The sequence below is a fragment of the Ostrea edulis genome, chromosome 2, assembly GCF_947568905.1.
Source record: "Ostrea edulis chromosome 2, xbOstEdul1.1, whole genome shotgun sequence".
NCBI lineage: Eukaryota > Metazoa > Mollusca > Bivalvia > Ostreida > Ostreidae > Ostrea > Ostrea edulis.
In genome coordinates this window covers 8,989,692-9,114,691 of record NC_079165.1, presented here as the reverse complement: position 1 = coordinate 9,114,691, position 125,000 = coordinate 8,989,692, and the positions used below count along the sequence as shown (strand labels likewise).

Sequence of the window (125,000 nt, the reverse complement as noted above, 5' to 3'; positions counted from 1 at the left end):
GACATTGGGCAGATAGGGTGCTCACCCTAGCCACACAGGCCTTCCCATCCGTGCCAGATGTTCACACTCATGCCATTCCGCGGCTGTGTTATGGTGCTGAGGACCGGGATGCAGGACTCTATGCTCTGGACGGCCAGCCCAAGACGGTCGAGGAAGCAGTCGACCGGATGCAATATTACCAGCATTCGAGGCAGACCAAATCATCTAAGCCTAGGAGAGATGTGAGGCAGGGAGCCCAGGAGGAGGCCCCCGATTCCGACAAGGAACTCAAGGAGATGCGCCAGCGCCTTCAGGAGTTAAAGAATTCTGACAAATTCTGAAAGTAGAATGTAAATATATGAAGGAAAATACAACAGGGTATGAACTGCAATGCTAACGCACTTCATGAAGTATGCTGGCGTGAAGTGCTGCAGTTCATACCCTTTTCATAAATGAATGTTACTGATATTTCCATCGCTTGTCATCCTCGTTTTTGAATAGTCCTGCCTGGAAATAGGGCCAAGTTTATAATCCGGTTGAGCATTCGGAATTAACAACTCGCTCGTTTTCAAGACGATATATTCTAAAACTTGACCAATGAAACCCTTCATAACAAATCAAAATAAACAATTCCTCTGATACAATACAAATGAAAAATTGTAGAATACAATTTTTTTTTTTTAACAATACCAAATGAAAATTTAGAATTCATGTACAAAAGGAAAATTATACAATACAAATGGAAAATGTATAATACAAATGAAAGAGTATACAACATAATAGGGCGCACACCGCCACGGTGGCCGAGAGGTTAGAGCGTTCCCCGCATGCCAAAGGCCGGGCTTCGAATCCCGGCCGCGACAGACCTAAGTCGTTAAAATAGGTAGTGACAGTTTCATCGCCAAACGCTCAGCATCAGGTGTGAATGTCTCGGGTCCTCGGAGATGACCCGTGTCACAGTGGCTGTGGCACGCTAAAGAACCCTCACTGCTCAAAGGTCGTAAGCGCCGAGCATAGGCCTAAATTTGAAGCCCTTCACCGGTCTTGGTGACGTCTCCATATGAGTGAAAAATTCTCGAGCGAGACATTAAGCAAGATACAATCAATCAATATAATTGATGTGCAATTATCATTGAGTTATCGTCCTTGGTGACGATGCAAGCACAGTTTATGTACAAGTTGCCTAACTAGTATAAAACATTCTCTACCCACAGTTCCGTGCGCTACTCGCACTATACCTCTGTCAGCGTTCAGTTTACTTCAGCAATATTGTAAAAGTTCCTAATATCCAACATTTATGTTTTGGACTTAATATTTAATCATATTATGAAATGCTTTTGGTGCAATTAAACATTCTCCCACCAGAGGACGCGTTACGCAAGCTTCACTTACAAGTAGCACACCGAACTCTTGGTAGAGAATGGCAATTAAATTGATGCTTACTGTAAATTGTTTAAAGTTGCTGTTTTCTGATCCTAAATTTGGAACTACTTCGAATTATGCGTATGAATGTAGAGTCCACGAGATTTAATGTAAACATGGAATCAGAAGTAAGAAAGGCTGTAAAAATACGATAAAACTTGTTAAATGAGACAAACAGCTAAATGGTAAAAGTGTACTTTAAAAAGTGCCAGTGGGGTATGAAAAGAGCCTGACTTATCACATGTTGCCAGAACTTTTAAAGGGAAAGGAAACGATAATGACTGGTTATATAATGTGATTATATTGTCACGTGATTCCAAGCGTTGACAGAAGTGTAAGTGAAATCAAGGGTTATTGATTCGTTACCTCGCACTAACCCTTGACCACTTGGAACTCCTCGTATCTCGTGCACTGTTAGTATAGAACGTAGCGAAGTTGGCCGAGGATTGCCGATTGACCCTTGGCATCATTCACCATTCAAAACATGGGCTCGAGACGGAGTATATCATGATTGGTGTTGCAGCCTGTAGCGTGGAGCCAATCAGACAACGGCTTTTATAATCGGTTGAAAATGAAACTAAACACGCATGGCGCGGTATCGACAACATGGTGTACAATTTGTGGACGTCGATTGATTTTTGGAAAATTGTAGACTCGGGTGACTTATTGCAATTGGTCCACATCCGTCGTCGTCCGTCGTGCGTTAACAAATGAACATTTTTAACTTCTTCTTGATAACTACCATTCGAATTCTTTTCAAATTTGGTATGAAACATCTTTGGGACAAGGGGACATTAATTGTAATTTTCAGGACTTCTGCTCCCCAGGGGCCTTAGGGGCGGGACAAAACCTGCCAAAAATCGGCCAATTTCAAAAATCTTCTCTACAACTACACATTTGTAAGAAAAACTAAATATATCGTGATGTAGAGCAGGAAGGCCTATATTGTAAATTTCATGATCCCCAGGTAGAGGTTCTGACCCCAGGGTAGGGCCAAACTTGGTACATGTACATGTATATAGTGCTTATGTGTAAAACACTTAAATACCATCTTCTTTAGTGCTATTGATACTGAATTTTACTAAATGGATATTTAGAAAGGAAAAGTAGTCCTTTACCAAAATTGTAAATTTGATAATCGCAGGGGTAGAGGTTTTGGAATCAGGGTGAGGCCAAAATGGTCAGTTATTATATGTGTGAAAAATAGAACTGTTTTGACTTCTTCTTAATAATTTCTATTCCTTTCAAATTTGTTATGAAGTATCTTTTGGACAAGGAGGGCATACATTGTAAATTTCAGGACTCCTGTACCCATGGTGCCATAGGGGCGGGGCAAAACTGTAAAAAAAAAATTGACATATTTTCAAAAATCTTCTTCTCTACAACCACACGTGTAAGAAAATTTAAATGCATAGTGATGTAGAGCAGGAAGGCCTCTACCAAAATTGTAAATTTCATGATCCCCGGGGTAGAGGTTCTGACTCCAAGACGGGGCCATACTTGGTATATATAGTGTATGTGTGCAAAACATGTAAATGATATCTGTTATTGGTACTAAATTGAAACGAAATGGATATTTAGAAGGAGTAGGTAGTCCTTTAATTGTAAATTTAATGATCCTAGGGGGTAAGGGTTTGGTTTCAGGGTGAAGTCTTATGATAGTGAGTATTGTCTTTATCATTTGATAGTCTTCTTTAAGTTTACTGATTCAGTATAAACTAAATGTATACTTCGAAAAAGATGTTCAAAAATGGTGAATTTTGTAACCCCAGGGTATTGACTTTAAGGTGGGTCCAAACTAGTGATATCGTTTAATGATGATACTTTCTCACTTACCGGCGTGAGCGGCATTCGATCCCGCGCCGACCAGAGGTGAGAGCTGTGTGATTGGCCACGAAGCCCCCCCCCCCCCTTTTTTTTTTTTGCATTGAAGTTTTAAGAACACATCTTATTTTATACTGTTGTTGAGTATTAGCATTTAACTTAGATATTCAGAGCAGATTTTTTTTTTTTTTTTTTTAGACCACTGCACCTCCCAGGGTCACAGTTGAATGTCACGTAAATATTTTGTGACACTTGATTCATTTCCCCTTGACCTCTGTACACACTTCGCAGGATCATCGACATTATTATACCCCCCGCAACAAGTTGGGGGGGGGGGGTATACTGGAATCGGGTTGTCCGTCCGTCTGTAGACGCAATGGTTTCCAGGCTCTAAAGCATTATCTTTTCCACCTACCGTCACCATATCATATATATGGACTATCCATGGGATGAAGATGTTCCCTATCGATTTTGGGGTCAAAAGGTCAAAGGTCAAGCGCACTGGACATCGAAGTAGCAATATGGTTTCTGGGCTCTAAAGCGTTATCCTTTCCACCTACAGTCACCATATCATACATATGGACTACCCATGGGATGAAGATGTTCCCTATCGATTTTGGGGTCAAAAGGTCAAAGGTCACGCGCACTGGACATCGAAGTAGCAATATGGTTTCCATTTAAATTCTTTAACGGCTTTTTTCATCGCATGGAGATGCTGTGTTCCTAGATAATCCATTTCTCCCTACAAACAAGAATACCCAAGGTTTGTCATGCCATTTGTTTTTTACACTCAGAAAAGAGGTAGTTTATACCTATTACCAACACCCTTTGGGAGATTGGGGTAAGCGGGGGGTATTCTTAGTGAGCATTGCTCACAGTACCTCTTGTTATCATAGTGTTACATTGAGCATTCTATTCTTTGAATGACCATGACTTCTGCATCTCCCAGGGTAAAGGTCACATTAAGTTTTGATGAATTTTGCATTGAAATGTTGAATGTTGTTGATATTGTGCATGTTGCTGGGCCTACCCGTTGTTTCGGAGGCCCGAACTTGTTTGTGTTATTAGCCTTGCCCACATAAACACCAAATAAATGTAACCCAATAACTTGTCTGTTTCCATTGCGCTTATAAATACAAGATAAATGTAAGTTTACAATGTAATAATAAATATAATTTTCAAAATGGTTTTGTAAAACCAATTAGCTTTGGGGATGCTCCCTTTTAAAAGCCAAACTCGTTCTAGAAATGATTCATTTGTACAAGAGTCACCAATTATCGTGACTGGAAGAAAGTTTTGTATTCAGAATTCTAAACATAGAGCAAATAAAACCCCGTTCATCCCAGCCTTTTTCGAGGAACTATATTACTTAATATATATATATATATATATCACATTACCCTTAAGAGACAGCATCCTATATAGTAAACAGTCTTTTTATAGATAATTATGTATCATTATAAGAAACTATCGATCTCTATGCAAATTTAGCTTAAATCTACAGAGAATCACGTATATAAACCCCATGCTTCACAGCATCTATTTAATTTCGTATAGTGTTCACGGATTCTATGTGATTAATCTGTTTTGGTATGATTGGCATCAACAAAAGCTTTGATATACATGTAAAAAATCGTTTAATATTTCTGTTGATCCCGATCAATCGAGAAAACTGTTATGTACAGTACAGAAATGTTTCATTGAATTTTTAAAGAAAACAACCAAAAACTACATACGTATATGATACTAACGATGCACAGCCTATAGACATTTTACATGCATGTAATTTAATAAAATGTTTTCCTGTAAACAAACTATTCAGTTGAATAGTTTGTTTACAGACAATTTTTGCGTGGACTGCAGAAAAGATAAAACTGGATGCTATGGGGAAATGCACAGGTTTTCACCCAAGTCAATCGGAACACCGCTCGGCCGCTTTTCCATCCAATCGAATAGACGGAAAAGACCGAGTTGCACCAGAGCTTGATAAGGCATCATTTATTTATAGAAATAGTACACAGTGGGGGTGGGGGTGGGGGGTGGGGGTCAGTTTGCAAGTGCACAAGCACATGTTTATCGGAATCAGCAATGTTTCATAAACTGTTGTCAATAGAATTAGGAAAAATGTTCTTTATGGTTTGTGAAAAACATATTTTTGTAAAGCAGAGTAATAAGCACATTTCCTGTACATATTGCACTTTCTGTGTAGTTTTAGTGTTATTTACTTGTAATAAAGTAAAATATTTTCTGAAAGGCTAAATCGTGAACTTTCTGAAAAGGTACTTTCAAAAAGTTACATGTATTTCTGTTGCCATGGGAACAAAAACCGAGTAATACTGTGAAAATTCATCTTGGAAGCTATATTCTAAGCTTCTTCTACTATACATTATGAAATGAATGGTGATAATAACATCTAAACAATGTTATCAAATATGGAAAATGTGGGGACACTTTTTATTGTACAAGATATTTTAGCTGCAGAAAGAGATCTGATTTGTCTCAACATTTTTTTTTCCAGAGAGCCACAGTTCTGCAGCTAAAGATATTCCAGACATTAAGCCAAACCGAGTCCAACCACTATTCATTTTATTCTAATATGGTAATAATGTCACAAAAATAAGTTTAATTTTTTTTCCCGAAAGGTCAACGTTGTTTCGATTAATGGCTTGACGTCATAACGCAATTTGTGGCAGAGAATTGTCTTATATTCTCAACTTGCAAAAACAAATAAACAAATGTGACGAGCAGATACACCTAAAATATTCTCAACCTTTGAAATCTTGAACCGAGGAGAAGGGGAGGGGGTGGCTTCTTCGATTGATTTATTTCATCACTTCAAGCTTACATTCTTACTAATCAATACACCTACCAAAAACGTTGGGGGTGTCATTCAATATATCTTAATTTGCCTGTGAAAATAACTTCTTTATATGTAAAACTAACATAGCATGTACGTTTTCAAAAAAAGTGAGGTGGAGGGCAGGCCTGAATGATACCTCCCTGAACATTCTCTCTCTCTCTCTCTCTCTCTCTCTCTCTCTCTCTCAACAATATTTCTGGAAATCTCTCCCTGGACAATCTCTCTCTCTGGACAATCTCTCTCCGGACAATCTCTCACTGGATATTCTCTCTCTGGACAATCTCTCACTGGATAATCTCTCTCTGGGCAATCCCTCCCTGGACAATCTCTCTTTGGTCAATCTCTCTCTGGACAATCTCTCTCTGGACAATCCCTCCCTGGACAATCCCTCTCTGGACAATCCCTCCCTGGACAATCTCTCTCTGGACAATCCCTTTTTGGACAATCTCTCTCTGGACAATCTCTCTCTGGTCAATCTCTCTGTGGACAATCTCTCTCTGGACAATCTCTCCCTGGACAATCTCTCTCTGGTCAATCTCTCTCTAGACAATCCCTCCCTGGACAATCTCTCTCTGGACAATCCCTTTTTGGACAATCTCTCTCTGGACAATCTCTCTGTGGACAATCTCTCTCTGGACAATCTCTCCCTGGACAATCTCTCTCTGGACAGTCTCTCTCTGGACAATCTCTCTCTGGTCAATCTCTCTATGGACAATCTCTCCCTGGACAATCTCTCTCTGGTCAATCTCTCTCTGGACAATCCCTCCCTGGACAATCTCTCTCTGGACAATCCCTTTTTGGACAATCTCTCTCTGGACAATCTCTCTCTGGACAATCTCTCCCTGGACAATCTCTCTCTGGACAGTCTCTCTCTGGACAATCTCTCACTGGATATTCTCTCTCTGGACAGTTTTTTCCTGAACAGCCCCTAAATGGACACCCCCTACTTCTACACTGAATTCTGTCTTAAACACTGTTATCGTCACTTTACTCTGACTTTTTATTGCACGATATTTCAAATTCAAGTAGACAAAATCAAGTATGTCATGAGAAAAATGTGCCTTACTTTTGACTTTTAAACCATTCCATCCACATTATTTGCTCTCTCTCTCTCTCTCTCTCTCTCTCTCTCTCTCTCTCCGAAAACACAAAAATCAATTTTGATAAACATCGCTAGTAGATTTATAGATTAGGTAAGGGATTTAGTTGTTTTGTAAATACCCGTCAGTTGGTTTAAATATTTATAACAAGAATACTTCCTAAATCTGTCAGAATGAACTTAAAGGGAATTTATGAACTACCGAACGGTGGATAAACATGCACAAATGCAATATTTATGTCTTTTTAAGAAAACTGAATGATTAAAGAGAGAGAGAGGGGGGGGGGGGTTAGAAATAGTCTGTTATCCAGATGTTTACAATTTCCCAATAGAACACACACGTATCTATTCAAATTTTGGAAAGTAGACTCCGCTATTTAATTACAGTGACACCTGGATATAGAACAAATAACCATATTTTGATGATTGCACGGGATTTGTACAAATATTTGATCAAGCGTCCCATGAAGGATACAATTAAATCCTTATGCTGACAAAATCAAATGTTCCTTAATAAAGCAATCACAATGGATTTGTTTGTTTGGTGCTTGAGACCTGTAGCTTTTAACCGTCCCAAGCAACTTAAAAAGGGGGGCTTTATGGAGTTGAATGCCGATTGTATCTTTCCGTCTATGAGGGTGTTTGGTTTGTCAACTTAAATAGTTATATACGATGATAAGAACTGAACCTTAAACATGGCATAGATAAGCGATGTTCACAACACAATACGACAATATCACAATGCCTCTTTTAAGGACAGATGCTAAGGCGACCGGACTGCGATAACTGTGTTTTGGAGTGTGTTTTTAATGGATTCGAGTGAGGAAAAAAATTAATCTTACTGGATAACGTACATCTCAAATTCAGAGAAATGGCTGCACAACAGAGAAAGAAAAAAGAAAAGGAAACCAGGACTTTGAAGGAAGATGCTTTTATTCAGAAATATAATTTGGAATTGCTCAAGTGTATCGATGACATGAAAGTGAAAAGAGATGGAGTTCATAGGGATATCTTATCGCTTTCGGATGAACAACGAAAGTTAGAGGGCGACATTCTTCAGCTGACGTCACAGATTGCTCGTGTGAATGAGAGTTTGTGCAAAAAGATGAAACAACAAGTGGAATGTGATGAATTGCTTAAAGAATACGACGAGGCTTTTCACAGACTTCTATACGGACAACAGACGTTACTCGCTAACGTCAAACGAGCGGTGAATACTGTCGCGCCTAGCGTGATTCTGGAGGAAAGCGAAGTCGCGTCACTTTCCTCACGCCAAGCCGCGCGCTCCTCAAGGATGAGTTTTAGCACGAGAGGAGAAACGAGAGCAGACGGACGTAAAGATTCTACACGAGAATCGCGGACCGACGTAAGCCATCAAGATTCGCGAACAAATTCCTCTATACAGTGATGTATAAAAATTTCGATTTCATGTACATATTTACAGATAAATAGTACAACAAGATTGACACTTTCAGGCGTCCATTTTCATGGATGTTGGTTTGGTGATGGATAGCATTTTGTACAAACATTTACACATACCGCAGAAAGTCATTATGGTTGAGCCTTAACCTCGATCACTAATGGCTCCGCCTTTGATTTTGTGTGTATTAGTGTTGTAATTCTGTTATGACATGGAAATAATTTTTAAAAAAAGGAACCGACCCGCCTATCTGGAATATCAACACAATGAGTCACAGCACTATTTATCAGTAGGATGTTACATGTTCAAAATAAAAGATACAAAAGTAAAACCTCTTTACTGGTATTTTTGTATATATACGTATGCATAGCTCTAATCACATGTAGTAAGAATATTTCTTTGTATGTACATATAATTATTGTCATTAATTAATTCACTCGAGACAAAATCCACGAGGATTGCAATGTTTGTAACATTGAGTTCTATTCTGATTGCGTTAATTAATGGTGAAATCTTTCAAACATACATCTTGATCCAATTTTCTATTTTTGTTTTCATATTATTTCACATGAAATCTATATATTTACTATTACAGGGGGTGTAAATGTTAAGTTTTTCTGAAGTACTGTAACCGTAAAATGGATTTTTATATTTCTGAATTTGATATACATATATTGATTTCACTTAAAATATTGAAGATTGGTGTAACTTTACTCTTACCGGAATAGTAAATTTGTCACGAAATACAGACCAGGTACAAAATAAATTAATCGCCATCAAACCTCATAAATATTTAAAGCCATGCGCGAGTGTCTAAGGTTCAGAGATTTTGGTTATTTAAAAAATCATGATCACAATCTGCACATAATCTTGGGAAAATACGTTACAATGATTTTATTGGTTAGGACAGAGGGATCAATGGGGTGGGTGCAAGGTAAATATCTAGGAGCGGATCTACACCACTACTGTTTTTTATCTCTTTAAAACGTTTCAATTATATATTGATCTAATTCCCCAGGTTGACATTAAATGTATGGATTAAAAATTTTGAGACTGAATTTGTAATTACGTGTGGGGAATGGAGCGCTGTGCACGGAGAGGGATATAAAAATTAAACTGGAGGTTGAGAAATTAAGTCTTATATTTAATTCAGACAGCCCATAGATTGTTTAAAAAAAAAAAAACCACCAGGTTTAAATATTTTTATGTATGGAGTTGAAAAGATTCCTTAGAACAAGGTATAGATAAAAAAAATTCTGGTGTCACATGATGTCGAGTTTAACACAGCGTTCAGACCATAACAACAATGTACTCCATTGTAGAGATGGAGTTTGAATTCATTGCGAGAGGGGGGGGGGGGGGTAAGTATTTCAATAACTCTTTAGTTAACAAGATCCGGAGTACGTGCGTGACGTGAAACAAATTATTAGCAAAACATACAAGGAAAATTAATGTGTGAAGAAAATCCAAGATATTCTATGTTTAGATGTGTGGCTGATAAAACATACAAGGAAAATTAATGTGTGAAGAAAATCCAAGATATTCTATGTTTAGATTTGTGGCTGATAAAAAATAGAGTACGGCAATATTTCACTTTTCCACACAAAAAAAAAAAACTTTAAAAAAAAAAAAGGAAACGATTTCAAACTAGGAATGTTTGAAAATCAAGTTAAACTATTTAGTTCCACTCACCACTATAGCCTGATGTGGTAAACGAGTTGTAGAGAACGATTTAGAAGAAATAAGGAAAGGCGAATTTGTATATAATTTCTTGAGGAAAATGAAAAAGAGTTGTTTTCTCTTTCTTATATGATCTGATATCCCGTCTTCATGTTATGATATTATGTGCCTTATTTCACCGATGTCATATGATAAATCCCGAAATCTCTAAACAGAAGGAGTATGACTTAACGATTAATATGTAAAAAATCTAAAATTATCTGAGGAAATTCAGTCAAACTTGTATCTTTTTGAATTTGTCAGTGTTTATAAGTTCTGCTTTGCAAGCAGACAGAAATATGTGCATACATGGTAATTGTGATGCAAATTAAGACAAATTTTGTCATGAAGCAAAATTATGTATACATATAATCTATATGTCTTCTCGCATGGAATTTCAAAGAGAGCAACCTTGAAATAACTTTGACACAAACCCAAAACTATGACACCAATTTTTTCTGCGAGTCAAAAGAAAGTATGCGTTCTAATGCTGTTGTAACAGAGAAAATAACAAATCTCAACGCGTTCGAAGAATATTTGAGAAGTATCTATTCTTGCCAACGAAGTTGTCGAATGCATGCTAAACTTTGAACAGTAGATATAGCCCCCGAAACTTTTAGCATTATGATAAAACCGCAGGAACATATGGTGTTCCCATAGAATTTATAAAAATGTTCTTTCCGAATATCTTTATATGTGGTTTCGAAGCACAGGCATTTGTTTCTGTAAATAACTTACGACCTCTCTATACTAATGATAACACGTGTTATTATTAGTATACAGAGGTCGTAAGTTATTTACAGAAACAAGTGCCTGTGTTTCGAAGCGGATAAAACTCTTTAATTCACGAACATCTATCCTGCCTAAAGGAAACAATCTAGAGAATTTCTGAAAGGATAAAGATAAGATGAAAGGAGGAGAGAGAGAGAGAGAAGGGGTGGAAAGAGGAAGGGAGGGATCAAGTTCGCAACACCCTGTCCAGTTATAACTCATACGTATTATAACGTATCTTAATTACACAATTAAAGCCTATAAATAGTTTTACTACGACCTTGACCCTAGGAAAATGTCCTTACGTGAGGTCAGGACACATCATCTGCCATTTAACAGATATTTGTGGGAAGTGTGAGTTTTCAAAGTTTCTCTGATTGCAAAGTTAATAGATTAGTGACCTTGACCTTGGCTTTCTCACTATAGAGACATTTACTAGTATTCTAAGTAAAGATGTAGTCTGTAGGTACACTGTACATACCACAGAATCTTCTGTGGGTCAAAAATATTTTTGTACAGGACAATTATACTTTGCATTTACATAAAATTCGTGTTTGTCAACATGCTTTTCATATTCAGGAATGCGCGTGCGGAGATTTCTAAATAGTAAGTTAAAAGCGTTTCACATTTCGACTTATAAATCAATTTAGGGAGCAAGCACAAAGAAGAAAGAACAGAATTTTTTTTGTTGTAATTGTTTCTTTCACCGAAGCCGTCAACTTAGGGCCATGCTGATAGTGCATCTCGTGATGCGTTAACCTGCCTTGTTTTGAAAATGAAAAACTAATTAGATGTTTGCGTCAGTTTTTAAAGAGCCTGGTTCAAAAAGTGCCAAAAAATGGCCCATGCTTAAAAGAAATAAATGTTACTGTAGAATATATCTAGAGACTTCAAACTTTCTTTAGCTATATTTCTTTTTCTTTGTAACCGGATACTAGACCGATTTTATCGTTACGTCACGATTGAACAAAATGATTACAGAACGTTGTCAATACTTCGCCGGAGTTTTCATGGTTGGTTATTTTTATGAAAACAAATTATTTAAAAACATTTAATATACATTTACGTTTAACTAGGTGATAACAGTATGTTACCAAGGTTACTGATCTTGGAAAATTCCAAATGAAATCGAAATAAACATTGAAATATGAACGAGTTTTGGTACGAGTGAATTCAACACCTCCGACATCGCATCTAGTGGAATGATATTTTTATGTAGAAATGTAGAAACTGTAACATAATAGTGCAAAGTGACTTCAATGCTTACACCAATACCCATCCTGATTTTGTTATGTTTAATTCTGAATGTATTAGTTCATATGATGTTCTTTATCAACCCGATAAAATAATGTCAAGAAATAACCATGACCACAAGCACGCTATGTTTTATAGTGGCAAAAATCTCTTGAACCTTTGTAAAGAATCAGGTTTACGAATCTTAAATGGCAAAACAACTGGTGATCTAACTGGCCAACCAACTTGTATAACATTTAATGGCTGTAGTCTAGTTAATAATTGTCTTCTATCAAAAGACATTCTAAATTCAGTTGGTTACTTTGGAGTACTAGATTTTACTTCCCTATCAAACCATTGTCCAATCAGTTGTGCAATATTTGACAGCTTTTGTTTAGAACCCAGCTCTAATAACTTTCACCAAAAGCATTAAACTACATAATTTATAAAGAACTGAAATTTGATAATTATCTTAATTTATTATCAAAAATTGATGCGATTACATTTTGTAGATTTCGAACATGCAATCACCATCTACCGATTGAAAGTGGGCGTTGGATTAACATACCAAGAGAAGCTAGAATATGTACATACTGTAATTTACAAGAGATCGGAGATGAATTTCATTATGTACTCAACTGTGATGCAATACAAGAACAAAGAATGAAATTTTTATCACCTAAACAAATGAAAATTAAGAATATCTGTGCTTTTAAAAAAATCGTGTCTAACAATAAATACTGTTTTTGAGAAAACTCTGTACTTTCATTAAGAAAATAAATAAAATGTGCTCCCCTACCTAGAATGCCCATACTTCAAATTAATAACACGGTTGGGTTTTTTTCTAACTTGATGAATACTTTTTTAACACGCATGTATTATTTACTAAATGTATACATTGTATATAACAGCTTTTTGTCTTTTTATCTCTGTATACCATTGCATAATGATGATGAGATCCAATAAATTGAATTAAATAAATCAAATGATTTAAAACCAGTACCCGTAACGTTTCTGTGGAATAATGATGCATCAGAATCTTACATGGAGAATATCCACAGCAATTTATTTCAAATTTTTATGAATGATGAATTTTCTGATAGTGACACAATTTCAAAAGCCTTCAGCTCAATGCTAGTTGAATGTGCAAAATTGTCAACTAAATTTATTAAGAGAGGACCACGGTACAAAACTCTATAAAAAAAAAAAAAAAAAAGAAAGAAAGGAAAGAAAAAACCATGGTTCTCACAATCGTGTTCTGATCTGCGAGTTACGGTAAAAAATTATGAAAAATTGTAAACAAGCACCCCTTTAATGGAGAATACAGGAAAATGTTCTATACATATACAAAGCAAAGTACAGAAGATTATGTAAATTTGAAGAACAAAATTACAGAAACACAATTTGCAATGACATTAACAACAATATCAATAAAAATCCAAAGTTATATTCTGGGAATTATTGAACAAATCAGATAAATCTAATACTGGGCAAATTTCATCTCATGGTGTTCACCCAGAGGGATAATCGATTCTACCAGTTTAAAAAAATAATTAATAATGCAGACAACACAATCACAATAATTTTCATAAGAGTATAATAGATAAACATGTTTTAAAAGATAAACTGCATCATAATCATTTCCTTGAACCAGACATTACTATCAATGAAATAAAGGCTGTCTTAAAGTTCCTGAAAAATGGGAAGAGTTCTTTCATGGATATGATATCAAATGAAATGTTGAAAATGGGGAATCTGTAATGTTGAAACCTCTGGAAAAATTGTTTAATTTTATACTTAATTCTGGTGTGTTCCCAAGAAGCTGGAATGAGAGCTATTTAGTATTGTTGTATAAATCTGGTAATAGGCTTGATCCTAGCAACTACAGAGGTATATCAATTACCTCAAATCTAGGAAAACTTTTCAATAGAATAATCCATACTAGGCTATTTGAATTTGTAAAGTCTACCTCACTGCTAAGCGAAAATCAAATTGGTTTCAAAGAAAATTGTACAAGAAAAGTATATGCGGCTTTTATTGATCTTAGAAAAGCATTTACACTGTATGGAGATTAGGTTTATTTCATAAACTCCTTGAATCTAATATTTTCCAAAACTTGTTTAATACTATATTCTATTTTCCATGTAGAGCCCCATACTCTTCAATGTATTTATTGATGGTATTCTCAATGACTTGAAAAATGGAAAATGTGATCCTGTACAAATAAATAATGTTCCTGTAAATTGTCTGTTATAACCTGATGATATTGTAATCTTTTCTGAAAGCAAAAGTGGTTTACAGAACAGCCTTGATATTCTCAGTAACTATTGTTCAAAATGGAAACTGCAAGTCAATGTAGATAAATCTAAAGTTTTAATATTTAACTCGAATGACAAACCTCAAGGAAATGAATTTACTATTAATGGCAATACAATACAAATTGTACCACAATACTGCTATCTAGGTGTTATGTTGAAATGTAATAGGCGGTTTAACTTAGCAACAGCTGTGCTCATTAAAAGGGCTAGAAAAGCATGTTTTAAAATGAAAAGAATTATTGGTATTGATAACCCGTGTAAACTTTTATAAAACCTTGTTGATGCTATTGTGCTTCCAGTTCTTCTTTATTGTAGTGAAATATGGGGAGTGGATCTCTCATTCAAAGATATTTCAAATATAGAAAAATTTCACCTTTTATTAAAGATATCCTCGGAGTGCACTGCAAAACATCCAATGCTGGTTGTCTAGCAGAACTTAATAGACTACCACTTTGGTCAAACTTTCATTGTCAAGTATTAAATATTGGAATCACCTGATAACATCTGATTCTTGGCTTTTAAACTTTACCAATTTACAAGTGATTAAAATACTTGGGCTAGGAAAATATGTTCTATTCTAGATAATGTGGGATTTAAAAACATTACAAAGTATAAAGGTTCAATTCAACACCTTTTTACCAAACATTAAACAAAGAACCATTGACTAGTGCACTCAGGAGCAATCATCAAAAATCTTTGGTTCCAAAAATTATACACGAGAAAAAGAAGTCTATATGTTGATTTACTCAGAGAAAGATCCGAGATATCCTCTCTTGGTAGAATTAGATTGAGTGCACATTAACTTGCAATAGAAAGAGGTAGATAAAATTCCACATCAATGAAAGAAAAATGTTGTAATGCTTGCAATGCTGGTGTGATTGAGGAAGAAATTCATTTTCTTTTTCAATGTAAATCTTATTCTAAGCTAAGAAACACCTACCTTAGAAAAATTTATACATGTAATATAACACAAAAAAATATTACTCTGGACAATGAAATATATATGTTACAAGTTTATTGTTTATTCACCAATCAAGGGCACTCGGGGGGGGGGGGGGGGGGGGCATGTACAGGTTAACAAGCAATTAATTATAACAATGAAAATAAATAACAATCATTCAGAAGTACTAATACTGAGTTCACACTTCTGCTCTGCACCGCACACATCTATAATTATATATGAAATACTGACTGCAGACAAGATTTAAATTAATAACATGATTAGCTGCAGAACTGTAGCTCTCCGGAAAAAATTATGTTGACAGCTTATGTTGACAGACCGGTCTGTCAACATATTTTTTTCGGAGAGCAACGGTTCTGCAGCTACAGTTTCACAGTCTGACCCACAAATTATATAAATTACACAATGACCCACGGATTATTAATTTATTAATTTCGTAGCTCATTGTCAATATATTCCCAGTTATTTGTTTGACATCCAAAGATAATTAGAGATTTTTAAAAATATTCTCCCATTTTTGAGGTTTTGACCCCACACCAACGGCTACAAGAGAATACGAACAACAAAAATCCCCCTTTTAACCTTTAAATTATCTAAATATTATTTACCTTAATTTTGGTGAAAATTAATAGTGTAGTTTCGGAGACGTTGAAAATGTTTCAGATCCCATGACCCACGACGAATAGTAATTAACTCCAGTGACCTCAATACCAATACCAATAAATCTTTATCGTGGATTAAATAAGATCATGTATAGGTAGCATGGAATCGATACCCAAAAATTCAAAATGACGAGGAAATACACTTCTCTCTCAGATAGCCCATTTCTATGGAATCCGGATAGGGCCACGTAGTTCACTATCGCACCATAGTACCATCGAGGTTTGGGTCGATGGTGCGATGACGCGATAATGCGATGACGATGGTGCGATGACGATGGCGCGATGACGATGGTACGATGGCGCGAAAATGCGATAACGATGGTGCGATGCTGTGATGACGCGATGGTAAGATGCCAATGGTGCGATAACACGATGCCGCTGGCGCGATGACGATGTGGCGTTATCGCATCATCGCCATCGTACCATCGCAGTATCACTCCATCGCATTATCGTTATCGCATTATCGCGCCATTGTCATCGCGCCATTGTCATCGCATTATCGCCCCAAACCTCGATGGTACGATAGTGAACTACGTGGCCCTATCCGGATTCCATACATTTCCGTTACTGACAGTGAATACATCAGTATCTGTAACCCCTTGAGGGAAAATATAGCTCAACTCATTCTGAAAAAGTGTTATACATCCAAGGAAATATAAACGTTAAAATATTGATAACAGTATCATATTAATATTTAATGTTGTTCTACATTTCTAGACAAGTTAAAAAACAATGCATGATTTTCCGACAGAGGAGAAAATAATTCAATAGAGCGTAATCTCTTCAATGAAAACCATGTTCAGTAATAACACAAATATACTGCTGGTGTGGGTGCTCATCCTAAAAAATAAAAAATAAAAAAATTTGACAGCTTCTTATCCAATATAGACTGTATGATTTGAACCAAGTCGTGATTCGAATTCACCACCTCGTGCATGAATGCATGAAGTGAGATTAGATGAGAGGCACTTATTTCCATCATGCAGCCGTTTCTGGGCATTTAAGCATTCAGGGAGTATGGCATGGCAATACATAGTCTCCTACTGGCAGAGAATTCTAACAATATTGTGGCCGCAACCTATCCCTGGGGGTCATGGTTTTATCAGACTTGAATCTACACTATCTCCGGAAGCTTTCATGTAAATTTCAGCTCTTCTGGCCCAGTGGTTCTTGAGAAGAGTTTTAAATGGCCCCAACCTATTTTTGCATTTTTGTGACTATCTCCCCTTTGAAGGGGTCATGACCTTTCATTTAAACAAATTTGAAAGTCCTTCACCAAAGGATACTTTTAGCCAAGTTTGGTTGAAATTAGCCTAATGGTTCTGGAGAAGAAGTCGAAAATGTAAAAAGTTTACAGACGGACAGGTAGACGACGGATAACAGGCGACCAGAAAAAGCTCACTTGAGCTTTCAGGTCAGCTGAGCTAAAACTGTTCGCTTATATATATATATATATATATATATATATATATATATATATATAAGCGAACTGCCCGATGAACCATGTAGACATGGAGAAAGCGTTAGCAGTAAATGATTGTTTTTTATGGAATGTGTCATTCTGATTTTCAATATTTATTTACAACTGTGCCGAATCAACTTCTAATATATATATATATATGTGTGTGTGTGTGTGTGTGTGTGTGTGTGTGTGTGTGTGTGTGTGAATGATAAAAGGGTAATTAACAGAATGACGGGAAATACACTCGCCCTCGATGGTTTCGTGGAAAGGAACCTCACAAGCTCGGTCCTCTTTAATTAAACCGCACCATGATCTCGGGTGAACATATTTTCCAACATTCAGTTAAAATATTTAGGACCAATGCAAAATAATGCACATGTCCCTAATTACACTCCGTCCATTTGTAAACAATAGATAAACAATAGGCCCACACATGGGCCATATCGCTCACCTGAGAAATCTTGGTTCATATTAAAAGATTTTCCCTATATATTTGCATGTAAAACATTGATCCCCTATTGTGGCCTCAACCTATCCCCAGGGCCATTTTGTTTTTACAAACTTGAATCTGCACTATGTCAGGAAGCTGTCATATAAATTTTGACTTGTCTTGACCATTGGTTCTTGAGAAGAAGGTCTTTAAAGATTGTTTTCCTATATATTCGCATATAAAACTTTGATTCCATATTGTGGTCTCACCCTACCCCCGGGGACCATGATTTGAACAAACTTGAATCTGCACTATATCAGAAAGCTTCCAAGTAATATTTTCTGGCCCATTGGTTTTTGAGAAGAATATTTTTAAATATCCCCACCTTAATTTTGCATTTTTGTGATTATCTCCCCTTAGAAGGGAGCATAGCCTTTCTTTTGAACAAACTTGAATTCCCATCACCCAAGGATAATGTGTAAAAATGTATTTGAAATTGGCCCGATGGTGAAAGTTTTAAAAACTTATCAGTGTATTTTTGCTATTTCGCTATTATCTCTCCTCGGAGAAGGGTGTTGCCCCTCATTTGAAAAACTTTAATTCCCTTTACCCGGGGATGATTTGTGCCAAGTTTGGTTGAAATTGGCCGATTGAAGATGAAAATAAGGAAAAAAATTACGACACCAACGACAGACAACGGAAAGTTTTGATCAGAAAAGCTCACTTGAGCCTTCGGCTCAGGTGAGCTAAAAAGGAACCGAGGAAATTATATTAAGTCCCTATTTTGAATTGACATTATTATCATTATTATTATTTATTCCTTATTATTTTTCAGACTTCTACAAAAATTCAAAAATTGCATGTTAAAATACGCAAGGGTCACACTATTATAATGATAGCTAAATTACTGTTAGGAAGAGAAAGTTTGTGAAAAGTGAACTTGTGTCCAGCCCCTTTGTAAATGTTAAGTTAATCAAGTTAAATTGATTGAATCAATGCTATTAAATCTACTCCAATAAAATACACATGACAGAGACATCAATAACTAGTGAAGTTAAAAAAAATATGTGATATTGGATTTCCAAATAAGATTAATCCAGTAAAAAAGCGTACATAAAGCTGAAAAAAAAATCGAGACAATACAAATAGACCATACAATACTCTGACAGCGTTACGTAGCGGCTGAAAAGGCAATATTACCAATCCACGAGTTACTAGAACACATTCAAAAACTTCATATTGTAATACACTGGGGTCTATCCTCAACCTTGACCAATCGAAACTCCACAGGGACCAGGAATTGTATAACTTGATGCGCACCTCGGTTGATCGCTTGATAAATGTGTAGAAAGTTTCGGGTAATTCATATATATTGTGATAATAGGTGTCAGGAAGACATGTATTTCATCATTACTGCTATATAATAATGGTTATCAGTGGTTATCTAGTGAACAGGTACGATATGATACCAGGTCAACAGATTTCATACCTCGGGCTCGGCTTCACTTTATGACCATTCTCAAAATACTCGATCTCTGTGAATGAGAGAGAGAGAGAGAGAGAGAGAGAGAGATGAAAGAAGCATGTTTCGTATTACGTGACACATTTGTCATATACAGCATCAGACCACTAAACATTTCTTTAAGATTTGTTAAAATAAATGATACTTATCTATCCGGCACGTAGCATCGTATTTCACACACACACACACACACACACACACACACACAGAGAGAGAGAGAGAGAGAGAGAGAGAGAGGGGGGGGGGTTTCTGTAACACCGTACGTACGTACTAGTTTTTAAAAATTTTATAAAGCACTGAAATACAACTGTATGGTGTTTTTTTTTGGCTGAATAGTAGTTGGATGTTTCATACTTTTGCCGTATGGATTATAATCTTCTGAGACATATGAAAATATGGTTAATACTGAGTCTAATCTGAACACATTCGCATGGATATATTCACAATTTTCAGCTCAAGAGAAAGAGACAAAATTTGCTTTCTCGTTATAAACAAACCGGCTTATAAAATTTTGACACAGATTTTTTTTTCTTCAAATTAATATTTTTCTATTCCAAGAACCATTAAGGCAAATCTACTAATTACGCGCTTGACATTCTATATATACCTAATGCAGGACTCTTGCGTCCATACGTCAAAATTCGTTCACTTCGTTCTATCTCAGGAGCAACATGGCACAATATTTTTCTATGCTTTATACCTGTATTTGGGGCTTAAGCTGTCCTGGCAACTGTCATTAACTCGTAAAAACGAAAACCCCAAGGAGTATTAAACACCTTAATTCGAATGTGCTTACTCCCGAATTTAAAAACAACACCAGTTATGTTATTCTTGAAAGAGAAATTTCAGGAAATGGTCATTATTACAATTTGTACACAAAAACATTGGAAATGTAAATACATGTATATAAACTTGAATTATCATTTATATACAGTGAAACATGGTTACAGTTAAAAATTCTTTTTAATTCATCTTAATCAAACCCCGCCTCCCCCTCCACCATTAAACGTGTAGTGATGGTGAAATAACTAAAGTAAAGATTGACGCAGTCATAAGTCAAACTTCAATCTACACTAAATGAGGATGCTAGCATATCTATTTGATATATTGTGCCGTTGTAGTTCTTGAAAAGACTTTTCAAGAATTTTCCTATTGTATGTATGATTTTTAAGCTTTAAAGTAGATCTGCCACTGTCCCCGGAGGTCATGATGTAACCAAATTTGATTCTACACTAAACGAAGATGCTTACATTTCAATTGGACAAAGCGACCCCTTACGGTCTCTGATAAAAGGATTTTTAAAGAATGTCCCTTTACATTTCTGTATAGAATTAGAAACTCTAATGTACCCCTGCCCTGGTTCAATGGGTCATGATTTATTTAAGAGATACACGAGGGTAAAAACCGCGACATTTTATCCATTAATTCTTGTTGAAGCGCGTAGTTTTACTTCCACTTTCATATCTTCTTCCCAGTCGTTAAAATAACGTAAGTTATACATTATTTGTATTCATACGCGCATTGATAACAACTCAGGAAATGGCCATTATTACAATTTGTACACAAAAACATTGGAAATGTAAATACATGTATATAAACTTGAATTATCATTTAAATACAGTGAAACATGGTTACAGCGAACTAGTTTACAATGAATTCAGACTTACAGCAAAGCGATTTTTATTCGATTCTCTGTAGTTTTGAAACATACATGTACTATAAACTTCTTGGATATATTGAATTGTTTCTAACAAATCAAAATTGTTCGTCACCAGCACTTTGCTATAAGCGGGTTGTACTGTGTAATGAAGCTTAGTTTTTTCTCTAGTGGTTTTTGAAAAGATTTTATAAACACTCTATCTTTTTTTTTTTAGTATAATGATCTAATGGATGTAGTTCTTCAATTGAACATCCTTAAACCAAAAGATACTTTTGGGTTTTGCCCATATTCTCAAGTGTCCGATTTACATACGAAGTCTTTCATCTTTGGATGTAAGTAAGCGAATCAGCTACTTGGCTTGAAAAGCAAATAACGGTCATGCTGCAAAATACGCTCATCCAAGCAACGCTCACACAACACATGCGTTCAGGCAATGCTCACGCTGCAAAATATGCTTGTTCAAGCAACGGTCATGCTGCAAAACACACTCGTCCCACATACATTTTTTGTATCAAGGGTAGTCAAACGTTTTCGCCTAAAGACACTTGTCACGAAAATTTGATACTTTGGTTCAAAATTTTGAGAAACTTCTGCCCAAAGATACTTCAGCCCATTTTCTTTTTTTTTTTTTTTATACAAAAAAATATTTTTGGCCTTATATCAACCTTAATCATGTGTTGATAACTGGTTGCAGTTGGTAAGTGGTAACGTGTTCAATTTGTAACCGGGCAATCATGAGTTTGAGCCCCGCTCATGTCATGGCTGTGTCAAACCTAAGACGTACACCCTTTGACAAACGCTCGATATTTAGATGCGAGAATCGTGGGTCTTCAAGATATGATATTAAAAACGGAGGTCCCATGTCGTGGTAGACTTTGGCACGATTAAGAACCACCACTGTTACAGCCCTGTACACTAAGCCTAGGTCTAAATTTGTGGTACTTCACCTACAGTTTACTCTTTGTAACCTTCCCACAAGCTGCTGATAGGTGAACAGTTACATAAACACTGCACTATACCCTAATACAACCTGTCTATGATGATTGGATTTGTGTATTAAGTTTCTCTGATTAGCTTAATTACCTTAGTACTGTTTCTATCTAGTTTTGTGCCTAAAACTTTACCCATGTAACTTCGACCTTGACAACCTTTGTAAAACTTCTTCTTTTAATCAATGGGAACATGAATAAAGTTAGATTAGCCTAGCCTTATAATCATGCAAGCTGACCTTGAAAAATAATATGCTTTCATGATCAGTGGGAATATATACATGTATACCAACTTTGATGATCTTAGCCAAGTCCTGTTTTTACACAAACGGGCATACTGTACTATACCAGAATACCAACCACCTATAAAGGCAGTCAACAAAACATACCAGATCATTTTCATTCATCTGTTTACATAAGTGATTTTCTGATGTATGACCATGAAAAAAACAAAACCCCATAGGAATGAAAAGTTTGAGTTAGGTCATAGGTTACCCAAGATTTTGGATGCATCAAATGAAGTAGGATTTTGTGTATGTGGGATTTTCAATCAATTGATCCAACAATTATATGAACTGCTCATTAATTCACGAAATGCACCAATAAAAGAAATTTATGAAGGATTTTAATTTTTGGAGAATGCTTTCCAATTGAATTTTCAAGTAAGGATTTGTGAATAATGCAAAATTATAGGTGGTTTCATGGGAAGATGTTATAGTGATATGGGTTTTTAGCAATTATATTAGAACATTTACAGTTTCACAAACTATCTAAAACAATTTTTTTGGGGTATCCTATGTCCTTAAATTTCACCAGATCATTCAACCTAGAAGAAATGTCTAATGTTTGTCATGAATAACACTTTCAAGTTTGTTAAAACTGAAAATCAAAATGCAGCCATAATTGCTCTGTCAAATTTTGAAAAACCCAACTGTCTGAATAGAAGAATATCAGGTATAGTGAAACGAGAGGAGCTTCTCAAATATCCTGTCTGTGTTGACATGTGTCTGTCTGCTGAGAGGTTTTGTTGCTTTAGCAGAATTTACAGCGTCTACAAAATGAAGTGTCTTATTTCATTCCAATACATCACACCTTCAGCAGGGGCTGCTTTACTTCCTGGTCCGCTCGTGGGATGGGTCAGGCACAGTCCGCGTCAGAGAGACGTGGGGCATGGCGCTCCTAATTTGTGGCCTGAAGGATGTACATGTTGATCATCTCCCCACGAGTGGTGTAGCACAATACAAGATTTATCAATCACATAAAACAGCATGTCATGTCTCAAGTGTTGTATATTTGTGATCATTCTCATTTTCAATGAAAATTAATCATACATGGTCTATCCAGCAGGGTGCCTGCCAAATGTTTCAGAACTGGCCAAAAAAAACCAAAAAAAACAAGAGGCCCACAGGCCTTATTGGTCACCTGAATACTAGTGAAAAGGTATCCCTCCTTCCATGGGCTTTGAAATCTAGAAAAAAATTCCTGTTCTGAATACCTTAATTAGCTAAATTCTAATGTTCAGCAACAGTATAAAACAAGATGTGTTCTTAAAACTTCAAAAGTGCATACACTGATGAAAGGCTTTAAATAATAGGTGTATTAACATTAAAACATCAAAAGATATGACTAATTTGGACTCATCCTAAAGTCATAACCCTGGGCTTTGATTAAAATTCACCCTTTTTTGTACATCCTTTTCTGCTATTCCTAAGTATGCATTTAGATTTTATACAGTATCAGCAAACTTACACATAAATACTATATACTAAGTTTGGCCCCACCCTGGGGTCAGAACCCTTACTCTGGGGATCATAAAAATTTTGGTAGAGGCCTTCCTGCTCATCACCATGCATTTAGTTTTTGTTTTTTTTTTGTTTTTTTTTTTTACACGTGTATGGTTCTTGAGAAGAAGATTTTTGAAAATTGGTCAATTTTGGGCAGTTTTTGCCCCACCTCTAAGGCCCCAGGGGTGCAGAAATCCAGAAATTTACAATTTATGTCCCCCTTGTTCCAAAGATGCTTCATACCAAAATATGAAAAGAATTTGAAAGATAGTTATCAAGAAGAAGTTAAAAATGTCTATTGTTCACACATTTAATAACTGACCATTTTGGCCACAACCTGATACCAAAACCCCTACCCCTGGGATCATCAAATTTACAATTTTGGTAAAGGACTACCTGCTCTTTCTAAATATCTATTTAGTTTCAATATAGTATCAACAGCACTAAAGATGTTATTGTTTTACACATAAACACTATATACCAAGTTTGACCCTGCCCTGGGGTCAGAACCCCTACCCCAGGGATCATGAAATTTACAATTGTGGTAGAGGCCTTCCTGCTCTCCATCACCATGCATTTAGTTTTTCTTACACATGTGTGGTTCTTGAGAAGAAGATTTTTGAAAATTGGTCAATTTTGGACAGTTTTTGCCCCGCCCCTAAGGCCCCAGGGGTGCTGGAGACCTGAAATTGACACTTTGTGTCCCCCTTGTCCCAAAGATGCTTCATACCAAATTTGAAAAGAATTGGACTTGTAGTTATCAAGAAGAAGTTAAAAATGTTAAATTGTTAACGCACAATGACGAAAGACAACCGATTGCAATAGGTCACTTGCAAGCTTTCAAGTGACATTTTGCAATAAAGAATGGCGATTTTTAGGGCAAAATTATCAAACAATAAGGGCCTTTTTCAGGATTTTTAAGGGTTTTTTGGACAAAAATAAGGGTTAAATTTACAAATCAATAGGAAAGAAAAAATGTTTTACTCACCATTTGCAAGAGCAATAATACAAAAACTAATTACCCACTCAGAAGATCATACCTGGAGAGGTCATCAACAGCCATATTCGGCATTCAGCACAAACCATATAATTCAGGTGGATTCCCATGGCTCACAATCAATGCTGAATATAGCTGATAACCATCAAGATGTCTTCTGAGATGTACATTTAATCTCTGAAAGTATACTAAGACTAAAATTTAATAAATTCCAACACTTAGTTTATGTCAAATTTATTTAAACTTTCAAAATTTGAAAATGTAGGAATTTCAACAAAAAATTAGGGCTTTTTTAGGATTCTAAAGCTCAAATAAGGAAAATAAGGGCTGTTGTAGAAAAATAAGGGAAATAAGGGCCCGCTTGAAAGCCTGCACTTGAGTTTACTCAGGTGACCTAAAAATGTCTGGACTTCAGACAACTAATGACTCACCCAACCCACCTCAAGAAGACTGTTGACACAATAATGCACATTAAAAAATCTGCAACCTAATACATTTCTGTTAAACAAACACTATTTCGGGTCATTTTTAAGTGGAGCACCGCTGCATTCACATAATTATGCAGTTATCACCAGTTTCATATTAATTTTAGAATGCAATAAAATTCTCTGACTGTTCTAGCTGGTACCAGGTAGAGAACAAACTACAGAGTAGGTAAGGTTGCTGGGTTTAAAAGTTATTAGGTCACACATAATGAAGCATTAATAACATTTCAAAACAAGAACCCTGAATTCCTCTCTTTGATTTATAATTTCCTTTACACTTTATTGGTTATCATGGAAATTTCCAAAAAAAATCTAAAATGGCATGCAACCATGATGGTTCATTTACAATTAACCAACTTCAGAATAAATTATTAACAGTTTTTCCTCCATTTTCTGCTTAGCTTTAACAGTCTAATATCATATATATATATATGTTGAAGAATTGAAACTTCCGACCCAAATCAAACCACAGAAACGTTTGTGCTGAAAAACAATCAAACCCAGATAGGCATCAATTTAATTCAATACTGAAAGAAAACAAATATGAAAGATGTGAAGAGCCAGCAATTCTTGCAAAGGGGGGGGGGGGGGGGGTTATCCCTGGCCAATGTTTGAGGTTTAACATTTAGTGCATTACAATTAAAATTGCATAAAAATAGGCATTTTTGACAAATGTTGAGGTGAGGAGATCACCATTTTGGATGCATGTTACAAATAATTATAACACTGCAAGTTATAATATAAGCTTTGGGAGTCCTAGTAAATTACCTATAATCTTAGTCTGAACATTACATCATTTAATGACTCTTTCTTTGAAGTTGCTGATTCTGAAGAAGAAAACCTGTTCTATGTGAAATTCAACATTCGGCATACACATTTATAACATAATGATTTTATTACGCTGAAACTTCAACATGAACAAATACATCAAATACATTCTGTTAATTTCCCATAACAACTGAAAGATAAAACGAGTAATAAAATATAAAAACTGAAATATCAATTATATTAATCTTTGTTGACCATAAATACCTATAACAAACACTTACAACTAGTATAACATTACAACTGTACTAGTTGTGCACTCATCAAACATCGCCACTTAAAAGAGTACATACTCCTAGCTTGAATTGGAACACGTGCTATTTATTATGCACTGACAATAGTAAATAATCAGCTGCTCAAAAGACTCCTCAAAATCATTATAATCCATGACAAAAAAATAATTAATGTTTAGTGTTAAAAATATTAAAATACATTAGAGAAAGTACACAGACAATCATACACGTTTAAAAATCTTGGCATTCAAATCTCTTTTAAAATAAAGAATAAATAGACAATCACATACAGCTGTATTTGTTGGGGTGAGGTGGTGGGGGTATCACATTGATATTTCACTTGGGATTACAAACCCGACACATTCATGACTAAATTTCTATCGACATTTCGGTATTATGAGGCATTAATCTGACTCTACAATTGCGTACTATTATATCCTACTCTGTAATTTAGATTTTGGTCTAAAACACAATGCCCTACTGCCAAAGGATTCGTCCCCTCAACCGATCAAAGTGTGGATTGTATTAAAAAAAATTAAGATCAATGCTCAAAAATCCAAAAATAAACGACAGGGTAATATACTAGTAACTCTTAATCAGTACAAGTGGGGGAAATAAGAACAAAGCTGATAAAATGTGGAATGTTTTTCTCTTAGTATGGATTAAAACAAGACGGATACCTGTATTCAAGAAATAAATTTTGGTTTGGAAAATGCATGAGGGTATGCACTACGATGCGTCACATCGACGTAGTTCACGAAGCGAACATTTGCTGACGTAAAGCGCTGCATTTCACTCCCTCATGCATTTTCAAAAGTAAAGTTTATTTCTTATATTTAAGTTCTACTTTCATGTCTGTCGGAATTCCCTGTCGTTAAAACAGACGCAATATATTTATCAAGATTTATGCACACATTGTTTATGGTTGCAGCGAATTCATGAGGAAATGGCTATCATTACAATATAAATATATCAAAGGCAAAAACATGGAAAATGTAAATATATATATAACCTATTCATATCTAGAAAACCGGATCAGAAGAGAAGCAAAATGTAATACAATCTTGATCTGAAATGGATGGCATGGTTCAAGTAAAATAGATGACTCTCATAAGTGAGTCAATTGTCAAAAACATCCAAAATATCCTGAAACAATACAATCATCTTATTACAGACCTGTCATACAGCCAAGTTTATACTGTAATGCAGGGACATGAATCAAAATGTCACTAGGACTCACCAATTGTAATTCTAATTGTATAAATACCATGTAGCACTATGATAGACAAACTTGAATATTTAGTACCGATATTTCATTTAAACAACCTTCTCGTTCGTTGTGTGATGATTAACATGTGTAAATTTGTGTGCTTTAGAATTTTGTAATGCTTATTGTAGTTCAGAAATATGCTACTTACACATTCTTTAATTGCCGCACATTGGGTGTTTTCAAAGTTAGGCAATTATTCTTCAAAATGTAGTTGAACACATTGGTGCTTTTTTTTTGTAAAGAGCAACACGCTTAATGAAGTATGATGGCGTAAAATGTCGCAGTTCATGCCCTTATGTTTTTTAAAAAAAAATGAAATTTACTTTCAATATTTACATTTTACTTTCATTTCTGTCAGAATTCCTAGTCATTGAAATAGACGTACTATATCTACCAAGATTCATACGCACATTGTTCACAGTCATGTGGAAATGGTTATCATTTCAATTGTTAAGATATCAAAGGCAAAAACATTGGAAATATATTTTCTGATTATTTTCATTTCATGCAATAACAACTGTTTAAAATTTAAAATGTATGGAAAGGTTTAAAATTTCATTTTTGGCTGATTTTCATCATCTGCCAATTACCTGATATATATGATACAACTAATTGCAGACTTACTAAATGAAATACAAGTGTTAAAATTACAGAAAAATTATAATTTAAAGCAAAATTTAATCTGGAAGATATAATTGCATAATCCACGGCCATCCCTTACCCTGAACATACACTGTACATCTACGTCACTATCAAGATAGACCCTAGCATAATGGTCGCAAAAATGTGAATATCAATTTGTAGGGAACTGGTTCATATCAATAGAAATTCACCAATACAGGTACATATAGATAAAATTTCGTTTCCGGTACATAAAATTTACATACATACAGCATAGTAAAAAATATACGAACATGATCAATGTGATAAGCAGTTTGACTTATCACGTGGTACAACAAACTGGCCGTCTTTGTATTAAAATAAAAAGCAGGGTAAGTTGAGCGAGGAGCTTATTTCTATGTGTACACACTACTTAACAAAATTGTAACAAAACTTGACATATATTCTTTAGGACACTTCATCTATTTCTAATAGAAGACATATTTACATACACGTGTGAGTATTGCGAAACACATACAACATTTGTAGCATTAGCAACCCCCGATATCTAAAAAATAAATCACCGAGACTGATATCAGGAAAAAAAAACAATCTAAACATTCTTTTAGAGATGCTTTATAGTAAAACTAAGGGATTCTTAAAACAATTTTTGATAATTAAGAGATGTAAAATGTATAAGCAAACCCATACTTGCACACTGTTGTAATCTTGTGGATGGCTGATGTGTTCTATTACTGAGAATTGAATTAAGGAGGTTATAACACACCAGGGAAATTCAATATGGATGAAATGTGGAGGTCATGAACAATAATATTTTGAAATTAAAAACTTTCAAATTTACTTTATTTAGTCAATAAATGCAGTTTTAGTAGAAAGTAATCTGTAAAGAAATTAAAACCTCTTCTAAACTCAAACCTGCAGATCAGCTGTCGAAATGTTAACTGACTGAGCTTCCCAGCTAGGCAATCAAATAGAAAAGGAATATTAATATTACTGATATTCATATTTTCATTCATCTTTTAAAAGGAAGTCAGCCATTATGACAATGTAGTATTCCTCCTTAACTTGCAATCCTTCCATAAGCTCCTCCACATGTCCTGACTGCATTAACATTTTATGTCATCTTAAGGGTTTTTATTTACACAGTGATAGTAAAATATTGTTAAAAAAGACGTTGAAAATCAATCTTTTTTTCACTTCAGCCAAACATCATCTCCTGCTGTTTGCAGTAGTTTTTTCACCCATTTTAAAAGCTACCCTATGCCCTATTGATTGGGAGGGGGGGATCAGCAACATTTTGGGATATTTGGAGTTCTTCTGTGAAGAAAAATTATATAATATTGATTTTTTGTAACTATAGTTTTTTTAATGCATTCTTAAAAACCTTTATAAATGATGAAAACATCCTGTTGCTGTCTAATATTCTCTTTCATCAAGACAATATTGACACAATAGTAGTTACAAAATTCGTTTTCTAAAATTGAAATAAAACTTTAATCACTTCTCATGGGGAAATTTTGACACCGTTTTGGAAAATTTAAATGATTTTTGCAAGGGAAGACTACCAAAATTTGGAAGCAATTTTTCTTACGCATGAAAATCACTTGTTTGTCACAAACAATCTACAAGAACACATAACACTACAACTAATTCTACAACCACAACAGGTAAAATTGCCATTTTACATAAATACAGATATACGTACATCACTGAGAAAGCAGGAATCTGGGTCAGTAAATTATACTGACTAATCAGTGAAACATCTCAAACACTCTCCCTGTGAATTATACTGACTAATCAGTAAAACATCTCAAACACTCTCCCTGTGAATTATACTGACTAATCAGTAAAACATCTCAAACACTCTCCTTGTGAATTATACTGACTAATCAGTAAAACATCTCAAACACTCTCCCTGTGAATTATACTGACTAATCCCTTTCACATATTGCCTCTAGTGTACACATCAAGTCTTAGTTTCACATCAGAACATTCCCACCGAATTAAGTTGAACAAATCTCATTGTTTAACCGTTACCTTATAGACGGTTGCCTGGTGAATTATCTGGGACAAAAGTCTCTTGTCACAATTACCAAAATAATGACCTTCCAAAATCTTGAATCTCCTTCAAAGTCGATCAATCTTTTTTCTGCCTTTTCAGAGCTTCGAATCGTCCCTGAATTTTATCAAAGTTGACAGTAGATGCCATCTGTGTGCTGGGAGTTGACCGCAGACAGAAGTCGGAGACCGTTGACGAGGCTACACCTCTTGGTTCAACTCTTTGTCTATCAAAATACAACAAATAGCAATAAGCATCATTTACATTGTATTATCATGCAGATTAGTCGAAACCTAACTGTGACCATAAAACATTGTTATTCATTTCTGCAATCTGTTTGTAGTGACAATAAATATCTTTCAGATAATGGTTTTTTCTTCTTCATTATTCTGCTTTTTTTGTTCCCTGTTTCAAGCAAAAGACATGAATTTGGTATAGTGCACACAAATGTAATTAATATCATTATGCTGATTGTCAATATTTTTTTCTTCAAAATATTAGGCTTTGGTATTTATGGTTTCATGGAGCAAAGGGCAATCACTCTCAATGCATTTACATTGTTCTTTAATGGGTTATTTTATTGGGGCATATTATCAAAAATTGTTTTAAATCATCATTTCTGTATTAATTAATATATCTGGAAAAGTTTTCTTTAAAATGGTTATTGAGGTTATTGGTAAACTTTTAATAGCCAATATGAATAATTTATCCAAAATTAGCATAGCAGTTTCAAGCACTAGGTTCCGAGATTAAGCCTGCAGTTTGGCGATGATTCTTCCAAATTTATGGAGTTGTTTTAGTTTACTCCATAACGAAAAATTTGAATAAGACAAAAAACACAAGACACACAAAAGAAAAAGCGATACTGTACATTTAGAAATAATAAGAAATAGTAGGGTATCAAATTTATAGGAAGAGGCTAACAGGAAGCATAATAATCTGAATGGGGTTTTAATAACAATTTACTAAATGCAAATTTTCTAGTATAATTGAACTTTGGTAGCAAAAATACTTGACTTGGTGTTTATTGATTTGTTAATGTGGTCTCCGTAACATCATGTATTCACATTCTCCAATTATACTACACTGCAAGCTCCTCCCCACCCAACCCCTGCCTAATAAAAGGGGACTTAACGCTGCACAGACAAAGCTCCTTGAGCAATATATATGTAAATACATGTATGTTACTGAATAGGCTAATTCAGCTGTTGCTGTTCCGTAAATTTCACAAGGTCGCATGTTCTAAATAAGTAGTATATCAAAGTATTCTATTGAGAAAATGCATATATAAGCATCACATTTATAATTATCATTATTATTTTTTACGTCCACTGAGCTGAAAACATGGGACATCACACAATAATGTGCCTGGATTAGCCGCGGTGTACATTACGCTATAATTGTCTGAATTAGCCGCGTTGTACATTACGCAATAATGTGTCTGAATTAGCCGCGTTGTACATTACGCAATAATGTGCCTGAATTAGCCGCGTTGTACATTACGCAATAATGTGCCTGAATTAGCCGCGTTGTACATTACGCAGTAATGTGCCTGAATTAGCCACGATGTACATTACGCAATAATGTGCCTGAATTAGCCGCATTGTACATTACGCAATGATGTGCCGGAATTAGCCGTGTTGCACATTACGCAATGATGTGCCTGAATTAGCCGTGTTGTACATCACGCAATAATATGCCTAAATTAGCCGCGGTGTACATCACGCAATAATGTGCCTGAATTAGCCGCGTTGTTCTGTATTGTACTGTATACCTGACAGGCTGGCCCTTCCTGTACTGATGGATCAGTTTTATTAGAGATTTATCCGTGGCCATGTCCTCCGCCAGACTGCCATTCAGAGAAAGCAGATTTACATCTATCTCTTCAACGCTCTGAAATCAAGAAACATACACAGGTTGAAATGACAGGAATTAATTACGTAAAATATTTCCCGATTTACTAATCTATGTATTAAAAACAACAACAAATTTAAATTCATTTTCCATTTATTATTGTTTAAAAGGAGATTGGGAAAAATTTTCAGGGATTGCTATTTAAAACGATCATCACTGAAATGAATTAGACTCTATAAAATCAAATCAAAAGTGATTAATCCTACTAAGCTCACTATGTCTTTATAGATATTTATAATATTGTCAATATAGCTGCAATAATGTAGCCCTCTCTCCCAAAAATGTCGGAATAAAAAAAATCGGAGAGGGCTACACTATTGCAGCTATTATGAATACTGTAGATTTCCTGATTTTATGCGAGTACATAATAGCTACAGGAACATGAATTTGTGTGTTGTCTGCTATTCAAAAGTTCTTGCATGTATTTTAACAACAGAAAATAGAATAGAGTATTCTTATTTTGTGAGTGATGCCTCTCGCGAAATTATGCGATAATAAATTCCTTACGTATATTTCGGAATCTACAGTAGTGGGTAATCCTATCAAGCTCACTATGAATCAGCTACAAATCTTGTCTTACCAACAAGACTTCAGCACTCTTCTTCCGTTTCAGCTTACAGGCGTAGTGGAGTGGGGTCAGGCCCTTGTTGTCCTGCATGTTAACACAGCTAGGGTCAGCATTCACCAGAAGAGAGACAATTTTAAAGTTATCTCCCTTCTCAATAGTAAGATGAAGTGCCGTGCAGCCATTGGTTGGATTCACAGCACAAACATGACTCACAAGTCCATCTGGTGAAAAAAAAATCAAATGTGAAAATTAATCTTAAGGCAAGTAATTTGACTTTAGCATGGATACTCTTCCTATACCAATAGTTACCCATGCATCCAAGTATTTAAACAGAAAATTGTAAAAAAAAAAAAAAAAAAAAAAAAAAAAAAAAAAAAAAAAAAAATTATATCAGATGAGAGCTCTGCAAGGCAGGACATATCCTCTCGTAATGAGTGTCTACAAGCTTTTTTAATGAAGTCCTGTAGTGACCTTGACCTTTGGACCCCCAAAATCAATAGAGTTCTTTCCTCCTCTCTTAATAACAAAGCTACTTGTGAAGTATCAAATCCATCGAGCAAAAAAAGTGTCTACAAGCTTAGTGTGACACCCACATACAAATGTGTCTACAAGCTTTATGTGACACCCACATACAAATGTGTCTACAAGCTTAATGTGACACCCACATACAAATGTGTCTACAAGCTTTAATAGTGTGACACCCACATTCAAATGTGTCTACAAGCTTAATGTGACACCCACATACAAATGTGTCTACAAGCTTTATGTGACACCCACATACAAATGTGTCTACAAGCTTAATGTGACACCCACATACAAATGTGTCTACAAGCTTAATGTGACACCCACATACAAATGTGTCTACAAGCTTAATGTGACACCCACATACAAATGTGTCTACAAGCTTAGTATACACCCACATACAAATGTGTCTACAAGCTTAATGTGACACCCACATACAAATGTGTCTACAAGCTTAATGTGACACCCACATACAAATGTGTCTACAAGCTTAGTGTGACACCCACATACAAATGTGTCTACAAGCTTAATGTGACACCCACATACAAATGTGTCTACAAGCTTTAATAGTGTGACACTCACATACAAATGTGTCTACAAGCTTAGTGTGACACCCACATACAAATGTGTCTACAAGCTTAATGTGACACCCACATACAAATGTGTCTACAAGCTTTAATAGTGTGACACCCACATACAAATGTGTCTACAAGCTTAATGTGACACCCACATACAAATGTGTCTACAAGCTTAATGTGACACCCACATACAAATGTGTCTACAAGCTTAGTGTGACACCCACATACAAATGTGTCTACAAGCTTAATGTGACACCCACATACAAATGTGTCTACAAGCTTTAATAGTGTGACACCCACATACAAATGTGTCTACAAGCTTAATGTGACACCCACATACAAATGTGTCTACAAGCTTAGTGTGACACCCACATACAAATGTGTCTACAAGCTTAATGTGACACCCACATACAAATGTGTCTACAAGCTTAATGTGACACCCACATACAAATGTGTCTACAAGCTTAGTGTGACACCCACATACAAATGTGTCTACAAGCTTAGTGTGACACCCACATACAAATGTGTCTACAAGCTTTAATAGTGTGACACCCACATACAAATGTGTCTACAAGCTTAGTGTGACACCCACATACAAATGTGTCTACAAGCTTAATGTGACACCCACATACAAATGTGTCTACAAGCTTAATGTGACACCCACATACAAATGTGTCTACAAGCTTAATGTGACACCCACATACAAATGTGTCTACAACCTTAGTGTGACACCCACATACAAATGTGTCTACAAGCTTAGTGTGACACCCACATACAAATGTGTCTACAAGCTTAATGTGACACCCACATACAAATGTGTCTACAAGCTTAATGTGACACCCACATACAAATGTGTCTACAAGCTTAGTGTGACACCCACATACAAATGTGTCTACAAGTTTAGTGTGACACCCACATACAAATGTGTCTACAAGCTTAGTGTGACACCCACATACAAATGTGTCTACAAGCTTAGTGTGACACCCACATACAAATGTGTCTACAAGCTTTAATAGTGTGACACCCACATACAAATGTGTCTACAAGCTTAGTGTGACACCCACATACAAATGTGTCTACAAGCTTAATGTGACACCCACATACAAATGTGTCTACAAGCTTAATGTGACACCCACATACAAATGTGTCTACAAGCTTTAATAGTGTGACACCCACATACAAATGTGTCTACAAGCTTAATGTGACACCCACATACAAATGTGTCTACAAGCTTAATGTGACACCCACATACAAATGTGTCTACAAGCTTAATGTGACACCCACATACAAATGTGTCTACAAGCTTAGTGTGACACCCACATACAAATGTGTCTACAAGCTTAATGTGACACCCACATACAAATGTGTCTACAAGCTTAATGTGACACCCACATACAAATGTGTCTACAAGCTTAATGTGACACCCACATACAAATGTGTCTACAAGCTTAATGTGACACCCACATACAAATGTGTCTACAAGCTTAATGTGACACCCACATACAAATGTGTCTACAAGCTTAGTGTGACACCCACATACAAATGTGTCTACAAGCTTAATGTGACACCCACATACAAATGTGTCTACAAGCTTAATGTGACACCCACATACAAATGTGTCTACAAGCTTAGTGTGACACCCACATACAAATGTGTCTACAAGCTTAGTGTGACACCCACATACAAATGTGTCTACAAGCTTAATGTGACACCCACATACAAATGTGTCTACAAGCTTAGTGTGACACCCACATACAAATGTGTCTACAAGCTTTATGTGACACCCACATACAAATGTGTCTACAAGCTTAGTGTGACACCCACATACAAATGTGTCTACAAGCTTTAATAGTGTGACACCCACATTCAAATGTGTCTACAAGCTTAGTGTGACACCCACATACAAATGTGTCTACAAGCTTAGTGTGACACCCACATACAAATGTGTCTACAAGCTTAATGTGACACCCACATACAAATGTGTCTACAAGCTTTAATAGTGTGACACCCACATACAAATGTGTCTACAAGCTTAGTGTGACACCCACATACAAATGTGTCTACAAGCTTTAATAGTGTGACACCCACATACAAATGTGTCTACAAGCTTAGTGTGACACCCACATACAAATGTGTCTACAACCTTAGTGTGACACCCACATACAAATGTGTCTACAAGCTTAATGTGACACCCACATACAAATGTGTCTACAAGCTTAATGTGACACCCACATACAAATGTGTCTACAAGCTTAATGTGACACCCACATACAAATGTGTCTACAAGCTTAGTGTGACACCCACATACAAATGTGTCTACAAGCTTAGTGTGACACCCACATACAAATGTGTCTACAAGCTTTAATAGTGTGACACCCACATACAAATGTGTCTACAAGTTTAGTGTGACACCCACATACAAATGTGTCTACAAGTTTAGTGTGACACCCACATACAAATGTCTCTACAAGTTTAGTGTGACACCCACATACAAATGGTCCAGTTACTTTATACTCTCTTGCAAAGAATTGCGAGGAGATAATAACAGGGTCCTGGTAATGTAATATTTCACAGTTTTTTTTTATAACCACTCATATTCCAAGGCATATGGAAAGCACTCTTGTATCATGTTTATACACACCAGCATCCCTGAGTAAATATAAAGTTCATGATCATATGTAAATCACTACACACCAGCACTCCTGAGTAAATATAAGGTTCATGATCATATGTAAATCACTACACACCAGCACTCCTGAGTAGATATGGGGTTCATGATCATACGTAAATCACAAGAAATAGAAACACATACCATGAAAAATGCTGAGTCCTTTTGGCTTTTCCACATCATTCAAAAGCGTTTCTAATGGACTTGTTGGCATATCATTGTCTGATCTAAAATCATGTATACAATTTTAAGGAAAAACATAATGCTGAAAAACCTGATATACAGAATATTAAGAGGCCCCATGGCCATAATACTTGCTTGAGACATGGTCATGCCTAGCTCATACAGAAATAAAGACTCAAAAATTTAGACATACTTTACATCACTCAAAATGGTGGCCCAACATTTTGAACAACCAGAATGGACACAACATGTGGATTTCCAGAAGATATTCTCCCTAAATATTTCTTGTTAAACATTGAAGAAGCCCATAGGCCTTATTGGTCACTGAGTATTAGTTAAAAGTATCACTAACCCAGCTAAATCTATAATATCTTTCCCATTCTGCATATCTATGCTGAATTCTAATATTCAGCAACAGTATAAAACAAAATTTGTTCTTTTAAAGTCTAAGATATTGGTAAAATATTGCATGTTCCAAAAAGGTGATGAAAATCATAACTAGAAAATCACAAAAAGTTCTTCAGAATGTTTACAAACACATTGGATATGATAGTAATTACAAAATAATTCCCTGTTCTCATTTGCCTAAACTGGTACCCTGTTAACTTTGCATCTCTTGTTTATGTGTAGCCACCAATCAGTGGGATACCAGTTTAATATATTGTCCTCCAGACAAATATTTTATAAAGGGCTAAAATGTCAAAATGACTTCAGTTTCAAAGCGCTGCAGCTATATATAACTCATAATTAATACTACAAAGTTTTTTGGAGTTCTTCTTGCAATATATTGTGATGCCATTATGAGATAAAAGATAGACCCTATGCCTTTAAACATGAGGCCCATAGGCAACATAAAAAAAAACAATAAATGCCCCTGAAAGTGCCTATACCAATGAAAGACTTTATACAATATATGCTATATTTACATTATATGACTATTTTGGACCTGATCTACAGTCAGAATCCTGGAGTTGTGAAATTCACAAATTCTGTACATCTCTTTCTGCTTTTTCTAAATATACATTTAGTTTTTATATACAAGTATCAGAAAATCAAAGAAGTCTTTCAAATGATAAAGACATTTAATCACTATGACAATTTAGCACCACCTTGGTAATAAAACCCCTATACCCTTGGATCATAAAATTTACAATTTTGGTAAAGCCTACCTGCTCCTAAATATCTATTCAGGAGTCCCTGAAATTTACAATTTATGTCCCCCTTGTACCAAAGAATAACAACAAGTTAAAACTGTGCAATTGTTATTGCATGACGCTGATAGGCGATGATTGAAAGTAATTATATATTTTGCTACGTTTTATTTGTTTTATATAATTTGTATGTAACATATTATTAATGATCTCATTTAATCATATAAAATATTTCGGAGGATTATCAACCCATGGATGGGAAATAACTACCTGTGGATGAGGATTAACTACCTGTGGATGAGGATTAACTACCTGTGGATGAGGGTTATCTACCTGTGGATGAGGATTAACTACCTGTGGATGAGGGTTATCTACCTGTGTAGAGGACTATCTACCTGTGGATGAGGATTACTGTGGATTTACAGTAAGTGTGAACGAGACATATCGGCAAGTACATGACGTGCTTCAGATAGTTCATTGGAAAGTCCCCGAGTGATTTTAAAGAGCGCTTTTGATAGGTCGGTTAAATTATAGGTAGGCGGTCCCAAGTATTTGGCATTATATTATCTCGTGCCTAACAAGTGTAAGTTTCAATATTTGATTTCAGTGTAAATTTCACCGTACATAGCGTGAGATTCAATATCGGTTTTGATTTGACAACGGAGATTTGAGATTACGTTAATAAAATGTCTTGTAAAGTTTATCTTCTATATACTAGATATCTGCATGTATAAAAGTGATGGGATATCTTATAAAGAAAAAAATATAAGATGTCTTATAAAAAATACAAGATATCTCGTAAACTTTAGAAGATATAACTTTTATCAGATACCTTATAAATTTTATCTTTTAAACAGGAATAACCGTGTTATACTTATAATCCATCGCAGTATCAATAGGTATGGGAGGGGGAATACAGGGTGAAAAAGGCGAGCTCCGATATGTAAAGAAAAGGCAGGAGAGCAATATCCCAGAATTCAAATAGTGCTGAATATTGAAAAGAAAAGACGGGATCGAAAATGCTGCGGGAAAAGGCAGGATCCGCAGTTGCCTCTATATCCCAATAAAAATTGAAAGGTTACTCCCTTAAATTCCTGTAGATACTTGTCAGTTTTAAGTGATCAGAAATTTCAGTACATGTTTCTATAGGCGATTTTGTCTGTTTAAAGAACAATGCTTTTGTTTTGTTGTCTCTTTCACATTCGCAGTTTCCATATCGTTATTTTAAAATAAATCTCTCAGAGGATATTTTCGAAATCTTGCAAAGCATTTGAAAACATTGATGTCGGAAAAATTTCTAAATTCAAATAGTTAGGGGGAAGAGGGGGTAAAAACTCGTAAGTTTCTGTCATCCGACATCGATTACACATTAGTGGGAAAAAAAGACAACTGACTTTAAAACCACATAATAATACATTTTAATAAATGTTTAATAGTATCAATGTACACTTTCATTTGTTTTACTTGTTAATCGATTAGTTTCAACATACTTCATATTTAGTTTTGTATTGGGGAGGGGTGTCTTGGTGAGAACTATGCGAACTCAGTTTTCTCTAACATTGAACATTTGATCTCGCCCCTAAAATAATTTGTCAGATTAAGTAATAAGATCAAAAGATATTCTACTTCGAGAAAACATTTATTTTCAACACATGGCATGCTTTGATGTCTTTTACTGTTATATATACCCACATTTTCGTAAGAAATTCGGAAGTAATCATCGCTAGATACTGTTAATTGAATGAACAACGGCAAGTTCTGTGAATTCTAGCAAAAACTAAATTCCCCAAACCACCCCTCTCCTGTACATGTAACACATTATTAAAGAAATTCAGCATTTCGTTAGCATTCTATAACGTCAAAATAAACCACAGCAAAGGTCGATTGTTAATGTTGCGATACTGGCGTACCTTTGAACCTATATCACTGGTCCACCCCTAACTGTATGTCAATAGGAGTTTGAAATTTTAGCAATAAAGTTAATAAAATGTACTTGATTGACCAAGCCTTGAGCTATGGTCAATCAAGTACATTTTATTAACTTTATTGATAAAATTTCAAGTTCCTATGGTATGTCCATGATTGCGATTACCTGTTGTACGAACGCGACACTCGCTTCGTCAATATATATATATATATATATATATATATATATATATATATAAATAAAAAGTCTCTTTTTTGGAAGTAAAATACAGAAAAAACTCTAAACACTTTGTTGAAATATTTCGACCGTGTTACCGGTCTTCTTCACGAAAACACGACTGAAGAAGACCGGTACCCAGTCGAAATATTTCAACAAAGCATTTAGAGTTTCTCTCTCTCTCTCTCTCTCTCTCTATATATATATATATATATATATAACTGACTCGGCCTAAATTGCAATAAAATCAGTAGCAAAGAAATTTTCAACACTTCGTTCGTGTTCAGACCACAGGGGCTCGTCACGAATTGACCCTCTCTATTCTATATTTACATTTATTTGTAAATATAGAATAGACGATGTCAAATTTTAAAAAGACAAATATTTCGTGACGAGTCCCTGTGTTCAGACGAAATATGCTTCTCTTGGATTTTCTTTGCAGTTTCTTGAAAGTCATTTCCCTAAAAATTTCTCGCAGTTCTACAAATTAAAGACACCTTTGGTACATTGTCAGGGGTACAAATATTTCTTCTTAATAAATTTTGTCTGATTTCTCTATTAATATACACATGATTTCTTTTTAATTTCATACTCGATTAACAAAAGTACATCCGGTGTGAGCTTCGTTGGCGACATTTTCGGTGCAAGAGTTCCCATGATTGACAATTTTATAACGTGGCCTTTGCGACGCCTAATTTCTTACTGATTTTACCATAAAATAAACCCTCGGCATGTAATTTTAAAATCAACGTCTTTGTTTTAGTTGGTATTGGTTTTCCCTTTTCGCAGTCTCTTCCATCGTGCTAAAAGATTATGTAATGACACGCTAGTGTAAAGACACGTGTGACCATCTAAAATTATTTTTATTCCCACCCCTTTAAATATTGGTCCAATCGCAGTGATTGTTCTTTCCTTGATGCGTCAACATTGACAGATTTGTTTTGAAACCAACTATCTGAGACCTCGAATGAACTTGAGAAGCTGAGTCGTTCACACTTACTATAAATTCACAGTAACTACCTGGGTAGAGGATTATCTACCTGTGTAGAGGATTATCTACCTGTGGATGGGGATTAACTACCTGTGGATGAGGGTTATCTACCTGTGTAGAGGATTATCTACCTGTGGATGAGGATTAACTACCTGTGGATGAGGATTAACTACCTGTGGATGAGGATTATCTACCTGTGGATAAGGATTAACTACCTGTGGATGAGGATTATCTACCTGTGGATGAGGATTGTCTACTGGTGGATTAGGATTATCTACTGGTGGATGAGGGTTATCTACCTGTGGATGAGGATTAACTACCTGTGGATGAGGGTTATCTACCTGTGTAGAGGATTATCTACCTGTGGATGAGGATTATCTACTGGTGGATTAGGATTAACTACCTGTGGATGAGGATTATCTATCCGCAATAAAGGATTACATACCTGTAGTTGAAAGCCTCCTTTCCATAATCACGAGAAAATTCAAAACTTCTCAGCAAATCATCTGCAATGAAAATAAGACTTAGTAATCAAATCTTACATGTACATGTACTTCCTACTAATAATTACACTTCCTTTCTGCACTTCTATTTATTTCTGTATCTGTACTTAAATAAATGGGTTCCATGATAGTACATGAAAATAAAAAGCAGGAAATGTAATGTACCAGAAGATGATGAATCCCATTTGGATATTCATTGTCAGTAAATATTTACCATTATTGTGTTTTTACTGAATGTTACTGTACGCAGAAATCTTACCATCCTTGTATGAGAGGTAAGGGTTCCTGCTGACAATAATGTTAGTGTAGACAGAAATCTTACCATCCTTGTATGAGAGGCAAAGGTTCCTGTTGACAATAATGTTAGTGTAGACAGAAATCTTACCATCCTTGTATGAGAGGTAAGGGTTCCTGCTGACAATAATGTTTGTGTAGACAGAAATCTTACCATCCTTGTATGAGAGGCAAAGGTTCCTGCTGAAAATAATGTTAGTGTAGACAGAAATCTTACCATCCTTGTATGAGAGGCAAAGGTTCCTGCTGAAAATAATGTTAGTGTAGACAGAAATCTTACCATCCTTGTATGAGAGGCAAAGGTTCCTGTTGACAATAATGTTAGTGTAGACAGAAATCTTACCATCCTTGTATGAGAGGTAAGAGTTCCTGCTGGCAATAATGTTAGTGTACACAGAAATCTTTACCATCCTTGTATGAGAGGCAAAGGTTCCTGTTGACAATAATGTTAGTGTACACAGAAATCTTTACCATCCTTGTATGAGAGGCAAAGGTTCCTGTTGACAATAATGTTAGTGTACACAGAAATCTTTACCATCCTTGTATGAGAGGTAAGAGTTCCTACTGACAATCATGTTAGTGTACACAGAAATCTTACCATCCTTGTATGAGAGGTAAGAGTTCCTGCTGGCTAAAGGAGGGACTGTGTCTTGGACACCAGAGTCATTGTCATCATAGGTTGATCTATCGTAAAACAGGCACAGTAATTAAAACTGACATAGAACAGGCACAGAAATTATAACTGACAGAGAACAGGCACAGAAATTATAACTGACAGAGAACAGGCACAGAAATTATAACTGACAGAGAACAGGCACAGAAATTATAACTGACAGAGAACAAGCACAGTAATTATAACTGACAGAGAACAGGCACAGTAATTATAACTGACATAGAACAGGCACAGAAATTAAAACTGACAGAGAACAGGCACAGTAATTATAACTGACAGAGAACAGGCACAGTAATTAAAACTGACATAGAACAAGCACAGAAATTATAACTGACATAGAACAGGCACAGTAATTATAACTGACAGAGAACAGGCACAGTAATTATAACTGACAGAGAACAGGCACAGTAATTATAACTGACAGAGAACAGGCACAGTAATTAAAACTGACAGAGAACAGGCACAGTAATTAAAACTGACAGAGAACAGGCACAGTAATTAAAACTGACAGAGAACAGGCACAGTAATTAAAACTGACAGAGAACAGGCACAGTAATTAAAACTGACATAGAACAATCACAGAAATTATAACTGACATAGAACAGGCACAGTAATTATAACTGACATAGAACAGGCACAGTAATTATAACTGACATAGAACAGGCACAGTAATTATAACTGACATAGAACAGGCACAGTAATTAAAACTGACAGAGAACAGGCACAGTAATTAAAACTGACATAGAACAATCACAGAAATTATAACTGACATAGAACAGGCACAGTAATTATAACTGACATAGAACAGGCACAGTAATTATAACTGACATAGAACAGGCACAGTAATTATAACTGACATAGAACAGGCACAGTAATTATAACTGACATAGAACAGGCACAGAAATTAAAACTGACATAGAACAGGCACAGAAATTATAACTGACATAGAACAGGCACAGAAATTATAACTGACATAGAACAGGCACAGAAATTATAACTGACATAGAACAGGCACAGTAATTATAACTGACCAAGATTGAAATGATTCTGAATGAAAGTAAAGAATTTTTTTTTCAAGATTTAGAATACATTTTCATTCATCATGTCTGTTAAATACAGTTTTTTTAAAATTAACATTTTTTTTTACTGTTTTAAACTGATTTGCCTCCCATTTCTATAACTCTACAGACTAAAGAAAACTGTGAAACATTACATTACTTCTGAAAGTGAAATTCATTTTGAATTATACAGTATATCTTACATGGCATCGTCTTCCTCAAACAATGATTGTGGGTAGACAGCAGATTGCAGTAAAAATAAGATGATTTCGGGGACTCCAACCTGACATGCCACCATGAGGGGGGTGTTTCCCTTTTTGTCTCGCAGATTGTGGTCAAATCCAGGCTGTATTAGACATTGATAATACAAATCAATAGAGGAAATATCTGACGACAGAGTGATCAATTTATTTTTCATATTTGCATTAAGTTTTGCAATTTTTTTTTTATCTATTTTGGCCAATTATGCTGAGTGCCCATTATCTAAGGCCAATTCAACTTAATTAGTAGATTATCATCCAGGGTCACCAAAAAGTATGGGGCAGGCAGGAGGATTTTATTTTTTAATTTTTATTTTCTGAAAAAATATTAAAGACAAACGATTTTTTTTCACCAGAAGTGCATCATTTAATGCCAGATGGATACCAATCTATGCTATTTTCACAGACAAATTCCAGTTTAAGCTTTAATTTCAAACAGAAATATACTAAACTTCTTCAAGATTTACGCCTGTAAGAACGTGAGAAATTAAGAAAACCATGTCACTTCGATATATCCACGGTATTCAAGATATCGGTGTTCCAGATACCCAAGTTCAACTGTATATGAAAATCACTTTGGTTTTAGGGTTACCTCTACTGAGTCAGTTAAAAGGGTAGTTGCAGAATAACTATTATTTATGACATATAATAATATTTATGGAATATGAATTTAAAGACAGATACCATGATTTCAGAGTAACCACATTAGAATCATAGTCCTCACGACAACCCTGAATCCCTGTCAGTATATTCATCTACAGTTAAAACTTTATTAATTTTATAACCATTATAAAGGGTCGTTGATGTGGGAGGAAACCGGAGTCTTGGGCAACCATAGTACCTTCTCACAAACAACCACTGCCAATCCTGAGGATCGAACTTGGGTCACATTGGTGAGAAGTGAGTATGTTAACCACTACACTACCTTGACACCCATATATATTCACAGCATAAACATGCATTTGCTTTATCAACAGATCTCTGAGACAATGTACAGAACAGACAGAAATTTCACTAAGAAAACTCACAAGCCATATTTTCATGAGAGCAGCTAAGTTTTTCTTGGAGTCCCGCGTGATGAAGTTGAAGATATGGTTGGAATGCCTAAGTCTGTGGACACTGATTTCCTGCCAGACTCCCCCAAACTCGGGGAGACAGAAAAGAACGCCATTAGCATCTAACACCGAGGTAGTTGCTCCATGTAACAGCAGGGACTTTACAATCTTCATGTATCCTGATCAAAATATCAAATACAGTTTATCTTCTCCACAAAGTCACTCCTGTCTCTTTCTGTACCTACAGGATTTCTTTTGAAATGTGAGCCACAAAATTTAATTGTATTTGTGTTATCAAATATATGCATAGAATCTATATGCAGTAAAACATTCTTACAGCAAAGTGCAGCGGAATAACAATTTTGATTTCTATAAAATAATTTGTTACATTCGTTAAGTTTATGGCATGTTTTAAAACTACAGGGATTAAAAATCACTTCGCTGTACACGTGAATTCATTATAAATATGTTTGCTGTAACCATGTTTTACTGTAAGCATGAATTCAATATAAGTGTGTTCACTGTATTACTGTGTTTTACTGTATAGGTATTTTGGGAAGAGATGAATTTAGCATAAATACATCTACAGGCACAGTCAGCTGATAAAGGAGCACAATGTGTGCTTATGGAAATTCAAACAACCACCATATAAAATCTGTCAGGTAACTAGAAATGTGTACATTCCTGAATATATGCAAAGGAATTATTTTCGCATGTATCATTTGTGAAATAAAATTATTTTCATTTATTTCTATATTGTTAAAATATATGTAAAAACTCTTGATCGACAGACACTTGTGAATTCATGTTCTCGCAATTTGGCATTTATGAGTCATTTCACAAAATTAAGCACTCAATCAAAAAAAGGAACCTACAAATTACCTGAAAATGTTCACCCTGTCCCATTATTGCCTATTTTGCCCTCATCCTAAATGGGTGAATTCAAAGTTTGGCAAATCTAATTTTCCCATTAGTAATAAATGGGTTTGGGGCAAATCTAAACTGACACTAATACAGTATTTTTTCAATGCATTTCGGGTAAAAATCATGTTCGAAAAAAATGACTGTAGATTTCACCTTTCTCCGCTGCCACCTGGAGAGCCGTTTTGTTTTCCTTATTGACAGTGTTGATATCCAGACCTCGATGGAAATAGCCAAACTTGTATTGCTCGGTGCTCTTCTTTAGGGGCCGGCAGAGCTCCAGAAGATAGTCCATCACTTCCACGTGCCCCATTAGGGCGGCTGTGTGCAGGAGGGTGGAACCTGTGGGGCTGTATCGCTTACGGATGTCCGCCCCTTTCTGCAACAGTGCATTTCATTCGTTGTATTGTCTGCATAATTTTCAACATCTACTAATACTTTCTAATCTATCTCCTCTTAAAACTAATGCTCTCTGTTACACAGAATCACAAGCCTTTATTTATCAAAGAAATCTGATAAAAGAAGACTCGTTATATTTTTTTGTTCAAACTGTGTTTTATCAAATAAATTAAATTTTATAGTGATTAGATTCATATGAGAAAATTGGAACTTCAAGGTTTTCAAAATCTTATATATGCACATGTACATGTACATTGAGGATATTCAATGTTCTATAATTGAATATGAAATTTACAAGTGAAACATGACTTTTTTCATTGCAGATCACAAGTGAAACATATGATACCCTTTTTCACACATGATATTAATTCCATATCCAACTAGCAATCTGATTAAAATCAGATTCTTTGATCTGCTCAATGTAGAAAGTGATCTATAAGAGTGGATCAAAAGATCTGATTTTAATCAGATTGCAACTACAGAACATTGAATTTTCTGTCTCTTAAGTTTTCCATAATTTTCTCTTATTAGTTGTCTCTTTTGAAGTTCCATTGGCATTTATGAAAACAACATGTGCAGTGAATCATTTAAACTAAAATTCAAGTTTTGACTACAATCTTAGTGCCGTGTAAAACAGCAGATCTTCTTTCAAGGGAAATAACTCATAACAGAGGACATGCAAAAGAGGTGTTCCAATATTTTCACAGTGTGACCTGTTTTATGCACGGTGTGAAAATATCACTTTTGCTATATTCAATGTGTAAAACTATCACTTTTATTCAAAAGATAAATCATTACACATACATTTGTATTTCACTACTGAAAAGGTGATAAAACCTTAAAGTTTAAATTCTTACTTGACACAGCAACCTAACAATTACACATACACTTGTATTTCACTATTGAAAGGTGATAAAACTTAATTCTTACCTGACACAGCAACCTAACAATTTCTAAACGCCCATGTTCTACAGCTAAGTATAAAGGCCAGTTTCCTACACCACTCTACAACGAGAAAAATATCAAAGATCCATTACATAATAAATTATATATAAATATGCATGAATACGTGAACTGAAATCAAACACTTCATATAATCCAATGTTTTTCCTGCAGTAATCTGATAATTCAAGTTTAGAAAGTGTTGATGGAACACTTTTCCTGAATCTCCTCTATTAAAAAAGGTACCCCCACCCCCTCTAGCTATGCAGAATGAGGTTGATGCTAATTTCTCTGTTTCTGTGGTGATAAATTAGGTTATAGACTCCCTCCTGGTGGAACACAAGTCCATCAAGGCTACACGCAGTCAAAACAGGTACCCAGTCACAGCTGAGTGGATTAAGACAATGCAGATCAAATGTCTTGACCAAGGACACATGACACAACATCCAATGACCATGCTGGGATTTGAACCAGCGACCATTCGATCACTGGTCAAACCCAATAAGGCTACTGAATCACAAGCGTCATACAAATCTTCCACTCATTTGTTATCACACTGATGTTCTTAATATGTTTTACGGTGCGACCGTTGAGACGAGCGAAGACCTTTAAAACATCTTGCAACACACCTTAAAGCGTTTAATATATTTATTCCTTTATATGTGGGAAATATAACATGGTTGATGTAAACAGTGCATTGTGATGTCATTATTAGCTGCGATTTTTCTCTCTTTCAAACCAAGAAATTATCCACAACAAAACGTACGAAGGTATGGGAAAGCTTGTCTGGAATTTAAAATCGTTATGGCACTTTCCAAACTATTTATCTGTTTTATCTTCGGGATTGTCAGTGAGGTATACCGCAGTAACGGTGACAATTTTCCTGAAGCATTATGGGCTCAGTTGTGTAATCATTGGAGCGAGCTCGTTGTGTAATCATTGGAGCGAGCTCTTTGTGTTGCATTGCGACGTGAGCTTCGCTCGCTATCACAATAGTCATGGACTGTTCAGTCTGATATCAAAGAAATAAACACAGAAAGCTTACCTTTGGGTCTACATTATCACCCTCCTCTAAGATACAGTACAACTGTTCTGCTTTCCCAGACACACAGGACTCGAACAACAACCTACTCACGAGCTCCTCCTGTCTCCTACAGTATGAATCAAAATACAGTTTACTCCGGATATATTGAACTTCAGGGGAGAATCAACAAGAATAATTGTTCATGATATCCAAAGTTTGATATAACCAATGTTAAACTATATTATTAGAAATAATGTTACTGGGGATTTATTTTTACTTCAATATAACAGATAGTTTAATATAAATGACTTCAATATAAGTGGAGTAGACTGTAGTTGCACTTTAGTGGCAAATATAATTATAACACAAAACTTAGTACTGATAGCCTTAATGAAATCAGAAGCTAATGAGAATGGCTGATGATGTGGTTTTGAAGAATTCTGCGTCCTCACCTCTGCCAAGCTTGTTTCACAATATTGTGGATATGTGTCTTCTTGCTCATTTTCATGGCATCAAACAAACCCTATTCAAATAGAAAAAATATGATTTCTTTTAAATCAATTCCAAATATACAGGGTGTTTAAGAAAGCATATCACCATTTTGTGGGTATAGTTTCTACATATTAGTGTATGAATGTCATCTGAAAGAGTATGTTTTGAAGTTTTCTGTTTTGATATGTTATTAAGTGAATTTCGGTAAAAAGTCCACAACCTCAAAAAATATGTCTAAATGTCTAATTTTTAAGTAAAAGTTGAATGCAGCATAAGTTACTTGCCTTATGGATGAGGTGGGGGTGGGGGGCTCATTCATGCAGAATTTGATTATAATAACCCAGTAATGTAATAATTTCAAGTCATATTGCGACATCGAAAATGCACTTTCAAAATCCTTTGATTTGGTAGTTTTACAGTCATATTCTATCACTGTTATAACTACTCTGGCTGATTTTCTTGTTATTTCATCCATCAAGTTTCTGGATAGTCTATTGAATCTTATTTTGTTGTCCTGATTACATAAAAGCATGACACTGTGAGTGATTTTTTGCTAATGTTTTAACTGTAGCAATAATCATGTTGAAAATTCCAAATATTGAAAATGAAAATTTCAAAATTCATATCATTAATTAATCTTATGAAAGTAAATTTTGCTTGATGTAAAATCGTTAATTTTAGTGGTGGTTTCTTTTAAGCTGTTTTGTGGTGTGAACATACCCACAAATTCTAATCCTCCATAAACAAGACAAAATGAATTAAAAGAAAAAACAACTCTTAAATCATGAAAGTTCCCATGAACAAGCTTATATGTCTCAAATCACGAAAGTTCTATTGAACAAGTTTGTGTCTCAAATCATGAAAGTTCCCATGATATGCTTATGTGTCTCAAATCATGAAAGTTCCCATGAACAAGCTTACGTATCTCAAATCATGAAAGTTCCCATGAACAAGCTTACGTATCTCAAATCATGAAAACATCACAAAAACAAATGATTCTACAGTGTAAGAAATAACTTGTTTTTGAAATATATTCTACAGACAGAAGATTCAAGAAATGGTTGTACGTTTTCTGAAACACCTGTATAGTACATATATACATGCTTTACAAAAATACTGCTCGATATATTTAATTTTCAAAAATCCAAATGAATAAGTTTCCACATAGACATAAGTACATGCATCACTAGATTTATCAGTTGAAAACAATTTCATAAAACAAGACCCACATCAATAATATTGCATCTATTCAGTTGTCTTGCATCACTATTAATGGTGAATTAGGAAGAGATTTGTATAGTGGTGGTACTTACCTTGTAAGACATAGGGAAGAACTCTAATATGGCTGTCACAGCTTCCTCCTGGTTGTGTAGTACTGCATGGTGAAGGGGAAACAACTGCTTTATGTCTGAGATCACGGGGCTTGCTCCTTTCCTGCAATAAAAATCCCCCCAAATATCGTTTCCAATTCCATCAGATCATATACTGGCACATACACATGGTGAATACGTTTTCAAATGTAATTATTAAAACAAGAGGCCCATGGACCACATTGCTAACCTGAGTCCCCTTGGCGCATATCTAAAGATTTTTCCTATATATTCACATGTAAAACTTTGATCCCTATTGTGGCCCCAACCTACTCCAGGGGACTATGATTTTTACAAACTTGAATCTGCACTATGTCAGGAAGCTTTCATATAAACAAACTTTTTTGGTCTAGTGATTTTTCAGAAGATTTTTAATGATTTTCCCTATATATTTGTATGTAAAATTTTGACCCCCTACTTTGGCACCATCTTACCCCTGGGGACCATCATTTTTACAAACTTTAATCTGCACTATGTCAGGAAGCTTTTGTGCAAATATAAACTTCTTTGGCTCAATGGTTCTTAAGGAGAACAATTTTAAATATTTTTTCTATTCATTATTTATGTAAAACTTTGATCCCCTATTGTGGCCCCATCCTAGCCCCAGGGGTCATGAGTTTAACAAACTTGAATCTGCACTATGTCAGGAAGCTTTCAAGTTAATCTCAGCTTTTCTGGCCCAGTGGTTCTTGAGAAGAAGATTTTTAAATGACCCCACCCTATCTTTGCATTTTTGTGATTATCTCCCCTTTGAAGGGGGCATGGCCCTTCTGAACAAACTTGAAAGCCCTTCACCCAAGGATGCTTTTGGCCAAGTTTGGTTATAATTGGCCCAGTGGTTCTGGAGAAGTCGAAAATGTAAAAGTTTTACAGAGAGACGGACAGACGATGGACAACAGGTGATCAGAAAAGTTCACTTGAGCTTTCAGTTCTGGTGAGCTAAAAATATTTTGTTTATACAGTAAAAATATGCTTATAAGTTTTGTTTTAGAACTGCAGGGAATGAAAATCACTTCACTGTAAGCATGAATTCATTATAAGTGTGTTCACTGTCACATTGTTTTACTGTATGTTCATGTGCTTATAAACTACAAATCACATATTTTCAATTCTGATTTTACCATCAACTCAAATATGTCAGTATTTAAAGGAAATAATTGTTACGAAATTTACTCACAACAGAAGATGGTGAATTATATCAGCATGTCCTTTCATGGCAGCCATACTTAAAGCTGTCATGCCAGTATTAAAGTCATTCAAGGGATTCTCTATCAGCTGACCAAAACAAACACAACACAGAATTATTAGTAATTCACATTCTATGAAAAGTTCATCAGTGATTGTAATCAATCTTAAATATACACATTGATATGCATGAGAATGTCCCTTTCAAAAAACTTAGTCAAAACTAGGTGTCTTCAGGAGGTTGAGTATTTTTTACATCGAAAGCAGCACAACTCCAAATTTACAACACAATTTTTTTCCTTATTTTGATTATTGTTGTACAGTATAGCATGATGCAAAGAACAAGAGAAATATTTAAGGCTTTTTAAATAACAGAAGAGAGCAGCACGCATCATTATACACATCAAAGTACCTCAATCAGTGTCAACTTCTTTATGCTATCAAATATGAAACGGATGCCTCTGTCTGACTATTTTATCTATCGAAAAATCATTTTTGTGTTTAAAATTTTACATCGTAAAACAACAAGAGTATTTGAATGTTTTTAGATTAGTGAATGAGGTAAACACAAGGAATTCAAGACAGAGGTCTAATAATTTTATTTATGCTACTAGAGCCAACAAAATCTCAGAAGATTTTTTTATCATTTCAGCAGCAACTCTATATTGAATTTTATTAGGGCTATTCCAGAAATAAATACATGGGGGGGGAGGGGGGGGGGGGGGTCAGGAGGCACCTTTTGTATATACCAAGCACCCATAAAAAAAAAATAAAAAATAACCCAATGACCCATCAAATTAATAAACTCATTTTACAATGACCCATCTAATAAAAAAAAAAAAACTAACCAGACCCACCACAAAAATATTTTTAAAAATGAAAACGGTACAAATCTCGCGAGGTTTTCGGTACAAACATTCTAGTCAATGACGCGGTAATGCCTGTGCGACATTGTATCACAGTAGTTCTGAAGAAACGATGTCACATCAACAATCAAAGGCATCTATGGCGGGAATGTTGGAAAGATTGGGAGTCCAAACGATGCTATTATCATGAAATGGGTATGGATATGTTTTTCCACGAATCGTTCGTCTTCTAATGGAGCCCGCGCCTGGAGACCTCTAAATCACCATCACACCGACTGATAAATATAACGCATCGGTACCCTCGTATAAATCAACTAAGGTTTGCCTATTTTTATTAGAAAACGGAATACCTATTGGTTTCAAAATATTCCCAAAATCGATGCACTGTAAACTGTAATAATCTACAGAACAGAGTTCGCCGCCATCACGTCCAAAGGGAACCTACTAAACGCGCCTCTAATTTGAAGAGTGCCGTAATGGAAAGTTATGCGCTGCAAAGAGCGACAACTCGAATAGTTCTATGTTACTTCCGATTTCCGATTTTGAAAGCACGTTTTCAATTTTCCCTCCGACGTTTTGTAACCAACACGACAAGAGCGACAATAAAAATATTCTGAAAACTCAACACCCACGTGGCACAAAATAAAACAATAGAAACTACCCACTACCCATAATAAATATTTTTTTAACAGTCCAACCACGGACCAATTAAAATATGAAAAAATACGACCACCCACACAAAAAAATATCGTTTGCCGCCCGACCCCCCCATTTGATCATTTCTGGAACAGCCCTTAGAAATTACACAACTTCGACAGCTTTTAAATCAGACTATCTAAAACATTATTCTGATTCTCACGTGTTACGATCTCTTTTCACATTGCTCTCATGTGTATATAGTCTAGTCAATCTAGCTCAAAAATGAGCAAAACCTCAAACTAATTGCAACAGAAATGAAATTTTGATTATTCATGCAAGAAAACACATGCAAACAACATATTAAAAATCGGCTTTTGTATTTCCATGGGAAAATTGGAATTTTGGGGTAAAAGGATGTGTTTTTTCATGAAAATCGCTAAAAACTGGAAATTGAAGAAAATGTCCATTTTATGTAACATACAGTAAAAATAAGTTTCATATCTCAAATTTCAATCTGGAAATGTTCGATTAATTTTTTTTACAGCAAAATATATTCTTTCCTTGACTGTAATTTTTGGGTAAAATCTTGCTTTTTTTAATATAATTGTTAAAGATTGAAATTTTAAGAAGAAAACCCACATTTTGTCATACATTTGAGTCTACCAATAAAATATTGAAGTTAGGATTTATTTTAAAAACTGCTCAACAAGTAAGATATATAGATTATTGGCAATATATATGAAAAATACCATTTTAGGTAGGAAAACCTACCTTTTTCTAAAACAAAAATAGTGAAAAACTGGAAATGATAGGAAATGACTGTTTTATAGAAGAGATGACATTGATCTTATAAATTTAAGAATAAAACGTCCAAATGCACAACTAAACTTTTCTGCACCAAAATTTATTTTCCCTTGCCGAATTTTGGGCTGAAATCTTCATTTCCCAACAAAAATCGTTAAAAACTGGATTTTGGAAGGAAATACTTTTTCCTGTCCATTAGGCATATATGAGTTACCACATGAAGATTTATACATTAAAATAAACTGTTAACACAAAACAAGTGCCCCTTCAAAAATGGTCTGTAAAAGATGACCTACATTTTTGCAGTTACTCCCCTTACATCGGAAGTTGGAGGCGCGCTTACCATTCCGTCCTATGTTTCACATAAATACATGTAGTATTTTAAAACAAACAGTGTATAGTAAAGCTTACGTTACCAAATTCTTTATTAAGCTGAGTTTCAACAGTTTGTACTACATCTATGATGAAACAAGGTTCAGTTTCTTCGATTTTATAAAGAAATCTTTAATACGTGCACTTCGTCAAGTTCTAGAGTTTGGGAAAGAGGGGGGGGGGGGGGGGGGGGGGGGGGGGGGGGGGGGGGGGGGGGGTTTAGCCGTATTTGATGTTTAGTTCTATCCAAATTATTGTGCAATTAATACCGAGAATTTCAGGAGTAATCTGTTTTAAAAACAATGGACACATAGAATTAAAAGCAAAATGAATCAGGCACGCAGCATCGTAAAAAAGGGGGGGGGGGGGGGTGAAGATAATTTCACAATATTGCCTGAAAATTGACAAGTTAATTTTAATCCAAAGTTATAAAAATCCTTGATGGTGTGTGTAGTGGTGGTGGTGGTGGTGGGGGGTGGGGCTAAGGTTGTTCTCTCAGTTCAATTTTACACTTCCACTGTGTACAGTTCACGACAATGCTATTTTTTAAAAAAAGAAAAAGAGGAGGGAGAGCAACCAATTTGTCTAAAAATCGACCTCTGTACGTAAAAATTTATCAATTTTGCATGTAATGATAAAAGGTGTAGAGCCATTATTGCTACGTGTCTGATAATTATATAAGTGATCATTTGAGTAATTGCAGTACAGTTCAGTCCATGTTTTTACAAGTACAACGGCTAGTGTCACAAGTTGCCTTGCATTTACAGCGAAAAACGTTCAAAAGTTTATCTGGCGCGACTTGTAATTTAGTTTTAATGGATACAAGAATTGCTGAAAGCAGTGATAAGCCCCAATTCGAAGGATCCAAATTAATCATTTCTTTAGTCCACTCTATGACTTAAAAAATTCTTGCAGTGCTCCTTTTCTGCAGCTGTAGTTAGTAGTTAGTGGCAATGACTGAACTTATAAAAATTATATTGTGTTAGACAATTCTTCACATAGCAAATCTCCTATAAGTGTCTCTACGGTATTCCATCGTACAAAGTCGATATGACATCGACACCAGAATATATCTTTTTCTCTATGAAATCCTCATATAGGACGGTGAAGATAACGAACAGTGATCCATCTCGTAACTCCAATAAGCAATACAAAATAGAGAGGTGGGCAAACACGGACCCCTGGATATACCAGAAGTGGGATCAGATGTCTATGGGCTATAAGGAGTAAGCACCCCCTGTTGACCGGTTACACCTGCCGTGAGCTCTATATCTTATTAAGGCAAACGGAGTTATCCTTATTCAATATCATTGTGCCAAAAACGGCCTAACAATCTATATGAAACAAGTCAGACAGATTTGACCCAATGATAGGTTGTATTGGCAAAGTAGATTGTTATAACGACCATATGATTCGCGAAATGCTGACTTTAAACGAAACAGTTGAAACCCCTTCACCATCAACTTGTTTGTCAGTAGCCTGCCTCCATTTAAAAACTAATCATATACAGAATTTTTTCGCGATTTGTCTACATTTTGACTATACAGGACCTGTTCCGATGCCGAACATTCTTGACGTTGTGTCGCATCCTGTGAATGCATGTAGAAAGGGAAAGGATTGACAAACTTCGTTTCCTAAAAAGACGTCTGGTTTTAACGATATTCTTCACTTATATTAGGGGCAAGATCAAAAATTCAATATCTCACAAAAAACTAAGTTCACATAGTTTTCACCAAGACCCCCCCCCCCCCTTTTTAAAACTTAATATGACAAATGTTGAAACTAATCGAATAACAAGAAAAGAAACGTACAATTATAAATAACACTCTGTATACCTTTTCTACTGTTTATTCACAAATGAAAGTGTACATTAAATCTATTAAATGTTCATTAATATGTTTTAAATATTATGTGGTATTCAACAGTCGCTTGTCTTTTTCCTTTTTTCACTAAAGTGTAATCGATGTTGGATGACAGAAACTTACGGGAGTTTTTATTCCCCTCCCCCTAACTAATTGAATTTAAATTTTCATCCGACATTGATTTCGTCCCTTAGGGCAGTTATGTTTATTTCAGAGTTCGTTGCTATTTCTGTGCTTTTTATATAGACATTTCAAACACAATGTGCATTTTGTATGATCCTCTAAAATTTACGATAAATAACTGTATCCCATTTCCATTCTCAATGATCGTGTGCCAGCGTGGCGAGAATTCCATCGTCATCGAAAACAAGTTTTGTCTTGAATAGATGGTCGGGCGGTCTAGCGCGCTGTTCGCGTGCTGCTAGGAGATGTGGTTCCGCAGGTCGTGAGCCCAAGACTAATTAGAAAGAGTAACTACTCGATTTTACATCAAATCATGATACTATGCGCAATTGTTTGCTTACATTGATTTTTATTATTTATATTATCAATGTTTTATTATCATTATTATTACCCATGAATGACTCCCCAAATGTGAATTTGAAAAAGAAAAGCAAAAATACTTTACTTACTTAGTTTTATAAAAGTTTTTAATACAAAACGCTTGCTCAAATGATGAAGATACAAAATAACTGAAACTTTTAACCCGAATGACTTTCCATACTTTCTTTTTTAACAACGGTAATTCCGCCTTGTAAATTGACACTAATTCTTTAAGATTTCATTTATAATTGATTATTCGTAACTTCTAAAGTAAATATTGTGTTTTATGATTAAAATTAATTCAGTAGAGGGTCAAACAAACTATTTTGAAGCTTTATTCGCGAAAGTTCCCCTGGAATGGAAGTCGGCAAAGAATATGAGATGCTGAGCAATATTGTATGTATGTAGAAGGTCTTAAAATCACCTTTTTAATACAACTGTTAAGCTGTTTAATCGCGTTTTTTATTACATGCACTTTAGATCGTTGTGTATAACTTTATTCCGATGACTGTCACAGTTAAGTTACTCCCCTTTACGTGTACGGCGTGCCGTAAACACCACAAAATATCTATGGTTTACTAAAACATTTAAGTCTAAATTTGAAATATTTCCCATTGTCCGATTTTGTCCGATTTTTTGTATGTTGTTAATCACGCTTTTGTTTATTAAATTCCATCGAGTTTGTTTCTGTTGCAATTACTTTGAGGTGATTTGCTAGATTGACTAGACTAGTATGTAAATTATCTGTGATATATTCATGTTAGATGATACATACCAAATTAGAAACCAACAATTTATATCACATTATAAACTAATGTGTCTGTGAGACCTCAGTATTCTTGCTATTGTGTATTAGACACCAGTGAAGTTTGCTCCAAACTGTACTGTAACTACAGCTCCTTGATTTTAACACGAGTACCGCAAATCGTACATCATAGTAGGTCACAGTGCACCAATTCAGCTAAGATGCAAACTGAATCTGTATTTCTCTGAGAGAAAGGCTGTGATTACATTTCAGGGCAATACCTGTATCCATAAATGAAAAAAAAATCTGGAAAACTGTTTGACCTACTTTTAGCTCTAAAGTAGGTCACAGTGCACCAAACCAGCTGAAATGCAAACTCACTCTTACATTTCTTGAGGGAGAAATTGTGACCAAATATCAATGCTGAATATGCATTCCTTACGGAAAAAGGTCTGGAGAACATGACCTCGGACGGACAGACAGATGGACGGACAGCGCCGTAGCACAATACATCCTGTCTGATGACAGGTGTATAAACAAGAAAACAAGAATTCAGTGGCAGTTTCAAGTTTTGTGATTTACGAAAAGTGAGCCACAAATGTACATTAGTATATTGAACGATCATCACCTGATAGTACTGTGCATTAATGGAGCTTGTATTGACTTCCAGAATGGTTTTTACATTTTCAAGTCTACAATAAAAATAGATGATAGTGAATTTTAGCTAAATACAATTTAATAATAAGTGTAATTCTTCATCAGGTATGCCAGTAAATGTAAATACATTATTCTCTAACCTGTTATACACAGCTATGAATACATTATCTAATTACCCATTAATATAAACAGATGTGAATACATTATCTAATTACCCGTTAATATAAACAGATGTGAATACATTATCTAATTACCCGTTAATATAAACAGATGTGAATACATTATCTAATGACCCGTTAATATAAACAGATGTGAACACATTATCTAATTACCCGTTAATATAAACAGATGTGAATACATTATCTAATGACCCGTTAATATAAACAGATGTGAATACATTATCTAATTACCCGTTAATATAAACAGATGTGAATACATTATCTAATGACCCGTTAATATAAACAGATGTGTGAATACATTATCTAATGACCCATTAATATAAACAGATGTGTGATACATTATCTAATGACCCGTTAATATACACAGATGTGTGATACATTATCTAATGACCCGTTAATATAAACAGATGTGAATACATTATCTAATGACCCGTTAATATAAACAGATGTGAATACATTATCTAATGACCCGTTAATATAAACAGATGTGTGAATACATTATCTAATGACCCATTAATATAAACAGATGTGTGATACATTATCTAATGACCCGTTAATATACACAGATGTGTGATACATTATCTAATGACCCGTTAATATACACAGATGTGAATACATTATCTAATGACCCGATAATATAATAGATGTGAATACATTATCTAATGACCCGTTAATATACACAGATGTGTGATACATTATCTAATGACCCGTTAATATAAACAGATGTGAATACATTATCTAATGACCCGTTAATATAAACAGATGTGAATACATTATCTAATGACCCGTTAATATAAACAGATGTGTGATACATTATCTAATGACCCGTTAATATACACAGATGTATGATACATTATCTAATGACCCGTTAATATACACAGCTATGAATACATTATCTAATGACCCGTTAATATACACAGATGTGAATACATTATCTAATGACCCGTTAATATACACAGCTATGAATACATTATCTAATGACCCGTTAATATACACAGATGTGAATACATTATCTAATGACCCGTTAATATACACAGCTATGAATACATTATCTAATGACCCGTTAATATACACAGCTATGAATACATTATCTAATGACCCGTTAATATACACAGCTATGAATACATTATCTAATGACCCGTTAATATACACAGATGTGAATACATTATCTAATGACCCATTAATATAAACAGATGTGTGATACATTATCTAATGACCCATTAATATATATAGATGTGAATACATTATCTAATGACCCGTTAATATAAACAGATGTGAATACATTATCTAATGACCCGTTAATATAAACAGATGTGTGATACATTATCTAATGACCCGTTAATATATATAGATGTGAATACATTATCTAATGACCCGTTAATATACACAGCTATGAATACATTATCTAATGACCCGTTAATATACACAGCTATGAATACATTATCTAATGACCCGTTAATATACACAGCTATGAATACATTATCTAATGACCCGTTAATATACACAGATGTGAATACATTATCTAATGACCCAATAATATAAACAGATGTGTGATACATTATCTAATGACCTGTTAATATACACAGATGTGAATACATTATCTAATGACCCGTTAATATACACAGCTATGAATACATTATCTAATGACCCGTTAATATACACAGATGTGAATACATTATCTAATGACCCGTTAATATACACAGCTATGAATACATTATCTAATGACCCGTTAATATACACAGCTATGAATACATTATCTAATGACCCGTTAATATACACAGCTATGAATACATTATCTAATGACCCGTTAATATACACAGATGTGAATACATTATCTAATGACCCATTAATATAAACAGATGTGAATACATTATCTAATGACCCGTTACTATATATAGATGTGTGATACATTATCTAATGACCCGTTAATATATATAGATGTGTGATACATTATCCTCTAACCTGTTATACACAGCTGCTAACATTAACAGTGTGAAGATGTGTGATACATTATCCTCTAACCTGTTATACACAGCTGCTAACATTAACAGTGTGAAGTTATACATGTATATATAGATGTGTGATACATTATCTAATGACCCGTTAATATAAACAGATGTGTGATACATTATCTAATGACCCGTTAATATACACAGCTATGAATACATTATCTAATGACCCATTAATATAAACAGATGTGAATACATTATCTAATGACCCGTTAATATAAACAGATGTGTGATACATTATCTAATGACCCGTTAATATAAACAGATGTGAATACATTATCTAATGACCCGTTAATATAAACAGATGTGAATACATTATCTAATGACCCATTAATATAAACAGATGTGTGATACATTATCTAATGACCCGTTAATATAAACAGATGTGTGATACATTATCTAATGACCCGTTAATATATATAGATGTGAATACATTATCCTCTAACCTGTTATACACAGCTGCTAACATTAACAGTGTGAAGTTGTCTTCATCTGTCACAGTGATGTCAGACTCCCACAAATCACTTCTCTTCACCATCCCCTGAAATTTCAGGATGTTTGCATAACACAAGTCTGACAATGCACAGTTTCAGGTATACCTGGCTTTAACAACTCATACACAAAACGTATGATTGAACCTGATTTGTTACATGAAAAGCACTTTTAAACTGTGACATGATATAGAAGTACAGTTGAACTTCAGTTTCGCGAACACCGATATCTCAAATATCATGGATATGTCGAAGTGATTTGGAAGTCTTAACCACTTAATTTTTTTAGTATTTCACCCTCAACATCTCAAATCCTTGCATATCTCAAAGTTTTTTTCCTGTCCCATCGAGTTTGAGATAATGAAGTTTGACTATATTTTCAGACAATTGATATGCGTTATTTACAATTGGTCAATCAGTCTACAGATGACCGTGATCTAGCTGTTTGTAATTTTCAGGTCATTCAAAGATATATCATAAAACACTTACATTTTTCACAATATCAGTGAGATGTTGAATTCTTTGTGCCCTATGTGATGTAATGATGTCCTTACAGTCATCATGGTGATAGATATCGACATTGAGGTCATCAGGTCGCAAGCCTCGATAATCTTCCTTGTTGAAATCAGCTCCTCTTTTAATTAATGTCCTGAAAAACAAATTCTGTTCTCACAAACTGAATTTGTGTCTTCACCTTGTGTGAATTGTACAAAAATAAATCATTTGTCACTTTAAAGAATCTTGATGCTTCATAAAGGTATATGATAGTCACTAAAATGAAAATAAATATTTCTACTAAACACAAGATGCTTTAATATACAATAGATCAATGTATTTTGTATATAGCTTTCACTTTTGACATTTCCTGTCCGACTTTCATGTGTTTAAAATGAATGGTTTTAGAGCCATTCTATCTAAATCTTAAGACCAGGTTATATTCATTGCAGTTTAAATAATTTCACAATTCAAACACATGGTGAATTGAGTGAAAATTAAGCTGCAGCAGAAATAAGGCTATGAACAGTTAGTTGGCTACACCTACGCGACGACGTTGACATGATTGTACTGGGTAGCGTAGTGTAAGGCTGTCCGTCCCGTCTGAACATTGCTCTTGTTGGTGTCCGCTCCAAACACACAGACAAGGACCTAATTAACATAAACAAAACTATTAGAATTAATGAACTTACATCAGTGAAGAATGCACAAGTTGGGTGTAAAAATGTATGAGCTTGCATGCTTAATTGACATCAAATGCATGTCACCAGTGCTGGGGATGAACAATTCTGATTCATTTTAAACGTAATTCATTATACACAATAAGTTCATAGCATGTTTTAAAACAACAGAAAATGAAAATCACTTCGCAATAAGCATGACTTCATTATAAGTTTGTTCGCTGTAACCGTGTTTTACTGTACAATGAATTTACATATTGACTGTCCCTCATTTGAAATTAACAGGAAGTTTTAGTGCAGCTGGGTCATGCAGTACATTTGTATTCCACTAACTACTTACATCACAGAGTATGTTAGCGCCCTCTATAGCTGCTATCATGAGAGGGGTCAGTCCGTCCGAGTTGCAGAGCTCAATGTCAGCATGCTGTATGTGTATCAGGCTGTAGATGAGGGGCAGCTGACACAGACCTGAAATTTACAGAATTAACACTCAATGTTCCGACTTCACTTGTCTGAAATTTACAGAATTAACACTCAATGTTCCAACTTCATGTGTCTGAAATTTACAGAATTAACATTCAATGTTCTGACTTCAAGCGTCTGAAAATTACAGAATTAACACTCAATGTTCCAACTTTTGTGTCTGAAATTTACAGAATTAACACTCAATGTTCTGACTTCATGCGTCTGATATTTACAGAATTAACACTCAATGTTCTGACTTCACACGTCTGAAATTTACAGAATTAAGACTCAATGTTCTGACTTCAAGCGTCTGATATTTACAGAATTAACACTCAATGTTCTGACTTCAAGCGTCTGATATTTACAGAATTAACACTCAATGTTCTGACTTCAAGCGTCTGAAATTTACAGAATTAACACTCAATGTTCTGACTTCAAGCGTCTGATATTTACAGAATTAACATTCAATGTTCTGACTTCAAGCGTCTGAAATTTACAGAATTAACACTCAATGTTCTGACTTCAAGCGTCTGATATTTACAGAATTAACATTCAATGTTCTGACTTCAAGCGTCTGATATTTACAGAATTAACATTCAATGTTCTGACTTCACGCGTCTGAAAATTACAGAATTAATGTAACAGAGACATTTTTATGCCTCTGATGGGATTTGAACCCGGGTCTCTGGCACTGAAGTCCAGCACTCTACCAATCGAGCTAAAGGGTTAACCCACTAGCCAGAGCTAGTAGGAATGCCATATCACTCACACTACCACATTAACACTCAATGTTCTGACTTCAAGCGTCTGATATTTACAGAATTAACACTCAATGTTTTGACTTCAAGCGTCTGATATTTACAGAATTAAGACTCAATGTTCCGACTTCAAGCATCTGAAATTTACAGAATTAACACTCAATGTTCCAACATCATGGGTCTGAAATTTACAGAATTAACACTCAATGTTCTGACTTCAAGCGTCTGATATTTACAGAATTAATACTCAATGTTCTGACTTCAAGCGTCTGATATTTACAGAATTAACATTCAATGTTCTGACTTCAAGCGTCTGATATTTACAGAATTAAGACTCAATGTTCCGACTTCAAGCGTCTGAAATTTACAGAATTAACACTCAATGTTCTGACTTCAAGCGTCTGATATTTACAGAATTAAGACTCAATGTTCTGACTTCAAGCATCTGATATTTACAGAATTAAGACTCAATGTTCTGACTTCAAGCGTCTGATATTTACAGAATTAACATTCAATGTTCTGACTTCACACGTCTGAAATTTACAGAATTAACACTCAATGTTCTGACTTCAAGCGTCTGATATTTACAGAATTAACATTCAATGTTCTGACTTCACACGTCTGAAATTTACAGAATTAACATTCAATGTTCTGACTTCACGCGTCTGAAAATTACAGAATTAACACTCAATGTTCTGACTTCAAGCGTCTGATATTTACAGAATTAACACTCAATGTTCTGACTTCAAGCGTCTGATATTTACAGAATTAATACTCAATGTTCTGACTTCAAGCGTCTGATATTTACAGAATTAACACTCAATGTTCTGACTTCAAGCGTCTGATATTTACAGAATTAAGACTCAATGTTCCGACTTCAAGCGTCTGAAATTTACAGAATTAACATTCAATGTTCTGACTTCACACGTCTGATATTTACAGAATTAACACTCAATGTTCTGACTTCAAGCGTCTGATATTTACAGAATTAATACTCAATGTTCTGACTTCAAGCGTCTGATATTTACAGAATTAACACTCAATGTTCTGACTTCAAGCATCTGAAATTTACAGAATTAACATTCAATGTTCTGACTTCATGCGTCTGATATTTACAGAATTAACACTCAATGTTCTGACTTCAAGCGTCTGATATTTACAGAATTAACACTCAATGTTCCGACTTCACGTGTCTAATGCACCATATTTCACATTATATTTCAGTGCCATACTGAAAATAGTTTTTTCTTTGATTTTGATTTTTAAATAATAATTTTTACAATCAGGGTTGGAAACTCAATGAAAATATGAGCCAATCACAGGTCTGGATACACGTGCACTCAAAATCTGCCAGCCCTGTTCAAAATCTTACAATCTTAGTTTTCAGTTTTGTGATGTTTATCATTTTACACAAATGAATTTACTAATAAAGCTTATTTGTGACATATGTTGTTGTACACTAGCTGTTAAAATTAGCCTGACTGCTGAAATATATCATAGGATTTAAATTTTATCCCCCCCCCCCCACCACCTGAAAAAATACACCATCTCCTATCCGGTCACAATTTTAAGAAATACATATTAACATTACAAATATTGTAAACATAGAGGCATGCATCACAGTACTCACTGCATGATTTTATCAACTTTTATCAGAGATACAGCTGATAACGGGTCTCACTGTGAACCCGTGTGCTGTAATAGTAATCATGTCCACACCAGTCCATACTTAAGATTTCTGTTTAAATATTTTGACTTATAACATGACACGATAACCAGATAAGTATATAGTAGGATGATATTGAATTGTATCTAGAACATGACCTTAAACAACCCATGGTAAATACTGTTACGTGCGGTCTCTGAATGTGACGAAATAGTACATGCACTGTGATTGTACAGGACAATGCATGAAAACACTCACTACACAACCACGACCTGGGTTCATCTCTGGTACATCCAAATTATTTTATCATCTAATGCTTTTTCAATATTTACATGTGGTAGAAGTAAAAAAAAACAACAAAAACAATCATTAAATAGAACAAATTACACTACACCTATTTCTAAATGACTCTGATTTGCAGGTCCTTTCACTTTCAATAATATGCACTATTTATCAGTGCAGCAGGGCGACATTGACTTTAAAAAATATGCACTATTTATCAGTGCAGCAGGGCGACATTGACTTTTATGGTGCATGTTCATAGATTTAAAGAAATATCGGCATCTTTTCCTGACTGAAGAAGTAGAGAACAAGTGTATATTTTCTTGTGCAGTGGCACTGTATCACAGTGAACAGTGTTAATAACATATATATTGCCTGCAGTGAAGTTATATTGTGGAAAATAAATATCTAAAATTGTAGAATAGAGCCAATGCTTTGGGGTTGGTCACATGAGTGTGTAAACTAATGCCACGCACAAGTTTAGCTTTTGTCTACCATACACCTATCTTTAACAGGAAGTGTTGGCCAGTCTTTTAAATCAACAGTATATACAATTATATCACAAAGTACAACTGTACCTTCTTTACCTTTGTCAGATATTGCTCTGCTTTCTGATTGGTTCCTAGAATTTACTCGTTTGTTATCAGTGTTGACAATGCACAATATCAGCATGGCATAATGTACCTAATCCTATGTCAGGCAGTGCTTCATCTACTGCTACAGATTCATCTGTTTTAATTCCCTCTGTATTGTTTGCAATGATTGAGTTTCCCGTCTTTTTTATAACATGTTGTTTTGTACCTTTGTTAACAAACCTTTTGTTTTGTACCTGTGTTGACAAACCTTTTGTTTTGTACCTGTGTTGACATACCTTTTGTTTTGTACCTTTGTTGACATACCTTTTGTTGACATACCTTTTGTTTTGTGCCTTTGTTGACATACCTTTTGTTTTGTACCTCTGTTGACATACCTGTTGTTTTGTACCTGTGTTGACATACCTTTTGATGACATACCTGTTGTTTTGTACCTGTGTTGACATACCTTTTGTTGACATACCTGTTGTTTTGTACCTGTGTTGACATACCTTTTGTTGACATACCTGTTGTTTTGTACACGTATTAACATACCTGTTTCAGTGACCAGATGGATCAGGAAGTTGCCAGTTTCATCACACTCTGTGTTCACGTTGAATTCAAACGACTGTAATACACAGAACTAATAGGTTATACATGTACATATTCAACTTACACTTAAATGTAATACACAGAACTAATAGGTTATACGTATTCAACTTACACTTAAACTGGTTGTGTACCTTACATAATATACAAACTAAAATACTCTCAAGATAAAATCAATTATAAATTTAATGATGTGGTACAAATATTCTATCATTCAATGTTTCTTCCATATAAGCTCATGTCAAATTAATACAGTTAATATACTAATTACAAAATTGTTCTAGGACTATAAAAATTAGATGAGATTAACAAATCAGATCTATGTTTCATTTTTCACCAGTGAAATCTCATCTAAAGATCAAATTTGAGCCTAACTCTGTTCTAAGACCCCCCATTAGGACAGGTGTTGTTTCCCAAAACTCTGAGCCTTACTACTGTATATGTCTTACAGTAAATCAAACACAATGTTTACCTGTAACTTCTTCTGAATCTCGTACAGGGACCTTGGTGACTTTGCCAGTGAGAAAATGATGTTTCTGTCCTGAGCACTGGGAAGTTTTGAGGTAGGGCAGGTGATATGACTGAGCTTGTATTTATTAGGAAGATGTTTGTATACTTCGGAACTAAAGCATAGTGCATCTGCATAATTCCCTGAAAAAGTTAAAATAAATGGAGAGAAAGCTAAGAAAAATGATTAAGTCTTCAAAGGAAAATAGCCATATAACAGAAGTACATACCAAAACAAATTAGGAGTATTAATTATTTGCAGCAGACATTAGAATATTCTTTTGCAAATTAACATATATATGTGCATGTGCTTCATAAAAAGATTTACACTATTGTATTTTACCAATTTCTCATCATGCATCCTTTAATTATGCAGTTAAATATGATCTAGGTCTTACCATGCTTGTCTTTCAGCTTGACGTGGACTCCTATACTAGTTAAGTAACTTATTATGTCCAGTCTTCTAAACAAACAGGCGTAGTGAAGGAGCGCCGCCTCTTCTTCTATTGAGGTGTCAAGTCCTACAATAGCAAAATATATCATTTAAGGAGAAATGCTACACCAGAGAAATTTAATGTGGATGAAAAGTGGAGGATATGTAGAAAAATATTTTGATTCAGAAATTGAAAACTTTTAAATTCACTTTTATTTAGTCAAAAAATGTAGTTTTAGTAAAGAGTAATCTAAAAAAAAAAATTTTAAATTAAAAACCCCTTCTGGACTCGAACAGTTCATCAGTCGACATGCTAACCTACTGAACTACTCTGCTATGCAATTGAATTCAAAAGAAATTGACAAATATTGCTGATATTCAAATTTTCACTCATGTTTCAAAAGGAAGTCAGCCATTATGATGAAGTATACCTCCTTATTAATAAGGATATTTTCTCTAAAATTAATTTTTCATCTCCTTGATATGAAAAGTTCTTGTATGATTTTCAAAATAGGTTTAAATTTCATATATTGTAGTAATATTACCATACTTTGTAAATCGGCCTGTAAAGCTCAGTGGTTAAATCAATTACCAAGTAATGCAAGGGTCTCGGGTTTGATACACAATTGTGCAAAAGATTTTTTTCTCTCCTTCGTTGCTACAGTTAAATGTCCATTTATACAATTTGTTGTTAATACATAAGAGCTGACATTACATTTTTACTTGCTACAAACTGGCAGAAACTTTCAAAATATGCTAGCTTTAAAACAGACATGGTAATATACCTCAAGGAGAAAGATTAGAGCGAGATTAATATAAGCCTTTTGGCTTGTTTCTCAATCTATTTCATGTATAAGACATTGTTTGTAAACATTATCTAATTATTTACGAATAAATATTGTTTAAACTAAGGAGAAAGATGTTAATGTTTGAAGCATATCTGAGTGGGACAGAAAATTCAGTAGTAAATCTAAATAATTAATTACAGTGTAACTCAAAATGTTCAAAACAATTTAAAGTTACAGCAAAGTATACATTTATGATTAGAATTGAAAGTCTTACAATTTTTCTATATACTCAACAGGGGCAAGACCTACAAATTATAATACTGTTCAGTAACCATGGTAACGTACACAACATCTGGGTATATAACACACACAACATAGTTTGAATGGTAATTGTGGATAAATATTCTTTAATCAAAGAGCTTTCAGTGTTGGGGGAAAATACATGCATATTTACTTACTGACTAATGACAGTGAGATGAGAGATTTCAACATGTCTATTGGTCCACAAACTATGGCAACCTTTGTTAGCTGAGGAATGGCAGCACGTAATACCGTGTTCTGAACACTGTCTCGTAAAATATCTCTCAACGCATTCTCCACAGGCCATAATGTCTCAAAGTTTGTGTACACAAATTCTGATGAAAATTGATTCAGGCATAAGCTAGGATACCAAAATGCATTGCTTATGTTTAGAAATGTTTCATTGGCTAGGTCCACTTCTCGGTGGTTTTGTGTGAGAGTTGCCTCGAGTCTTGAGCACAAGTCATCTCTGGGTATGTAAAACTCTGGAGATTCGAAAGTGTGATGGTGATACTGAGAACAGCAGCAGCACTGGGACCCCTTACTGAGTTTGTGAAATCCTGTATCCTGTGAAACTGCACCATGTTTTACTCCTTGGTCCATAACTGGTTTTGATATACCTGATCTCGGACTCACATACCCCTGCCTCAGCACTTTCTTCTCCTCAAAATTCTTTCTCTCTTCTCTTGCCTTGGGATTAGCAATGTTTAATTTGAAGCTTGAAACATTAACATTTCCCGGTTTATCTCCCCTCTTCACGGTAGTTTGATGGTGAACTGATATCCCAAAACGATGTCTTGCACAGATGTATTCAGACTTGGAATGGAAATCCTTATGAAGGAGTTCAGGAAAAATCTCTTTGTAGTTCTTTTTCTCAAGATCTAACTGGTAGGCATAGGGATTATCAAATCCTTCTGACTCTAGAGCACAGTACTTACAGAAATAATCGTCTGATGCCATGTGTTTCCTCCAAGTATTAATTTAGAATGTGATTTCACATTATGATTCACACAAAATTTTCTGCATTATCACTCTCATAAGTTCACATTTTCCACAGATGTGCTGAGAACCACACTGAACTGCATTAAAGAAATTAATATTTCTGATCAGATTATGTTTTTTAAAATAGCTATCAAATTTTCTCCCTATTAAATTCTTTGCAGATCATATAAAAATTTGGCTACAATCCTAATCGCAGTCATATCTTTCCCCTCAATTTTCACAATTCATTACAAGTTTGAAATTTTTGACATCTAAAAAAAAAAATCACTAATAAAAAATTATGAAAAGTGTCTGTCATCAGCAGTCGTGAATGCTTTAAGTCCTTAATTCTACATCTGCCATTAAAATGAGGATAATTTGAAAAAATAAAAATTCCACTGCCATGAGCTGTCTTTTAACACAGCTCTGTATGAATGTCTCCAAAAATTACTACTCATTAAAATTAAATAGTTGCATTTTTTTTTTGTCTTTGGTGTACAAGAAAAGAAATATATTCCAAATATGAATATTATCATTTTTTAAAATATATATACATTGTTTATGCGGAGTCTGATAATATTACCTGAACATCCTCCCACCTATTCATCTTTCATGCTTCTACCTTGCAGTTGCAAAACAGATAAACATGTGATCTGTTTTATAACCGGGTAACCTGATGAGTCCTGTCATTCAAATTTACTTCCTTTCGTGAAAATAATTAGGTCAAACACCAAAGAAAATATATAAGTTCGATAGTCTTTCCTGACTTTTCATAAATCTGAAATTACTTTTTATATAATGATCACCACATGATATACTGACATGCTCCATGCTCGTCGTAAGTCGCCTCATCTCAGACTTTGTTGACATTTTGCACTACAATGAGGAAAATTCAAAATTTATTAAGCGGATAAATCGGAAAAAATAATGGCTGGTACAACTTCTTCAATAATATAAATATAAGTAAATGTTTTTGAATATGCATCAATTTTTATTTTTTGAATATTCTAATCATGTGTAATGCATGTTTTGACAAAAAGTAGGGAGAATATCAAAATACGTTTTTCCTCGTTTAATATTTTCCTCATAAATCCATGTATTTCCGGTTCCGTACACTGCAAGTTGGCTGAAAACGCAGGAATGTCAACAAGATTGTGTTAACTCCCAAGAAATTTGCATTAACTGCTGTCAGGGTATAGTTTTGTCTGCTCACTTCTTGCCTTTTGTGGATTTCTTACTAGCCTCCCCGAGGTTTATCTTATTGATACAGGTAATATACATTTCATGTTAACTTTGTTAATCATCCTACATCATGAGCACATCCCTATGTAATCTCAGCGAGATTCTTCAGAGGCGTCAGTCCAAATATCCAGCTTCGACGAATCTTGCTGAGATTAATATCTATGTTGGACTTAATATATTTTTATTGTGTGGAAGACAACAATGTGATAGTAATCTTCAAAATTGATCTTCAACACTTCAACAGGTTAGGAACACTTTCCCTACAGCGAGATATTCTCGCTAAAACGCGATTATCCCTCTCTAGCGAGAATAAATATATCCCGTACAACCGAGAAAAACACCCGCAGAGTACATCTTTTCGTGATTCACGTGAAAAGAAGAAAAAGTGCTAAAATGTCTGATACTTCTGCAAATATATGAATCAAAACAAAAACATTCACGATGTGTATTGGATTTCAGACTGCTTCCCTCTTACGCAGCAACTTTGATATGCAATTTCATGACTATGTTGTCAATTTCATAGAAACAATTCCCATCATGTTGAGTGTGTGTCGCACTTATTCAGCGTTGCACGGGATTTGCCATTTTCAATAAAGACGCCAAAACACCTGTTTATGGTAATGTTTATTTCTCGCTAAAGAGGGATAATTGCGTTTTAGCGAGAATATCTCGCTATAGGGGAAGTGTTCCCAACCTGTTCAACAGGTTATAAGAACACTTTCCCTACAGCGAGATAATCTCGCGAAAACGCGATTATCTCTCTCTAGCGAGAGTAAATATAACCCCTACAACCGAGAAAAACACCCATGGAGTACATTTCTTTGTGTTTCACGTGAAAGGAAGAAAAAGTGCTAAATCTGCAAATATATTTATCAAAAGAAAAACACTCAAGATGTGCATTGGATTTCAGACTGCTTCCCTCTTAAGCAGCAACTTTGATATGCAATTTCTTGACTGTGTTGTCAATTTTATAAAGACAATTCGCATTATGTTGAGTGTGTGTTGCACTTATTCAGCATTGCACGGAATTTGCCATTATTTTCAATAAAGACACCAAAACACCTGTTTATGGTAATGTTTACTTTCTCGCTAAAGAGGGACAATCGCGTTTTAGCAAGAAGATCTCGCTATAGGGGAAGTGTTCCCAACCTGTTCAACACTGCGTTCCACTTTTCACAACATGGTGACTTTTGCAGATTTTCACGGGTGAAATTAACTTTATAAATCGTATTAAATCCACACGTCAAGTTTCTGTAAGCCGAGTTACAGAATCAAGAAGGATGGTCTGATGGTTGGGATGAAAGCGAGAGAGTGTGTATGTTTATGGGGGTGGGGGTTGTTACTATGTATCTCTTGCCTGTGATAAATTTGCTGAAATGCTGTGTATAAATTTAAAACCACTGTCTGCAAAAGTAAATTACTAAAGAAACTGAGCACTAGTTTTACACATTGATTTATTACAGGAACTAGTTGTTTTGTCTGTAACAATAATAATAGCGGAGGGGCAGAAATAGTACTGCCCAGCGCCTGGGGCAACCATATTTTGAGTATGGCAGGTAAAATTACTAGAAGAATTTGTCCATAGGCAAGTGAATTTTTAAAGTAAAAATATAAATCCATTGAAAATGTTGGTCGTGGATGAGCCGAAAGTCTGGCGATTTAATAAATATACATAAACCCCTCTAGTGAGAAATGACATGGATCACTAAAGTGTTTTAATGTATGGTGAAGTTAAAATCGATTGCAAAGTGTCGAACCAACTTTAGATGCAATGTCAAGGTGAATGTTCAATGTGTTGATGAATCGAAACATGGACAAATTTGTGACATTTAGTTGGAAAAGAAAGGACCCTGAATGTAATAATAACAATGATCAGCCATCTGTATCTAAAAAGCACATGAAGTATGACAAAATGAAGAGAATCTGGGGATACATTAAATCGTGGGAGGAAAATTGGCCATGGCTTTATTACAATAAGCAAACAGAATAGATATGAATGAATTGATTGAATAAAATTCAACAAGGTAAACAATTTCAAATATTTTTATAAATGTCTTAATTTAAGGTGGGGCAGTGAATTTTGTGGTATATAGCATTTGAATTTGGCATCTCTGCCTGTCCTTGGACAAATATTTCAAAAATCTATTTGTCTACCCCTGAGGGGCCTGTACCATACCGCTTATAGGTTTACTAAAGTGTAAGTTTCTTTTATAAGTTACTTTTTGCAGTGATTTCAAATAAATACACAGTATCTCAGCAAATTTACAGACATGAGCTACATAGTAAGCTCCCCCTCTCAACCCCCTCACACACTCTCTTTCTCCCCATCTCTCCTTCCTGATTCTGTAACCCAGCTTCCTCTGTTTGATAGATATTTATTTAGATTTGAGATTGAATATAGGAAGTTCAAATTGCTGATCCATGACATCAGCAGTGATCAGCAAATGTAAAAGTCATTCCAGGATAACCATAATCCCTGTGAACCAGTGATGCACTGAAGAATTTAACAGCTGTCAAAATGTATCACAATATAGCTGACTCGTCATTTAATTTGGTCAGAATTGCATCTTTCCTTTGTGTGTTTACTTAGAAAAGGTGACTGCATACAAACTATAACTAGTCCATGCTCTGCTTACAACAGTTGACTTAAAAAATGATGTTTTTGGCTGTTGTGAGGTATTTTGTAGGCCTTGATAATTAGTAGGACAATGGTGTAAAGCAATCACAGTAATCCTGAAATGATTCTGTTTAAGATTGGTACCTATATGCTATAACACCACAAGGGAGTAACTTAGAATACCCATCTGCTTCCTGTATTTGATATATTTATGCAGTCTTTGCATTGATTTATATGGCATGACCCACAAGTTGTTTCAGGTCAGTAGTCAATCAACATTGAAACTTGGTATTAAAACTGTGAGGTCAACTGAATGCAGGGTAACATCAGAAATGGGTTTTTTATTGGCAAAAGCCCTAAGAAACCTTAGCGGTACTTTCTGGGTATATTTTAGTTAAAACAGCTATAGTAATGGTTATAAACAGATCTCGGTGAGACCTGTACAATTTGAGTCTCACTTTGAGATGGCCTCAACGTTTGAAATTTTCTTTCATAAACTTACAAAGAGTGGCATATTTTAATGCTTGTTCTGTATGTGGACTAAGAGATATTTACATTCAGGTAATCGAATTAGATCATTTGATTGACTCATAAAAGTTTACTACACAAGAAATTAGATGTGACACAATTAAGGATCAGGTGAAGTTTTTGATGAATAGTAGAGACAAGTAAGAAAACAAAACAAAAAACTCAGAGAATTGAAAAATTCATGCACTCATTCCAATTCATGCCTTGTAATTGATTCATTCCACGAAACTCGAGAAAGGTACCAACATTTTGCACAGTGATTATGTAATAATGTGTATTCTTTGTATGAGGGTCATTTTAAATTACATCTGTCACACCCTGAGATTGGATTTTGTTGTCACATATCCATCTTTAAAAAGATGGGACTTTGTTAGTGGTTAGTGTGTGTCTGTATGTCACACCCTGGAACATTGTATTAGTAGGAGATGGGACTTTGTTAGTGTGTACGTCACACCCTGAACATTGTATTTGTAGGAGATGTCTGTACGTCACACCCTAAACATTGTATTTGTAGGAGATAGGACTTTGTTAGCGTGTGTCTGTATGTGTAGGAGATAGGACTTTGTTAGCGTGTGTCTGTATGTGTAGGAGATAGGACTTTGTTAGCGTGTGTCTGTATGTGTAGGAGATGGGACTGTGTTAGTGTGTGTCTGTATGTGTAGGAGATGGGACTCTGTTAGTGTGTGTCTGTATGTGTAGGAGATGGGACTTTGCTAGCGTGTGTCTGTATGTGTAAGAGATGGGACTCTGTTAGTGTGTGTCGCTATGTGTAGGAGATAGGACTTTGTTAGTGTGTCTGTATGTGTAGGAGATGGGACTTTGTTAGTGTGTGTCTGTATGTGTAAGAGATGGGACTCTGTTAGTGTGTGTCGCTATGTGTAGGAGATGGGACTTTGCTAGCGTGTGTCTGTATGTGTAAGAGATGGGACTCTGTTAGTGTGTGTCGCTATGTGTAGGAGATGGGACTTTGTTAGCGTGTGTCTGTATGTGTAGGAGATGGGACTTTGTTAGTGTGTCTGTATGTGTAGGAGATGGGACTTTGTTAGTGTGTGTCTGTATGTATAGGAGATGGGACTTTGTTAGCGTGTGTCTGTATGTGTAAGAGATGGAACTCTGTTAGTGTGTGTCGCTATGTGTAGGAGATAGGACTTTGTTAGTGTTTGTCTGTATGTGTAGGAGATGGGACTCTGTTAGTGTGTGTCGCTATGTGTAGGAGATAGGACTTTGTTAGTGTGTGTCTGTATGTGTAGGAGATAGGACTTTGTTAGTGTTTGTATGTGTAGGAGATAGGACTTTGTTATTGTGTGTCTGTATGTGTAGGAGATGGGACTTTGTTAGTGTGTCTGTATGTGTAGGAGATGGGACTTTGTTAGTGTGTGTCTGTAAGTGTAGGAGATGGGATTTTGTTAGTGTGTCTGTATGTGTAGGAGGTGGGACTTTGTTAGTGTGTGTCTGTATGTGTAGGAGATGGGACTTTGTTAGTGTGTCTGTATGTGTAGGAGATGGGACTTTGTTAGTGTGTGTCTGTATGTGTAGGAGATGGGACTTTGCTAGTGTGTGTCTGTATGTGTAGGAGATGGGACTTTGTTAGTGTGTCTGTATGTGTAGGAGATGGGACTTTGTTAGCGTGTGTCTGTATGTGTAGGAGATGGGACTTTGCTAGCGTGTGTCTGTATGTGTAGGAGATGGGCCGGACTTTAATTCAGCTTCTGTGTCCTTAGTGTTAGAATCCTTTATGAACATGACTCTGTACATCTGTTTGTCCTTGCACACTTCTAGAACTTTTTGATTGTGAGAGATGGGACTTGATGTGTTAATGTGTTAGCGCTATTGTGGTGTGTTTTCTGAATTCTTTGATTTTTTTTGTCTGTCTTGTCTTTCACAATCTAAAACTTTTCATTATATTTCCTGTGTAAAGATAACCACGATTTCTGACCTTGACATTTCAATTGGCATTTAACCTACTTACTAGTCCTTCAGTCTGGTTTGTCTGTTACATGTCAGATTCAAAGCCCTTCAACTCATATAAAGACATCAACAGCTGAAGGAGAAGTGCTGAACAGTTTGACCTATATAGGGCGCTCAGGGCTGTAGTAGTGATTGAGGGTCCTTTATTGTGCCTATGCATACTGTGATACAGGATCTTGGTTTACAAGGTGGCACCTGAAATACCCCGAGATTTTCATTTATACTGGTAGTGCTGGGCAAAGGAATAGTCTCTTCTTATTTTAAACATTCTAGATTTGACCTCGCCATAGCAGTAAGGTACCACGACCATGCAATAATTCTAGACATTCACTCGTAATAAAATTTTCACTGGACTCTTTATGCAAATTTCAGTCAGGTTAGTCATGCATACATGTATTACAGTTTTCCAAAATTTGGAAATCTAAAATTTGGTTATCGTAGTAACATATGTCACAATGATACATGTTCATTAGAACATTCGTATTCGTCATGCTTACTATAAGGACCAAAGTGGAATACTAGCAATGCATAGTAGTATGAAATTGAGTGGAAAATCACGCCCACTGTGAAAAGGGAAAGTTTATAGTATCTCTTAATTATGAAATGGTTTAAGACAAAGAGCGCACTGCAGACTTCTCATAACCAAATGGTCCAATCATGTTTGTGTAAAGATTTGCTGAAATATTTGTATTGAACCAGAGCATGTAAGGTATTTTCCTAAGAATATGCATTTCTTGAAAGGAAAAAAATGTGAACAGATAATCATAATAAACATATATACTTAATATTGGGATTTAAGCAACATTCTCAGATAACAATATTGTCAGATATTTGTGGGAATGTTGATTGCCTTTTGTTTACACAATGAGAGTAAGGTTATAAAATACATTTATTACTTCGGTCTAATCGCCTGAAGGGATGTCTTATTTGTTCCTCCTTGTCCAAACAAGGAAGGGTATTATGGTATGTGTCTACACTGCTGCAGTAATGGGTGACACTAAAACCAGAAGGGGTAGTTCTCAATCGTGTCTTCTGCTGATGTTTATGGTAGTGTTTCTTGTGTTATGGTATGCTTAGAACTTTCTATCCATGATTTTGAATGATGTTTTGCACTAGTGTTTTTTCAATTATGATATGCTGTGATCTTTCTATCGATGTTTTCGGATGATGTTTGCACTGGTGTTTCACCTGCTATGATATGCTGTGATCTTTCTTTCATGTTTTAGGATGATGTTTGGGCTAGTATTTCTTGTGTTATGATGCTCAGAACTTTCTTTTCATGTTTTAGGATGTTTGGCTTAGTATTTCTTTTGCTATGATATGCTGTAATCTTTCTGTCCATATTTTAAGATGATGTTTATGCTAGTGTTTCTTCTGTCATATGCTGAGATCTTTCTATCCATGTTTTTGGATTGTTTGTGCTAGTGTTTTTATGTGCGTAAAGACGGGACATATTATGGTACATGATGTCTGTACGCTGGTTGTACGTATGTCCATTCAGGGTTTACGTTTTGCTATTTTCATTCTCTGTTACATATGAAGCTACATAGCCTCTTTGTGGGTCATGCAAGATCATGTTGCAATTTTGATAAATTTTGACCTCTCTTGCAGGAGTTTTGCCCCTTTATTTGAAAATTAATGTTATATGGGGGGGGGGGGGGGGTTACATAATTTGTCTGGCTAATGCCTCTCACAATTTTCAAGTAAGGGCCATCTTGTATTACAGAGTGTTTGTATGGATATTGATGACGTGCATGTGGCAAGGATTTTGATTTTCTTCATTTTTTGAGAAAATTGCACGTTGTTGAACTTAATCATGCAGTTTTGAGGAAATATTATAGAGAATACATGTATTGAATTGTCTAACAAGTGAGGACCTTCTTATTTTACAGAGTGTTTGTATGGGTATTGAAGATGTACATGTGGCATGGAGTTTAATTTTCTTCACTTTTTTTTAATAAAAAAAATTACACATTGTTGAACTAGCTTAGTCAACTTTGAGGAAATATTTTAAAGTGAGTGCTTGGTTTGTCCTTTTAGCTCCTCTTACAGTTTTAAAGCTAGGACTTTTGTAAACAACTTGAAGATGTATTACGTATAACCTTCTCATGGGCGTATTACATATAATCTTCTCACAGGCGTATTACATATAACCTTCTCACGGGCGTATTACATATAACCTCACAGGCGTATTACATATAACCTTCTCACGGGCGTATTACATATAACCTTCTCACGGGCATATTACATATAACCTTCTCACAGGCGTACACATGTATTGCATATAACCTTCTCACAGGCGTATTATATATAACCTTCTCACAGGCGTGTTAAATAATTATAACCTTCTCACGGGTGTATTACATGCTAGCTGTGTCATGTTGTGTGATATTATTTTAGGGTGTTTATGCTAGCTGACGTGTCATGTGTTAATTTGTGATATTATTTTAGGATGTCCATGCTAGCTGTATCATGTTGTGTGATATTATTTTAGGATGTCCATGCTAGCTGTGTCATGTTGTGTGATATTATTTTAGGATGTTTATGCTAGCTGTGTCATGTTGTGTGATATTATTTTAGGATGTCTATGGTAGCTGTGTCATGTTGTGTGATATTATTTTAGGATGTCTATGCTAGTTGTGTCATGTTGTGTGATTTTATTTTAGGATGTCTATGGTAGCTGTGTCATGTTGTGTGATTTTATTTTAGGATGTCTATGGTAGCTGTGTCATGTTGTGTGATATTATTTTAGGATGTCTATGCTAGTTGTGTCATGTTGTGTGATATTATTTTAGGATGTCTATGCTAGCTGTGTCATGTTGTGTGATATTATTTTAGGATGTCTATGGTAGCTGTGTCATGTTGTGTGATATTATTTTAGGATGTCTATGGTAGCTGTGTCATGTCATGTGATTTTATTTTAGGATGTCTATGCTAGCTGTGTCATGTCATGTGATTTTATTTTAGGATGTCTATGCTAGCTGTGTCATGTTGTCTGATATTATTTTAGGATGTCTATGCTAGCTGTGTCATGTCATGTGATTTTATTTTAGGATGTCTATGCTAGCTGTGTCATGTCGTGGGATATTATTTTAGGATGTCCATGCTAGCTGTGTCATGTTGTGTGATATTGTTTTAGGATGTCTATGCTAGCTGTGTCATGTTGTGTGATATTATTTTAGGATGTCTATGCTAGCTGTGTCATGTTGTGTGATTTTATTTTAGGATGTTTATGGTAGCTGTGTCATGTTGTGTGATATTATTTTAGGATGTCCATGCTAGCTGTGTCATGTTGTGTGATATTATTTTAGGATGTCTATGGTAGCTGTGTCATGTTGTGTGATATTATTTTAGGATGTCTATGCTAGCTGTGTCATGTTGTGTGATATTATTTTAGGATGTTTATGGTAGCTGTGTCATGTTGTGTGATATTATTTTAGGATGTCTATGCTAGCTGTGTCATGTCGTGGGATATTATTTTAGGATGTCTATGCTAGCTGTGTCATGTTGTGTGATATTATTTTAGGATGTTTATGGTAGCTGTGTCATGTTGTGTGATATTATTTTAGGATGTTTATGGTAGCTGTGTCATGTTGTCTGATATTATTTTAGGATGTCTATGCTAGCTGTGTCGTGTTGTGATATACGCTGTGATCTTTTATCCACGTTTCAGGATGATGAAAATGCTAGTGATATGCTAATGATATGCAGGTCACCCTAGCATAATTAGGATGGGTGTTTGGTCAGTTTTGTGGGGGCAGCTTCTATCTCATTTAACTACACACATGTACATATGTAAGTTCTACCTCAGCCATGATACATGTATGGATCAACAGAAAAGGGCAAACTTAGAGGAGTATATATATTCCACAGTAATTGGTAGTCCATTCACATATATTGAGTAATCGTGATGGTTTGATGCATGATTTGATTGATATACATTATGAAGAGGCAGAGTGCTAGCAGGGACCAATTATTTTTTCGAGTGGAACTAGCTATAACTATATATTTCTTTTTTCAGTTTCTTTAGTGTGGCCGAATTCTAAGAGATTTTACATGTCTTTATTTTTGTATCCCTGAAGAAATCTTATTTGTCTCTGAGGAGGAGAAACATCAGTTTCAAGAATTTCTAGCTTGAGAATATTTGAAAGACAGTCTTAAGTGTTGACTACAATTTATGTGTAGGAATACAAATCAGATGATCACAATACAGGTTAAACGTTCATGCTTTACTGACTTTCTCTCTGATCTACTGAATAATTAGAATTAGAATTAGATCATTAACCGTGTCTGACTGAGGTCAAAGACTCGAAATCTGCATACTGTGCTCAAAATCCCTAACTGTCGAAAATAGAGAGTGTTTGTCATAAGATTATATCACCAGAATAAAATCAAAATAGACCAGTCTCTAAGTTAGTGGAGATGGGGATATTATATAATCATAAGATTTAGATGGAAACTTTTCCTGTGTATTTTTAGTTGGGTGTAAGTAGTATTGTATGCATTGTAAAACTGAAAAGTAGAACAAAATCAGATAAATGTGCATGATTTTACATTTTTGTTACAGTTTTACCATGGAACTTAGTCCATTCCTGTTTGTCGTGTAACACCCACGGATACTGAAGATCCCATTGTAAGGCGGCTGAGACTTGAAATAGACTAGTATGTAAGTATCTCATCGGAAAATGACGCATTGTCAATTACACACTTATAAAATTACATGTACTTTTCCTGCAGAGAAAAAAAAATTAAATGGACTTGAAATAACAAAACAGAAAATGAGATGGATTATTTTGTTTGTCGGTATGAGAAATGAATTTATTATTAAGCTTAGAAGCCTACTGGGCTATTTGGACAAAAGATATGAGTTTACTAAAGGGTAGAAGCTTTATTTATTCAGAGCCTTTAACCTTTTAGAGTTAGCAAATAAGGACATATTAGGATTTATAGCCCTACAGTCTTTATACATTATTTGTGATTGTGTGAGATTTTTCACCTTGAGATACATGTGATTAACAGTAGTACTAAGTTATGATTGTATACTAGTGTGATGTAAACAAAGAGAAAGTGTGCATCGAAAACAACTGGAATTGAAGTGTTAGAGGAATTACAGTCAGCGATTTGTTCATTATTGATTCTGCATGGTGTACATGAAATAAATTTCAGAGAGGTAGAGAAATATTTGATAATTTGGTTGATAACCAGCATTCCTTGTGCATGAAATATATTCTAGCACAATGACATGGATTATGATTATGGCATTATTATTCCGTAGGTATTTTATCACCTAGTACTTAATTATGTGATGGAGGTCATTCTCGCTGTTGTACAACCCAAACAAAATGTCTTCAGCCAAGAGTACCGTCCGAAGCTGTACAATATTCTGCTGCTGGACCACAAAACAACATCCTCGGGGGAGAAAAGCAAACCCACCAAGTATCTCCCTACATTCCCACTGACCAATGTCCAGGAGGAGGCAGGGGATGAGGTTCTGACCAATCTCTATCAACTGACCGGAGGGGATCATGTTGGCATTAAAGGTAGGATCTTATATATCATGGCATTAAAGGTAAGGTTTGATTTATCATGTTGGCATTAAGAGTAGGGGCAGATTTATCATGTTGGCATTAGAGGCAGGGGCAGATTTATTATGTTGGCATTAGAGGCAGGGGCAGATTTATCATGTTGGCATTAGAGGCAGGGGCAGATTTATTGATTTATTCCATGTATCTTACAAAGAGAGCTGAAGGCATGTGTACCCATAATTCTATTGTCATCTTTGAAAAGTTAGGATGATGTTTGTGCTTGTAACTTATTTCCAGATTAATGCAGAAGATTTTTGATATGGATTAAGTGAAATGCTGCAATTGTTGGACATTGGTCGTAGTGAATTTTCCTTGTTAAAGTAGGAGGAGAGAGTAATTTATTGCATTTGTTTGTGTAGGGGAGCGTGCTCTGCAGATTCAGTGGTCGAGCGACAAGCACAGGGAGTCCCTCACACAATTTGCCCTCTTCTGTGTTCCTGTCAACAAGGGAGGTAAATCTCATTTTTATTATCTGGATTGCACACATTTTCAAATACAGTGACTGTAGATTTAATTAAGGAAACTGACAAGATAGAAGTTTCAAGAAAGGATTACTCATTCACAAAAACCTGAATTTACTTAAAGAGAAAATATTAATCAAAGAAATATTAAGGAAATGTTTGCAATAGAAAACTTCCTCAAAATTAAATGATGAAGATTTCAATATGTTTGTTTCAGATAAATTGAATCGGATGTTTGTGGAGAAGTCACCAGACTACCCTGGTTTTTTCTCTCTGGATTATGTGATAGAAACTCTTAACAATGACTCTGTGGCATACCCCCCACCCACCAGGACATTTATCTCCCAGCTGGAGAGGTAAAACTTACACTTATACCCCCCACCCACCAAGACATTTATCTCCCAGCCAGAGAGGTCAGACTTACACTTATACCCCCCACCCACCAAGACATTTATCTCCCAACTGGAGATGTCAAACTTACACTTATACCCCCACCCACTCACCAGGACATTCATCTCTCAACTGGAGAGGTAAAAGTTACACCTATACCCCCAACCCACCTGGACATCTATCTCCCAGCCAGAGAGGTCAGACTTACACTTATACCCCCCACTCACCAGAGCATTTATTTCCCAACCTGAGAGGTAAAACTTACACCTATACCCCCACTCACCAGGACATTCATCTCTCAACCTGAGAGGTAAAACTTACACCTATACCCCCACTCACCAGGACATTCATCTCTCAACCGGAGCGGTAAAACTTACACCTATACCCCCACCCACCAGGACATTTATCTCCCAACAGGAGAGGTCAAACTTAACAATGGAGATTTGTCTTCATCACCATAAACTAAAAATAGACTTCAGTTCAAAATTAGATATTGTATATATTCTGGACTTGTAAAAATCACACACACATTTTATTCAATCTAATTAAAATCAGACTTCTTAGATCCACCCCGTATACTCTGCGTAAGAAGATGACATAACTCGATTAGGGGTCATGTTCAGATGAACTTTATATCAGCCAATTGGCGCGTCGGCTTTGAAACCGTCGGTGTTTACAATTCAAGGAAAACGGCTGCGATTGTTTGGTTTGAAGGAAAACACATCACAGTTAGATGTGACATCACAATGCACCGTTTACATCGACTGGCGTTATATTCCTCGCGTTAATTAAGTAAACTGTTTTGAAAACTACTCAAATTGTACCCATCCCTATTCATACATAAATCGCAATTCACAATTAATTCTATTTCGTTGTATTTTATATCGTACGTCTTGTTGTTTGTATGAACGGAATAGATTCGGCATTATTGCGAAAGTTTAGAATTCCTTATGTGAGAACAACAATTTTATAGTGTGCAATAAACTTCGTGGGAAAGCGATTACTGCAACTTGTTTACGAATTGCCGGGAACCGCCTGAATAGCCATCATTGTCTGTATGGCGCACTCTGACTGGCTGATAGTTCTCATGAATATTCCAAGGAAAAGGTCATGTGGACATGACCCCCAATGGGATTATGTCAGATCCTATTATAGCGATTGTGAGCATATCCTAGGATCTGATTTTAATTAGATTGACATTTTATTGATATTTTGAATTCTTTCTAAAATCCACTCTCAGTATGAATTTTAGTGACCGATGTTTTATGGATTAGGTCTGTTGTAAACTTTGACTTTAAGTCTATTCTAAGTTTATGGTCATGGAACTAGGCATGCTTTTATCATCTATCTGGACATCAATAGCGACTTCTGTATAATTTTACTCTCAGACAAGTCGTATCTTTTATGACAGTTTACAAAGTTAATTATTGAATGAATTGTTTGTCCTATTTTCAGCTGGCTTCGAGAAAAACATGCTATGCCTGGTGCTATCAACATTTTATTTAGTCGCCGAGCCGACTACCGAGTTAAGCTCAGTGTGAACAACCCAGCCTTTTTACCGAGTCGATTTGAGCATGCCCACGAGACGACTGGGATGGTGATTGACTCTACTCCTGACGAGATCAGACACACGGCACGAGAGGCGCTCACAAGGATGCTTGAAATTGAGAAGTGTGAGAAGGTGGTCTTGAACCCGGTGTTTGGTTCATCGTTTCCGTGTAAATCTAAGGTAAACCCCCTATAGGAAATTGTTCTATTTAAAGGTACTGAGATAAGAGAAACATATTGTTATGTATGTGACTGATGAGAAGTTTTATGTTAAAACAGTAAATTGCATTTCAGCCCTGACTGAATATCTTTAAAATTCACTATAATTGCAGGTTGAGAGGGCAGAAGTGAACATGTACTGGGGGATGGGTGTGCCGGACTACAACATACATGTATGGCCTAATTCCAACAGAAACAGCAGCACAGGGGGGTCCTTTGACAGGTATCATCCTCAAACACTGTAGCTAAGCTTAGTGATCATATACAGTACAACACGCTTATAATGAACACACTTATAACAAATTCACCTCAAACACTGTAGCTAAGCTTCGTGATCATATACAGGAAAACATGCTTATAATAAACACACTTATAACAAATTCACCTCAAACACTGTAGCTAAGCTTCGTGATCATATACAGTACAACACGCTTATAATGAACACACTTATAACAAATTCACCTCAAACACTGTAGCTAAGCTTAGTGATCATATACAGTACAACACGCTTATAATGAACACACTTTGACAGGTATCCTCAAACACTGTAGCTAAGCTTAGTGATCATATACAGGAAAACATGCTTATAATAAAAACACTTATAACAAATTCACGCTTATTGTGAAGTGACATCGATTCCCCTATGAGATGAAAATAACAAAACTTTTATTGGATATAACAATGTTTAGATATAATGAATTTTTTATCTCTGGCCCTGGTGGTTCACTATAGTCATGTTTTACTGTACTGAGAATTACTTCAGTAAATCAAAGTACTAGAAGTAATGAAAGACATGTGAATTCTGATATTTACATGAAATATGGTTTTACTTTGGCGACATTTATATTGTGTAATGCTGTTAAAAAAAGAATTGAGGAATTGTTTTAAACCAGCAGTCCATCTTAAACTTGATAAGAAAGAGAAGAAATAGATACAGGAAAATCATGTAGCACATTTATCTTAATCAGCACATAGCACATGTGAATTTTTTTTTAAATTACCATAACTGGTTCCCTTAACTGGTGTAATTAACAATTGAACCAGCTTGGTTTATTAACACAATTGGCACTAGATGGCATTGAATCAGAAGTACCTGTGAATTGATTGAAAATCAACCAATGCCAATAAACCTTGTTGCTTAAGCTCAGTTTTCTTTTCAATCTTCAAAGACACCCAAGCATAACTTAATGAAATATTGATTCACACTTGAAATAAAGGCAAACAGTGGATAAATGTTGCTGAGATTTACATATATTAGAATGATTAGAATTGCATGCATTTAAATTTGAGGGGGGGGGGGGGGGGTTGGGTTATTTCATTATTGTTTTAGTTTATGATAACATTTTTGTTCTGTTTTTATTAGCTCACCTGAGCTAAAAGCTCAAGTGAGCTTTTCTGATCACCCGTATTCGTCCGTCCGTCTGTCCGTCCGTCTGTAAACTTTTAACATTTTTGACTTCTTCTCAAAAACCACTGGACCAATTTCAACCTAAGTTGGCACAAAGCATCCTTAGGTAAAGAGAATTCTAAATTGTTAAAATAAAGGGCCAGGCCACCTTCCAAGGGGAGATAATCAAGAAAAGGTAAAAATAGAGTGGGGTCATTAAAAATTCTTCTCAAGAACCACTGGGCCAGAAAAGATGAAATTTATAGATAAGCCTTATTAGGTAGTGCAGATTCTAAATTGTTAAAATCATGGCCCCCGGGGGTTGGATGGGGCCACAATAGGGAATCAAAGTTTTACATACAAATGTATAGGAAAAATCTTCTTCTCAAGAACCACTGAGCCAGAAATGAAAGCTTCCTGATATAGTGCAGATTCTAAATTCTTAAAATCCTGGCCCCCGGGGGTCGGATGGGGCCACAATAGGGGATCAAAGTTTTACATACAAATATATAGGGACAATATTTAAAAATCTTCCTCCCAAGAACCACTGAGCTAGAAAAGCTGATATTTACATGAAAGCTTCCTAACATAATGCAGAGTTAAGTTTGTTCAAATCATGGCCCCCTGGGGTAGGATGGGGCCACAAGGAGGGATCAAAGTTTTACATACAAATATATAGAAAAAATCTTTAAAAATCTTCTTCTCAAGAACCATTGGGCCAAAGAGGTTAACATTTACATGAAAGCTTTCTGACATAGTGTAGATTCAAGTTTGCAAAAACCATGGCCCCAGGGGTAGGTTAGGGCCATAATAGGGACTATGGTTTTACATGCAAATATAAATGGAAAGTCTTCGGATATGGACCAAGGTGACTCAGGTGAGCGATGTGGCCCATGGGCCTCTTGTTATTTTAGATACATGTATTTTGTTCTTTAATTATTATATTTTTTCAAAAAGTTTCTACATAACGATATAAAAGATGGTAAATTATGATATAACAAATGATAATGGGATTGACTTTTCAGCTTGTATCCAGAGAAATATCATATCCACAAGCTTGTGAATGAAGGCAACATCCAAGCCATACGGGACACCATTGCCATCGCTGCACATCTGGTGGACGAAAAACATCCCAAAGTCGGAGTGCCTCTTCACATGGCAGCATAGTAAGTAATCAGACAACAGACTGGCAACATAGTGATCAGACAACAGACTAATAACATAGTGATCAGACAACAGACTAATAACATAGTGATCAGACAATAGACTAGCAACATAGTGATCAGACTGGCAACATAGTGATCAGACAACAGACTGGCAACATAGTGATCAGACATCAGACTAATAACAAAGTGATCAGACGTCAGACTAATAACATAGTAATCAGACAACAGACTAATATCATAGTAATCAGACAACAGACTAATATCATAGTAATCAGACAACAGACTGGCAACAGTGATCAGACAACAGACTAATAACATAGTAATCAAACAACAGACTGGCAACATAGTGATCAGACAACAGACTGGCAACAGTGATCAGACATCAGACTAATAACATAGTAATCAGACATCAGACTAATAACATAGTAATCAGACATCAGACTAATAACATAGTGATCAGACATCAGACTAATAACATAGTAATCAGACATCAGACTAATAACATAGTAATCAGACAACAGACTGGCAACAGTGATCAGACATCAGACTAATAACATAGTAATCAGACATCAGAATAGCAACATAGTGATCAGACAACAGACTGGCAACATAGTGATCAGACAACAGACTGGCAACAGTGATCAGACAACAGACTAATAACATAGTAATCAGACATCAGACTAATAACATAGTAATCAGACATCAGACTAATAACATAGTGATCAGACATCAGACTAATAACATAGTAATCAGACATCAGACTAATAACATAGTAATCAGACAACAGACTGGCAACATAGTAATCAGACATCAGACTAATAACATAGTAATCAGACATCAGACTAATAACATAGTAATCAGACAACAGACTAATAACATAGTAATCAGACAACAGACTAATAACATAGTAATCAGACAACAGACTGGCAACAGTGATCAGACAACAGACTGGCAACATAGTGATCAGACATCAGACTAATAACATAGTGATCAGACATCAGACTAATAACATAGTAATCAGACAACAGACTAATATCATAGTAATCAGACAACAGACTAATAACATAGTAATCAAACAACAGACTGGCAACAGTGATGAGACAACAGACTAATAACATAGTAATCAGACAACAGACTGGCAACAGTGATCAGACAACAGACTGGCAACATAGTAATCAGACATCAGACTAATAACATAGTGATCAGACGTCAGACTAATAACATAGTGATCAGACAACAGACTAATAACATAGTGATCAGACATCAGACTGGCAACAGTGATCAGACAACAGCCCATCTGGGTGGGTGGAGGTATGGGCTGTCTGGGTGCAGGTATGGGGTACCCTATAGATTTATTTGACTTTTACCAAAGTTTTAGATGCTTGCCCACTATTTTTTTCAAATACGAACATAATGCATATACTTGTGTGTATAAACTTATAAAACACAACAATAAGTTTTGCAACGACAGTGAACATTTTCCTAAAATTTTGAATCTCAAAGGCTTAAATCTCTCATTCATACCCAGTACTGATGGATGATCGTAAAGACTGCACTTTTTTCTTTACAGCAAAGGTTATGCAGATGCTGCCAAAATTCTGCTGGATGCTGAGTGTAATCCTAATGCACTGAATGAACTCGGCCAGTCACCCCTCCACATAGCTGCCAAGGAGGGACATTGGAATGTTGTTCAGGAGCTCATCAAGAAGCCCGATACTAGTCTGGTAAGTGTTACATGCACAAGAGGAAGAGTTTTTTCTACCCAGACTGATTTGATGATGTCATAAAGTTGTTGATTATTTACAATATGGTAAAAAATTGTCCAAAATATCAACTTTGAATGAAGTTTATTTGCAACATGATGATATGCAGTGTATGTAGAAGAATTAAAATATCTCCATCTGATTTTGTTTGGTACATGCAACCCACGATTTCTGCAGCCAAACAGAACCGGACACCATTAAATCTCTGTTTTATGTATACATCTGTAACATTGAATGTGATTATTCCTTGTATAGGAGCTGTTAGACAAACAGAATAGGACACCATTAAATCTCTGCGAGCAGGACTCGAGATCTCCCAAACATCAAAAGACTGCCAATCTCATCATCTCAGCCATTAAGAAAACAGTAATATTCTCTACTAAACATGCACTTAGTGGTAGAAAACTTGACAAAGCACAGGATTAAAAGATGAATTGTTTAAAGATAATGTATTCCTTATTTTCCTGTAGCTGTTGAAGAATATGTCAAACTTCTATCATTTTGCAGTTTGAATCTGCTCGCAATTGTAACATATTTGTTAAAATTTCAGAGACAGATACAGGTGTTTTTAATGGACGGGTCGTCGAAGATGCTGAACTTATCAAATGGAGACAGCACCACAGTTCAACAGCTGAATCTCCAGTTACTAAGGGTAACAACACAGTATACATGTGTGAAGAATTGCTTTGATTATGTTACGTTTTCTGCATATTCAGAAATGACTGCTTGACTATTTTGTGATTTTAGGCATTTAATCTTCCTCCCAAGCCTTATGCAGAATATTTTACAATTTGGATATGCTCCAAAAGTCTGGGTAAGTGTTCTGATTAGGGATGTTCAGCTCAGTTATGGTTAATATAATCTCATGCTGACAGTCTCACCCCACCCACCCACCCCTCCACAGTGGGGTTAAGGTGTCCCGAGTAAAATAACAAGTAATAACAGCATATTCATATAAAAGTAAAATTCTTTCAAGCGTCGCATATTTTTAGTAAAAATTGTGTGTCAATACATAAACAAACATTGTATCACGTGGGGAAATCCTTTGCTTAACATAGTTCCACACTCCTGTGACGTCATAAGATTTTGCAAAGTCAATGATTTAATGACTGGAACATAAATTTTGTTGGAGTCTTTTTCAATAGTTATTGTTAAGATATTGTTACCCATAAAATATTTTCAAAAGTCATAATTATGTTTGAATAATCAATGATATGTTTCAAAATATTGAATCCAAGGGCAATAACTCTGTTTTCATTAAAAAATTTATCAAGTCTATTTTGCAATAGATTTCCTTTATTTTTCACAAACATTTTACCAAGTTGATGAAGAATCATTATCTGTGTTTTTTCATGAAATTACATAATATCTTAATCCCCGAATGATTTTGAATAGCTCAACTGTATGGTGCAAGACTTCGGGGTTTTTTTTTTTTCCAAGGGGGTATACATACTCTGGAAGCTATAGATTTGAAATTATTAAGGAAAGGTGTGGATTTTTTTTCATAAATAACTATAACAGATGTAGATCTACTAATATAAACAGAAAAAATGATAGGTAAACCATGATATAAGGAAAATATGTCCACATTTGTTTGTTTTTTAACATTTTGGAGAATAATGCTAATTCAATAATTTTGCACATATCATTCTAAAACTTGATGAACATATTGAAAATGACTTGTGTTTTAGTTATTGACATGTTTCCTGATAAATAAATGCAATTAAAAAATATTTTGTTGTTTTTATTTTAAAATAAAAACAAAAAACGGTTTCCAATAAATTTCATAAAAATCTACACAGGGGTACATAACTTCAGTAGTGTCTGTAATGAAAATTAATATGGAAACCCTTTACTATTTTGCCTTTTAAGATTACTCTGATTGTTAATTTATTGATTCCAAACAAAAAAATGCTACCTAAACCCCAAAAATCCAGGACTAAGGACCCACCTTAACTATTACGTCGTCATACAAGTGACGTAGAGCTATTTTTATCCGCTAGACTTTTAGTTGTTTATCACCTCGGTACAGGTGAAAGATGCACTCAAATCATTTGCAGTTTGGGCTTGATATGTCGACATTGATATGGTAAATTTAAAGAGTGATACAGATCGGTACAATATCCTCTCAAATATAGCAATTTCCATAATCTCAACTCAAATGTTGGGCATTTTCCACATTCACATCCAAATCGTATCTAAACGAGGTAAAATATTGTACCTTCTGTATCAAAATCCTAAATCTGCAACTAGTTACCTTTCTGAATATGCCTTGATCGAAATAAAATATCGTCATCTTTCACCTGTACCGAGTCGATATGTACATGCGTTGGTTTTCTTTATTCCAAATTACTATACACATCGGGGGCAATATCAAGGTCACAAAGAGATGTAAAGATTACTTTACAGTCTTTCGTGCACATACTATATATAAAAATATGAGACTTATATATTATCGAAGAAAACTTGGGGAAAAAATCATCTGACAAACAGATTTAAACACATGCAGCTTGAACACTAGATAACGGCAATAAATAGCGAGAAAATATTATGACATTTTCCCCGCGATACAACTATAGAACTGTACGTCGTGATGTACTTTTATATTGTGACGTCATATAGTATGAAATGCACCAAGGTACATTTTATGATGTTTATTTTAACTTCACTCGGGACACCTTAACCCTGCTGCGTCTTTCTTCAGCTTTAAAGCATTCCTTCATACTTGGTACATGTATATCTAACTTTGCTACACTTTGTGACAGGATTTTAGATTCATAGCTCATTGATTTCCTATTTGCCAAATTCATGTGATATAAAAGATTATTGCCCTTGCATATATCTTGTTGAATATTGACACAAGCTGAATGTAAAAATAGCACCTAGTATTACTGGAGATGCATTTTTACAATGAGTATCATCAATGCGATAAACTCAGGTATTCCTTTATGATATAGCTGAACATATTGTAAGCAAAATTATTGTTATTTTTTCATCAAATATAGTAACTGAACCATTATTGAATCCCGTACTGAAAAAGCTACAATATGAATGTTTTAGTATTTCCTACAATATCAATGTTCTAGTATTTCCAGCACTCACTCAAAATGTAATATTGAATCATCACAGGTTATAAATTGATGACATTTCATTAATTTAACTTTCCAATGATGTAAACAGAATATTCTCATACGAAATGCATTTGTCTTCCTTGTTTAGAGCTGCAGCTAAAATTAGAACACAAACCCGTAGAACACATTAACAATTGGCGGAGGAGAATCGTCAGTATGCTGACAGGTGCCCCGGACACCAGCAAAGAGAATCCAACCCTCAAATGGAGGCGCAATGCCAAAGTAGGCGTCGTCTCCGAGGAAAGGGAGGTCACCCATCCACTGGCCATCCGAACGCTGTTTTATGAGGCCAAGCATAATTATATTAATGCCTTGTATCCTTGTAAAGATGCCGATGTCCACACGTTTGCCTCCATCTTGATCCTCCTGGAACAACAAGGGAAATACGACACAGTCACTGCCAAGTCTTACCTTCAGTGAGTGTTACCAAGGGTTATAGTTACAAGTCTTAACTTCAGTGAGTGTTACCAAGGGTTATAGTTACAAGTCTTACCTTCAATGAGTGTTACCAAGGGTTATAGTTACAAGTCTTAACTTCAGTGAGTGTTACCAAGGGTTATAGTTACAAGTCTTACCTTCAGTAGTGTTACCAAGGGTTATAGTTACAGGGGAAATACGACACAGTCACTGTCAAGCCTTACCTTCAGTGAGTGTTACCAAGGGTTATAGTTACAAGTCTTACCTTCAGTGAGTGTTACCAAGGGTTATAGTTACAAGTCTTACCTTCAGTAGTGTTACCAAGGGTTATAGTTACAAGTCTTAACTTCAGTGAGTGTTACCAAGGGTTATAGTTACAAGGGAAATACGATACAGTCACTGCCAAGGCTTACCTTCAGTGAGTGTTACCAAGGGTTATAGTTACAAGTCTTACCTTCAGTAGTGTTACCAAGGGTTATAGTTACAAGTCTTAACTTCAGTGAGTGTTACCAAGGGTTATAGTTACAAGTCTTAACTTCAGTGAGTGTTACCAAGGGTTATAGTTACAAGTCTTAACTTCAGTGAGTGTTACCAAGGGTTATAGTTACAAGTCTTACCTTCAGTGAGTGTTACCAAGGGTTATAGTTACAAGTCTTAACTTCAGTGAGTGTTACCAAGGGTTATAGTTACAAGTCTTACCTTCAATGAGTGTTACCAAGGGTTATAGTTACAAGGGAAATACGACACAGTCACTGCCAAGGCTTACCTTCAGTGAGTGTTACCAAGGGTTATAGTTACAGGGGAAATACGACACAGTCACTGTCAAGCCTTACCTTCAGTGAGTGTTACCAAGGGTTATAGTTACAATACAAAACATTAAATTGACTTTTCGCGACCCCTGAAGGCTAAACAGTTAGCCACACTAAACATAACGGTTACCCTAGGTGTCCCATCTGCTCTTCAAACAAATGAATTTTTTCTCACATGATGAAAATTGTCGTAATACCTGTAACGAGGAAAAACTTTATTTATGATTTGTCAGTACCAGTTTCTTGAGACTGTAAATCACTGTTGTCGGAGGCCTCCAATCAATATAATTTGGTTATAAATAAGTAAAAACCTGACTTAGATTTCGCAAAAAATGCTATTTTAAAACTGCAATATTTATAACTGCTGTTTAAGAAATAATTTACAGGGTCTCTTTTTATGCTGTCTGTAGAGGGTGAATGGATTTATGCATTTCTTTACTGGGCAGAATTAAAGTACATTCAAATGAAAATTACATAAACATAACATAATGAGAGAATTAATGGTCCTTAAAAAATAAACATAACCTGATATTAAAGGGAATTGATGTTACTTAAGAAATAAGCATAACATAATATGAGAATTGATGTTACTTAAGAAACTTTTGAAAATACATGAGGATATGAACTTCGATGCTTTACACCAGTATACACGTCATGAAGCATGCTACCGCTTCATGAAAAGTAGGTCAGTGTGAAGTGCTGCAGTTCATACACTCATGTATTTTCAAAAGTAAAATTCAATTTTTGATATTTACATTATACTTTTACTTCTCTTGGAATTCCCAGCTGTTAAAATAGACTTACTATATTTATCAAGGTTCATGTGCACATTCTTCACAACTGCAGCGCATTCATGAGGAAATGACTATCATTACAATTTGTAGAGATATCAAAGGCAAAAACATTGGAAATGTAAATATATATATATTTGTCGTGTGTGATTAAGATGCTTATTCTCCAGAAAATCTCTTTTTCATTGCCCATCATGCACAGATATTTCAATGTTTACCAACCATCTCAACTGGTACAGTTCAAGTTTTAAAAATAGCACCACGTGCTAGATATGTAGAAGTATGTGTGATATACATTATATTGTCTATTTATACTGTTATGGTTGTTATGTTGCTTTGGAAGTAGTTTATGTACTACTCATACCAAGAAATTCCAGATCTTGTATTATGATAGATGTTAATCAGCTAAATGTAATTGCTGACTTACGACAAGCGAGTCAGCTACATGTAAAAGCTTCAGTAATGACAGGAGTGTGAGTTAGTTACATGTAATAGCTGAGTAATGACATGGTTATGAGTTACATCTATTAGCTGAGTAATGACAAGGGTATAAATATAGCCGAATCTCTTGCAGTAAAAACATTAGCAGTCTGGTGCCAGCTCCAATTCTGAAGGTGAAGGGTCAACAGCACTTGTCTTCTTCAATAATGAAAAGGTACAAGGAATACTGTGGAGGGCTTCAGGACGACATTAAAAAATACCAGAACCAGTATCAGCAGGTTAGATATTTACTGGCATTATTAAGCCATGAGAATGATCTTTTTGTGGATCCATGATTTATGGGAGTGGATTGTCTGTGTTTAAATGTGCTTGGTTTTTAAGATATAATATGCAGATATGAATGTGTGTATGTGTATTGTAATAAATCCAACCTTTAGATAAAATACATGTATGAAACACTGCACAGTGTACATGTATCTTGAATATTTGCAAAATTATGCTGATGCTTAAACAGAGCATAGAATAAATGTACATAGATGTATGTTTAGTATCAAAGCTGTTACATTTGTTGCTTTTCTACTTATTTCACAATAACAATTACCAGTATTATAGTATATGTACAAGTATATCTGTTTTGATTGGATGTGAGCTGTGAATTTCTGTCCCACATATAACTTTTTATTTGGAAATTTTGTTTACAGTTTCTGCAGGGAAAGTTTTTGGAATTCTGTCGGAAATTGACGGTGTATGGTTCAGCTTTTTTCACTGGAAATCTACAGTCCAATAGTAAATCCTCCAATTTATGCCATATTGGTGTCAATGATGTGGGAATACATATCATAAACATGAAGTCTAAAGTAAGTGCAAAATATCCTGGTCAGAATTGAGAATTATTACCCCACCCTCAAAGTGTATAGAGTATAGAATATTTTGATCAGAATTGACAACTATTGTTCCACCCATCCCCAGTTGTGGTCCAGGGTGGCTGTATAGTTTATATATAAATGTACAGTTACACTGTAAGCCTGTTTAATTTAACACTTGTGTTTCACTGTTTAATCTGACACCAGAGTTATCTCTCCGAGCATGTCGCATTATACAGGATTCACTGTACTCTGAACATGTCGGATTATACAGAATTTACTGAACTCCAAGCATGTCGGATTATACAAGATTTACTGTACTCCAAGCATGTCGAATTATTCAGGATTTACTGTACTCGGAGTGTGTCAGATTATACAGGATTCACTGTACTCCGAGTGTGTCAGATTATACAGGATTCACTGTACTCCATGTGTGTCAGATATTAAGCAGGATATACTGTACTCTGAGCGTGTCAGATTATATAGGATTTACTGTACTCTGAGCATGTCGGATTATACAGGATTAACTGTACTCGGAGCGTGTCAGATTATACAGGATTTACTGTATCACCTTTTTCTTTTTTTCCAGGTGATGCAGCACAGTTACCTGTACTCTCACATTCGATGGTCTCACCCCGAGGATCAGCCCTCCTTTCTGGAGATCTATCCTGCTAATGCCTCTAGTGAAGCTCGCCAAGTGAAAATCAAATCACGCCAGGCTGGGCTTATTGTACACCTTATGCAAAAACTCAAAGATCTCCATCAGTATGATGATAGACAAGTCAATCTAGTGTTTGGGACTTCTGGTCGAAGATAAGATTCTATGTGATTCACGGTTGTTCATTTTTAATGGTTGTTCATTTTACAACACTTTTTGGTGATGCGTTTGATGTGCGGATTTGGAAACTGGAAAATTCATTTCCGGATGTCTGTTTGGAGATGAATGCAAGTGGGAAATTGTATTTGTTATCTTTATTATACAGTATGTTTTATTTATTATAAAGCTTTTACACATGGAGGGCTGTCTCTTGTAGTTTATCCGGCGGATTCTGAAGCTTTCTGCAATCCCACTGCTTGCTGCAGGGTAAATTCATTCCTACAGAGAGGAAATCATTATAAAAAGCAACCAGAAGTTGTAGCTTTTGCATGTCTTTCTGAAATTGAGCTAGATGTGCAAATTTCTTAAGAAAGAGTGTGCTTTTCAGTTAGATTTAAACAGCTTTATAGGCATCAAAAAGGAAACAGTGCATGCATGTTAAACACCGTCATTCATTGAACTATGAGCAGACAAAATGGAACTCAATAAGTTCATGTATTGCCATAGATCCTGTCATCCTGTGGCACTCTGTACTAAAGTTAAATATAGGAACATCTGTATCATGTTGCAACAGGTGATTAATGACTATAGGGACACCCTGTACTAAAGCTGAATACATGACTGTACAGACATCTCTTGCTTTGGGTCCATTCTCAACATTTAAAAGTACACATATACTAATAATTAATGGCGATATACTGTGCAATGTAAACTAGGTGTTTGATTTTATCCCAAATGAAAGGAATAGGTTGAAATTTTTCGTTCATGCTTGACTAATTTAATTTTTTGACATCTTATCGATTTTTATGATGTGCTGTAGGTCTAGAAGTAAAGACCACATCACACTAAATTCACTATGCTAGATCACGTGTAAACAATAACCGACCACATCACACTAAATTCACTATGCTAGATCACGTGTAAACAATAACCGACCACATCACACTAAATTCACTATGCTAGATCATGTGTAAACAATAACCGACTACATCACACTAAATTCACTATGCTAGATCACGTGTAAACAATAACCCACCACATCACACTAAATTCACTATGCTAGATCATGTGTAAAACAATAACCGACACATCACACTAAATTCACTATGCTAGATCATGTCTAAACAATAACCCACCACATCACACTAAATTCACTATGCTAGATCATGTGTAAACAATAACCCACCACATCACACTAAATTCACTATGCTAGATCATGTGTAAACAATAACCGACACATCACACTAAATTCACTATGCTAGATCATGTGTAAACAATAACCGACTACATCACACTAAATTCACTATGCTAGATCATGTGTAAACAATAACCGACTACATCACACTAAATTCACTATGCTAGATCATGTGTAAACAATAACCGACACATCACACTAAATTCACTATGCTAGATCATGTGTAAACAATAACCGACTACATCACACTAAATTCACTATGCTAGATCATGTGTAAACAATAACCGACTACATCACACTAAATTCACTATGCTAGATCATGTGTAAAACAATCAACTACATCACACTAAATTCACTATGCTAGATCACGTGTAAAACAATCGACTACATCACACTAAATTCACTATGCTAGATCATGTGTAAACAATAACCGACACATCACACTAAATTCACTATGCTAGATCATGTGTAAAACAATAACCGACACATCACACTAAATTCACTATGCTAGATCATGTGTAAACAATAACCGACCACATCACACTAAATTCACTATGCTAGATCACGTGTAAAACAATCGACCACATCACACTAAATTCACTATGCTAGATCATGTGTAAACAATAACCGACCACATCACACTAAATTCACTATGCTAGATCATGTGTAAACAATAACCGACACATCACACTAAATTCACTATGCTAGATCATGTGTAAACAATAACCGACCACATCACACTAAATTCACTATGCTAGATCATGTGTAAACAATAACCGACTACATCACACTAAATTCACTATGCTAGATCATGTGTAAACAATAACCGACTACATCACACTAAATTCACTATGCTAGATCATGTGTAAACAATAACCGACACATCACACTAAATTCACTATGCTAGATCATGTGTAAACAATAACCGACACATCACACTAAATTCACTATGCTAGATCATGTGTAAACAATAACCGACTACATCACACTAAATTCACTATGCTAGATCATGTGTAAAACAATCAACTACATCACACTAAATTCACTATGCTAGATCACGTGTAAAACAATCGACTACATCACACTAAATTCACTATGCTAGATCATGTGTAAACAATAACCGACACATCACACTAAATTCACTATGCTAGATCATGTGTAAAACAATCGACTACATCACACTAAATTCACTAAGCTAGATCACGTGTAAACAATAACTGACACATCACACTAAATTCACTATGCTAGATCATGTGTAAAACAATAACCGACACATCACACTAAATTCACTATGCTAGATCATGTGTAAACAATAACCGACCACATCACACTAAATTCACTATGCTAGATCACGTGTAAAACAATCGACCACATCACACTAAATTCACTATGCTAGATCACGTGTAAACAATAACCGACTACATCACACTAAATTCACTATGCTAGATCATGTGTAAAACAACCGACTACATCACACTAAATTCACTATGCTAGATCATGTCTAAACAATAACCGACACATCACACTAAATTCACTATGCTAGATCATGTGTAAACAATAACCGACTACATCACACTAAATTCACTATGCTAGATCATGTGTAAAACAACCGACTACATCACACTAAATTCACTATGCTAGATCATGTCTAAACAATAACCGACACATCACACTAAATTCACTATGCTAGATCATGTGTAAACAATAACCGACACATCACACTAAATTCACTATGCTAGATCACGTGTAAAACAATAACCGACACATCACACTAAATTCACTATGCTAGATCATGTGTAAACAATAACCGACCACATCACACTAAATTCACTATGCTAGATCACGTGTAAACAATAACCGACACATCACACTAAATTCACTATGCTAGATCACGTGTAAAACAACCGACTACATCACACTAAATTCACTATGCTAGATCATGTGTAAACAATAACCGACACATCACACTAAATTCACTATGCTAGATCATGTGTAAAACAACCGACTACATCACACTAAATTCACTATGCTAGATCACGTGTAAACAATAACCGACACATCACACTAAATTCACTATGCTAGATCACGTGTAAAACAATAACCGACACATCACACTAAATTCACTATGCTAGATCACGTGTAAAACAACCGACTACATCACACTAAATTCAATATGCTAGATCATGTGTAAACAATAACCGACCACATCACACTAAATTCACTATGCTAGATCATGTGTAAACAATAACCGACTACATCACACTATATTCACTATGCTAGATCATGTATAAAACAACCGACTACATCACACTAAATTCACTATGCTAGATCATGTCTAAACAATAACCGACACATCACACTAAATTCACTATGCTAGATCATGTGTAAACAGTAACCGACTACATCACACTAAATTCACTATGCTAGATCATGTGTAAAACAACCGACTACATCACACTAAATTCACTATGCTAGATCATGTCTAAACAATAACCGACACATCACACTAAATTCACTATGCTAGATCATGTGCAAACAATAACCGACACATCACACTAAATTCACTATGCTAGATCATGTGTAAACAATAACCCACCACATCACACTAAATTCACTATGCTAGATCATGTGTAAAACAACCGACTACATCACACTAAATTCACTATGCTAGATCATGTCTAAACAATAACCGACACATCACACTAAATTCACTATGCTAGATCACGTGTAAAACAATAACCGACACATCACACTAAATTCACTATGCTGGATCATGTGTAAACAATAACCGACCACATCACACTAAATTCACTATGCTAGATCACGTGTAAACAATAACCGACACATCACACTAAATTCACTATGCTAGATCACGTGTAAACAATAACCGACACATCACACTAAATTCACTATGCTAGATCACGTGTAAAACAATAACCGACACATCACACTAAATTCACTATGCTAGATCATGTATAAACAATAACCGACCACATCACACTAAATTCACTATGCTAGATCACGTGTAAACAATAACCGACACATCACACTAAATTCACTATGCTAGATCATGTGTAAAACAATCGACTACATCACACTAAATTCACTATGCTAGATCATGTGTAAATAATAACCGACTACATCACACTAAATTCACTATGCTAGATCATGTGTAAACAATAACCGACACATCACACTAAATTCACTATGCTAGATCACGTGTAAACAATAACCGACACATCACACTAAATTCACTATGCTAGATCACGTGTAAAACAATAACCGACACATCACACTAAATTCACTATGCTAGATCATGTATAAACAATAACCGACCACATCACACTAAATTCACTATGCTAGATCACGTGTAAACAATAACCGACACATCACACTAAATTCACTATGCTAGATCATGTGTAAAACAATCGACTACATCACACTAAATTCACTATGCTAGATCATGTGTAAATAATAACCGACTACATCACACTAAATTCACTATGCTAGATCATGTGTAAACAATAACCGACACATCACACTAAATTCACTATGCTAGATCATGTGTAAACAATAACCCACCACATCACACTAAATTCACTATGCTAGATCACGTGTAAAACAACCGACTACATCACACTAAATTCACTATGCTAGATCATGTGTAAACAATAACCGACACATCACACTAAATTCACTATGCTAGATCATGTGTAAAACAACCGACTACATCACACTAAATTCACTATGCTAGATCACGTGTAAACAATAACCGACACATCACACTAAATTCACTATGCTAGATCACGTGTAAAACAATAACCGACACATCACACTAAATTCACTATGCTAGATCACGTGTAAAACAACCGACTACATCACACTAAATTCAATATGCTAAATCATGTGTAAACAATAACCGACCACATAACACTAAATTCACTATGCTAGATCATGTGTAAACAATAACCGACTACATCACACTAAATTCACTATGCTAGATCATGTGTAAAACAACCGACTACATCACACTAAATTCACTATGCTAGATCATGTCTAAACAATAACCGACACATCACACTAAATTCACTATGCTAGATCATGTGTAAACAATAACCGACTACATCACACTAAATTCACTATGCTAGATCATGTGTAAAACAACTAACTACATCACACTAAATTCACTATACTAGATCATGTCTAAACAATAACCGACACATCACACTAAATTCACTATGCTAGATCATGTGTAAACAATAACCGACACATCACACTAAATTCACTATGCTAGATCATGTGTAAACAATAACCGACCACATCACACTAAATTCACTATGCTAGATCATGTGTAAACAATAACCCACCACATCACACTAAATTCACTATGCTAGATCATGTGTAAAACAACCGACTACATCACACTAAATTCACTATGCTAGATCATGTCTAAACAATAACCGACACATCACACTAAATTCACTATGCTAGATCACGTGTAAAACAATAACCGACACATCACACTAAATTCACTATGCTGGATCATGTGTAAACAATAACCGACCACATCACACTAAATTCACTATGCTAGATCACGTGTAAACAATAACCGACACATCACACTAAATTCACTATGCTAGATCACGTGTAAACAATAACCGACACATCACACTAAATTCACTATGCTAGATCACGTGTAAAACAATAACCGACACATCACACTAAATTCACTATGCTAGATCATGTATAAACAATAACCGACCACATCACACTAAATTCACTATGCTAGATCACGTGTAAACAATAACCGACACATCACACTAAATTCACTATGCTAGATCATGTGTAAAACAATTGACTACATCACACTAAATTCACTATGCTAGATCATGTGTAAATAATAACCGACTACATCACACTAAATTCACTATGCTAGATCATGTGTAAACAATAACCGACACATCACACTAAATTCACTATGCTAGATCACGTGTAAACAATAACCGACACATCACACTAAATTCACTATGCTAGATCACGTGTAAAACAATAACCGACACATCACACTAAATTCACTATGCTAGATCATGTATAAACAATAACCGACCACATCACACTAAATTCACTATGCTAGATCACGTGTAAACAATAACCGACACATCACACTAAATTCACTATGCTAGATCATGTGTAAAACAATCGACTACATCACACTAAATTCACTATGCTAGATCATGTGTAAATAATAACCGACTACATCACACTAAATTCACTATGCTAGATCATGTGTAAACAATAACCGACACATCACACTAAATTCACTATGCTAGATCATGTGTAAACAATAACCCACCACATCACACTAAATTCACTATGCTAGATCACGTGTAAAACAACCGACTACATCACACTAAATTCACTATGCTAGATCATGTGTAAACAATAACCGACACATCACACTAAATTCACTATGCTAGATCATGTGTAAAACAACCGACTACATCACACTAAATTCACTATGCTAGATCACGTGTAAACAATAACCGACACATCACACTAAATTCACTATGCTAGATCACGTGTAAAACAATAACCGACACATCACACTAAATTCACTATGCTAGATCACGTGTAAAACAACCGACTACATCACACTAAATTCAATATGCTAAATCATGTGTAAACAATAACCGACCACATAACACTAAATTCACTATGCTAGATCATGTGTAAACAATAACCGACTACATCACACTAAATTCACTATGCTAGATCATGTGTAAAACAACCGACTACATCACACTAAATTCACTATGCTAGATCATGTCTAAACAATAACCGACACATCACACTAAATTCACTATGCTAGATCATGTGTAAACAATAACCGACTACATCACACTAAATTCACTATGCTAGATCATGTGTAAAACAACTAACTACATCACACTAAATTCACTATACTAGATCATGTCTAAACAATAACCGACACATCACACTAAATTCACTATGCTAGATCATGTGTAAACAATAACCGACACATCACACTAAATTCACTATGCTAGATCATGTGTAAACAATAACCGACCACATCACACTAAATTCACTATGCTAGATCATGTGTAAAACAACCGACTACATCACACTAAATTCACTATGCTAGATCATGTCTAAACAATAACCCACCACATCACACTAAATTCACTATGCTAGATCATGTGTAAAACAACCGACTACATCACACTAAATTCACTATGCTAGATCATGTGTAAACAATAACCGACACATCACACTAAATTCACTATGCTAGATCACGTGTAAACAATAACCCACCACATCACACTAAATTCACTATGCTAGATCATGTGTAAACAATAACCGACACGTCACACTAAATTCACTATGCTAGATCATGTGTAAAACAACCGACTACATCACACTAAATTCACTATGCTAGATCATGTGTAAACAATAACCGACACATCACACTAAATTCACTATGCTAGATCATGTGTAAACAATAACCGACTACATCACACTAAATTCACTATGCTAGATCATGTGTAAACAATAACCGACACATCACACTAAATTCACTATGCTAGATCATGTGTAAACAATAACCGACCACATCACACTAAATTCACTATGCTAGATCACGTGTAAACAATAACCGACTACATCACACTAAATTCACTATGCTAGATCACGTGTAAACAATAACCGACACATCACACTAAATTCACTATGCTAGATCTTGTGTAAACAATAACCGACTACATCACACTAAATTCACTATGCTAGATCATGTGTAAACAATAACCGACACATCACACTAAATTCACTATGCTAGATCATGTGTAAACAATAACCGACACATCACACTAAATTCACTATGCTAGATCATGTGTAAACAATAACCCACCACATCACACTAAATTCACTATGCTAGATCATGTGTAAACAATAACCGACTACATCACACTAAATTCACTATGCTAGATCACGTGTAAACAATAACCGACTACATCACACTAAATTCACTATGCTAGATCACGTGTAAAACAACCGACTACATCACACTAAATTCACTATGCTAGATCATGTGTAAACAATAACCGACTACATCACACTAAATTCACTATGCTAGATCACGTGTAAAACAACCGACTACATCACACTAAATTCACTATGCTAGATCATGTGTAAACAATAACCGACACATCACACTAAATTCACTATGCTAGATCACGTGTAAACAATAACCCACCACATCACACTAAATTCACTATGCTAGATCATGTGTAAAACAACCGACTACATCACACTAAATTCACTATGCTAGATCATGTGTAAACAATAACCGACACATCACACTAAATTCACTATGCTAGATCACGTGTAAACAATAACCCACCACATCACACTAAATTCACTATGCTAGATCATGTGTAAACAATAACCGACACATCACACTAAATTCACTATGCTAGATCACGTGTAAAACAACCGACTACATCACACTAAATTCACTATGCTAGATCATGTGTAAACAATAACCCACACATCACACTAAATTCACTATGCTAGATCATGTGTAAACAATAACCAACTACATCACACTAAATTCACTATGCTAGATCATGTGTAAACAATAACCGACACATCACACTAAATTCACTATGCTAGATCATGTGTAAACAATAACCCACCACATCACACTAAATTCAATATGCTAGATCACGTGTAAACAATAACCGACTACATCACACTAAATTCACTATGCTAGATCACGTGTAAAACAACCGACTACATCACACTAAATTCACTATGCTAGATCACGTGTAAACAATAATCTACCACATCACACTAAATTCACTATGCTAGATCATGTGTAAACAATAACCGACACATCACACTAAATTCACTATGCTAGATCACGTGTAAAATAACCGACCACATCACACTAAATTCACTATGCTAGATCATGTGTAAACAATAACCGACACATCACACTAAATTCACTATGCTAGATCACGTGTAAAATAACCGACCACATCACACTAAATTCACTATGCTAGATCATGTCTAAACAATAACCAACACATCACACTAAATTCACTATGCTAGATCACGTGTAAAACAATAACTGACACATCACACTAAATTCACTATGCTAGATCATGTGTAAACAATAACCGACCACATCACACTAAATTCACTATGCTAGATCACGTGTAAAACAATCGACCACATCACACTAAATTCACTATGCTAGATCACGTGTAAAACAATAACCGACTACATCACACTAAATTCACTATGCTAGATCATGTGTAAAACAACCGACTACATCACACTAAATTCACTATGCTAGATCATGTCTAAACAATAACCGACACATCACACTAAATTCACTATGCTAGATCACGTGTAAAACAATAACTGACACATCACACTAAATTCACTATGCTAGATCACGTGTAAACAATAACCCACCACATCACACTAAATTCACTATGCTAGATCACGTGTAAAACAACCGACTACATCACACTAAATTCACTATGCTAGATCACGTGTAAAACAACCGACTACATCACACTAAATTCAATATGCTAGATCATGTGTAAACAATAACCGACCACATCACACTAAATTCACTATGCTAGATCACGTGTAAAACAACCGACTACATCACACTAAATTCACTATGCTAGATCACGTGTAAAATAACCGACCACATCACACTAAATTCACTATGTTAGATCATGTGTAAACAATAACCGACACATCACACTAAATTCACTATGCTAGATCACGTGTAAAACAACCGACTACATCACACTAAATTCACTATGCTAGATCATGTGTAAACAATAACCGACCACATCACACTAAATTCACTATGCTAGATCATGTGTAAACAATAACCGACACATCACACTAAATTCACTATGCTAGATCATGTGTAAAACAATAACCGACACATCACACTAAATTCACTATGCTAGATCATGTGTAAACAATAACCGACTACATCACACTAAATTCACTATGCTAGATCACGTGTAAAACAATCGACCACATCACACTAAATTCACTATGCTAGATCATGTGTAAAACAATCGACCACATCACACTAAATTCACTATGCTAGATCATGTGTAAACAATAACCCACACATCACACTAAATTCACTATGCTAGATCACGTGTAAACAATAACCGACCACATCACACTAAATTCACTATGCTAGATCATGTGTAAACAATAACCGACACATCACACTAAATTCACTATGCTAGATCATGTGTAAACAATAACCCACACATCACACTAAATTCACTATGCTAGATCATGTGTAAACAATAACCCACCACATCACACTAAATTCACTATGCTAGATCATGTGTAAAACAATCGACCACATCACACTAGATTAACTATGCTAGATCATGTGTAAACAATAACCGACTACATCACACTAAATTCACTATGCTAGATCATGTGTAAAACAATTACTGGTAGTGTTAGATAAGCACAGATCTAAGAATTGCTGAGAAAATGGTATATGCTATGCCAGCAAGACAGTCACATGGTCAGTACTTGGCTCCTTCAGGAAATAGAGGGTATAAAAACGGCCCGTCTTTTAAAGCTATTTTCATTTACTGTACGTGTATATAACTCTACAAGCATTGATTTTTGTATTAAATAGTCTTTTGTTTCTTTTTATTCATAGAATACTGTAGTATTGATATCTTTATCAAAATCTAACATAATTATTCTGAAGCACATATTCCGTGAAGTGTACATACCAATTAAAAAAGGTACATGTGATAAGATCCTACCATTATCATAAAAATCTGAAGACTTTCAAAAGATCAAAATAATGAAAATATATTTCTTAATAGAACATATCTCTTGCAGATAATAAAACTGGCATTGTACTACATGTACATATGACCTTGTGATGTGTATTTGGTTGAAAGGGAGAGAGAAAAATATGTTTATTTTAGTGAAAAGATATGAATCTTTAAGACTTGAAATATAATTCATGAAACTTTAATTCTTATAGAACAAAATTATGATACCACATGGATGAACACCTACATGTACATGTTTGCATAACCATGCATACACTCAATATTTCGTCAGAAGTAATACACAAGACATTTAAATACCAAATACAATTTCACATTACGCACTACTGTAAATCCCTAGCCCAGGGGTCATAAATTTCACAATTTTGGCGAATGGCCCCTTGCTCTTCATAACCATGCATATGGCACGCCAAAATCACAAAAATGAGCTAAACATAGTTTCACAGTTGATAAACTAGGTTTATCGACTGTAAACTATAATTTACGAACTGTAAACTATAGTTAACGATTCGTTAACTATAGTTTTCATCCGTAAAACTATAATTAACGGTTGTAAACTATAGTTTACAAATGCTAATCCAAGTTTATCTGTCTTTAAATAAACGTTAACAATAGATTTTGCTGATAAATACAGATTCACATTTGTAAACTATAATTTACATTCGTTAACTATAGTTCACAATTGTTAATCCTAGTTTCACAAATTGTGATACTATATTTATCAGATAAACTATGACTTGTAAACCGTAGTTTACAATCGTGAAACCGTATTTATCAGATAAACTATGTTTTGCAATCGCTAATGATTGTTCTCATTGTTAATTATAGTTTTTGCTTGTGAAATATAGATTATCTGTTAACTATGGTTTACAGATGTGAAATATAGATTAACGTCGTTAACTATAGTTTACGGTCCGTAAACTATAGTTTACAGTCGATAAACCTGGTTTATCAACTGTGAAACTATGTTTAGCTAATTTTTGTGAATTTGGCGTGCCATACATGCATATAATTTTTCTTCAAGTTGTGCAGGGGTAGAGATGATTATTAACTGCGATACATTTTCACTTTATGCTAAAGACCCTGCCCTAGCACTGTAACCCCTGACCCAGGGGCCCTGATGTTCACCATTTTGGTAGGTTCCATTCTCATCATGACCTTATACACTGCTTCTCTCCTTATATCCTGGAGTAACAACGATTCCTAAAGATTGCATCATTATACCCCCTGCAACAAGTTGTGGGGGGGGGGGGGGTATACTGGAATCGGGTTGTCCGTCTGTCTGTCCGTCCGTCCGTCTGTAGACGCAATGGTTTCCGGGCTCTAAAGCATTATCCTTTCCACCTACCGTCACCATATCATATATATGGACTACCCATGGGATGAAGATGTTCCCTATCGATTTTGGGGTCAAAAGGTCAAAGGTCACGCGCACTGGACATCGAAGTAGCAATATGGTTTCCGGGCTCTAAAGCGTTATCCTTTCCACCTACAGTCACCATATCATACATATGGACTACCCATGGGATGAAGATGTTCCCTATCGATTTTAGGGTCGAAAGGTCAAGCACACTGGATATCGAAGTAGCAATATGGTTTCCAGGCTCTAAAGCATTATCCTTTCCACCTACAGTCACCATATCATACATATGGACTACCCATGGGATGAAGATGTTCCCTATCAATTTTGGGGTCAAAAGGTCACGTGCACTGGACATCGAAGTAGCAATATGGTTTGGTTTGTCATGCCATTTGTTTTTTACACTCAGAAAAGAGGTAGTTTATACCTATTACCAACACCCTTTGGGAGATTGGGGTAAGCGGGGGGTATTCTTAGTGAGCATTGCTCACAGTACCTCTTGTTTTTTAAGGATTTAACTTAAGCCCTAGGTGTGCAGTGACCATGAAATTAACTATTTAGTTCCCCTTACCCCATCTTCGCTAGCGAAGATGCCTTTACCCAGAAGATAGTCCACATATACCAAAGTAATGAAAAATAGCCTTGTACTCACAAAGAAGAAACTGATCATTTTCAAATGTTAAACCACACTGGAACAACACCAGTCACACTAGCTCACCTGAGGGAACCAGTCACACTAGCTCACCTAAAGGAACCAGTCACACTAGCTCACCTGAGGGACTTGGTTGACATAAAAATTTATTTCTAGTCATCACCATAGTGGAAGAAATTTGGTACATACCATACACAGGCCTTCATATACTGTGGAATTATTCAAAATCATTGAGGCCAATTTTGGTGGGATGCCATAATTTCAGATTTCTTGGTATGTACAGAGACTTGTGTATTTGGGAATATGGGAATTGTGTATTTTATTGATTGATTTGCTGGTTTTCGCCACATTCAACAATTTTTCACGCCCAATTTTTATTGGTGGAAGAGAGAACCAAGTTAAAATGTACCTGGGAAGAGACCAACCTTCCGCAAGTAAACTGGGAAACTTTCTCACTTACCGGCACGAGCGGGATTTGAACCTGCGCCGGCCAGAGGTGAGAAGCTGTGTGATTTTGAGCGCGATGCTCTAACCACTCGGCCACGGAGGCCCATGTATTTTGCTGAATTTTAAATTCATGGGAATGGTGTATTTTATTGAGTTTTAAATTCATAGGAATGGGGTATTTATGGAGTTTTTTAATTCATAGGAATGGTGTATTTTATTGAGTTTTTAATTCATAGGAATGGGGTATTTTATTAAATTTTTAATTCATAGGAATTGGGTATTTATTAATAGAGTTTTTATCGCAATTCACCTTTGAATTAGAACGCTTTGGCCGATATAGTATTGCGTTGTGTGACGACACATTTGAATCTGTTTGTAATACAATTGCGAAATGCATCAGAAACTCTCATTGGTCCATATGTATAAGTCCGCCCTTATACGGGAGTAGTCAGCATTTGAAAACATGACGGCCAGATGCTAAATGGGAAAAAAAACTTCAAAGGAAGAAAGAGAAAAAGTTGTATTCTTGTGTTGTTGTCTCATAAATTTAATATAAAAAAAATTCTTAACATATTTTCCTACTATACTTGTGTCCAAACATACCTTCAAATATTTATTAAAGCCCCATACCACCCAAAAACTCGATCACAGCTTTTGATGGTTTTGTTCGTAGACGTACCATGTCAGGTAGCCAGTCAATTCGAATCCCTGTTCATTTCCATATTGGCACAATAGGGTCTAGATGTGTACTAATACCCCACAAATATTTTAGCTAAATTGTTTAAATAATATACCACCCCAGTCCTATTAAATGATAATTATTCAAATATCTAAACTCACGGTAGTGAGGCTTTCATTAGTCATGAGCGGCGGGGCCGGCCGGTCTCCATCTAATGTCCTTATGTAGCATTTTCGTTCATCTAGAGCTTATTTTACCTTTACAAAAACTGGTACAGAAATGTTTTAATTTCTATTAATTATCCGTGTTGATAATAAATGAAGAGCGAATACATAACTTACAACCGATTTTATGAATAGATACCAATAGCAAGAGTTCGAATTGACCGTCTACCTAACATGGCTACGTCAACAAACGAAATCATTTGAAGCTGTGAGTTTTCGGGTGGTGTGTGGCTTTAATGAATATTTGAAGGTATCTTTGGACGCAAGTATATAGTAGGAAAATATGTTAAGATTTTTAATATTGAGTTTATGAGACAGCAACAAAAGAATACACCGATTTCAGACCTCAACCGTCCGCAGCTTTTTGTAACCCGTAAATCGAAGGTTTTTGTAAGAGGTGGATCTTTTCAGAGAGCTATGTAGTTCTCCAGCTACACTGAATCCGCTCGAGAAAGTGGGCGGGCTGTAATCGGCCAATGAAAACTCTTGTTGTATTACATCAAACATGTCATTCAAATTGTTCAATCGTCTCATTCAATTGTGTCGTCACACAACGCAATACTATATCGGGTAAAGCGTTCTAATTCAAAGGTGAATTCATAGGAATGGGGTATTTTATTGGGGTACGGAATTCATGGGATACAGCCTCCTGGAAATAGGATTCTACAGAATTTATACACGTATATGTGGAGCTACAAATGTATTTCGAGTGAAATGGGATAAAATCAATAAGAAATGTGAGAGCCCCATAATTAATTTAGATATCATTGTGATTGCAAGCACATCACAAAAGGGCCCCACTTTGTGGCATCATTTGCCAAATCAAAGGTTAACAACTCTTTTAAAAATGGGTCAAGAAAACTTACACTTGATCTGTAACCCATTGATAAAGTTAATGTATAAATTTTTAATTCAATAGCTGCAGAGAGAGCCAAAACTAAAGTCTAGAAAACTGTCAAATCCCTGAAAGTTTTAAAGTTCAGGGTCAGTAACTCTTTCAAAAATACATAGTACGCCAAGAGAACCCAAACATGATCTGTATTTACAATAAACCAGTAGTGGATTTTTACTGTGATTGATTGTGTGTTGTTTACTGTCCCTCTTGAGAATTTTTCATTCATATGGAGACGTCACCATTGCTTGTGAAGTGCTGCAAAATTTAGGCCTATGCTCCGCGCTTACTGCCTTTGAGCAGGGAGGGATCTTTATCGTGCCACACCTGCTGTGACCTTGGTTTTTGTGGTCTGATCCGAAGGACACTTAGTAGAGGATTTCTATAGTGTATTTACAATGTAGAAATAGACAAAAATGAGACATTACTAACTGAAAATTATTTAATAATATTTTTTAACAAAGTACATGTACATAAAATCTGGATTTAAATGGATCAATAAGATATGCACTCTCTGCAAAAATATACAAAATTAATATATTTGTTCCCCATCACAATATAAAATCTGTAACAAAAAAAATAATAATAAAACCCATTTGTAAATATGATTTGACTGAGAATTACATCTGAAATAATGCACTTCTGGTAGTTACAGTACCTATCACACAGAGATTGAAAGATTTAGGTATCTTATTACACAAAGTTTACTTCCTCACTAAATTTAAACGTTACACGGCAGACTCCTTCAAGTCGTCCGCATACTGTAAGACATCTTTGGAGAAGTTGGACTGAGTTAAGTACATGTGTCCTGGCCGGATCCCAGGGGGGCGGATCACGCTTCCACCAATGTGTTTTATCCGAAAACTTCCTGCTTGTTTTATTCGCTGCCTGTCCTCTGGTTCTAAATAGTCCATTAGTAAGGTGTACCTCTGAATAGAAAGAAATTTGTATGACAATACAGATAAAATGATTTGATACATGTCATGAATGTTTTACCTTAATATTTTGTATCAAACTTAAGTAAGCCAATTTATAAACGTCTTAAACCACCATTACTCACCGACAGTGTAAACAACTCCGTTTTTCCTTACAGGTTTAAAAATTGTGAAAATCACATCATTACAAATATACTGTGAAGTTGTTCTTTAGTAGCGACTCTGTTTTGAGTTTACGAGAAGGGCCCAACGATGAGGTTGATTTTCATGAAAACAATTGTCCACAAGAACAGGACTCAGCTTAGCCATAAAATTACATCTGATTCACCAGGAGGCTGAAATTGTCTTAAAATGATGACAAAACTCAGTTCCCTGGCATTAACAGTTTACATTCTCCCACCAATGTTTTGACCGTTGTATAAGGTTTTAAAATGAACCAAATTTAAAAGGTAACATACTGAACGACTTTTCCATCTGCCGTGTCTTAATCGCTTCTCCCTCTTCTTATCCTGTAAAGTGATGGAAATGTGAATTACATCAGAAACTGTCACGACAGGGGTTAAATTTTCATGCAGATAATTTCTACTGTAAAGATGAAAATGTGAATTACATCAGAAAAATTACATCAGAAACTGTCACGACCCGGGTTAAATTTTCATGCAGATAATTTCTACTGTAAAGATGGAAATGTGAATTACATCAGAAACTGTCACGACCCGTGTTAAATTTTCACACGGATAATTTCTACTGTAGAGTGATAGAAATGTGAATTGCATCAGAAACTGTCACGACCCGGTATAATTTTCATGAAGACAATTCCTACTAAAAGTTTATTTGGGATATGACAAAAATTACAATGCTACCAACATCTTTTATTCTTTATATACAGAGGGTTAATTTTCCTTTCTTAAAACTAACAAGGAAATCTGATTCACATTCTGTTTATCGGATGCACTCTCAAAAGATTTGACAAAGTTATACTATAATTAGATGTGTTTGTAAAACATGCCCCCAATATTAACTGTGACTGAATATTCTAGTGGGAAAATTTTTTGACATTAAATAAGTGACCTTGACCCTCTTGACTTTCGAATTAACCAGAAATGAAATCTCTATCTATGTAGTCTAAAGGTTACAAAACGATTTAAAATTGTGGACACACAAACACTATTAAATAAACAATCAGACCAAAAATTGATTGCTGTTCATTTTTTATTTCGGTGGGCATATGAAGATATTATCATTTGCTACACTAATTTTCCAGTAGTACTTACAAAATGACTAAATGTACAGCTAGCTGGAATCCACAACAGCAAAGAGAACACAAGAATGGTACCAACAATATTTCTTTTCATAAACTCAACTGAAAAAAAGAAAGCAATTTTAAAAATACAACATGGTTGCAGTCTTTAACAGAATAACTCTTGGTCTTGGTGATAGTAAATTTCACCAACATATCAGCATATTTTTCTAAAATTATTACAACTTATAATTGTACATAGGTTATCAAAAGTAAATCTCAGTTATAATAAGAATGTAGGGATATGTTTTGCAGATGGTGTTATTGGCACAGAATGTGTCCAACAAACTTCAGAGAGGACCTCCTCCCTACATGTTCAATAAATTAATGCTCATTTCAGTTACCATGACAACTTACCGAACTGATCAACGGTAATGGTATCTATAATGCTGAATAGTCTCTGAACTAAATGATTCTTCTGTTTTTCACACACACCCTGTACAATCATTAATAATTTTCTTTAATACCAATACACTCGTACATGCAAAATATTTTCTTGCTTTATGATCCACTGAAAAGTCCATGCAGTTAAGCCTGGTTTACATTTGGCTTGCAATGCTTGTTGTTTCTGCCTTTCTGTGTGGACTCCATGCTTAGCCGTGAAATTTTCTTACAATCTCCATGTCTTTAACGATTTTATTTGATTGAAAGTTGTACCAATTTTCACACGTTAGAAGCCCATAACCCCTCTACATATTGCAGAATGTATTACATGATCCCCATTAGGTCATTTTGTGGAAGACGTTTGCTGATCGCACAACAAACGCACAATTTTTGGGTGCAAAAAATTCATGAGGAGATTGTAGATTCATGAGAGGCTGCACCAACATTATACACCTCTGTACATGCTCCATATGATTTCTGAGATTGAGATTGCACGGAGAATGTTGTATAATTGTATGGTATTCAGACAAACTCAGTACAGCTCCCGAATGTTCAAACCTTTCTTCCCCGCGAGTCTGAGCCAGAAATGGCACAATGGTTGTATTAGATGTACTAAACATAAATGTCATAGCCCATAGCTCCTTACAGTGCCCAGAAAATTGCACAGAAAGAATCGTAGACAGATTTATCGGAAGGATGCTGTGGCAAATGTAAACCAGGCTTTAACCTTTAAACATGGGATTATATTGTCATATCATTTTCTCTGTCAAACTGGTAATGCCCCAAACCTAACAAATTTTTAACGTGTACTGTAGACCAACTTTAATTTGCGGTTACTTTATTTTGCGACTCACCTGTGGTAAACTGGTTCGCAACGATTAATTTTCGTGATCGAGCCTTTGACAGACATTCAAAGACTGGTTCGTGATGATGAGGTTTTTTCAAATCTCCCAAAATTTTCTCGCATGCGAATAAAAGTTGGTTTACAGTATATCCGTTTATAAAAATTATATTTTAGTAAGATTTACACTATAAAAGCAATACAGCTTGATTACTCACATCCACACACACTCCATGAAAGCACGGCCTGCCATTAGGAAGGTTCTCGGGTAGGAGAGAAGGCTCGGGCAGACATTCCGTGTCATTTAATGCTTTACAACAGCGGTGACATGCATATCCACTTTCTGAAAAGGTCCAAATGTAAGCTGTGTAAAGCAAGGCAAGGAATTTTTCTGGGAAAATGGTCAACCATAAGGCACAAGTATGCATGCATGGATGTTGGTTGTTAGGAATACAATGTGAAATACATATTTTAAATTGGTAAGGTTTTCTATTATCTTATTACAGAATGAAATGTACCTTTGGAACATATACAAGGCACTTTGTCACGTAGCTCACAAAAATTCCGACATACTCCATTCTTACACATTCCCCTGAAATAAAACGAGCATTCTGTAAGAATTGTACAGTAATACAAATCCTCTACAAGTCCCAAGGTCCTGTTGAAATTTCAGTATCGCTTTTTGCAGTTTCTTTAATTTTGATGTTCAAAACATTCGAGGATCATCTGCAAACAAAGATTCCTTTATTGTCGCATTGAACAACTCTTCATTTGTATCCTCAGCCTCGAGTTAGGAACAACCTCACTCTGGGTTGTCCTCAAGTATTCTGTACAATGAAGCAAACAAATACACGCATCTTCATCTCTACCTTGCGTCTTCAATATTCACAACTTGTTACCCACATTTCTGTCAGCACGCAATGTCTTGATCTCTTGTGTGTTTAAATAAAAAAAATAAAATCTATAATCGGATATATTTGGACGATCAAGCGGATGCAATTTTTTAACACAAGAAAATATAATAATTACAATCTAATGTTATATATATGTGGCAAATCAGAGAGATTATAAATTGGCATGCCTTTAATTATACAGATTTCACACAATAAACAAGAGTACCGCCAACGGTACAATATACGCCCGTCGGACAGCGAAATTCAACCTGGAAGCATACTGTGGAATCGTTAGAATTCGTGGTGGCTCAATTTTCGTGGAATTCGTGGGTACCCCTCACCCACGAATTTACATCCTCAATGACTTAAGACAAAAGCAAAAATTCCAGAGTTATCTTTCTTACAAATATATAAATCTATGAAATTATATCCCCACAAACCCGTTAAAAATTCAGCAATCCACGAAAATTGGCCCCCACAAATTTAAATGATTCTACAGTATTGTGCACTCTGAATTGATACCATACACATTCTGAATAGAAAAGCCTTAAAGTGGGCAATAGTGCACCAATCCATCTGAAATGTAAACTGATTATGTATTTCTCTGAAAGTAGGTCACGGTACACTAATCCAGCTGAAATGCGAACTCATTCTTAAGCTTCTTGATGAAGAAATTGTGGAAAATTTACCTTGGACTGACAGACAGACAAACCAATCCAACTCAAATGTAAAATGAACTTGTATTCCTACTCACCCATCCACACACGATGAGTCACCGTTTTATTATCTACTCACCCATCCACACATGATGAGTCACCGTTTTATTATCTACTCACCCATCCACACATGATGAGTCATCATTTTATTATTATCTACTCACCCATCCACACACGGTGAGTCATCATTTTATCATCTACTCACCCATCCACACATGATGAGTCATCATTTTATCATCTACTCACCCATCCACACATGGTGAGTCCTCGTTTTATTATTATCTAATCACCCATCCACACATGGTGAGTCATCGTTTTATTATCTACTCACCCATCCAAACATGGTGAGTCATCATTTTATTATCTACTCACCCATCCACACACAGTGAGTCATCGTTTTATTATCTACTCACCCATGCACAATGAGTCATCATTTTATTATCTACTCAACCATCCACACATGGTGAGTCATCATTTTATCATCTACTCACCCATCCACACACGGTGAGTCATCGTCCTTATTCCCAGCCTCTGGGCAAGTCAAATCTACACCACTGTAGGCCAGTTAAGGAAAATGTGTGTGGCTTGATTAAATCTAATCTGCGAATTGATTCTTTTATTAAAAATGGTAATTTAAAAAATAGGGGGGGGGGGGACCACTTTTCCATCACTGTTACTGGGGAAGAAGGGAGGGGGGAGTTTATAAAACCCAGACCATTTGGTTTTGTCAAGGATACTTGCACTTCGACACTCCTTTACAGGTGACCAGATTATCAGGCAAGGCGTGACAAACAGTGTTATTGTCTGCAGTACGGCATTTATCATTACAACATTCATGGTTCATAGGACTACAGAGGGCGCCATTCTGTAATTGGCAGTCTGGCGTACAGCAGCGATCCCCATTAAATCCGGCATCACATTCCTCATTCGCCTCTATACGACCATTGCCACACACAGTTAAAGTATTGCTCTCTGAAAACAACAGGACAATAAATTTCAGAATAGAAAAATCACTATGACTTAATTTTATGTTCAATTTCAGATTAGAAAAATCCCTCTCATATACATGTATGCATTGTCAGAAACCAACGATCAGCAAAACTTGTTTTACCTCCCATGGGACACAATGCCAATATTTTCACTGGAAGGTGTGTCTCAGCTTCTTTGTGCGATTGGTCGCATTACCATTCCTTATTGCGATATTCAACCAATGAAAAAGCCCCCTATTTCCAATGTTCAGGAGCATAGAAAATCATGGCTTTCAAAGCAAAGATTTTGACTATGTTAAGTTGGACAAGTTACAAAGCTTTCAGTGAGATGCTTTACAACTTCTTTGTCAGTTTGTTTTGAAATTAATTTTATTCAAAATATAAACATACCTAACAACTTATCTCTTCCCTCCTTCATCTGGTCCACTTTCATGACCATTGACTGGTTGAGTTTGCATACCCGATTTAATTTATTTGTACAAAGGCTGCACACAAATGTTGTGTCTGTTGGGTGAAAGTTTAGGCACTCTATAGCATAGTTATAATGTTCAAGTGAAGTTTTTGACGACAGAGCCCTGTAACCCCGATCTTTGATAGTGACACACTTTCGTGGGTGCCGCCATCACTGCCGATGCTTAGTTTTCCGGGAATACTTACGGCGATTCCCATTGGTCCTTGATAGGTCACTTAAGGTCATGCATTTTAACAAGTTATGTGAAAATATCAGCATTGTGTCCCATGGGAGGTAAAAGAAGTGTGACTGACCGTGGTATTCAGACAATGACATGTACATGTATGTTCAATTTCAGAATAAAATAGCACTCTGGGGCATGTTCAATTTCAGCATTATTGCAATTTGTGGAAAGAACTCTCCGTGTTTTCCAACCATGAAAATAGATCACTCTAAGCTTTTAATGATTTTGTAGCAGCTTTGAAAAATACATCTACCACAAATGTAAACTCGTGTGTAAACCTTTGAATAATTTGTCTTGAGCATCTTTTTTCTTCAAAGTCTACCTGCTGTACAGTCCAAAAAATATCATCACTTACCTGTAAAGCAACCTGGACCTTTTGCTTTTATCACATTATAGATATATCTTTTACTACAGGATGAAAAAATCTGAAAGAGAAAAAACTAATACATGAATAATTAGATGCTAATGTACATACTGTATGTACTGTCTGTTGTTCACACTGTCACAAGCTTTAGTCTGTGTGATTACTATACATTGTTCACACTGTCACAAGCTTTAGTCTGTGTGATTGTGATTACTATACATTGTTCACACTGTCACAAGCTTTAGTCTGTGTGATTGTGATTACTATACATTGTTCACACTGTCACAAGCTTTAGTCTGTGTGATTGTGATTACTATACATTGTTCACACTGTCACAAGCTTTAGTCTCTGTGATTACTATACATTGTTCACACTGTCACAAGCTTTAGTCTGTGTGATTGTGATTACTATACATTGTTCACACTGTCACAAGCTTTAGTCTGTGTGATTGTGATTACTATACATTGTTCACACTGTCACAAGCTTTAGTCTCTGTGATTACTATACATTGTTCACACTGTCACAAGCTTTAGTCTGTGTGATTGTGATTACTATACATTGTTCACACTGTCACAAGCTTTAGTCTGTGTGATTGTGATTACTATACATTGTTCACACTGTCACAAGCTTTAGTCTCTGTGATTACTATACATTGTTCACACTGTCACAAGCTTTAGTCTGTGTGATTATTATACATTGTTCACACTGTCACAAGCTTTAGTCTGTGTGATTACTATACATTGTTCACACTGTCACAAGCTTTAGTCTGTGTGATTACTATACATTGTTCACACTGTCACAAGCTTTAGTCTGTGTGATTACTATACATTGTTCACACTGTCACAAGCTTTAGTCTGTGTGATTGTGATTACTATACATTGTTCACACTGTCACAAGCTTTAGTCTGTGTGATTGTGATTACTATACATTGTTCACACTGTCACAAGCTTTAGTCTGTGTGATTGTGATTACTATACATTGTTCACACTGTCACAAGCTTTAGTCTGTGTGATTGTGATTACTATACATTGTTCACACTGTCACAAGCTTTAGTCTGTGTGATTGTGATTACTATACATTGTTCACACTGTCACAAGCTTTAGTCTGTGTGATTGTGATTTCTGTACTGAAGATACTCACTTGATTATTATGCTCATACCCGCTTACAGAATATGGATACATGAGATATTTCCCTCCTTGCTCCGCCCCTGGAGCACAACCAGGAGTGTCAGGGTCATGCTCACTCCCCCAGTTATGACCTAAATCAACGAGTAAATAACCCCCCTCAGTCGTAGAGCATGTGTATATCAGTTACAACATTTAATTACATGCAATCACAACAGATTAACATCAAATAAACATGAATTCCCATCAATTTTAAACATGGTATAAACAAACATCTCTAAAGGTATCAATCATCATTTCATTTCATGGTTTAACTTACCTAGTTCTGTTTCCATATGAAAAAGAAACAAACAAAAAACCTTAAAATTTATACATTATTTTTTCATAAAGAACTAAAATAAATGATGCATTCATTTGCTAGGTGAAGAGCATGATAGGAAGGATAAAGACACCATGTGGCCTCCATTTTTCACGTAAACTAAGAACCAAGAAACCTATCAAAAACCTGTTTCAGGATGATGTCTAAATAAAATTATATAATCATGATCATGAATGCACATGTCTAAAGGCATAGCATGAATATACGTGTCTAAAGGCATAGCATGAATATACATGTACGTGTTTAAAGGCATAGCATAAATATACGTGTCTAAAGGCATAGCATGAATATATGTGTCTAAAGGCATAGCATGAATATGCGTGTCTAAAGGCATAGCATGAATATACATGTCTAAAGGCATAGCATGAATATTCGTGTCTAAAGTCATAAGATTGCCAGAGATTTGAGCAGATTTACGGTTTCAGACGAAAATGACATTTTTTAAAAATAAATTTTACATACATTTTGCTCTCAAAAACATAAAGCACATGTTTGCCTATATACCATTTTTAAACCAAAGTTACAGTTAATAAAGATGTTCAAAAGGTAGGCAAATGGGTACTCTATACTTTCTAAAGCGACAAATGTTTCATATTTGTCAATTATTGGCTCTAAATAAGGAAATTTGAAATTTCCATCAACTTTGTGACTTCTGTGAACTTTGAATACATGTATGTCCTATATTAAAACTGATACTCATTTATATATAGACATGATCTGGTTTGCTGAATAAAATCTATAGTTTTGTCCATGCTGACTTCATAAAATGAGGGCCAGGTGTCAACCTCCTCCTACGTTCTACCACGTAAGCAGGTTATGTAATTTTTTTCTGCAGCAATGATTGCTACAGTTTACCTTCATCACCCGATGAAACAACAAAGAAAGACATTTTATTGTTTATAGTTATATTTTTATATACTGTTTTAAAATATAAACTAGAATTAAGAACTAAAATATCATATGGTTGACCCACTTGCGACATTAAACGGAACAGTCAATGCACTGTTTGACCTTGATGACGTAACGTTCCATATTTGGTAATGATTACACAGACAGGTGGTACTCAAAAACCAGATCGAAGTAGTTTGCAACAAACATGCATTCATTGATGCAGATGAAAGCAATGTCAATTTCAAAAGAAATAGTCAAAACTGTCATAGCGACCCACTGAATTAAGCGACTCACTGTCGTATGTGACAATAAAAAGTCCCCCCCCCCTTCCCATCCCCAAGACATTACTCTATATATTGTACTTGTATTAAACGACCACCTTTTTTATAACCTTTTTCATATTTTCACAAAATTTTACCTTTATTTAATGACTGTACATTTTTCAATTACAATGAGATTCCTTCTTTCGATTTCGGTTGAGCATGACTATTCTGGGAATTATCGCCCCTAACACTTTCCTTTTAAAATGCACGGGTAATAGTTCGGCGGTGATATTGTTTAGTCAGCTCTCTGAATCAATTATTATACCCAAACAGTCAACATGCAGAGTCGTGTGTGGTTAATTAATAAAACCCGAGTTGTTGTTTATTTAACAAAATCAAGGATCAAGGACGGTACATGTGTTTGAAGGTGTGAATTTCAACAAACTAAATTTAAGAAGTGCGGAGTAGATCAGAAATGAAAATCTACCACTTGTTATACTATTATGTTCAACAGAGTGAAAAATTAGCCCGATCGCAATATAGATCAGGTAAATATTGTGCTTAGGACTTAAATGGAGTATTTGCGATTTCCCTGCATGAGATATCCGAGATTTCCTGAATCATGACCGGAACTAGCGGCTCATTTCGACATATCCTGAGTATTTGACACATTCGAGTTAAAAAGTTGCCTGCATTAGTTCAAAACTTAAAAGATTTGCTGTGCACAATGGATATTGGAATTTATTTGATGTCTTTCAAAATGAATAGTATAAGTTTTAAAAAATTTCCATGCATTTCATAAATGAAATTTAAAGCTCATGCAAATGTGTAATATGAAATGCATGCAAATTTTATCATTCTTAAACAGATTAAATGTAATATTTGATGAATAATAAATTATGATACAACACATTGTATTATAGATTTTTAAATACAGTGCATTATCAATTTTATTTTACAACTATTAAAACCATACTTTATATTCTTAATGATAAATTCCAAATACATGTACAGTTATTTTCTCCATTGTACAAACTATATATGTATATTATAATATTTGCGAAATTTTATGCATTAACTGCAGAAAATAGGTAACCTGTATTAAGAGATCACCTGTCATATGTGACCTTTTTTCCATTCATCGTTGGATAGTCTCTTAATACAGGTTTAACTGTATAAGAGAAAAGATTGAATCAGTGAATGTAAATATTTACAAGTATTTTGTATATTATCTTCATTATATTGTAGGAAATTGTAAAAAACAATTCAGAATAATTTGAATGCTTCTACACATGTACCTTTCATATTATGCTGCTTTGGTATTCTTACCGTGAGCAATAACTAGTGCTGCTTCAAGGGACAGAACTCTGTCTCCTTCACTGTTCTGAGCTGAACTCCAGCCAGTGTTGAATGTGGTTTTATAACCCTGGGTCTGGAAAACTATGGGAACAAATCTACATGTAAGCTCAAGATAAATTAATCTGAGAGGTGGCATAAATTCTACATACACATTGTATACGAATAGAATATTTCATCAACACTTTACATAGCATAGTAGAAATAATCTCTATATAGTTTTGAAGAAAAAGTCTTTAGACTCTTTTAATGAAGCATGTCTGATACACACTAACTTAATTCAAGTTTTGTTCTATGTTAACTTGTGTATAATGTATTATGGATCCATAATTGAAAAGTTTTGAAAATACTTACCTGTAGTATTAGACAAAATTCAAACATATTTCATGTTAGAATGATACTCAAAACCATTTCTAACCTATGCTAATCAAAACAATGTTCAGCATGCAGAAAAAAGGAAATCGATTTGCATGGACATGACCATATAGTCATATAAACCAAAGGTCTATTCATGGTCAAGAAAAGGCTATAAGTAATTCATACCAGAACGCACGGTGTGCTACAAATTGACTGAATGAAATGAAAGATGCCAGTACCGAGTGACCCACACATTCCATTTCTCAGGACGTGTGGCACAACATGCAAAAATTACATGCTCTTCACACCTCCAGACTTCTCGTTGCAAAAGGTTTATGCAATGGATACTCTCTCATGCTTTATGAGAGGATTCTAAAACAACCTTCATCTCTGATTTGAATATTCTATAAATATAAAATCTACAAACATGTATCAAGCTGCTAACCAAGAACCTCGTTTTCAAAATATTAAGGTTGACTTTGGAAGGAAAGAAATGAACAAGCTGACTTAGAGTAGCATTAACATATAGTCAGTATGAATATTGATACATTAGAAAACTAGATATGAAATGATTGATTGTATATTGTTTTAACGTTCCTTGCGAGAATCTTTCACTCATAGACGCCACCATTGCCAGTGAAGGGCTGCAAAATTTAGGCCTAAACTTGGCGCTTACAACCTTTGAGCAGGGAGGGATCTTTAATGTGCCACACCTGCTGTGACACGGGACCTCGGTTTTTGCAGTCTCATCCAATGGACCACCCTATTTAGTCGCCTCTCAAGACAAGTAAGGAGTACTGAGGACCTATTCTAACCAGATCCCCATGGGATAAATATGAACTAGAGCTTTTTCTAGGTTTTGATGAGAAACTTTTTCGAACTTGTCATCTATTTCTCTCCACAATTCATCACAGTAAAGAAAAACATGTATGCAGAGGTGAAGACACAGGTCAAAAGAACAGAAATTATACATGTGTATTTACAGCTGGTGTTGGGACAAGCCATCTGCTCATATAACAAAAGAATACTAAAATATACCAATGATTGATACAAAAAAAAAGGTTGACTGGGATTCAATATGCCCAAATGAAATTTATAACACCAGCACTATTGGCGTGTACAGTGCATATAAAACACTGTTTCACTGAATAGATGTACTTGCAATCTATACAATCAATCACCTTTCTTCGACCCAATTTACGGCTTCAATCCTAAAAAAAATGGAACAAAAAGGGTCTCTTTAAAAACAGCTGCTGATCGTACATGTGTCTTATTGTAAGTGTAAATCATCGATTCATAGCTGATTCTTAGCTGAAAAATCAACTCCAATATGCAAACCAAGATGACAAATCAGTATGAAGAGTGCAAACTAACAGTCTATGCCTGGAAAATAAATTGAAGACACTGCATTCTATCACCTTCAAAAGCTCATGCATAAAACACTCAAGTGACCATGTTACTAGGAGTATCCCGCACTGCCTGCTACCAGAAACCAGGGCTAGATGACAGTTTTTGAAAAAGACAAACAATTTATATCACTACAAGGGATAGTCAAGTAAAACCTTTACTTTAAAAGGCAACTAAATTTGACAGATATTTTGATACATTTGTAACTTAGTATCATATCTGCGAAAATTGATTTCATCAACATCAAGAATATAGAAAATACAATGTTTAAATTTCAAATATGAAAATTACCAATTTCATCTTACTTGTATCATTGCCTCCCTATCAAAATTACAACAAACCTTAAAATACACATGCCATCAGAGATTTGCAGCTTCAGGAACGGTGTTTTAACTGTTTGCTCACCTTTCCCAGGGGCAGGGCCTGTGGAGCATATCCCCCCGGGTTGACTGTTCTCCCTCCCTGCTATATAGGCCAGACCCAGCACCCCACGAGAGAATCTGTGGTACGTGAACAGGTGTGCCAGACAGTAGTCCTTAAAGGCAGTCCCTCGACTGAACACCTACAACAAAAGAACACATCATCAAAAGGCAGTCCCTTGGCTGAACACCTACAACAAAGAACACATCATCAAAAGGCAGTCCCTTGACTGAACACCTACAACAAAAGAACACGTCATCAAAAGACAGTCCCTCGACTAAACACCTACAACAAAAGAACACATCATCAAAAGACAGTCCCTCGACTAAACACCTACAACAAAAGAACACATCATCAAAAGGCAGTCCCTCGACTAAACACCTACAACAAAGAACACATCAAAAGGTAGTCCCTTGACTGAACACCCACAACAAAAGAACACATCAAAAGGCAGTCCCTCGACTGAACACCTACAACAAAAGAACACATCATCAAAAGGCAGTCCCTCGACTAAACACCTACAATAAAGAACACATCATCAAAAGGCAGTCCCTCGACTAAACACCTACAACAAAGAACACGTCATCAAAAGGCAGTCCCTCGACTAAACACCCACAACAAAGAACACGTCATCAAAAGCGTTCCATTTACTTTGTCTCCACATCTGTTAATAGGTCTTTTTCCCCAAAAAATTAGATCTTTGTTTTATGCTCTACTTTTGTAGGGGTATAACATGGCATCTTACTTCATCAATATGTCAGTTCTTGGCAAGAATGGCATGCTTCGTAAATTACACTGTCCACCTACTCCATGTACCCATGTAAACCCATTTATTTTTGTCAGTTGCATGACTAAACTAAATGATAAACAACATAATGCACAATTGGAACTCAGTGACCAATACCATGAAGGTTGGATAACAATTTATGAAATATATCAAATTAAGAAAGATGTATATTGCTCAACATTTCAGCCTAAACTGGTTTAACCTTTAATTTATAACCGGT

At 35.4% G+C, this 125,000-nt stretch overlaps 4 protein-coding genes across 10 annotated transcripts in view; 2 read left to right on the top strand and 2 right to left on the bottom strand.

Annotated features, from left to right (window-relative positions):
• The first annotated feature begins 7,468 nt into the window (after positions 1-7,468).
• LOC125681005 (microtubule nucleation factor SSNA1-like) lies at positions 7,469-8,935 on the top strand. Its single transcript, XM_048920892.2, has one exon. The coding sequence runs from the start codon at positions 8,056-8,058 to the stop codon at positions 8,590-8,592; it is 537 nt and encodes a 178-aa protein (XP_048776849.2). The 5' UTR covers positions 7,469-8,055; the 3' UTR covers positions 8,593-8,935.
• A 17,534-nt stretch (positions 8,936-26,469) lies between these two features.
• LOC125681000 (serine/threonine-protein phosphatase 6 regulatory ankyrin repeat subunit B-like) lies at positions 26,470-70,067 on the bottom strand. Of its 2 annotated transcripts, none has more exons than XM_048920872.2 (24): positions 69,786-70,067; positions 68,380-69,300; positions 67,099-67,221; positions 66,666-66,844; positions 66,140-66,212; positions 62,182-62,309; positions 61,709-61,812; positions 61,156-61,315; positions 60,622-60,716; positions 57,959-58,022; positions 51,492-51,589; positions 50,258-50,378; positions 48,905-48,975; positions 48,474-48,579; positions 47,417-47,491; positions 46,244-46,466; positions 45,140-45,345; positions 44,055-44,197; positions 42,719-42,804; positions 41,769-41,829; positions 37,000-37,082; positions 33,100-33,308; positions 32,380-32,498; positions 26,470-30,831 (listed from the first exon to the last, which is right to left on the bottom strand). In XM_048920872.2, the coding sequence occupies exons 2-24, from the start codon at positions 69,179-69,181 to the stop codon at positions 30,684-30,686; spliced, it is 3,477 nt and encodes a 1,158-aa protein (XP_048776829.2). In that variant the 5' UTR covers positions 69,182-69,300; positions 69,786-70,067; the 3' UTR covers positions 26,470-30,683. The 2 variants fall into 2 exon arrangements, with proteins under 2 accessions (XP_048776829.2, XP_056012008.1); XM_056156033.1 differs by having other exon boundaries at positions 69,991-70,067.
• Positions 70,068-70,296: 229 nt separating this feature from the next.
• LOC125681001 (krev interaction trapped protein 1-like) lies at positions 70,297-95,546 on the top strand. Of its 6 annotated transcripts, none has more exons than XM_048920875.2 (16): positions 70,297-70,472; positions 80,125-80,223; positions 80,833-81,097; positions 81,502-81,594; positions 81,821-81,959; positions 83,449-83,722; positions 83,874-83,983; positions 86,173-86,313; positions 87,884-88,037; positions 88,332-88,442; positions 88,627-88,728; positions 88,824-88,890; positions 91,296-91,623; positions 93,799-93,943; positions 94,367-94,522; positions 95,118-95,546. In XM_048920875.2, exons 3-16 carry the CDS (start codon positions 80,863-80,865, stop codon positions 95,343-95,345), a joined length of 2,283 nt encoding a protein of 760 aa, XP_048776832.1. In that variant the 5' UTR covers positions 70,297-70,472; positions 80,125-80,223; positions 80,833-80,862; the 3' UTR covers positions 95,346-95,546. The 6 variants fall into 6 exon arrangements, with proteins under 6 accessions (XP_048776832.1, XP_048776833.1, XP_048776834.1 ...); XM_048920876.2 differs by lacking the exon at positions 70,297-70,472 and adding an exon at positions 76,505-76,624; XM_048920877.2 differs by lacking the exon at positions 70,297-70,472 and adding an exon at positions 76,541-76,604.
• Positions 95,547-111,106: 15,560 nt separating this feature from the next.
• LOC125681006 (ADAM 17-like protease) overlaps positions 111,107-125,000 on the bottom strand; it is a 20,728-nt gene continuing 6,834 nt past the window's right edge. The window contains exons 10-21 of the mRNA XM_056156030.1: positions 123,979-124,135; positions 121,783-121,893; positions 118,936-119,054; positions 117,787-117,856; positions 116,485-116,719; positions 116,239-116,301; positions 114,657-114,730; positions 114,357-114,481; positions 113,271-113,349; positions 112,888-112,976; positions 112,072-112,122; positions 111,107-111,607 (exon numbers count right to left, since the gene is read on the bottom strand). Of these exons, the coding sequence (XP_056012005.1) occupies positions 111,407-111,607; positions 112,072-112,122; positions 112,888-112,976; positions 113,271-113,349; positions 114,357-114,481; positions 114,657-114,730; positions 116,239-116,301; positions 116,485-116,719; positions 117,787-117,856; positions 118,936-119,054; positions 121,783-121,893; positions 123,979-124,135 (1,374 nt within the window). The 3' untranslated portion in view covers positions 111,107-111,406. The remainder of the gene's footprint in view (positions 111,608-112,071; positions 112,123-112,887; positions 112,977-113,270; positions 113,350-114,356; positions 114,482-114,656; positions 114,731-116,238; positions 116,302-116,484; positions 116,720-117,786; positions 117,857-118,935; positions 119,055-121,782; positions 121,894-123,978; positions 124,136-125,000) is intronic.

What these genes read in the sequence shown, in the direction of transcription:
- LOC125681005 (XM_048920892.2), top strand. Translation starts at nt 8,056, where the DNA reads ATGGCTGCACAACAGAGAAAGAAAAAAGAAAAGGAAACCAGGACTTTG.
- LOC125681000 (XM_048920872.2), bottom strand. Translation starts at nt 69,181, where the DNA reads ATGGCATCAGACGATTATTTCTGTAAGTACTGTGCTCTAGAGTCAGAA. An exon ending in CAAGCTGAAAGACAAGCATG is followed by an intron (nt 66,845 to 67,098) that starts GTAAGACCTAGA and finishes TAACTTTTTCAG; the next exon opens with GGAATTATGCAGATGCACTA. An exon ending in CCAGGTGGCAGCGGAGAAAG is followed by an intron (nt 45,346 to 46,243) that starts GTGAAATCTACA and finishes TATTTTGATCAG; the next exon opens with GATACATGAAGATTGTAAAG.
- LOC125681001 (XM_048920875.2), top strand. Translation starts at nt 80,863, where the DNA reads ATGGAGGTCATTCTCGCTGTTGTACAACCCAAACAAAATGTCTTCAGC. An exon ending in TGTTCCTGTCAACAAGGGAG is followed by an intron (nt 81,595 to 81,820) that starts GTAAATCTCATT and finishes TGTTTGTTTCAG; the next exon opens with ATAAATTGAATCGGATGTTT. An exon ending in TTTATCTCCCAGCTGGAGAG is followed by an intron (nt 81,960 to 83,448) that starts GTAAAACTTACA and finishes TCCTATTTTCAG; the next exon opens with CTGGCTTCGAGAAAAACATG.